Raw genomic sequence first — 121896 nt, 5'->3', positions numbered from 1 at the left:
CTGGTATAGCCAGCACTCAGCTGTCACTGTCAAAGCTATGTAAAACAGGGAGGTCTGCATTAAAGACATTACTATAACCACTCCAAAGTTAATATCTCATTAATGGATTTACCATTGCACGACATATTGACTCCAGTTTCTACAACCTGGTCTCCTCTTCATCATCAGCTGGTGATCTCCAGTTGGCACTGGAGCGGGCACATGTTGTTATTGCACCCTTGAGCCTGCTGCATCCTACTGTCCCTCTCTCTTTTCCCCACCAGCTTTACAATAGCCGATTGCTACAATACCATAAAAATTAGTTAATATTCAACAAAAGGGAGTTCATGCATTATTTTGCACTCTGAGAAATTAGTATCATTCGCTGCAAATAAAAATTTCCAGGATGAATTCTTGCATGCCAGTTCTTAGCCAGGAGCACAATATATTGGTTGAATTGTGTTTTCTTGTTAGCAATAGAGATTTTATAGCAGAAGCCCTGGCACAATCTTTATGATGGAGGAGCAAACAGTATTGCATCCACTCTGCCATAAAAAGTAATCATTTCTGGAAGACTCTAACACAGTAAAAATTCCAAGCTGTGGACTGGATTCAAATTGGTGAGTACCCAAAATGTGTCCAAATGCCGCCCAGTTGCAAGAAGATCTGTTCTGAATTCCGGAGCTATTATGGGAATATAGTGTTTATGAGACATGCCGGATTGATGGCATCTGCATGCAAATTCTTTTCTGCTTGCCATACAACAAGTACACATGGAAATCAGAGTGTAAATTTCCCTCTGCTGTCTGTTTCTGTAAATCACTCCTTGACGAGTGATGGGCCAGCTTTATTTAATGGGTTAAGAAAATGGGTTGCTCTCTCAGTACAATTGTTCTTCATTTCTATTTGCTCTCGTTTTTATCATTAAGAGAAATATTAGTTATTAAAAATGAAGAGCTTTGCAATATGAATAATTTGGAAGAAATTTTGTTCACTCATGGACTGCAAGGGGAAAGTCTTGCTCTTCTTTCATCACTATGAATCCCTGGGACTACTGATGGATTTGTTTTCCCAAATGGAGACCTAAAAATCAGCCAGGCAAGAAAGGACCTGGCACAGCCCATCATTGACTCGGAAGCTCCTTTGTCTTTCATCTTTCCTGCCAATACATTAAGCATGCCTACAGTTTGGTAGGAAAAAGTCAGATGCAATGTTTACTTCCAATTTGGCAAAATCATCCATAGCCCATTCCCTCCAGAATATATTTGTCAAAGGTGGGAGACTGAAAAGCACAAGATAATCAGAACTGCTACTTCTCAAGTTCTCATTCCTATAAGGGCAAAGAAGAACAGACCAGAAAAAACTGCAGTTGTTTTGTTTTTTTTTTAAATCATCACCATGAGACCCAAAAGCTCCAGCATTCTCCATGAGATAAGGAGGACCTGTCTACTCTGTTCTTCCTGTATCCTGTGGATTTTTACTTTTCGTATGTGCAGACATAAGAGACCCTGAGATTTCGGAGACCAGCCAGAGCAAGTCCACACAAACACAGCTCCAGAGAGATTGTGCAGGTGGGTAGCAAGTGAACTCCTTGGCTTTCACTTCAGAGAGGCAAATGGCAGAACCGAAAGCACAGCCTTCACAGATCGCTTCACATCTTGCACCCCTCTTGGCTCTCCCCACTGGGATGGCAAGGGCAGGGTGAGTGCTGGCGCATCCCGCGTACTGAAGACTGATACCAGTGGAAAAGGACAGTCTTGTGGGTCTAACCCAAGACTGATGCTCCAAAGAGTGAGCTGAACACAGCTGAACTCTCGACTTCTTAGGCTCAAAATAGGAGATAATACCCCAGACACTTTTGAGGGCATAGGTCTGACTAGCTCTGTTTCTGTTTCATAACGCAGGAGTACTACATGCTACAGACAACTTCATATATCGTTTGGAGGAGAAATTCATTAATGCGTGAAGTACTGAAGAGGAAAGGCTGGCTGTAAGGACCATGCAGTTGGTAGAACACCTGGCTGAATGGAGTAAAAGAAAGAAATGGAGGAGCTATTTAAAACAGGGAGGAAAAGAAACCATTGATGAAAACAGAAAGACTAAGGAAACAAAAGCAGGAGTGGCAGGGAGAGACCAGGAGGCACCCAACACTGGGGCAGAAACCTGCCCTTCTCATGGGCCCAACAGCTGGGGGCCAGCTCTGCCAAAGCCACCTGGCGTAGCTCCGAGCCCCTGCTCGTACCCCCTGCATCTCGTAGCTCCAGAGCAGTGCCTTCGAACAGTGCCGGGCTCCCAGGGGGCCAGCGCAGAGCCTGCCCGGGGCGTGCGCACGGCGACTGTTTGCTGCTGTTCCCACAGGCTACGCATATGCACACTTATACCGGCTACAAAACCACAGACATTATACAGGCAATGTGGCACAAAAACACCGCAATGAAGTGCACACATACATATATGTGGGTTTATGAATTTAGCGAAGCAGAGATATAAACAATCTAACTAGGAAGAGGGAAGGTCTGTTAATGCTCTTAACCAAATTACAGGCTTTTTGATTTTCTTTAATATTTTGTCTTGAAGATAAGAGGAGACAGAAGCAGCTTTGGTTTTATATGGTCAGGCTTGCTGGTTTTGATAGTTTTGGAACATAGCTGCTGATACATTAAGAAAATACAATTTGGCAGTGTCAGCCTACGCTGTGTGCTGGTCTGTTGTGTGGGAGTGGGTATGGGTAAGGATCACAGTGCAAAATGCGAACTGTGCGTAAAACCCCAGTAACTTATCTCCAGAAGAGGAGTTTATGTCAATTACCATTAAAGCCTTTACTCTTGTTTGCTGATAAATTTATAGACATTAGCATCAGGGTAGCAATCAGGATTCATCAGCTTTACTTTCTTATAACCTGTTAGTCTCTGATAACTTCTCTCTTCAAGTGATATACTGTAACATTGTGCAGTATTAAATGATATGCACAAATAAGTACCTAATGGTAGATTTAAAGATGTTGCAGCAGTCCAAGTTCTTTCATTTTCCTGATTATAACGGCATTTGCATAATGTATGAATTCAAACATTATTGCTGTTAAATAATGCATAAATATTCTCCCATGCTGAAATACATCTATTTCCTCTCCATGAATTATTTTGAATGTATCATTCAGTTGTTTTTCTATTTAAAAATGTAGTTAGAACTCTGCATATATCAGTATTATGACTGGAAGAAGTATCATCACAAGTAGTTGGCTAACGCTCCAAACTGTAAATGAAGTATACATTATTAAATGGGCCATCTCCTTCCTTCTTCAGAAAGCATTATCACCAGAATACAATATTTAGTATTTCTGAAATGTCAGAAAGAAATGCAGGTACATATTTGATTATCTGGCAGGTCTTAGGAAAGAAAAAAAGGAAAACAACATTTTGCTCCCCCCAACCTGAAGGGAATATCAACATGGTCATACATAAAGAGAGATAAATCTGTAAGAGGTGATTGTGTGAGTTCTTGAATAGCTCTTTGTGAAACTAAGCACCATCAACACCCATTGACTTTCAGTCCCATATCCCCCAGATGATGGGCCCTTTTATTTATATTTGATTTTATAAAATGTGCCATCCGGCAAACTCTTAGATAAATCCTGTCAACACTGTCACAGAAGTCAGTTACATCAATGACAGATGACAGGATGAATAAAAGGACTTCAGGATTCAAGTATCTAAACTTGAGCACAAAAAAATTTAACTCGGTGCACAACATTTAACAATAAAAATGTCAAAATGAAAATAACAAAAAATGTATGTCCCTCCTGGGTCTATAGCCCAGCTGAAACAGTCAAAGAAGGTAAAGAATTTAATAAAACCCCAAGGACTCAAAAATATCTTGTATATATGTTTACTTAGAAATGTGCAAATGTCCAGATTTGCCTGCTTCACTCTGCTTTTTCCCCTGCTTATGCCACTGAAACACCTTTGTTACAAAATATCTGCTTTTTGCAGTTGCAGTGTTTAAAGTAAGATTTAAGTATTGACTTCTAATTGTATTGCCTCTCTCTTTCCCCCCCTCTGAAACTCATGACTTTTTTTTTAAATTACTTTTTACTTACCACGTAGACATGACTTCGTGTTTCAATTCAGACCCTAACTTGCTGGATTCTCTTGTCTCAGGCAATTTGCCATTTGGTGAAGGTAGGAAGTAATCAAGTGTCCAATAAAAATAATCTTTTTTTAAAGTGTGTCATCTTTTATGATTTGTCATTATAACGCTAAAACATGTCTGCTCCATCAGTGCCATCACCATTACTTTACCCCTGTAAACCCACACACCTATATATACATACGTGTAAAGAAACTATTTACTCTGTCAAATAGATTTTCTGTCACTGCTCCTCCCTTTTTTTCCTTTACTGCTGTTGATAAGGTATAGTGGAAATGCACTTTTAAAACCTAATAAGCTAATCCAGTGGTAAAATGAACATATTTTGCTTACACTTATTTAAAGTGAGTCTGCATAAAATAGGGAACATTCTGAAATGGATTTGATCAACTTGAAACTGTTGCAAATAAAGCACAGAAAATGTCATCTCTTAAATTCAATACACTTGTTAACCCAAATAAGACAGACTGTGAAAATTCATGTCGGTTTCTAATGCATAGACATCTCAAAAAAAAAAAAAAGTTGCTGCACAAATGCTTTACCATGAATAAAGCCCTTGAATGATTTACAAGACTGACTATTATTCCACAAATTGGACCATGGAGCCATGAGCATATAGTTAAAAATACTGCAATTTTACTCAGCGAAGATATTGCCATTTTTGTAGCTGAGCTATGATAGGGAAAGATCCCACCTGTAAAACCTCATAATACCCACCCAGACACTGCCTAGCGAGAATTAACTCTTCCTTTCCCTTTAGTGTGAGGTATTTTCTTTCTGCAGAGGCAGGGTTTTTCAAACCACTTCACACCTGCATCCTCGGTACGGCAGCAGTGTCCTGCTGGTGGCCCGTTACGAGCAGCTCTCAGGTAGCTGAACATCTGGTTAACTTTACTCAGACCAACAAGTACCACACTTGTGGCTAAGTTTTCAAATCCAGTTAATAAATCTGGGTTACTTTCTCTTGGGGAGACACATCTGCAAGACACAGCTAAGCTGGAATACTTTTTTTTCACCTGTTTAAACAAATGTAACCGTGCAGATTCCCGACATGCAGTTATCGAAAGGCTGAAGAGACAAACGGGCTGCCTAGAGCAACGCTACCCTATGTGGTGTCTGCTGTACTTCAGCAATTTTTGCAAGTCATAAAGAAAGGACTAAGCAGGTGGAAAGAAATACACTCTAGTTAAAACATGCCTTTGTTTAATTCACAAATGGATTAATGAAGTATGAAACTCTCCTCCTTATCTCGTTGTGGGTTTGCTGTCAGGAGCAGAGGTGCATAGTTCAGAACAGTGACAAAAAAGAGCGGTGGTGTACGTTTGAAACGCTACTTCCCATGGGTCCCATGCTTTCATTTCTGCCTTTAATACTGATAAGAAGTGACAGTAGTTGGATAAAACAATCAAAATTGGAGTTGAAGAGCTTATAAACCTCCTGACACTTCAATAAACCAAAAGCCAATACAAACCTTAAAAAAAATCATATATCCATTTTGACTCTGAATGGCCACACGGAGCAGAACTAACATGCGCTCAGAGGGCTAGAATTTACCTCCTGATTTATTTTACTCTCATTTCATAAATTTTAAATAAAAAAATAAATGCTAAATTCTACATGGAGAAGTAAAATCTTTTATAATCTTTTAGACAGTTGCTGCCAGTTCTCAGGAGAGCTTTATGCCTGCTGCTAAATGTCTGCAAATCAATATTTAATATTTTGGAAGATGAAGTCTTAATTATCCATCTCCCCTTTAAGCATCAAACCCACTTTCAGTGAAAATACAACCATTTGCTGGCTGAGGGACTGACTGCTGCTTATTAGCGCATCTTCTCCTGTAGGTCAGAGAGAAAGGCTTCCATCCACATTTCTTGTTTGCTAAAGACAGTATACATTTCACCTGACTTTACCCATCTCATCTCTAAGTTGATCTGGTTTCTAAAACTCCTGCCATAATCCACAGCACCTCCAAGCACACGATTCAGCACATCAGACTTAACCCCCTGCCCTGGTCGGAGCTGCCTGCTTCTCCCCATAGGCAACGGGGAGCATAGGCAACTAGTCTGAACTACATATCCAACATATAGACAGCAAAGACTAAGCGAGAGGTAAACAGCTAATTTATGAAACCACAGATGACTGAAAGTAAAAGTGAAAATTAGGGAATTATATTCCTTAGATGTTTTTAATTTGCAGCCCAGACAAATCTTATTGCAGAATATATTCTTCTCATTTGCAAGTACAATGGTTAAATGTGTGCTAAATTTATGTAGGAAATTCTGAGGAAGGCCAGATTTTCAGATATTTGGGCAACTAAGAATTCTGATGCCTCAGCGTTCAACCATCCTGTGATTTAAAATGTTGCTCTAAGTGCTTTAGGAAGAGATTCACTCACCTTCTGTTTAACGGAGGTTGAAAGAAAGCAAAAGCACAGAATCCAGCATACTCTGGATCTGGATCCTTTGAAAGTGAGTCACATATCAAACTCTTCTACTTTCGATACCCACTTTTCAGTTTAGTATCTCCAAACATCAAGATTTTCAGCAGAGGCCAGAAATTAAGTCCACTGAAACTAATAGGAATCTTTCAGCTGATTTCAGTGGAACCTGGATAAGCCCCAGCAGCACAAAGTCATTGCAAAAATTAAATACATATACTCCAATTAAGTGGAGATTTTGACATGGGAACTATCTGTTCAAATAGAGCTGACAAAAACAAATGGATTTTTCTAATAGATGTTTCTATTTTAGAAAGCCACGTATCGTCTCCTTAGTTCCTTGCACTTGATCCTGCACCGAAGTCCTGGATTGAATCTGTGGCACCACATTTATTTCTCCAGCAACTAATTTCGGGGTCACAGGCACAAGAATCATAACTTCATTGCAGAAAATGAGTATGAAATGAGAGAGCATAATTTTAAAATAAATTAAAAATATCTTTCAATTGTCAATATAATACTGAAAATAAAAAGTCTTAGTAAATTTAGGTTTAATGAAAATGTAATTTTTTTTTTGTTTTCAAAAGCCTAAGAAAGCATGCTGTATCAGACCAAAGGTTTATTAATACAGCATCCCTCCTTGACAGTGGTCCATATTTGATGCTTACTGAAAGAGTTTAAGGATTAAAAAAAAAAAACCAACTATAGTAGCTTCTCTTTGCTGTTAAACACTCCAGCAATCAGCACTTTCCTCACAGAGTACATATTTCTTATACTAGTATTGAGAAATATCAGAGGTTGCACTATTTGCATATCTAACATCTGTGTTGTTAAAACACTTAATGTTCAGGTAAAAAAAAAAAAAAAACAACAAAAAAATCCCCCAAAACACAACAGAATACCAATGAGGCCACAGTATTCAGTTTCATATCCCACTAAATCAAGTGCGGATCTTGTGTCAGCGCACGCGTGTGTGTGAATACTCTTCTGAATCAACAAGGATGGGCAGAATTATTTCTTGTTATGTGAAGACTTAGTGAAGAGTCTAGGTATGAGAAAGGAAATCTCAGGTGCCAGTACAAATCCGATTAGTGACGTGGGCAAATCTTAATCCTGTCACAGAATTTGAATCTTTAGGGTATAAAGAAGCACGATCACCTCTGTTACTGCAATCTCACTTTGCCCACTGAGTTGCCTGAGGAATACACCAACACCCTAGCTCTGTCTTGTTTTGAGCAGCGTATATTTATCATGGAAACCTCTTTTAGATGACGACACAACGTCCGTTAGGGAACCTCAGTTTCAGGTAAGAATGTTGTTTCAGGTAGCATTACAAGTTGAGATTTGCTGTCAGACCCCAGTCCCCCCAGTCTGACACTTAACCACACACTTAATTCAGTTTATAGCCAGGAGGATTACTCATGCAATACTAAACAATGTACTTACATGACACTTCCCATGAGCGCCTCCCTTCAGATCACCCTTCCAAATGACCAAGACTTTCGTATATGAACATGCAGCCCTGTATGGTTAATAGCTTTGTCTTCTCCCTTCCCCCTTTAAGCAGGCTACTTCTCATCCCCACCAGAACCAGTACTTTAGCTTCAAACTTATTAAAAAAAAAAAAAAAAAATCCCAACTCAGGACACTAAGTCAATCTTGCAACACAAACGCACAGGAGATGTGCTTCGTGGTGGCACGGCCATGGCAGGCAGCCACCCTGCGTGAACCACCTGGGTGCAGCTCCCAGCCAACTCCTCCTTCAAAGAGGGGCTGCTCCCGGGACTTACCTTTCGGCAACCTCAGTCCCCGCTGCCTGCTTCTCCATGCCTTGTAGAAAGCGTTCCCCAGCTGTAAGCAGCTGCTTGCAGAAACTGCTGCTGCTCTGCAACTGCTCTGCTCTGCTGTGGATGGTGTCCACAGCACCTGGGAAGAGCCCAGAGGCAGGTGGTTACGCCAGACCATCTGGCATGGGGCATCCTGGCTCCCTTTGAAATGATGACCCCTTGGCAAGGTCTTTCCATGATCAAAAAGCATCTGAGAAGTCTCACAGGGAAGGAAGAGGGGAGAATGGAGCCTTCAGGGCATCACGCCTTCAAAGAAACCAGCAGAGCAGCCTGGCAGTCTTCCTGATGCAGGAAGGGTTTCCCTAGCAGTACTGTGATGTGCACACCTTTAAGTCTCCAGTCAGCTATTTTTATGGTGGCTTTAGACAAATAGAGAGTATATCAAAGATGCAACTCTTCAGCAATTTTTATTTCTTTGAACAGTTTTGGTGGAGCGGTAACAACTTTTCACCCTTTCCTATTTCATACTTGTGTTCATGCATTAAGTGAATTTCATTGCATTATTCAATGACAATTGCAGGTGACAGCCATCAGTGTGGCTCTGTTGAATTCAAGAGCACCATGCTGACTTACTCAAATTTCTGGCCACAAGCTACTTCAAGGGATTTAATTTACTGCACAGAAAATTTCTTCAAAAGATTTTTTTTCCCTGGATGGAAATTGTCCTCAATACCATGAGTGCACAGCAGCTGTATCAGACATTTGGTCCACTAATTAAGAGAACTAGAATAATCAGCTTTAAAGCTCTAATACCCATCTCTAAATACCTCTAAATGAATTCAAACTAATATTTACACAAGAAGTAGTGTGCACTATTACTTATACAGACATGCCATTTTGGTATAACGCGAAGCATTGTTACTTTTTCTGGTTTTATTTTGGGAGGGGGACACAGTCATTAGTGACGATCCTGTCCACTATGGGTTAAAAAGGAGACTCTTCTGGCATGAGTAGAAGCAAGATCAAGCCCTAAAAACATGTCTTCCCTAGAGGACCAGGATATGCTGATGTGGGAGATTGCTTCAGCAAGCAGAAAAATGAGCTGGAACTTCTCCTACTTTTGCTTTGTCCTTTGCATTTTTCATACTCTGTATTGACAGCTTCTAGATGTGCAGCATTCTGTGGCTGGTGATCCTTCCTACGCCTATGTACTTTGCTGTCTACAGCCCTATTAACCTCAGATTTATTAGCTAGTTTGTCAGCCACTTACACTGCCAACTTCCCAAGAGGCAAACACATCCCTATGTGAAGATGCACCAAAAAGACATGGAAAAAAAGTACAACCCATCTCACCCTTTTAAACTTCAAGAACACATAAACAAAAAGTGAATATTCTACATGTATTGAACCAAGCTTTAAAATTTAAATCAAGCTTAAAACACATGTAGCAAACTCTAGTATACATTTTACCTTCAGAAACTATTATTTTCTTACTATTTTGTTTTGCTTGGGGAGGGAGAAATATGTTGACTTATGGAAAAAGATCATAGTGGATATCTCATAGGAAAGTAAGATAATAATAGTGAAAAAGATATATTGTTTTTTGTGATTAAGGCTGAGCTATAAAATGTCTCAAAGGGGCATTATTTTAATTGCTGTGCTTGAGACTGCATTACAATGATGTGCTAAAATGTAAATGGTGGGCATAGTATCTGGCGTATGGACACAGACTTGCTTCATCACCTACACATGGAGGTGGCTATGGCACGTAAGCAGCATGTACGTTCTTGAACATCATGAAAATCTGGCTCTAAGTGCCAACTGGAGACTGGAAATCAAACCAGCAAGGGTATAGCAGGAAAGTCTATGAAATATTTAGACAGGTGGAAAGGCAAAGGTAGGGGTTTTGGCTCACACATAAGACAAGCAATGAAACTTTGCTAAAAGATAATGAACACTGTGTAAGTTTTCTCTGTGTAAATCATCAAACATTTATTTTTTAGGCATGTTTCTGCAGTTAGGATACATTTGAAGAATAATCATTGTTCTCAAAGGCCTTCAAAACATATTCATCTTCCTGCATGATTTGCTCTAGGGTGAATTCACCAGGCAACATAATAAAACATCAGTTGCCTCAACGCTGCTGAGGCTATTTTAAACAAAACCTTTTCCTGTGTTTTCCCTGGTGTACATCTTTGACATTTAAAAGAGTGGGGAAGTGGTTTTATATTACCTTGTGAAAAAATTATGAGAATGCATGTAAACCTGTGTAAAAGGTTATGGGGGGAACAGGGAGGCAGTGTGGGGAAGGATATACCAGGAATTTCAGAAACTAGTGTTGAGTATCTAGCCATCCTATGTTTTATCTCCCTACGCCATCAAGGACTCAGTGGTAGCTGTTGCACGGAACCTAAGATGCACTTGGGACAAGCAAAACCTTTCAAATAATTTACAATAAGTTTAAATGAAAAACAGTCTGACAGAATGGATTTTTTAAAGTGGCATGATATAAAAAGCACAACCAAAAGTTTAGCAAAAATAAAATACATGATGGGCTACTGAGGCAGTCTATTTCACTTACTGAATAAGCCCATTATTTATTAAGAAAATAAAAGGAATGGGAAAGGGAAAGTAGAAATAATTTAAGTTTGACAGTAGTTTACAATGATTACAGTTTAATTCTAATGGATTTTTTCTCAACCATATATTTTTTTTATCTCAACACAGTTCTTTAAAAAGAATGGAAAAAAATGAGGTAACTGGGGTGTGCTTTTTATTTCTAATTTCCTTAGGAAGATGTTGCACACACTAAGTCTCTTAAAATGCGGAATAGTACAAGCCTCTGAGAATGTGATGGTAGGTCCAGGGTACCTACGGGCATTGCAATCTCTCCTTCAAAGCTTAAGCTTGCGTGATGCCTATCAATGACCTAGAGTGTGCAAACATAGTCCTCAGAAGGAGTTAGTGCAGACCATCATGCCCCTTTAGAGCCTTCTTAACTACAGGACTAATTTGGAGGAGTATATTGGTTACCAAGAATGCTCATTAATGCTCTGTGATAAGTGCTGTTGACAGCCCTGTGGGTGAGCCAAATAGGTCTGGTCTGGTGAAGACTGAAAGGTATAACTTGGTTTCTGCACCTGCTCAAGGTAGTTTGACTGTAAAATATGACCTATTTGGCCCATCACGGAGGAGTACGAGGGCTGTTGACATGCAGGAATGGGAATTTTTTGCTGCCAGGCTTCCCCTTAAGCTACGCTAACAAAGTCCTCATAGACAAATTCAGCTAACACCGCAGTAAGTGTGGTGGACAAGCGCAGTCCCAGAATAGGCTAGTTTGACTCCACACCTCAAACTTTGCTTCACTGGAAACTGAAAAGCTGCTAGTTTGGGTCAGAATTACCACTGGATGAGAAGAGCTTCATAAGCTGTTTTGTTGAGAAAGCTATGTAGGAGGGACTAGCTGGGTAGGTTTTTCTGACTCTGGAGAATAAGGGTGAAAATATTTTCTGAGACCATCTCCACAAACTCAAAGATTTTCTCTGGATGAAAGACTGGAGATTTGTATCTATGAATGTATTTATACATAAGGTTTCATGAAGCTTGGAAGACAGAAAATCTGTGCTGGAAAACACTAACAGAGTTTCCATAAAATAGCTTCTTAAGACAAGGTGACACAAGTGGTCCACATAGGGATGTATATGGGCAACTATTTTTAAGTGTTAATTCTTAAAAGTTACATAGCTCTCTCCCTTTGTGTATAAGGTTTTAAAAATAAGGTATTTAAAAGCTTTCAAATAGCAAACTCTGGCCAGTGCTTTTCCTGCAAGGTAGGCTGATGTGCAGGTAGAAGGCAAGTCGAGGGGAGTTCTGTTACAGCATATCCCATCCACCCATTCCTTTTCCTTTCTTCTACCTATTCTACACAGGAGCTTTTCTGAATATAATAGGAGTAAAGGTAATTATTTTGACTTGTGCTGTCCCATTTATGAGCCCTTTTGTAAGAGTTTACCAGGCTGATTGCTGGATAATGAGGTTGTGATATAAAAGCATTCTTCACTTCAAAAATCAATCACACATTATTTATTCTGCATGTTATTTTCATGGTTAGTGTTGATTACTATGCAAGTATATTTTGCCTAAAAAATAAACAAATATACCAATCCCAGTTTTATCAATGCATTTCTAAAGACTTACTATATTTGACATTTGCAGCTACATACTTAGAACTGCTTATTATTCACTATTGGGTTTATTGATTGAAATGCCATTCATTTTGTGCAGATAAAGACATGTGGCTTAGTCTGTTACTGTTTATTAAGATGTGGCCAAGCAGAAATTTCACTTTATTTAAAAAAGCTCATATATCACTTTCCTCGCATTTGCTTCATATATACACTGTTTAAAATTCGGAAGAGAATTATTATATAATGCATTAATTCACCTTCTGTTTAGTAGAAACACTTCTATTAGCATAATGGCTTCTGCAACCCTCTTTGCTAATAGTTATTCAGTTGTTTACACATTGTTTGCATATGTGTGTAAACTGTAATATTAGCTTTAACTAACACACCTAAATAAAAGACTAATTGAAGAAAAAGTGAAACACAAGGAACTCAGGAATGTTAGAGAATTGTAGAATGCAGATCTTTATTCTATCCAATCCATCAGGATGTCTAACGTGAAACCAATCACATTCTCTTTAATTGCTATGGCTAAATAGGATTCATCCCCCTCTAGTGATTGAGAGAGAGGATACAAGACTTCTATTGCCACTAGATAACAAAGTGGTTTGAAGTTCAGATTGCATGGCTTATACCCACTGATAACCTGTGGTCAAGAGATCATTAAAAAAATTATGTATTTTAAATGTTAGGGCAGAACTTCCCTTAAGGGGAAAGTATCACAGTGACAAAGCATTCCCAGTTGAGAAATAATAAAGTATTCTCCTGGATTTTTTCCTTTTTTCAAATTACATTTTCATCTCTTAACAACAAAAGGAGCAGAAATTGTGTAAAATGGACAACTTAAAATTACTACCTTTTTTTTCCCCTCCAGCTAAGAATGGTCCTTTTCTAATCCAGTAATAATTGTGATAATTGTCCATTTTTTCCCCTACAAATCATGGTAAGAGTATGCATTGAATGCTGGTAGTGCAAATGACCTTGCAAACAAATTCAGTCAAGGGTGGTGTCCAAGCTTATGGGATGCTCAGAAGGAACATGAAGTATACATATGGGTAAAATTACCAAACAGAAGCAACATCATTATGGATACAGAGAAAGATGGGGACAGATGCGGTGAGGCAAAAAGAGAGGAGCAGAGTCACAAAGGTCCCCAAAGCTGAAGATGAAACGTACAACTTGAAACCTACAACTGCAAAAACCAGAAAAATACTCAAACCAGGAAATTATTAGTTCAAACCAATAGGCATCTGTATTTTTCTACAGTGGTAAGATTTTTATGTACTTCAAAATGATCAGAGGAAGAGAATACAGGAGTGGAGGCTGAGGGATGCCCACTGCCTCGTAACCAAGACCTTCTGAGGCAGCAGCAGCAGCATCTGGACTCCAAAGTGCTGCCCACAGCACAGCCGACCTGTGCACAAACTCAACAAACAGAGCTGTCAGAGAAGTAAGCTGCTGAAATCACTTTCCCACTACCATAAACTACTAACTTGAAGAGGAGCTCTGGAGTATAACGGGATAAATAATACGAAACAAGAACTGTTCTCATGCTAACATTGCTTTAACTTCAGAGGGATGAAGCAACAGCCATAACTGAGTTAGAAATGGATCATCCTGTTTATTTGTGTATATCCATAACATTAGCTGTTGTGTACCACTATAAAAGTTCATTCTTAACCTGCTTTCTGATGCTTAGTTTAACCACAGTGAATGAGACAAAGGATTGGCAACCCCCAGTCCTTTGGAAATGCAATGCAATAGTTATTTAAGTTAGTATAGACCTCTTGTGATCCATCCACAATTTATTAGAAGTTTGGAAAGTGTTGCACATTTCCTTCCCCCATTTGCTATCTTCTGCCAGCTGTGTAAGGACTCAATAAAAAAGCCATCCATCCTCTTTTGTCACCAATAGATCTCTAGTCTCAAGCTATAAATGAACAGCACAATAAATTAAGTGTTTGACAAGGAAGATGTATGGCTTCACAATACTGTTTGATCTATGTTTTTTAGGAGAAAACATTGAAACCCATAGCTCTAGTTATGGTATTGATTAGTAGAAAAATGTGTTTAAATAAAGAATATAGAACATCTCTCTTCTCTTTTTCACCCAACCTTGGAAATTATTCTAATTCACAATCAGAAGAAAAAGTAAGAAGATAAGAGGAAGTAATAAAAAAAAATAACGGCAGCAAATCCAGTTTGGTGCTTCAAATACAAAGACATTTCTTCATGATTAAAAGGAAGGATATTGATAACTGAAGTTGAAAAGATACTTTTGGAAAACAGAGCAAAGGATAGAGCTTCCCTCACCTTGCTGTCGAAAGTCACTAAATTAAGTCATAATCAGTGGAGAAAAACAGTTACCTCCAGAGATGACTTAACCCCCTATCTCTGCTAGAAACCTATCTTGACACAGGTCAGACCGTCCTGTTGAGCTGCTTATCTCCAATGACTTAATTTTGAGACTACGCTAGATGCCTAATATTTAGGCAGCTAAGTTTAGGGGAGATGCATCACACAAAAGAGCCTGCCTAGCTGCTGTTAAAAATCAATAGGAAGGCAAGTTTTGAGTGGTGGACTACGAATAGCAAACTGGTCGTTTTAACAACTCAGCCATGCTACCGTCATGCTGTAGCATGCCGTACCAAAACCTGTAAGTACTGAGCTGTTTGAAACACGCCGGGATGCCTCTAATCCAGGTTAAGCACAGCTTTCTGTATTTATCATCTGGGATAAACTGCAGCCCAGGAAACCACTGATGTGGGCAATTCGGCTGGGTTGTTAGAATGGTTTTCAGACAAGGAAAGCCAGGAAAGTTTGTGTTTAGTCATTAAAATCAGTAGAGCTGTAGAGTCCAACCTGCATTTGGAGGAACCTGTATCCATGATGGATATATGGATCTGCTCCTATGGAACTGCTGTACCTTACAGCACAACTCTGTGGATAAGAAACAGCAATATATACAGTGGTTGAGAGCGAGGTGTCAATAGCTGGCAGTCAGGAATGAGCTACAGTTCCAGGCAATCAGGAGAACATGTGCACTGTAGTACTCCGTCAGCCTTTAGGTGGACTTCAACACTGCTGGAAAAAATCCTGCTCTGCGTTTCAGTGTCTCAGGGTAGGCAGGCCCAGACTGAGTTTAATGTCCTTTTCAATGAGCATCAGCAAGTCCAAATTAAGCCAAGATCACATCTGCACAAAAGACAACTACCCCCAACAGGGCAGCACAAGGATGTCTTTTGTAGATAAAGTCTGTTATGAAACACTTTCTGTTCTTTCCACGTCCATCTTTTCTTGACATATGAACTTTCAGCATCCAGTGCTGTGTGAAGTAACTGCAATTTTCCTTCCAGCACCTATTAACAGTGATGAGCTGACAGATGGGAAGCACATGATCAGCCCACTCAACTTTCTGCGTACCTGCCAAAACAATGATGCTACAGAATGAAACCTGCCCTCCTCTTTAGATATTTTCTAGAGAAGCTGGTGTGAAAACTTTTGGAACACCTGTAAAGTAATAGGAGAATCAGTAGCAAACAATTTGTGAGGTGTCAGCCTGACATTTGTTTCAGATAGTACCTAAATAATGAAGTTCACAGGGAAGTAGATGTTTTCTGCAATTTAAAGTTTATGCAAAGCATAATTTTTAAGAAACTTCCCTCTACCAACAAGTCACTAATCTGTCCGTAGGAGGCAATTTTCAAGTACTTCCCACACAGACACAAAGATTACAGGCCCATCTCTCTACTGGAAACCTTACACTCCTTTTTATTTAGCACATTTTTCTTGTAAAAGGAACTACAAAAGACTGAGTAATCCAGTGTTTTAAAAACAGCTTTTTAATAAATTTAATTATCTGATTGGAAGGAGTAACAGAGAAAGAAAATATCTCAGCCCAAGTTAACTTCTCTACTGATCACACTTTTTTAGAAAGTTCTCTCTGAAAACAAGAATCAAGCTCCCACCTGACACCCCAGGAAAATAGTGACCTCAAGCAAGAAAGCGTGCCCAAGTGCATTGGGTCAGGATAACCTCAGCCTCATGTTTTGTACAGTATTTACAACTGAACCACTCACTGTGGAAATGCTGCCAAATTCAGACCCAGACATAGAATCTGACACCCACTGGACACTGCTGCAAGTGAGGAAGGAGTTAAGAATATCATGGGGGATCAGCCATCTAGCCAAGTTTTCTTCCTTCCAATGTAATTCCCAGTCCAGAGCCATGCATATACCCTGCCTGCACTACAGGTTTGTACCAGCTTTTAAAAAGGCCTAAAACTTGTATTTCTGCATGCTCCCCTCCCAAGTGCAATTAAAGCCTTTTTACAGTCAGAAACTCAGTGTTCAAGCCTCTACCCAAACTCAAGTAGACATGTGCCACCCCACAGCCTTCGCAGTGCTCCCCAAACCGGAGACCCACCAGCCTGATGTATCTGAGAGCATTGCTGTGCCCTCTTGGGCTTGCTTCCTCCTACTCTCCTGCAAGAGCCGAGACAAGTCCGTAAGCACTCCTCTTTTGCTGGCCTCGGCAGCACACGTCCTGTTCAGTTGGGATTTAGGGTCAGACCTTAGACTGGGTGACACGGGCATGGCGAGGTGTGCCATATTAACAATGAAGGTCCCGCTTCTTCCTCATACTAAATCTGAATTAAAATATCTTAGTTTAAAGATCAGTGCAAATCATACCACCAGTAGGTCATGCCACATTTGAACAGGTGGGATCAGGTGGTAGGTACAATTCAGTTGCCGCGGACAAGAGGTCTGCGCAAGGTAGCTGCCCTGGGCTAAGCTCCATGTTGCTCTTGCAACTGAAGTAGCCTGGTGAGTGCTCACCTGGGTATCTTGGTGCTGCACTTCAGAACGCAGGGTGGAAGCCCTGATGCTCGATCACTCCAGGTTCACCACGGCATCCTTTCTGTTCTCACCCTGTATTAGTATAAAGAATTATTATTTTTAGAGTCATTTCAGTCAGAAAGCACTGATGCACCAGCAAGAAAATACATGAATCCCCCAGAGCAGCAGTCCTCTCAATGCCCCAGAGGGTATGTTTGTAACCTTTCCTGCCTTGCAGACAGGTAGCAACACAGGGGACACTCATCTCTCCCTGTTTCCACACTGCCCCACAATTCATGCAATATAGTCCTTGTTCTGAACTCAGCAGAGATACAATAATTTGCCCAAAGGCACTACGCTCACAAAAGAAATCACAGGCCAGAGGGACAACTTACAGAGCAGGTGCCCATGCTGTGGTGCTTGCATGGCCTCAAACGTGTTTGCTGCTCATTCTTCAGCGCCTGGTACATCTGATGGCCTCAAGACACAAAAGCCTGACGTCCTGAATGAGATTCATCCAAAGTGCTCAGACAGCTGGCAATTAAGATGCATCAAAAGCATTCCAGAAAACCCAGTGCCAGTTGCTCTTCGGTTTGTTATTGGAAATATTGGGGTTTTTTTAAACGAACAGTACCTGGTTCCCTGTCTAGGTAAGCCCTCTCCTGTTATCCTCCTAGGAACATGCTGTTCATAGCCCATGTGTTCCCCAGAAAGTTGCAGGCCTTGGTGGAAGGTGGCCAGGGGTCTGTCTGAAGAGCATCGCTGGGCCTCAGGAGCTTTTTTGGTGGCAAGACGACAAACAGTAGGTAGGATGTAGATAGATATATCTACAGTAGATATACTAGTGGGGCCAAGAGTCACACAGATGTGCCACACGTAGATTGTCCCTGTGCTGTGTAAAGGTAGCGCCCATGTTTCCAGAAGAACTGAGCACTGCTTAGAAGATATCAAGTAACCACCATCTGATGTGCTACAACAGTAACCAAGACATTTTTCCCCTGAAGCAAAGCCTGGAAGTCACAGTAAAAAGAAAAATCACGATTTAGAAATGGAATCCTAAGAGACTGTTCCTTTGAAGAGAGCTCAGTAAATCTCTCTAAATTAGCTTCTGAATAGCTCTAAATTAACTTCTATTCGGGACTAGATTAAGGCAGTCTGGGTTCAAAGGTGCCTTATGAGAGAGAGCCACCAAATGATCCTGCAATCATCCAAATAATCCACCTGGAGCAGTCAGAGTGACTGAAAGTACAGCTCAGGCCCTTCCTCTCTCTCAGGAGCACTGGCCATGTCTGTTCCCTTGTCTGAAGAAGGGAAACCTTCATTACCACGCGGGTAGATTAGCGCTGGTGGACATACATGTCCGTGAGACCTATGGCCCTTCTCCCCCCTGCCACTCCACAGAGTCTCTCGCTGGTATTTCAAGCTGGTGCTCTGGCTCTGGTGGGCACCGTGATACCTGCTGCAGCTTCAGGCTCTGGGGAGGCAGAGGCAGCTCAAGCAACGTCGAACACAGTCAGGCGACATTGCTGACACCTGCTTGTTTGTTGCTCGCGACATAGCGGCACCACACGCCTTTGCACTGAAAGCAAATTTTTTAAAAAAATTCCCTATAATATGGTAATTCCTGAATAGCTTGTTCAAGAATTCCAGAGGATCAGTGCTATTTTAAGCAAAACTAGTATCATCTACATCTGAACTCTCAAATAAGTAGATTATTTTCACTCCAGAATATTCATACTGTGTTCAACTTCACAGGTTTTTGGCTACATCTTGCAGCTCTCATATTTGGAGGTGATTCCTGTAGCCTGCAGTAAGATGGAGGAGTTTTGCATACCTTACTGTACCTCCTCCTGTTATTTCACCTGTTTTCTCTGTCCCAGCCTCTCACAAAATAAACAACCTGCCTCTAATGACTTTCCCCCCATTGGGGCCAGTTTTACTGGTTTCTGTGCCCCAGTCTGGTATTTCTGACATCATTTCCTAGGTGATCCCTGCCTGACGTGGTATGACTGACAGGGTTACCTAGTTGCTGTTGGCCTTGCAAGACTGTTCCCCAGCAGAGACAGCTTTCAAAGACAAGGCCTGACCCCACTTCCTTGCACCCAGTGAGTGATTTCATTATTCAGAAGCGGTGAGATAGACACCAATAACCGTCAGCTCTTTGAAACAAGAGTCTCTTTTTAATTGAAGTGGTAATTTCAAGTATCTTATTGTGTGACTAAGGTTTGACTTAAGGAAACACTGACTAAACTCCACACTCTACTTTGCTTCTTCTGCATAAGAAATGGGCACCTGTACTGCACAATTTAAATCATGAAGGACTAGCAATTGTGATTAATGGCTGATATTAAAAAAACTTTGGCTTTAGAAAGCATTAAGGCAATAGCTTACCTGCACAGAAAATTGTCTTGGCATGAAGAGCATCCTGAATTGTTAATATTTATACATTGATGTGAAAGTCTGAAGTGCTAAATACTATAGATGGTCAAAACCTGCAGACATGCAAACGTATTTTCATAAATATGCACTGTAATTCAAGTACATTTTGTTTTGTCAAGTGACTTTTGCTAATATCGTTTCCTCTCTTTTGAGTATGAAGAATAAATCCACGTGCCTTTTCTCAAAACTCGTAACTGTATCATTCGCATCTTTCCTTTGAGTATAGACCCTGCTGAGAAGGTAGCAAAAGATACAAGAAGCTCAATTCACATCTTAGCAAATAAAGAGATGGGCACGCACAATTTTCCTCTGTTTTTCACACCTTGTCTACATACACCCTTAAAGAGATATTTAGGATGTTCAAAGACTCCACAAGATTGTGCCTGCAGAGCCTATAGTCCCTCATTATAAGGTTAAGAGTACGTAGAGGCTATATTCCTTATCTTAATGTTTGGTCTCTGTTTTAATCTTACATATTTAAATGAAAAGATATAAAACTGCAAATATTCCTCTTCCACTGCTGAATTTTTCAGTTCTCTCTGATGACTTCAGAAATGATAATTCAGTTTGAATTTGTGAGAGTGTCTTAAGCCACTGACATCTGTAGAGCAGAGAATTATAGCACCTTATAAAGTTATACCTTACCTCAGTCTTCAAGAGTTTTAAAAGATAGTATAAGATTCTCATCACAAAGCACAATTGTATTAAGTAGGAGTAGTGAACTCATGCTAATCACATTTAATCTCTTATTCCAAATAATGCAGATAACAGATAAGAACAGGAAAAAAGGGCAAACATTCAAAAACTTTATAATATGGGTCTTAAGCTTGGCTTCTATGTAATAACTCAGCCACCAGCAGCCCAAAGTTAATTTAAAAGACACTAGACGTGTTGTGTGACAAAAGAGGAAAAACTCAGCAAACTTTTAGCCTAGGAGATTAAGAAGGAAAAAGGTCTGCAGAATGATATTTTCAATTAGCACCTTATATGTTTCCACAACCCATGACCTGCCTAAAATTAATGACAACTTTCGTGCACCCTGCGCTGATTTATAGGAACCAATCTTGGCCATAAGGAAAGACAGAGTGAATAACCTCTTCCTTTTACCTTGGCACCAGCTGTAAATATCTCAAAGCAAAAACTCACCAAAGGAAAGCGTTATGCACTTGGAACTGGTGTTTCTTTCCTGCTCGCACAATGACGATTTAAGTCTGTAAATTTTCTGCTGCTTCTTGCTATGGGTTTTTGTTTCGTTTTGAACAATTCTTTCTGTGAACCTGAGATCCATACCACTGCAGCTGATTATTCTTTTCAGATGGTTTCCTTCACTAACATCCTGAGACTTAATTCTTGTTACAGTATTCTCCCTACCCTGAGGAGCACATTTCCTATTGACCAATACTCTGCTCAATTCTGATTATAATTGTAAAGGCACTGCACTGAGATTAAACCTCCTACTTCCACATCTCATGCACAGCAATCTGAGAGGGTTATTAAAATAGACTCCCTTCTGATCATCGCTGTAGACATTTTAATCTTACATTCAGTGTTTTTATATCCAAACCTTGCTCCTCACACACAGGGGGGAGGGAATTAATTGAATTGAGTGGGAGGTTGATTTGGTGGAGTCCATTGGAACTGAGCAAAAGTATATCTCATCTATTGGAAAGCACTTACCCTGAATTCTAACAAAATAAGCCCATTTTTAAACTGCTCACTTCAAAGGGAAGAGTGGGAATTGCTTGTGCTGTCTTTCCCTACTAGTGTTTCTATTATCATTTTCTTAAAAACAAAACAGGCACCTGGGAAAGGATGATACAACTGCAATGTATGGAGTGGAGCATGGTTTTTTTTTTTCCCCTGCTAATGTTATTGCTAATATGGAAACGTGAAAGGCCTTTCAGTGGAGTCATGGGACAAGGATGGACTGTGAGGGAGATAGTGAGGTAGGCAGTTAACAGTACTTTGTTTTCTCTCTCTGCCCGCTGCATGAAATCTAATGGTGTAGGTTCACTTGCTGATTTTCTCACACCTTCTCGCTTATACGTAAAGGACACAAAAAGTAGCCACAGCAGGAGAAAGCACTTGCCTAAAACCTCCACTCAGATGATAGCGCACAATGCGAACTGGAGCTTCCTCCTGTTAGGATTGCGAAACATCACATAAACCCCAGCACCTCCCAGCACAGAGCATGCTTTAAAGAACAGACGACAGGGTTTGTCTTGGAAGGGAAGAGGATCGTGGACTGGGAGGACATTGGAAGCACATTGGGTGTGCTGCTAGGTTTACTCTCATGACCTGTCAGCATCTCTGGACAGATGTGTTCATTAGGAATGAATCAGGATTTGCATGAGTCAAGGAAATGAGAACACGTAGGTGCCCCATACCCTGCCCTCACATTGAGGATCTTCAGCAAGAAGGCAGAATATTTGCTGGGAAGGCCAGAAAGGAGAGAGAAAGACTAACGCTAATATTAAACATAGGGATACTCATATGTCTGACCCCCAAGTTAGCAGCCAAGGCTCAGAAACAGACCTGTTAAATCCTAACCCCCTCCTACCTCTTTCAGTAACCTAGAACACGACACAGTATTATAGTACTTTAAGGTAACACGGATACGGTGAGCTCAAAATCTCCTCTACTTTCCTGGGCCATGTTAGGACTAAGACCTGTGTATTCACCTAAAACATAGGTGTAAAGTATCCTTTTGGCTTCTAGGACTAAGCAAAGTTTCAAAGAGGCCACGACTAGAAGACAGCACTCTCACAAAGAACTGCTGTGGAGCTGAGCCTTTGGTTTCCAGGACCCAGAGGTCTCTGAGAGCTACAGGCAAGCCTCGATGCCAGTTACGTGTCAGTGTGGTCTCTGGAGTTCCATGTTTCCAGTTTTGTCATCCTCATTTTGCTACAATCCACCTCTTTAATACTTTTCTGGTAGGCAGGGGAATCTCAAACAAGTCTGGCAAGTGTGATACACAGCAGCTCCAGAGCTCCCTTCCCTCAGTTAAATACAAGTCTGTAAAGAAAGTCCGGGCACCTGCAACCCAACTAGAAATCCTGGGAGGTAAGACCTTATTTTCCGCTAAGCTTCAGTGGTTAGTTCAGGGTGAACAGCATCAAATGCTGAAGCACAAAGAGCCCCTCCAGGAGGAAGTGAAGTTCTCTCTAGCAAGTAACAAGGAGTCACAACTTAGTCTGTACCTTAAGGAGCATTAGCAATTCTGTAGCATCTTGTTCTTCCTTATGCTAAAAGCTCCCCTCACTTTCGTTCAAAAACAAACTACTGTCCTCCTCACTATTTTTAATTAATTGCTTTTATTTATCAGATTTTACATTTGTTAATCTGATCAATATCAAATTAACCTCACCTTCAAGGTCGTCAGTGAACACATTGAAAGAAACTGTTTTCAGAAAACCCTGGGAGCAGCACGTACATCCTCCCTGTTTGACACTAGCAATCATGCTCTCTCCTGTCAATTGATCCTTTCTCGTTGCTAGCCCTTCCTTGAGTATATTGGTGGATTTTTGTGATCTAAAAAAACCAAACTAACTAGCAATTCTGCCATATCCAATTGGTACCTTGCCTGAGAAACAGGCCCAGGCACATGTGGGGGGGGTCAGAACCCCAAAAAACTCATTTGGCTTTGCACATCAATAAAATGGAAAGCTTTGGAGTGTGTTTTTTGAAGTGTTGCTACCACCATTGTAACATTATCCAGCAAAATTTAAAGTCTCTTTTCATCCTCTATATATATCCGTATAAAGCATAACCCCAAACATTCCCACCCCCCATTTCAGCATTAAGACTGTCCCCATTACCTGGGCTCCTTGCCGCTAAATCTTACAATGTTCCTCAGACACAACGGGTCTTGCTCAAGTCTCCCATCGCACAATTTCTGACTGTAGATAAGGCCTCCTGGGGCCAGTACTCCATACACGGGACGTGAAGGCTGAAGATGGCACATGAGAAAGTAGCACCCTCTGGGTTCAGCCAGGTCAGTTCTGGCTGGGGACGACAAGCAGTTTCTGAAACTGTACCCAACAGTTCCCAGTGCACTTACACCTGCAGACGGCGAACAGAATTTGGAAGCCGGGGTTGCCACAGGACCATTACACCTTCACCAACGAGCACAGGGAGCCCGCAGCAAGTGTGTGGGGATCATTCACAGGGGAAAGATGGTGCACAGAGGACAAGGAGGCAGCAAACCCAGGGAATAAGGTGCAGGGAAGCAGCACTGGATGGAGAACAGATCACAAGAGCGGCTTTCAAAAACAAGCAGAGTGTGAACAGTGTAAATGCTCTAAAGCTGGGGCGGCGATGACAGGCAGGCTGTGGTAGCAAAAAAGAAAAACATTCATTTTATTTAAGGTTTGGTGTATCTAGCCTGAGCTAGATGGGAAAATGAGAAAGGAGACGAGAAAGAGTAAGGGGGAAAGAGGTGCAGTATTTCAGACAAGATGTAAACTGAGTCTAGCAGAACTTTTTCTTTCTTTTAATTTTATGTTCAGTCCACTTTGACTCTAAAGAACAGAGCTATTAATACACTTCAGAAATTTAGTACAGGAACTAGTCCATGGTTAACTTTGCAGCATGTAATTGGGTGTAAGTATGACACTGCTTATCACCTTTACTTTGTCATTAGCTATAAACAGAAATATTTTAGTCTATTCCTTGAGAACCTCCCTTATTACAGCTTCTTAAAATACTCTTATAATACTGAATCAATTTGGTAAAACAGCTTTATTTTTGGCTCACTTTCTTTGACATCCAGATCCCACATCTGTGTTAATATACACGGCAATTATGTTCTAACTAGAAATGCCACAATATTTTACTTTATTCATTACTACATAAATATATAGATTTATGTGCATGGCTCATAAGTAGTAAATATTACCATTATCTGTCACCATAAAACAGTAAAAGCCTGGCTCATGAAGCACCATTTTCTTGCCTTTCTCCTCTTACACTACAGTGAGGGGTAAAAATCAGAAATGTTTCTTTGAGAATTATTATGGCCTTTACAACATGACTGACACCTCAAAGTAAGAGAGCCTTTGCCGCAAGAAACTTAAGGTGTAAATGTCAGCCCAACTCCATTGGGTAAAAGCAAACATCATTCTCATCATGATTAACAAGGAACTAGCACATTGTTTCAGAAAGCATTTCTGGAAACAGAACAACAGGAAAAATCCCACTGAGATGACAACCAGAGACTTTTAAAAAGTTGTGCCTGGAGAATCCTGCTTGGACCTAGAGCAGCAATGGCAGAAACACAACAAAAGTGGCAAGACAGCCTAAAGGTAGGGAAAAAAACCCCCGCAAAAACCCATGCAGAATAATCGGCATCCCAGAGACCACCATCATTAATCCATGATTACAAATATTTTTTCCTGCCTCACTGAAGAAAAAACACATTAAGAATTTAAATAACTTAAGCAAAACATTCAGCATAGCCTGTGAAGCTGATGCTGCCAAAACAGTGGATTACATGTGGCAAACCATTTTGTAAGATGCTGTTGTAAAGTGATGTGTTTATTAAGTTATGTTGTATCTCTGTATAATATACAGTATTTTAGTAATTACAAGTGTCTAGAAACTAAAGAGGGTCATATGGGCACTTGGGTCAGTGAACATCACAGTGTATATCAGCTTAAGTCCTCGAGCTACTCAGTATTTCCACCTATATCTAAAATCCACACCAGTTCAGCCTTTAGGTCTGGAACAATTATATCAGCATAAAGTGTTTTAAAGGTGAGACTTCATTACATTTTTAGCTGATATTTTACTTCTGTTGAAGCAGACAGTGTTGTCTTCCCCCCTCCTCCCAGGTGTATGCTCCATCTACTCCATTTGGCATTTCTCTAACCATTCAGTGGCCAGGTTCAGTCCATAAAGGGCAAAAACCAAAGGGCGAGAGGGAGAAGAGAAGGGAGAAGTTTGACTTTTTTGGTAGGGAGGCTGTCAATTTAGCAAGTTGAATCATCCAGGTGAAGGGCAAGAACAAGACAGGCATCAGAGCTGGCAGAAGATCACTTAGCCAAGAATTGGAGGAGCAGGACTAATCCCTTCAACAGCAGCAAGCCATAAGAACAGCCCAACCGTAAAGTGAAAGTACCTCCTTAACGATTCCTGGCTACTTCTTGCAGTGCAAGAGGAGCATTTGGAACACCTTCCTGTCCTTGATAGCCATGTTAACAAAGGGATAGGAGAGAGAAATAAGTTACGTTGTTAGTATCTACATATATTTAAAGTGATATGTCTATTGTGTGTAGCTAAATCTTTCATATAACATCGCATTTTGTTCAAGGAATCAGGCAGTTGTATGTGTTAGAGACTTTAAAAATCCAGTAACAATTTTACAAGCATTAAGTATATTGCTTCTGCCTTCCACTTATCAGTTCCTATAATCCCTGCAGTTTCACTAGTACAAGATGCACAAACTAGCCATTTTTCAGCATCACTGAATCAGCATGCATGAAAATAATGTTAAAAAGTTTCAGGTGATAGCAGTCTGTATCACCTTCATGTGGTTAACTAATAAAGAAGACAAGTACTGCTTCACCAGATGAGTCTTTCTAAAGATCAGGCACATAATACTGCATACAAATGTTTTAGTTACTGATAACCTAAAACCAGCTTCTAAATACTCAGAATGTGGATGTAAAACTGCAAGTCTTCCTCACTAATGTTAAACTACTTATGTGTTGGAATTATTAGGAATGTTACACATTTCTTGGAGATTTTAGCAACAACTTATTTCCAGTGATAATAAAGTAAGTTTGATTATTATGTGTCCAATACAAAGAAATTAATTACAGTAGTGAGGCAATGTTAGAGATTATCTTCTCAGTACAAGCAGCAAAAATCAAATTTGGAACAAAGCTGACATCCGAAATACTTGAATCTTGTAACTGTTCCATCTTCCTTACTACTTGTAATGATTGCAAAAGAAGAAGGTTAAATGTTAACAAGTGTAAGACATTTTGACACTTCTAAAATTGCCAAATACAGGGGAAGAATACGGAAGTCAGTAACAAACCTGGTAACTCATATAAATCAAGCAGTTTAAAACATCAGCTCTTTTATCAGTGGAAGGAGTTGTTAGTGTCTCTGAACAACAGAATGGTAGTAAAGAGGCATGCTGTTACCTGACAGAGAAAGGCAACTTGATGTACGAGTACTCGATTTTGTACTATAGATCACGGCAGCCCAAAGATCAGCTGTATTTGTGACAATTATTAATCTGTAAAAGATTTTAATAAAATCAACAATCTGCAAAGTCTCAGCTACATTCACAGTAGTTTAGATTAGTTCCATTTTTAAGCGAATCACACCTGGCCTCGCAATGATACACAGCTCATATCCATAGTGCTGCTTGACAAATTTAAAAAAACCTTAAAACATTGCAATTTAAAAAATTGCAAATTCATTTTTTAAATTGAAAAAGCAAGAAAAAGAATTCTTATAAGAAGAGGTGCAGGGAGATAGGCTGAAACTGGCTGAGAAAGTGCACGGCTCTAAGACTACTCGCCCTGCAGGTAGTCACCTTTCACCCAACACGTGCAGAGGAAGCTCTCTGCTACTGTCTCATCTCTGGAGAGTTGAGGTCCTTGTATAGCAATTCAATATTTACATCATTTTCTCCCTGTTTCCCTTGCATACTCGGTCACTACATCTGGATGAACTTTTTCTTCTCTCCAGAAACATGGTTTTGGCAGGGCAAAGCAGATGTCTGCAAAAGAGAAAATCTCGGCATTCAGCAGCAGTTGCCTAGATACAACCTCCTAAATGGCAGAAGTCTAGACTCAATTTTTCCAGCACAGAAAATTAATGCCTATTGTTTCAAGCGCTAATCCTACTGCAAGTTCACCGATTTCTACATTGACTATTATTGAGTTCTACTAGCATAAATGTAAGTAACATTTACTGACAGACGTACTGAAAAAAATTACAAAGTAGGGGACTGACAAGTATAACATTTTTTTTTTTTATTATAAAAGAATGATTCAGAGCATAACATTGTTTAAGTTCCTAAAACATTTCAAGAAATGTGAAGCATTGAAGAGCTTCTGTCTTAGTATAACAAGGGTGTTGGTTACTCAGGGTTCTAGCAGGTGCTAAATCTTAAGTGAAGCTGAAATTAATTTGACTAACAAGATCCAAGGATTTCCAGTGACGGAACTGCCTCAAAACAGACTGGAGGGCTCCCAGATTTTTCTAGGGCTACTCAGTATCTTAATCCAAGACCCTGAAGTGCATACAGCCCTAATTTCACTCTACAGCATACACCCTAAAAGTTCTGAAGTCATGGATGCAAGTTGCTATGGTCACAGAAGGATCTCAAAAATGCTGGAGAAGAGTCCTAGAAGCCACTGAACCTGCAAGTCTTAGATCCCTAGAAACCTAGTAGCTGCAGCAGATAATCAGCCTTTGCTTCAAGTGTGATGTCTCACTGAGGAAAGTTTAGGCTTTATAATACTGTGCAAGTACACCAAGCACAATGTATTTACTTCCCAGTAAATCTGTCTGGAAGCTTACCAAGAAGTTCTATGCATACAAGGTGGCTGGATAGCTACTCCCAACATAGGAAGAAAATCTCTGTACCTTTCTTTAGCTGTGGAGGAATGTGTCATATGTTGTTTCAAATCACCTTGAAAAACGCTCTGATTTACAGAATTCCCTTCTTTAGAAAATGAGGAAGCTGCTGTGGACTTAAAAAGGAAGGGTGTTAAGGGGTGTATTCCTTCAGATCAGCAAAAAATGCAAATTTTCAACTGGCTCAAAACTTGCAAAAGCTGGTATCAGAAATGAAATGTGGAATCCCTTTTTTTAGGGCAACCTATTCAGAAGACCTATGTAAAGCTTACAGATCACAGCCTATATAAACCAACAGTCTACATTCCTGTGAAAAAAAGTTCTTATATTTCAACATCTGATACTTCGCTTTGCAAAGGGAACTACTTGAATCGTTTCCAGGTATCCATAAGAAAACTGCAAATAAATGTCAATATTGATCTGTTAGTAAGAGTATTTGTATTCTAGAGACTTCAATTTTACTGAGTAACTCCAGTCACTTGATAGTGGTAACGGGTGGTGATTTGGCAATTCTTCCATTGCCACAGCTGAGAACACATCCCTTGGACCAAAATGTACTGCAGACTTACTCAAACAAGGTATATTACCTGGAGGAAAAAAGCTATTTAGAGTTCACCCATAGCAACGCGGAAGTGCTTGTTGTTACCATTCTCATTCTCTTTTTGTAATTAAAAGAGCAATTCAAAGTACACCCACCTCCGTGTAACAAGAGGGCACCACAAACGCCTTCATTTTTAAGAACTGTCATGAGTGAAGGGCCACCTATGAGAAAAAGGTCATCTACTATTAACTGTATATTCTGAAGTAACTACACTCCAAAGAAGATGAGGTTTAGCTACATGTAACAGAGGAATTTGAAAAAAAAAAAACAAAACACTTTCTAAAGAACAAAGTGGACTTAAACTGCAGCAAGAGATTTAGGTCAAGAATTTTTTTTTCCTAAGGTCTAACAGTAAGCATAGCAAAGCAGTGATGCAGACCGACCAGAGAAGTTGTGCACTTTCTGCCTTCAGAGTTTAAAGAACAGGTTAGACACACCTCTAACCAAAATGGTTAAGGTTTACCAGAATTTGCTTGAGAACTGGGAAATGAAGGTGACCTCTGGTCTGTTTTCTATAAACATCAACAGGAAAATATATCTTTCTCTCTTGGGAAAAAGAAAGAAAAAGCCCTCACACTTTGAAACACTTGTTCACAAAAAATGTACCCAAATTACCTTAAAGTCAATACCTGAAGTTAACGTTCAGACAACAAAGCACAGCATGCTGAAGAGTATTTTGTTGGCACAGCACTGTAGCTATTTACCAGCTGAGGATTGTCAATGCTTTAAAGCAGCAGCAAGGTTGGTGTCCCACCACATGCAGCAAATCACCAGTGCCTGTCAGGTGCAGCTGCCAAGAAACCTCTCTTGCTTCAGAAAAGAGCAGACTAGTCCAGCATGACTTCGGCTGCACAACTGAAATCTTCAAAGGATGCTGATGCTGTAAGAGGTAAGCCCAGGGCATTAAGGAACTAAAGGGGATGGGGTCAGCCCAAAGGATACTGGAGCACCATTCCACGGAATACAGATAGTCAGAAATTTTACAGTAGACATTTTTTTCATCAAAGAAAGCCAGTTCCAACATGTGTCACTTTTGATGACTCCTCTAACAAATCTCTTTCTAGATCCCACTAGCTCGCTTTATCTAGCTCTTTGGCAAGCCATCAGTGTCAATCATCCTAAACGACCCTGACATGTAGCCTATCCTAGGGCTAGAGGCTTCAGGCTTTCAGTCTCACTGGCTTCCAGGGATGATCAGTACTCATCCTGGGAAAACCAGCTTCCACAGCAGTCTGCATGCAATTGCTAAGCTCTGACACCTCCATACCTGTTGAGCGGAAGTGAAAATATATCACATTTACCTCACAAGCTATACTGATTTTGACCAGACCCGTTTGTAAAATACCTCCCCAAAGTAATTCTGCCAACAACTCTCCCCTTACCAACAATTTTAAGGGCTATTTATGCATGAAAACAACTTAAAGAAACCTACTGAAACTCCCTCAACGCTCCTCCGTCCAATACTGCTCCTGCCGCAAAATATCCCTTCCCTCCAATTTCTCGTGTACTCCACCCAGCATCCCCAGGCCCCCTCACGTTTGCTACCTCACAGCCTGCCGCCTGTTAAAGAACTCTGTGCATGCCCGTTCCGTAATTCCTGCCAGAACAAAAGAGAAGGCAGCAGATTTTTTCCTTCCCTTTCCCACAGCACTGAAAGTAAGGACTTCGACCTAGCAAGCCAACTAATCATGAGCATAGAAATAGTACCACCTTAGTATGCCAGACCTCCATCCCCTCTGTCTGACAGGAAACCAGCCAAAGGGTGCAGGAGTGACAGGGAGGAGACAGGGGTTATCTAGGGAACAGGACATTCACATGGAGACAGTGCAATTATGCACGTCTCATTTCCTTATGAAACTAGGCTAAAACTCATAAAACATGCAGAACTCTTCAGTAATAGGAGTGCTATTTTGAGATAACTTTTTTTTTTTTTTTGAGATATTTAAGCCAATCCACATTTAATTCACATTTTCCCCATGGAAGAAAAGTTCTTTGCTTTTCCTTTGCCACCTGCATGCAGAACTAATCAAAAAGAATATAGATTTTAAACATTACATGCTGTAAGCTTTGAAGGGGGAAAAACAAAGCAACATAATCCTCTTCCAAATTCAGTTTGTTGATCATGGGAAAGTTCAGTAAACTCAGAAAATTACAACAAAGGTATATCATGCAATAAAAATGACATTTTTTAAGGCGAAGCAGGAACTCACCAAACTCCTTTTGTTAACCATCCTGAAGAGACCAAACGCGCGCACATGTGTGTGCAGATGCACTGTCGAGATTTTCAAAGCTCAAGAGACTCAGATTAGGTAATTCAAAATAAAATTCTTACACTAAAAGAAAAACACAAGCTAAAGAAATTCTCTAAAGCTTCATTATTGTGGCATATAATTCCTCAGCAAGGCAGGAACCTTGTCACTGGTTCTAGCAAGCTAATTGTGGACTAACAGAATAATTTATAATAGATTATAATTCTCTACAGTTAGATTACTGCAGTCCACTGATTAATTTTACCAAGGCCCATTAAGTAGAAAATAGCATGCCAAATCCCACTGCTTCAGGAAAATCAGTCTCTCCCCTTATCCTCTGTGTGGATAAGAACTGCACTAGCAGGCTGCAGCTGCTCCCCAAGAGACCAGGAAGGTAAGAAATACAGCAGATGTTGCATGACCAAGACCTGGGAAAAACTATCTTCAAATACAATCTTAACCACATTCACAACTTACACAGCCCCTTCTACACAGACCAGGATTACAGGAGATGGGACAGTTTGCCAAATTATTTAAAAGAAAATTTGTTCACCTCAGCAAAACTCTGAACTTTAGGTTGTCTCAGTCTCTGGAATGGAATAAGGTCTAACAGATACAGACTTCAGCCTCATCCCTACCTAACACAATCAAATCCTTTTAAGAAGCCTTGCTCACTGTAAAACACTGGGAAAACCATTTCTTGAGATGGACTAGTGGATTTATATACCTGTTTGCAGAGAAAGACACAATTCTTATCTTTTTTTCTAGTGTTTTAACAGAATTACTTATTATCTAAGCATAGAATTAGACAAATTATCTGGAGTAAACTAGGGTATGAAATTGCAGGGCCGTAAATACTGCAGATTGGTGCTGTCATGCTGTAACATACTGTAATAAACATAAGGTAACTTACAATGAATCAAAGGGATTTTTTTGTAAGATGCTTATAAAACAGAAAATTAATGTAGAACATTAAAAATGGTAATCTACAAATAGTCATATGAGCTGTTATTCCTGCAGGGCAGAGGTGCCTTTTAATAACATGTTAAATCACAATATACAGAAATACTTCCACGTGCATTCACTTAACTTTGAAGTTTTGCCACAATTTTTAGTCAGAACGCTATCAGGTTTTGTTTTACTTCATTTACATATTGTATTTGCCAGTGGACATTACCTGATCAAAGAATCATTTCTGGACTTCTCCAACCAATTTCATTGCTCCATTAGAGAAAAATCTAAGAATTCACAAGAATTAAAAAAAAAGTCAGCAACTGCCTTCTGTCAAAACACTAGAATTATTTTAAAAATCTGAAATTGAGTTTGGAGTATCAATATGCCTACAGTAAAGTTCTACTAATGTAATCTGAAAACTCACATTCCATGGAGTGTAAGAAGTTATTCATAAACCTCATTTTTAGTAAAATTTTAATAAAAATGATGCTTTGCATTTTCACATTCTGAAGAGCTAAAAATACAACAGAAACTTATTTACATTTTATAACAACAGAAATGTACAAATTACTATACAAAATGCAGTACCATCTCAAGAAAAACAAGTTTTTGAAAGTTCTAGGAGTTAGGACATTAAACGTGTATTTTCTGAAGAGGTAACACTTTAAAGACTAAGTATCAATAACTGAACAGTGGTTTTCTTCACTGAGTTAATAAAAAACGCTTCCATGACAATTATGACTATCATTACTTTTCATTTGGGCTGATACAAATATAAACTCATAATAAAAGTTACTGAATTTATAACAAATCAAATTCAATATATATTCTCTCCCTTGAGGTTTTTGCCACAGAACTTTTCAAAATGAGAAAAGTAGTATAGAAACTTCTTCTTAAGGAAATAAGCCTGGCAAGAGATGAGTAAGTTACACTTTTACAAAAACCTTGTATTTGTAAACACTCAAGCACTGCAGATGTCTAAAGTTATTCTAAAATTATAGCATACAGTGATTGCCGTATGTATCTGATACAGATGTTTTAGCGTGGAAATAGTTCAGCACAAGCTGAACCCATGGAATGCTAAATTTCAATTCACATTTCTATTTGAATAATGCAAGCACATTCTGATATGCAAAAGGAAATCTGACACGTTTTTACTTTTAAAAGTATGGGACATCATACTATATAGATGAAAAATTTAAAAGATCAGCTCAGTCAGACCCTTAACTACTGTTCAAGTCAATTGGGAGATAGTCACATCAATGTGTTTGGGTGCCTGAATTGTAAAAAGATGTTGATTCACAAGTTTCATGTATGGATGAATCCGATTCTACTAGTATTTCAGATTGGGTGATCACTGTGATACCTGGAGTATAACTTAAGTCATATCTTGGGTGTATTTCTGATAAAGCAGGTAAGAAGCTAATGCATTTTATTTAATGTAGTGAAGACTAATGCAAGCCCCCTACGTTATAGCGTGACCTTTAAAAAGCTGATAGCTATTTATTGATTTGAAAGCCAACCCAAAGAACAGATATCAGGTCACAAAGTAATCTGACATCAATAAATCTACAGTAGTTGTACTGGAGAAGTGACAGGAAAGTGCTTTGAATTGAACACTGACAGCTTTTACCAATGTAATGCTTCAGGATCGTACAGTTACTCTTAAAAGGGGACTGTGTAAAAGTTTTAATCCTATTTCTAATCGAGGGTAAAAAAACCCACAACAATCAGTTCAAAGTAATATGAAGAAACACTATTAAAGTGCCCAAACTGATTTCACATTCATTTGAACCCATGTCTCTGAAAAGGTGAAATATCTTGGTCTGGAATACGTATGTTCCACTAATCTAATGTTTAAAACTTCGTTACTTTAACCCATGAGTATACTGTATGATTAGTAGAAAATCTTTAGCAGACACAAAAAAAATGAAAGATGAAACTGCAGCAAGAGAGCATGGCAAACCTGAGAGATCTATTAGTGCATAAATCTGCTTAAAAACTAAAAAGATAGAAAGAGAGAGCTAACGAACTACAATAAAAGTTATGTCTTTAAAGCAGTAAGTTATAACAGGGTGGGAAATGTTTAATATGCACATATGCCTGCAAAGGGGTCACTATCTTTCTGAAAATAAAGAGCTGGTATTTTTCACAGCATCAGATTTATGGTAAAAAAGCCATAAATTGTATTTTTTAATATTATGCTTTTCCCACCCTGGCAGAGAATAAACATGAATTTAGAAGCACAGTAGAAGTGAAAAACAAAGAAGAGGAGAGATAGAAAGCAGCAGAGAAAGACAGAAAAGGTGAATACAGAGCTACAGAAGTGTTTATTGAGCATGCTACAGAGGTAAGCAGAGTACACACAAAATGAAATTAAACAACCATCAAACCTCCCAACTTTGTTAGAAAATTAATTTTTAATTGTGCCACTTTCAAACTATACTGAATTTTACAATTCTAAAGATGTAAAAACTCAACTAATAGAAAATATACATGACCATTTTTTTTTCTACATAGATAACAGAATCTATGAATCTTGAAACTAAGTACATCAATTTCAAAAAGTATTGGTCATTTAAACAGAATCAAGGTAACAGTTCAGACTGACAGAGAACTGCTTTCAAATTAACTGGATCTGTAGATTCTGAGCCATGTTTATAGTAAAGTCAGATCAATTTCTAAATACAAAATATTTTGAAGAGATTTATTAAAACTGAATATTACAATGCAAGGTAAATTAAGACTAAAGGCACATAAACTTTGGTCCCACCTGGTTGTCAGTTTTAGAAAACTGCCACAAAATTTCCTGCAAGCATTTGCAGCAAACTTTCTTCATCATTGAAAAATACATGCACCATTTCCTGAACTAGCTTGACCAGTCTGTACATGCTCAGAAATCCACAACCATATTCCATATCTTAATTACAAACTAAAGATGGCAATATATATTGAAATGCACATAAGTCATGTCAACTTCAAAAACATCTACGAAAAATATTCAGCCACAAACAAGACATTACTTAGTGCTGACATTTATATGATACATCCCACAAGAGTGTGTACAAAAAGGTTAAGATTCCACAATGCTTTTCACGTAGGGCTCAAAGTCACAGAAGTCACTTTTTGTCCTTTAAGAAATTAATATTCTGTACCTTGTTAATTTTAACTAATGCCTACATTCATAACTGAATCTAGACCAGAACCATGAAATACAAAAGGCCTTTTTAAAAAAAGAGCACAAAGCAAAAAGTAGCAGAAATCAAATAACGTCATTTTACTCTTTCAGTGTAATGCATCTTATCCAATTAAAAAGAAAAATAAGTGACAAGCCAGCAGATAAAGAAATCTATCAAGCAGGAGAAACAAAAGCTTAACCTTTTTACACACCCCTGCCTAAACATATTTAAATTATCATGTAACAATGTGCCCCAGACAACCAAATTTGCTTTTTACTAGTTATGCAACTCCAGCAGTACTAGTTTTCCTTTTTAAGGCACGTACGTCAACTAAGTTGAAAAACTGTGGTATTAACTTGAAATCTTTTAAACAAAATGATGGTTTATCTAAACAACAGTTGAACAACAGCAGTTAGTATCACTGCTTTTTAAATTTTTTTTTTTTTTTTTTTAACAACCAAGGAATGATAACAGCATGAAAAAAAATAAAAAACCAACAGAAGACAAACTTCTGGTCCCCACTTTCCTGAACAGTCAATAGGTGACAACACCAAACAATGCAATACACCCTCATTTTCAATCTGCCTTTTTAAATAGTTGACTTAGAGAAAGAAACTCTCAGATGGTGATTTTCTCCCAGATTGTAATTGTGAAGATCAATCAAAGCCTGAATAGCTTCTTCTACTGTTGACATCTGAAGAAGTGCCATCTTGTGATCTCTTCTGAAACAAAATAATGGCATTAGGAACTCGAACACTACAGGGGTTGCTCCTAATGTTTGCTATCCTCTATGCACTTTTCTCTAAGACGTGCCGCAAAAACGCACTTAGGCAGTCTTTTGTTAGAGCTATGTACAGAAAAGTTACTTACTGAAAAAATTTAAATGCTTTCACAGTGCCTCCAGTGTTAGCAAACAATGTGCGTAGATCCTCTTCTGCTACTGATGGTCTACAGACAGAAAGAAAATAAGCATAAGCAAGAAATTATTAGTCAATTCAGTGTGTTGTGCTTCACATTAATACTACTGGCTTACTGACAGCCAACACTTACGGAATATTGGACAGATGAAGTGTTGCAGAAGGAGGGAATATATTTTGAAAGTTTTTTGATCCAGGTTTCTTGAAGCGATGCAGAGGTGAATTACCAAAATCTTTAGTCAGCCCTTGGTCATCAAGTCCCTCTCGAGGTAGTTGTACTGTCTGATGTTTAGAAAGGGTAACCCGAATAATCTTTCCATACATTTTTTGTCCATTAAGATGGCTCATGGCTGAAAAAGACAAGAAGTTTACTCAATTCAGTGTTACTTTTCAATAGCTTGTCGTACATCACACAAGCAAACAAGAAAAATACCCAAGCAAATCAAAGGGTCAATGTGCTAAGACTGAAATCAAAAACTAGGTCTGCAGAATCTCCATGAGTATTTAATTTTCTTTAAAGACTATCACATGTGATTCAGCTGTTGAATTCATTTAGGATATTGTGCAGACCTTCTGGAATACAAGTGCACACAATAAGACTTTGGATCTTGTGGGTAACCAGGATACAAGACAAACTGACAAACGTAAACATGCTTAGTTCACCTGATTTTACACAGCATAATTTCAAGTACTTAGACTAACGGGAATATAAACACAAAACTAATCTTACCCAGCTGTGACTGGTTTCCATCAGCCATCTGTATAAGAGCACTGTCTTTCTTATTGTATAAAATCTTCACGCGCTGCACATCACCATAAACACCTTTTCAAAGTCAAAGGTAACCCAAAAGAAAAAGTTCATTTTAAAGCCAGTCACCTAAGTAACGTATTTTGACATATCAATGGAACATTCAGACAGCAACAAGATCACTCACTCAAACTCAACACTCTCACAAATGAATAAAGGAGATAAAGATTTTGAATAGTGAATTTTGAAAAGAATAATTTCTGATAAACCCTCAAAGCTATGTGAATGATATTAAATTAAAGACCATGCAAAATATATTAGCATGCATTAAAAGAAAATCTGTGTCTATGGAGAGTTTTAAACAGCAAAAGAAAAATAGCAAAAGATTTACTATTCAACTTTAAGCCAAAGTGCTAGCTACAAATAAGAATTAAGGTGAAACAAAAAAAAACCAACCAAAACCAAAAAACAAAACCAAAAACCAAAACAAAATCAAATCAATAATAAAAGTATAGTGCTAACAATAACATACCGAAGAGGGTAAACAGACTTTGGGGCGTAACCATCTTTAGAAGGAGAGAAGAGCAAGCAGCGTAAGACAAGAAGAGAGAAGAGTCGAGGAAGAGCGGAGATGAACAGATCATCCATAACGAAGGGTGGTTCCCGCAGAATGGTGAGGTGGTCATGGATCATGGTTTCAAGGCGGTTAATTGGGGCAAGTTGGTCCGAGGAACATTTTGTTCAAGCACAGAAGCATGAACATAGGGAATGAAGACAGGGAACGTAGACAAAGACGAGGAGAAGGGTAAGACAGGGAAGGGCATGGGAATTTGGGTAAAGACAAGGAAAGGGAAATTGAACACAAAGGGAAAGGGATGAAATGGGGAAGGGAATACAGCAATGCAGAAGAAAAAAAATAAGGAAGTGGGGAACAAAAAAAAATAAAATATAGGTCAGTACATAGGAAATGCAGGAATTTGGTCAGAAAATGGTTGGTTTATGTACTGTACAAGAAAAACTGAGTAAAATGTAGTCACCCAAGACAAATATGGGTAAAGTACATTCATATCAAGAGTAAACTACAGCATTTCATCTCAACATGAAAATAAATAAAAAAAGCATGCAATAGAAATTTTAAACTTCGAACTTTAACTGCGTAAGCATGGCTGGTTATGAAATGCAGGCAAAAAATCTTTCAAAATGGCACTCTGATCTAAAACATTTTAACATGCAAGACTGTGGATGACAAAATAGTACCAGATGATAAAAAAAGCTTAATGATTTACAGTGACAGAGGCCAGTTAAAAATGGAACAGCTAGACTGATACAAACTTCCCACATTTCATACCAGCTTTCACAGCCATCAAAGTAAATGTAAAGGACAGTAAAAATGCAAAACTAAATAAACCCCTTTAGATTTCAGAGTTAGCAAGAAAGATACAGTTAAGGTGAAAATGCTTTGCCACCATTTTTTTTATTATTATTTTTTAAAGACAAATGAGTAACTGCAAAGAAAAAAAATTACTAAGAGAGACTGGAAGAGTGCCTCGTCAAGATCTTTGGGAGAACCTTCAAAGAAAAATGTGTTAGAGTAGTTCACATAAATTAAGACCTTAAAATGTGAGATACAAGCATGAAATGAAACAGCAAACAATTAGAAGAAACAAAACAGAAATACTAGTTTATGTGATTATAATTGCAAAAGAAAGCATAGTTGCTATTTTGTAAAAATAAAGCTTTCAATTCAAATGTCAAACATGCAGTAGTTACCACATTTTTCTTAGAAAAAATAGGTAGCCGACTATCAAAGGACATTTTAAGTTGTCAGCTACCTGGGAAAACAAAAGTATTTAACAATAATGGCTTTAAAATTAACTTTGGGGGATTATTAAAAAACAGCAAAAATATTTTGAGCTTAAAATCCAAATGTAAGAGGCCAAATGCAAAGAAATTATAAAATACTGACAAATGAAGTGTGACTAAAGAGGAAAAAAAAAAAAAAGCAAAATTGTTTCACTGACCTCTTCATTTAAATTGCTAACCAGGAGGACTGTATTGCCACCAGCTGAAACTCCAGGCATTCCCACACGGCCAGCAGCAGCAGCTGCAGCTGCAGCAGCAGCATTTGGAATAGCCAAAGGACTCAGAGCTCCTGGAACAGCTGCAACAGGAAGCCCTAATTTTAAAATAAAGCATATTTTACGAAACACACACAAGTCATTTAAAAAAAGTACCTATATCAGTACAAGTGTTGCATACAACACTCTACAAAGCAGACCATTCCACTGTTAAAGTCGTCCAAATGGTTGTGAAATGCATTGTTAAATTAACTAAGGAAGAGAAATGTGAAATTTTTTTTTTTTGACTCAGACCAAGTCCTCAAAGAAGTGATGAGGTGTAAAAAGTACTTTCTTTTCAAATAAACATTCTTGTGCACCAAAACTGTTTCCACTGGACTCCAAAATGCTTGAAGTGTCTAGTTTATCAAAATGGTCTAAAGTAAATGTTGATCAGTAAGAATAAACACTAATTGTGCTCTCTGCATCATTACATCCTTATTTTCCATCACCCTTTGAGAGGCATTCCTCACTTCAACTTGATGCTTCAGACTAAATATACAACACCAGAGTTGGTCATGTGAAAAGGCCTACGTATCTCTCAGAGCCTTAGCATAAATGAGGTGAAGAGGCAACCTTCTAAATTCAAGACAGCACCACTGATTATGCTCTGTGGCTTTTGTAATCCAATTCCTTGAAGAAGCATGTTACCATCAGCTAAATCTTCAGCTGTGCTTTTATTTTTCTTCTTCCAAGGAAACTCAGGTCCTGTAGAGACCTGCTGGTTTTGCCTGGTCAAGTCACTGGGGTACTAGGCAAGTGTACGACTCCCAGGATCTGTGAAAGGTTCTTGTGATACCTATGCACTATACATAGTTTATATAGGAACAGTTTTATTGTATTTGATCAAAGTTTTATTTGCACATTTTACAGAGTTCAGTAAAAGGACACTGATATAGCAAAATGTGTAAAAAAAACAATAAAGAAATATAACTTCAGTACTTTGTTTTCTTTTACGGCAATTGGGTTCTCAGATTTCAGTATTTTGGCAAAAGTTCTAATGTTTATATGATCATGCTAAGCTAACACAACTTTTGACCAGTCTTCCAGTATGCCAGGTAGACAGTCTAAATATAACCTTTATACTATGTACCTAAGACTACCTTCCTTCCCACATTAGGTTTTATTTTAAAGGAAATATAAGATAAAATAAATTCTTCAGTTTCAGCCAATGCCCAAATACTAAGCAGATAATAGTAAATATATTCAACCATTAATTTAAAAAAAGAATAATCCCAGATTTAGTATCAAAAGGGAACACACAGGGGGACAGAAGAGGGGAAGGTTGTTTTTTTTTTTTAAATTTCCTAGAAAAGATTTCTATCTTCATCCCAACTCTTTATTTATGTTTTGTTACAGAAAATTGTGAAAAACAACTAATTTAAAAATAAAAAAAAAAAAAAAAAGAGAGAGAGAGAGAGAACGATTTGGTTGGGCCGGACAAATGACCCCTCAAAGGGAACAGGGCATCCATCACTGCTTTGTGACAGTGCTTAACAGTATTACTGATCAAGCACTGAAAAATATTTTCTGGTCATTTCCTGTCAAAGTACATACAGAAGAAAAAACAGTAAGTGTTCCAAGAAAGGAAATTAAGAGATATGGAATGCTTTCCGATAAAGTTTAAAAGATTAAAAATGTTAGTATTTAAGGGTCACACCAGAGGAATAGAAAGTTCTGAGGAATGACAATTCTAGTCATCTCTCATGCCCCAAGAAAAAGGGAAAATCTACTTGAATCAAAAGGCAACAAATATGATCTTTTATTGCATTATATGTGGTATTTGTGGGACTGACTGTAATACATAAAAAGAAGGAAAAAACCCTATCTTGTCTTTCTCCCTCCCATCCTGCAAGAACACTTAATAGATTTGAGACTGTATTAGATCATCTATGGAAACAACAGCCAGTTACATTAAATAGGCAATAAAGTGACATATAATATGCTTCATCACATAAGCCAAGTGCTAGCTACCTGGGGGTTAGGAAAGCACTCCCCCCAGGTATGCTACTGTATGATCTGTTATGAGGGCTGCGCTAGGTCTTCCATCAGAGAACGCAGAAGTAACACTATCTGTCAGAGAAAGGATATGAAATTAGATGGACCACTGCTAGTCCAAGCACAGCAATTTCATTTCTCAAAATCCATTCTGTGTGGAAGTGTAATACTATATACTTACATATATTAATAGCAAGACAAAAATCTAACATAAATATGATGCATGTTTTGCTCTTGGGTTAAAGCTGAAGAATATAGCTTTACTTTCAAGAAAAAACAATTAATAAAGGATGGAGTTAAAGAAAGTACCTCTGTGGAAGAAGTAAAGAAGTTTATTCCCCAAATCAGACTGTAATACACAGGGAAACCTGTGAATATCAAATTAAACTCCTCAAACAACTTTAAAAAAAAATCCAGTTCTGTTCTAAAAAATCATTTTGGAAATTTACTTTTGAGTGCTTTGTATTGCATATGCTGAATGTCATGTTTATTTACACTCAGTTACTGTAGAAGTCATACAGACAGAAATGTGAAGAATGACAATAAGGTGTGACAGATGTCCACCTGAAGGGAAACAACTTATTTTATACTAGGTCAATAGCAATCATTTAGGTATTAGAAAATGCCAAGATACTAGAGCATTTCAAGTCGTCTAGTGTGTCTAGGCACCTCTCCCTAACCTTAGAAGCTTTAAGCCAATCCAGCATTTTTAGGAATAACGGAATCTAAAGATGACTAGTGAAGTTTTTGTGACTCTTTCCATAGTTGGGCAGAGCCTAGCTGAGTAATTCATACTTTAAAAGGCAAAATTCTTCATAGCATCAAACTCTCTACAGGAAGTTCTTTGGTCCCACTGAAGAATTTAAAACCAAAGATTAAATCAACACCATTCATACAAAAATATTTTCAATTATTATCCTTTGAAATAGATTAATTCAATAAGAATCTTAAGAAGGGGCATTAGTGGAAAGTGCTAATAAAGCCAGCAATGACAGCAAGGGATAAAGCTGTGGGAGCCCTAACCACAACAACATATTTCCAGCTGTAATATTAAACAAATATCTAAATTGGAATCGAAGTATTATTACATATTAGTATTTGCAATGATAAGTAGTTCTTGTTTAAAAATCTTTTGTTTGTTGCAGTTCAGTACAATACAGTTGCTGTTTATTCAAAAGTTTTTTTCTGTAAGATGCCCTGTAACTTTTTTTTTTTTGGGGGGGGGGGGCGGGGGGGGGGGATGATGATGTGTATAACTTTTCCTATGTGAAGTAAAAAAAAAGAAAAAAAAAAATCAACCAACTGCTTCTGATAATTCATTTGAAACCAGACCATTCTGTCCATTAGTGATTTTCTCCTTCTTTCAAAAGATAACAAGAATCATTGAAAAGATGTCCAATTTACAGTCTCAAAGATTTCTGACACCTTATTTCATCACAGCTGAGGATGTAGTAGACGAACGAGTAATGATGCATGCGGGCTAGGATCATCTATTTGATTGATACGTTTCTAACCGATTACATAGCACACATAGACCTCATTTCCTGGAAATGTCAGACACATTACAAACCCACAGAAAACACAATTCTTGTTCTGGAGGTCTCCACTGCTCTCTGATTTGCTGTTCTGATTTAAGCAAGTCAAAAATTTTTAAAATAAGAACAACTTGTATTATGATTATTAGTTACCATGCAACACACTGTTTAAGATTCGAGGACTTATCTGAAACTATTTAGAAATGTTAGCTAGTTCGTCATCATGATCAACCGGTATTAAGAAAGCTTTGTCACCAGCTTTATTTTAAGCTTCCAACAATTACAGGTAACAGGTTTTTGCTTTTTCTGGATATTAATGAAAATATACAAAGATTATACACCTTTTTCCTAGCCTTTTGAGGTCTTTTTCCTCAATTAAGTTTAAACACAGCATGTCACATTATTTATTCCTCCTCAGTGTATCTTTTTGCATGACTTCCAAAATGCAAATTAGTAATGCCATTTTAATAAGAGGCAAATTAAAGCTATACTAAAAATATATGGTTTTCACTTATGTGTGAAAACCATAGGCAGTAGGAATAGTCATCTTAATGCAGGTATACATAACTGCAACTGAGAACTGGATTTAGTCCCTACTCCTGTTATGAATCTTTTTTGTGGCTTTGTGTCAAGTAACCACCATCTTTTTGTACTTGTTACTGGCCTGCTTCTTATACTTAGCCTGAATGGGTTTAAGGGAGATAGCAGATTCTTTTAAAGTCTCTGCATAACAGCTTATGAAGCTGTTACTACACTACATCATAAAGTTACATTCACTGAAGAGGAGGGTTAATTCCATCCAGAAGGAAATTGATATGTAATGGTTTAGTATTAATGCAGATTTAAACACCAAGACTAACAAGACCCACATCCTCAACTCACGAAATTATGTTACACCTAAACCTCACTTCTGACATATGGATTACAGTATACTGTTAAAAAGCCAACAACAAAAAGGCACCCAAGTTGTACAACTATTCAGCAGATAATAGCATAAGATAAGCAAAAGTCAGAACTCAGTCCTTACCACATTTTCTGTTAGTGATCTCATTATATAAATGTAAGAACAGCTACAGCAAGAATTTTAACAAGAATGCCACAGGTTCAACTTATGGTATTCTTTTTGAGCACACAAAAGAACCTGAAGAGCATCACATTAAGCTCAAAATGGAGCTCCACTCTTTCATGGAGAAACATGCACTTTGGGAACCATTTGTGAATAGGGCATGGCAGACACTCTGACTAAGTATACTCTGAAGATATCTTTGTCTACATTATAGAAATAAGAATTTTAAAGCAAATAAAAGGAAATAAAATATTAAGATAAAAGAAAGAAGCAGGAGGAAGGTCGTTGCTATCATTCTGCCATATTTCACACATCATAGTTTGCCAACCTCCATCTTGCAACCCTCTGAACTTTTAACTGTTCTCACCATTCTCCTTCTGAGTATCTGAATAAAAATGCAGCTATAAATTGCATGCACAAGCGTCCATTTAGGCTTCCGAGTTTTTTCTATCCTTTGTCCTTTCTTAGTTATGTCACTTGTATTTTGTGCCTTTTTGCACAGTAAGCAGCCCAGAATGAGAACCCTGTTATTCCATATTCAAACACCATTTCCATTTTGACAACTATCCAAATGGCTAAGGCACCAACAGTACTATGGAGCCTTTTTGTAAAGTTTTTCAGCTGTAGAGCTCAAATTCTATAAAAACAAACAAAAAAGGCAACTAGGAAAAACCCAAACCCCAAAACCAACAACAAAATCACCACTGTATAATCATTCCCATTTGACAGATGATGCAGTTACAATATACCAAGCTCACCCAACTGGCCACAAGCAGGGTCAGAAAATGTACCCAGCTCCCTTAAGTCTCTTTCAAAACAATGAATGCTTTTACAGAGGTAAAAAACAACCATGATATATAATCTCCACTACTCATCAAAATAAACATGACTGACTTCACTGGTGCTCTGCAAATGTTTCACAGCTGCAATGAAAGTTACTCATGTCATGTACATTTTATTTTCCTGCTGCTTGGAAAAAGAGTGCATTTAAAGAGGTCCATCCAGAGACTGAGAATTAAAATATTTAATTAGTTAATGTGATTGTCATCTCACTAATTTTAGTAGCAAAAACCTTCAATATACACAAAAGAATGAGTCTGATTAAAATCAAAAGGTTAGAAAACTTACGTAATTTTGTAGACAAAAATTACAAAAGCATCGAGTGACTTTCAAGCCTAAAACACTAGAACATGAAGTCTGCTAAAGCTGAAGTCACTTGGATATCTATAACAAGTACAGTAACCCTAATTATTAAACATATCCAAAGTGATGCAATGATCCAAGCATCCTCAGAGTGTGATTCCACTATGCCAAGCAAATTAAACTTGTTAATTTGATGCAGACTATAAGCATTATATACAAAGAAAGATGTTAGTAAGCCTCAGACTGGAAAGCAACTTCTCAGGATTCAGGAAAATGTCAGAATTGGAGTTACACAAGTAATGTTGCATTTGGCACTATTTTATAAATCATGAATCTTTAACTCTCTCCTCTCCTAAATCCCTGCCTTACAACACCTAATATGATGGGTCTTATATTAATAAGCAGCTCCTTTAGTTTGTTTTTGTTTCCTTACTACTCATACTGCAGCCCCATGTCTATGTTCTAGTCATTACGTGCTGACAAAAGAATTACTAACTGCCTCAAGGGCGTTTCTACAGCACTCATCTCTATGGTGTCAAACTTCTTCACAAGCACTCATCCATCTTCCGTATCAATCCATGAAATGAGAGATTTCAATTTTTAAATGACAGGAAGTTAAAAGAGAGAGGAAAAAAAAAACCCAAACTTTAGCTACAGGTTCTTCAGAGACTTTAGATTCTTACGGTATCTTTTACTTCCCAAAACTTCTGCTGTAGCTACAAGTGATACACCATTTTGCAAGTCATACTGGAGGATCTGAAGTCAAGCACTCCAAAATTTGTGGGAGGTGGGTGTGTGTGGAATTTACAACTATATATGAAATGTATCCTTCAAGTAATCTGATTTCCGAAAAGGGCAGATATAGCGCAGAATTCAGTAGCTTTAACTACAATATTCACCCTTTTCCTGGGCTCACATCAAGTGCCTTCTAACTTCTGTAACACAGAGAGCAGAAGCCCCTCTTTACTACATTAACTCTTACTTACTCCATGTTGTCCCATCCTGTACAAAAAACAAGGCATGGAATCTATGTTGTTGTTAAGTTTTATTTAGAAGAAAAATGGGAAATGATGAAAGGAAAAAAAAAGAAAAAAGACTACGTGAGAAGACCAGTGATCACAACATAATAATTCAGGTTTTATAAAAGTCATGAGATTATGTCTGAGTACTATTAAATTTTGAAAAGTGAAAGGTGTTCTCACCAAAGAACACCAACTTGACAGAAGTAGGAGAGAAACTTGTGCAATGAATTGTGATAAATTAAAAAAAAAATTACAAAATTTCTCCCAAAGCATGCATTAATTATTTTGCTAATAGTCAGAAGATATATTTATCTGTATCTTTCTCAGAGCATTTCACCTACTTCTTCTGATGAACTCAAAAGCTGACAGGATATTAGAACTCATGTACCGTAGCACTAGACGTACAACTACAGATTTTTTCCTTTTATTTACGGAAACCACAGACTTTTTTTTTTTTTAAGCAAAGAGCATAATCTTTCCTCATTGAAGGAAACCAACAAAATGTTATTTTCATAATCTGATATTACAAATAAGGATTAGCATGAATGAAAAATGCAAATTGTTAAGCCTCCGTTACAAACTTGGGTGGGAGGGTGGGCAAGGTGGGCAGTAGCAGCTGACAGGAACATACGAAAGAGAAGAGGACAGATCTGGGAATAAAAGTAGAACTAACTTAACTTTTCCTTATACTTTGTGCATTTCTCACTTCATCATGCATTCTCTCATTCATTTATGTAGGACTTCTAAAGACAACACAATTGTGTTACTACAGTTCAGATCACAATATAGACCGAACCCTTTGGACACTATGGCAATTTAAGATCTTTAATTGTTAGAAGGATTAATAAACATTTTCATCAAGTGACTTTGCAATACAAAAGAACAATGTCAGAATCATACCTAGAAGAGAGGTCTCCTTTGCAAATGCTGCAGCAATAGCTGGGTCCAGCGCTGGCTGTCCATCACCAGATGGAAGATCAGGACGAGTGTAGTCCCTGCTTTTATCGTTGTTGTACTTGACATTCAAATTCACCAATTTGGAAAAATCAATCCGTAGGGTACAGCAAGCATTATAAATATTTTGACCATCTAAGGCCTGGAAAAGGGAGTCAATTTATTTAAAAAAATACACAGTACAGGTTGGTTGCACAACTTTTAAAAAAAAAAAAAAACAAACAAGGTCAGCATATAGATATTTATCCGTCTTACTGTCTAGTTTAAAACCAATTAAGATTAAAATGCATTAACCTCTCTTAACATGATTCCAGGAAGCTCGATGTTTACTTCTCTTACCTAGGAACTGTTTATGTACCAAAGTGGCAAGAGACATTTTAATGCAGTCAAACTTAAAAGTTAATCTGTTGAATACAGTTAATTAACCTGTATTCCATACTACAGCTTTAATTCAGACATAATGCCAAATAGATTTCTAAAAAAAAAAAAAAAAAAACCACACAAGTACTCTTCTACATGGAAAGTTGACTGGGGGGGGGGGGGAATCTAGACTTAAATAGCATGTTAGACAGCTATCTGTTAAAGCAGAATATTTACATTGTTCCTGCATGTTTTCCTTCTCCCCTTAAAGATAATTAGTGCCAAAATTGAAAGAAAAGCAACTTTATCTGCTAACCTAATGTTACTAACACTTTTAAAAATAAATCCTATTTTCACAATTAATTGGTACTTCTGAAAGGATGCCTATTAACAGTGAAATTCACATGGACTCTCAACATGACACCACTTAGAACTCTATGAAAGCACTCTCTAAAAAGACCTAATTATATATGTTTTGTCCATCTTCATTATATACCAGGCAAATTGATATACCCAGATTTTATTCCATTTACATTTTGGGTGGGCATACCTTCCTTTCACTTGAAGCACTAACGGCTAAGTATGAAAGATTTAAAAAATGGAAGCTTTTGTAACTAAGTTGGTTTATATTCTTAAGAAATACTAGGAAGTGAATATACAGCTCATCTTCAAAATTAATCCATTCAATCAAGTCATTATGTTAAATATAAACTACCTTACACATACACGGTGAAAAAAGAAAACCCAAGTCACACTTTCCAATACAAAAATCAGATCTTTTGTTTCTCTTGATTAATGCTGGACTGAAATGTACCACTTCTGGACCTGAACTAGCTCTTGCACAGCTAGCTTGGTTACATCTGCAATGCACTTTCCAACACATTCAAGTTCTGGTAGGACTTACTATTTTGAGCCAAGCACTGTACGAACCTAGTGTGCCTGCTGGGTATGGAAGCAACATAGCTATTTTCATACAGTGATACATCTGGAAACTGAACATCCTGCAGACACCCCTCTGCTAGGTCTGGGCCAGCAAGGCTGTCCCTTCCTACAAAATGCATTATCATATCTGACATCTCCAGAGCTCATGAAATCACTTAAAAGAATTACCACCATTAGCAGTCAATGTACAAGAATAAGGAAGTCAGTATTATTAGAACTTCCAAGTAATGGGAAAATAAAATAATACAAAAAAAGTATAGAAACCTGACAATCTAGATATCATCTCAACAAATACTTAGCAATTAAAGAGAAACTCCTGTGCCTGAAACTCAGCTTAAACAATGCTTTATACAATATTGGCAAAGCAAAATCTACTGTCCTGATTCATAGAATACAAGCTGAGGATTAATTCTGTATTGTTGGGGTGGTGGCATCACCATTACAGAATACAGAATTTGCTAGCTCTTTTATACACAGTGGCAAAGCAGAATCCAAGACTTCTAATGTTGGTATTCGGGAAAAGAATCTCACTTGAACACTTACACTTAAAAAAGTATACACTGAGAATCAGTCATCACTTTTAGAAGACTTCTTACCTTCTCAAATCCACTAAGATATGGATTAAAGGTAGGTCCATTTTACGCAGCCAGAGCTTACTTATTGTGAAAGACAATGCCATTGCCATCAAGGAAATACCCATTCACATAATGAAGAAAACTAATGAGACCAAAAGGCAGTATCCTTTAGCTCTGTCCAAATTACAGGACCATGATACAAAGCTCTAAGTCTTTAAAACACAATCAAGATTCATATTATACCTCTGCGTGGAGTCTGTAGACACACTGATTTATGTCTGGCAGAAGGCTGTGAAGTTGATGAAAATCTTTTAGCCTTAAAAAGTAGCAAACCAAAATACGCCTGTGTTTGTAGTTTCCAGAGTAGTCAATGTTTAAAGGGAGCCACATAAGAAACTAAAACTTACACTGAAACAGCAAAAAGTCCTCTTTCTGACAAATTCAAAGTGACCAAAAGTACATACAAAAGAATACTGCACAAGAGAAATCCCTTGTAGTTGGGACGCAGACAGACTGAAAGAACATCCTGAACTGGAAAGGAAGGAGACATACTCTTAATGAGCACTGTAGTCACACTCTGGGAATGACTCCTTGCAACAGATCAAAACAAAAAACAACTCACCCCACCCACCTCTACCAGCAGCATCATACACCTCCAACAACAATGCAAGAAAGACTACCAGCAACTAGGGTTTTTTCAAGATTAACTGTTCACATGTAAAGTCACAACTGTGAATGCGTGTCTTGAGCTCCTTATGTGGCAATAAAAGAATAAGCAACAAACCCTAAAACCCTGTTCCTCTCAGACATCCTGAAAAAAATGAGAAGACAGTAGCCATACTGTTAGTGAATGTACATACAGACATCATCTCAAAGAACTCGAGTTACTGCTAAGAAACTTCTCTTTCTTTGAGCATTTATCTATACATACATTCACCTGTGACACAGTACCACACCACACACGTGCCAAACAAAGGAGATCAAGTATCATGGGACCCCTCTACAAAATGTGAGTGCCATTCTTTACCTTGCCTGTGCCAGCAAACCCATTACTTAAGCCTCAAAAACAGAAGTATCAAAACTTGTCATCACGTGATACTAAGAGTGTAATGATACTGAATCATTTCTAGGCCCCTGCCTTCCCTCCCTTCCCCCTTGTTACTAAAAAGTACCCTCCTCTTGGACTTTCCCAAGGGAAAAAAATGACTGATGAGTGGCTCACCTCCTGCCAAGAGCTTGTCAGCAGACAGATTCCTGAAAAAACACGTTGTGGTATTTAGGAGCACACAAACAAGATGCCTCGTAAGAATATGCAGAAGACCAACAGAAAACAGTGGTAAAAGAACAAACAAAAATCCCTTTCTCAATTCAGACTGACATATAACCCAAGGAGAGAGGCACATGCCTGAACTGACAAAATGACCTCAACTCCACAGTGCAACCACACTATCATCCATACAAGTTTCTCTATGGCCACTTACAATTGGATTTGGAAGGGGGAAAAACCAACAACAACAACAAAAAACCAAACCAAAAAACCCCCACACCAAACAAACAAAGATGACTCCTAATAACTAAGTATGCTGCATGGTTCCACATCAGCTATGGCAGTTAAGAAAGGGAGCAAACCAGAAATAAAGAAAATCACAATCCCTAATACTAGTGAAAGTTCCAAAATAGCGGAGTTGGCTGGAAAGAAGCTAGTATTCCTAGACAACTACTACAGTAGAAACATTCAAAATATTTAGAAAGGGTCTTAACAACCAGAGTTATCTTGAGAAAGAATCCAAAATCTGCTCATGTCTCAAGGCAGCACCTTTCACTGAAGGCAAGAATAAGCAAGCAAGGCCTAACAACACAGAAAATAGCAGAAATAGCCTGGGAAGTCATAAGGATCCAGAACAGAGAGCTATGACTGTCTGTCATACAGTAAAAATGACCATAGAGGGAACATCGACGAAATGGAGGTCTGCACCACAAAAAACAATACTCTCCCATTTTTAAAAATAATGTCAAACCACCCCCTCTTTTTGCTCATAGCAGCCAGGAGGATGAAGAGATGAAAACTGCTGACTGAGAAAAGATCCCACAGATTAAGAGGTGAGACGAGGCTGTTCCAATGGAGAAGAAAAAAAAAAAGGGTAAAAAAGAAAAGAAAAAAAGAGAGTTCAATAAACACTATTTTCTCCTGCTGCTGATGTAATCAACCACACACAAGCTTTTCTGCAAAAGGACAGTAAGAACTTCTACCCAGTCAACATGGACTCATGACACTAGGCTCTCTCATTTCCCAATGTGATTGTGGATGTTGGGAGAAGTGATAACAGCAGCAAAGGTGATCTCAGATGGCAAAAGTACAAAGTTACGAAATGTTGTAACATCCTGAATGACTGATGCAGCTTCATGCAGACAGGAATCAGATCTATCAGTAGGCTCCGAAGTAAAGGAAGAACATTTCTAGAATCATTTCTTGTCTCAGGCTTTCCTCATGTGAATGAAGGGCTTTCTGATGTAATGGATAGAATTCACTGCTCTTTTTATTTTCAGGGTTCAAGATGCCTGAAAATCCTTGGGAAAGAAGAGTCCCTTGAAAAAGCGTTATATTCATAGGAACTATGCTTGGATGAGCTTCTCCTAAGACCTGTATAGACCACGAATCTGTGGAATGAAACCCTCCTACAGGAGATAGTCAAGGTAGCCCTCTAAAAACCAGAAAGAGATATGCCACTTACAATATTCTGTAGCTAATTCACATATGGTACCTAGAAGACAGGCAAGAACACAGTTTGGGAGATGGAAAATTATTTGATGTTTTGATATTCTCATTTTCCAGTTCAGAAATAGAGCTCAGAGATTTAGCTAGCAGATATTTCTGGAGACACACGGCTTCAAGCCACAATAAATTGTGTATCTGCCCCTCTCTTTGTCAAGCACTGTAGGCACCTAAGATGATGATCCAAGACAGGAAATAAAGCTATCCTCATCCTGCAAGAGATCTAAAGCATTTACCAAGGTCTGATAAAGAAAAATCAAATTAGAGGGGAGAGAAAAATGTGGCAGAGAGGGGCAACACAACCATTGCCTTCTCTCCAAACTCATACCGGGGGGGGGAAGACACATTTAGTCCCTACTTTCTCTCTTCCCGAAGCACACAAAGCAGGAGAAACTAGAAACAAGATCTTTAGAAGAGCATAACAGTTCAAGGCATTTAAAAAAAAAAAGTAATCCTTACAAAACATACTCCAGCTCAAATAAGTACCTCAAAGTAACTGAAGGTCATATGGTAAATATCTCTTGGGAGAGATGTGCCCAAGTGCACCCTACAGATATGCGTTTGAATGAAATTAATTTAATTCAAACAAGTGTCTTGGATACAAGATGTTTTTGTGGCTAAAAAGTGTATGTGAAACACATTCCATTCTCGAAAAATAAGATTCCCCCCCTCCATGCAGTTCCTTGACTGCAGGACCAGTTGCATATCTTTTTCTTCTCTACAAAATTGGAAAATCCAGGACATAAAGTGTTGCTGCACTTCCTGGGCTTTCTGATACAATGGATACAATCCAGCACTGTTCTGTTTACCTGAACACTACTTACCATTTCTGAGAACAAATTGTGCTCTTTAGGATTCAAGATGCCCAAAAATCCTTAATGCAATAATCATGGGTAGTTGCCCCGAAGCTAAATATCTTATTGTAGATGTCCTTGCTTTCCATTCTGGCAATGACTACCTGAAGTTCCTATTACAGATTTTAGGGCAATGTAGCCTAGCAGAGATCTTTTGCAGACTGCTACCAGTGCAGAGCCACCCTGAGCCACCTCGGGGTCTGGAGCATAAGTCTTACGAGGAGCGGCTGAGGGAACTGGGGTTGTTTACCCTGGAGAAAAGGAGGCTGAGGGGAGACCTTATCGCTCTCTACAACCACCTGAAAGAAGGCTGTAGCGAGGTGGGGGTTGGTCTCTTCTCCCAGGTAACAAGTGATAGGATGAGAGGAAATGGCCTCAAGTTGCACCAGGGGAGGTTTAGACTGGATATTAGGAAATTTTACTTCACTGAAAGGGTTATCAAGCATTGGAACAGGCTGCCCAGGGAAGTGGTTGAGTCGCCATCCCTGGAAGTATTTAGAAGACATTTGGATGAGGTGCTTATGGACATAGTATAGTGGTGGTCTTGGTAGTGTCAGGTCTATGGTTGGACTCGATGATCTTAAAGGTCTTTTCCAACCTGTGCGATTCTGTGATTATGTGATTCTGTGAAGCTGTCACTCAAAACAACTGGAAAGAATACATCTTGAACGTAGAGTCAAATCTGAACAGAATCTCTGTAGAGGTACTCTGAATCACCTACAGGCCAAGTAAGGACCACCTGGCCAACTATAACAGAAACTCTCAATTTTACTTGTGATTTTTTTAACCCACGTTGGGTCAAGATGACTGTCATGAGCTACATATGAGTCCCAGTTAATCCTCCATAGATGAGGCATTAATAACTGTCAATATCCAAGATTTGGCAAGAGTACTTTTGGTGCATTTACACAAAGACAACACTCTGGATTAGCCAGCTGTTCAGACAAAAACACTGGCATTCTAATCTTTCTATAGTATACCAGATCACTGGTATTCAAATATTTAAGTTTGCTGCTTATGTGGAGGGCACTGATCATTTACTATGAAAATGAGCTATTTTTTTGATGCTTAGAATAACTCCTTATGCATACAGACATCTCCAGGATATCACCATCTGTTTCATTAGGAGAAGCACAGTAGTTCGATGTGCTCTACTGTTGCACATTCTCAGTACTTTCTCCAACCCATGGCTAGACTGCTGCATCGCACCAAACCTGAAGTTTGTTGTCTTCACCTTTACTTGCTGGTATAACTAACTATAATGATCCAATCTGAGAGTGGTGATGAAACATGAATCAGTGTAGCCATAATCTACTTTTACAGGAAATGAATTTCTCACAAAGCAAGTGGAGCAGGAATGCAATTTTTCACTACTTGCTCATTCAAATAGCAAAAGTGGTCCCATAGGGCTAGAGGCTTCATATTGTACATTCTTGTCAGTGTCACTATTTTCTCAGAACCTTCAAATGAATAGCATCTCTCCTTGGTACTTACATCACTTGAGTTTTTCAAATTGCTCTTTAACTTCCTTAATAAGTCTTCAATTTCTATTAAGGCCACATTCTGATTTCCTGTGAAGAGTGCCAGTGGAAAATTAAATTTCCCCATTATCTTCTATAGTAACAACTGATGGAAAACAAACTGAAAACTTCTTTACTCTTTTACCATGCTTTTAATTTTGAACTCCATGCAACTTCAGTGTAGCCACCACATCCTCTTGCTTCTACTGTATTTCCAGATGTATTTAAACTGGAGGGTATTTTCCTATCATCTGACTGTTTCTTTCCTTTAGGTATTTTTGTTTTGGTGGCACTTCCATGTTTTACCACAGTACCTCAACCATAAGAACTGTACTTATTTTACTCTATTTAGCTTGGGAGGGTAGTGGGGAAATCAAACCTTCCTTCAAATTTAGCATTCTTCAATACTTGCATTCGGTACTAGTCTTAGCGTTTTGTCTATTTATGTATAGATTGGTTAAAATATGAAACTGTAAGCCTAAGACCATTTCAATTTGTCACTAAGATAGGCCCCAAGATCACTCGGACAATGACTGTACATGCAGGAGTCACTGTTATTCAATGAAGTTTAGTCATTCACACATGAGCCACCACTAGTGAACAGCTACCCTAATCAAAACATGCAAAACTGGAGAAACAAATACATGCTTTTTTTTTTTAAAATTATGACCAATACAGTATCCCACAAGCTAGTATCAGTTTGTCAGAAGTCAACAACAGCAAGAGATTCTTAGGTTCCTTTCATACTTTTACATACCTCATCCTTTTGTTATTTTGTCACTTCTTTATAATATATTCCTAGAATTACACTGATAATTTTCAAATCACTACAGTCCATTTCACAGATGCCACCTTACCATTAAATCTTCTGATAACATATGTAAGACTCAAAAAATGAAGTCAAAAGATTTATCACTTGATGTCATATTTTGCTTCAAAAATGCACTTTAAAAGGAGCATTACCATCTATTACTGAAAAATAACTTTCCAAACACAAATCAAGACTGAATTACAACATTCTGCAACAAACACATTAGCATCCAACTGTTTATCAAATATTTCAAAATATGAATCTAAATGACTACAGTTGATTTCTGCAGCAACTGTAGGTTAAAGATCTAGTTTCTGTATTACTATTTTAAACCTATTTAAAACCTGGAATGTGTATCCCGTTCAAGCAAATTTTTACATATTACAGTGACAGATTTGCATCTCCCTCTGCTCTGAGACATGATCTAATATCTGATACTATTCATCTCCAAAAAGGATATCCCTAATTTAAATTGTACTCCAAATCTACAAATATTTCCAGACTGCTTTTCAGGAGTAGATTATCTTAAAGTAGATCATCATAAAACTTGTTGCAGGTCTTCTTGTCTCTGGCTAACTTTATTTTTCTCAATAGCATGAGAACTTAACACTCTGCTTTTTTAAAACATGCTTCTCATTTTTTGTGATTCCCCATCTTGACCACCTCACAGTTTTTTAATCAATACTCAGTATTTCATTTGGTGATGAGGATAAAAATTAGCATCCTACACCACTTAATGAAGGTCTTTATTTCAATATAGTCATTCTTTACAGCAGAAAACTAAGCCTATTTTTTCTTTCCTCTACCAAGAGATATTCATTGCCAACATATTCTGAGGTGCGAGCTTTTCATTTTTTCCTGAAGTTCTCAGCTATTCTGTCATCTATGGGCAATAAGCACTTTCTATGCTACCAAGCAACACTTAACCAGCACATCAATTTTAATCAGCCTTCCACAAACCCAGACTGCATGTGAAGGTCTGAAAATACAGATTTGTTCCATTTATCTCTTGAAAAAAAACCACAACCAAACAAAAAAACCACCCACAAACAAAACCAACAAATCTAGCCTTCCCCATTGGTTCAACTTTCTTATTGCCACAGATGTGATCATATCCCATTCAATTAATTCAAGATATCTGGTCTAGACAACATGGTGTTGATCTTTGTCATAATTTATCCATAGGCTCTCTCCTGCTATAATGAATAAAACCAGTTACTCTTTCTTGCCTCTCCTACCCAGGATAGGAGAGCTTCCAATAAAACAAAAGTAAGATCCTGCTCTCATCTGTCACTGCTGCAAAGCTTCTTCATAGTCTGGTCCATGAGTAAGACAGCACTCTCTCTTCTGGGCATTTATGGTTATAATGAAGTTTAGTTTTTGTGGGGTTTTTTTGCATACTACAATTAAATACTTTCACAAACCTCTATCCAATCCATAAATCACATCTTTGTTTTGATGCTTAGAAAGTATCTACCAACAATAATCCAATGAGCTTACTAAATTTGCTGCTTACAGTGAATTAATTATGCATCAACATTACATCCTACATTTTTACTTCTCATTGACATTTTCACCACTGCAGTCTTGCATATTATTTCATCTCTGTGCAGTCTTATTAAAATATTTGTTCATAATTATAGATACATACAATTCTTCAGACATAGTGTCCTTAAACATAGTATCTTTAAACACTGATTTTACACAGTATAACAACATTATATAATAACTCCCAGTTGTTTTTTAGTTTCAAAAAATTCACACAAGTGGTGGAGGAGTATGACACATTATTATGGTCAGTACTCTATCAACATTTTACAAACGTTTAGAGTACAGGAAGGTCTCCAGCCTTAAAAGAGAACGATACTTACTAGTTTTGCTTGCTGTGCATTTACTGGATCGCCATACTGCAGTAAAGCTTGAAACTGGTTATTCTTTGTGAATGTGATTATCTTCAATACAGCACCAAATTTAGAGAATATCTGCCAAAATATTGTAAAGTTTTACACACGAGTTCCTCCCAATCATAGATCAAATTAAAATGAAATTTGCCTTACCTGATGAAGAACATCCAGGGTTACTGGATAGTACATATTGTCAATAATTATTCTAAGTACTGGACTCTGAGCTGGTGTCACTGCGCTCTCACTAACAGTGGTCCCACTGATGGGAGCATTTGTTGCCTGCACAGCCGTCACTGCCTGAAGAACAGCTTGGGCACGCTTAAAAAAAAAAAAAAGAAGATGACAGATTTTTTTAATATTTAAAGATTACAGCTAGAAGTTAATTAGCAATATTAATACAGTTAACTTCAGAAACAGAAAATAGTCCACTTATTTAAAAGTCGGAGCTACAGACATAACACAGCGTAAGCACAATGCAGTCTGACTCTGTGAGAAGAGACAATAAAAATGAAAACATCAATTAATCCTTATGTCACAGTAAGGAGGGGCTCCAAATGGCACCAATATTAACCTTCCTAGTAGCAAGCTTATTGTTCTACTAGTAAGGATAAAGAAAGTGAGAATTTTCTATGTTTCAAGACTCTTTACAGACTTTTTTTCCTTTCCTTTAAGGGAAAAAACACAAACCAAAACACAACACAAAACCAAAAAACCAAAACACAACAAAACCAAACCAACCAACAAAAAACCCAAGCCTACAGAAACCAGAAGTATTTATCCTGTTTTTCAAGAGACTGTATTACAGTTAACATTTCACTGCCATTTGAATTATGTAGAAGGCTCTGATAGGAAGGATAATGCTAAATTAACACTTCCAAACAACTCAGTTTTAACACAATGCAATAATATACAAGACTGACAAGTGTCAGAAAGTAGTATCCACAGAGAGGTAAACAAACTGGTGTCTGTTACCCACTCTCTTTCATAAAAAGAAAAACAAAATCCTCTCCATGTGTGGGGATTTTTTTGTTTTTAAACACAAGCAGGGTTTTAGAAATTCAAAGGAAACCACATGATGACATCACAAGAACACACATCTATGTAACTACTTCCACTGCCAAAACGGACAGTACCAGAAAGATTAGATGTCTTTCTGAGAAAGAAAAAGTGCAGAAAAAAGGGTTTCCATTCAATACTTTCATTACAGTAGCCTTATGAAGCAAAACAATACAAAACAGAGACACAAGTGAGCATGCCAGGTAAAAATAATAACCACCATATTAACACATACTGCATATTTTAAAGGTATTAGAGCTACTACACAATTTCATGTCTCAACTTACATGATACTCCTCATACTGAAATGAATCAATGAGTAAGGAAAGGGGGGGGGGGGGGGGGGGCGGGGGGAGAAGACCTGATGAACACTAGTTGGGAAAACAAAATTTACCTCTATGTTTAACATTAATTACTGTAACTCCATAAAAACACCTTTTGATAACAACACATTATTTTTTTCCCTAATGTATGAACTACACAACTTTCAAGCTGGCCAGATATTCGGCTGAGTTGCATAATTACTTCCTACTCCTTCTGTAAGCACAGAAGCAGCACATATCAATTAAAACTCACTCCTTAAAGCATCTGGAAAAGTTTAGACTGCATAATCCAAATAATCAAAATCTGTGAAGTCAATTTTAACATATGACCCTTGTTAGCATTATCCATCTATACTTATATATCATATTTCATTCCACTAAAGTTAATGTGAATACAGGAAGGCATACAGGACTTAACTTTAGCAAATAAGGATAAAAATCTATAAAAGTATTGTGACAGTGAGCATTTTGTTAAACAAGTTCAAAATAACATTTAGTATCATATATAAACAGCCACTTTTGAAGACATTTGAGTAGTATGTGAAGTTTTTTTTCTTATTTTTTCAAAATTGAAATGGATTTTAAAGGATCAGCTACACCATTCAGAAAGTATAACATTTATTTCTTTCTAAATGTTGCAATGTCTGTGCAGAAAGACTAAAACCATGCATTTATGACAGGCTGATGATTAAAGAGAATTACAGATACAGAGGTCATTCTATTCTCAATTCTTCTGAGTCTAGATACTGTACAAAGGAGAGAGATGTTTGTTTTAAATCTGAGTTTAAATGCTCCTCTCAGTGTTTTGATGTCTCACAGGAAAAGGATTTTCACAGAATTATAAAGCTGAGATGAAAACTTAAATGGTCGCTTTTGAATCTGTTTATTCAGAGCCAACTCATTCTGAGTACATAACTAAAAATAACTTGGAAGCTACTATTATTGAGAAATTCAGAACAGAATAGCTTAATGGAACTTTTCCTACTTTCATTATTTCTAAAGGCCTGGCTGTTTGAAGTACCCCTTGGTTAAATACATTTTTTTTTCCTCTCTTCTTTGTAACCAAGATACTTGCATCTTTCTCCAATTTTTCATCCTATCTTTCCAGTTATATGTACTAACATCTTGAGTTCTTCATATCTCCCTGCTTGAACATCCAGAAAAAGACAATTTCAAAATGAATTTGGCTGGATGAGAAAGCTTTCAAATACAGATTAAAAATTTAAGTTTTGAGTATTAAAAAAAAAAAGCAGACTACAATCAATCTACAAGCAATATCTGCATCATCTTTATTTTTCCTTACAGAAAAAAGAATATCCAACCATCTTGTGTTTTACAGAATGCCTCATGAGATACTAGTTACACAATACTTACTGCCAAGTACCTATTTATACTATTTAGTTCTAAATTAAAGAAATAGAGACCTGAAAGACTGGGAATATGTTAAAATTGGGTATTAATGCATATGGTGACATAAAAGCTGCTGAAAAGACAGCATATTCTATACGTTGAAAAGGTGGACACATGAAGTACAAAACCCGTATCACCACAGAAGCCAGAGGACAATGTAAGAGAAAGCTTCTTAAGGGAGTATGTCCATCCACTACGTGTGCAGACAGAATTCATCCTCTATTCTCTTTTTTCAAAAGTAAATGAAGGTATTTATTTTTCTTTATAACTGACATTTTGAGGAGGAAAAAAAAAATGTCAGTTTTTAAGAAGTACCTTTAGCAGACAAACTATCGAATGATTCTAAGGAACTGTAATGTTTAGAAAGAGCAACAGGAAAATCAACACTATACTTGATCTGAACAAAGATGTCTTTCAACAGATTACCCTGAAATTGTTTTTAAAGGTAACAGCTGTAATTTTACTGTTTACATACCTTACCTAAGACAGGACACAAGTAACAGAAATTATAACTTGGTACTTACACTGTCTTTTGTAACATCAAAAAGAAAATGTTAAGAAATTAACCTTAAAATAATAATCTGACTTGTGGAAAAGTTGATTCTCTTTTCTCCCCCTATAACTTGTACAAAATGGTCACCATGTTAACTTCTGCTAATTTTCCTGTTCTACTAAAAACAGACATGCATCTATATTTATTGTGAAATAGGTTTCTGCAAGGGCAAGGAGCAAATCATTTTTTTGTTATTAAAAGTATTTGTCTCTACAAATATTAAGGTTGTCTCTACAAATATTAAGGTCTAAAAATATTAATGGGATCATTAAGGTTTTCTTCTCCAGCAATAGAAGATCACATAAGCTGAGGTTACCAGTGTTACCAGAGCGATCATTCAAAGCACCGAAACGTAGGCATTGGCATTAGTCATTATCACTAGGGAAATTCAAATTGGCATTAGAATCTCAGGTGTCAAAGTTAGAAAGTTAATTTTTTCATCCTAAAGTCTCTAAACTAAGATGAAAACTTATTTTATGAAAAAATTAAAAGTTAAAAGGCACTTCAGAATCTTTTTCTTTTCACATTAAGGAAACATTAAGAAAATTTATTGTAATGGAAAGATCACACAGAAAGCAAATCCCCTTCAATGTCACGAAATGGAATGATCATAGGTAAGACTACAGTAGTGTTAGAACGTGGATGAAACCAAATGATTTAAACATATGCCACATGAGCCAAGAATACATGCCATGCCTCATTTTCTACTGTCTGCATCTGTAATACTACATAACAGTAAATATACCTGGTTAAGTGTGTTATCAGTCTTCAGTTCTTTATGATTGGAATACTGGATATAGATAGGTTGGTTACGAAGATGAGGAGTCACAGCAGAGTAGTAATTAACCATAGTGATAGCTGCTTCTTCTGTAGCAAGTTCCAAAAATGCCTGTAATTAAACAATTTACAGCATTTACAAAGCAGATAATCTTCATATTAGCAGCATATAAAAACCACTTAAAGGGTTTGACAATGCATTTTAACAAATATCAGTCTTCAGAAGATGTCATTCTCTACATACCAACTTTATTTGGTAAGCTACTTCATCTCCAAAAATTAATCTGTGAAGATGCAGGACTAAATATCTATCTTACACCTAACTTTTTGCTTTATGTAGTTGCCAACCATCCCTCGTTCCCTCAAAAAATTTACTAAAAGACAGTATAAGTTCATAAAAAACATTAAAGGAACAAAGGGGGATGTTTTGTTGTGGTTTTTTTCTGTTTTGGGGTTTTTTATTTTTTAATACTTACTGTTATATGACCTATTTCAATAGCATTTTAACAGCATATTTTGAAATTAGACAGTAAGCATACTAAAAAATGGAAAGCAACAAATTACCTGATTTTTCCCTTTCAGCATCAGGATGTTGGTTACCTTACCAAAAGGTAAACCTAAAGCAATAACTTCCGTTTCTGTCACTTCCCCAGGCAATTTCCTGATATGAAGAACACGAGAAGGAGCCCCATCCATTTTATCGTCACCTTTGAATTTCTTGTTGTCATTACCATTGGCTGAAAGACATATTCAGACTCTATTTGAAAAGTTTACTGATATTATTAGTGCTTTATTTAAAAATGCTTTTAATAATAAATATGAGATAATTTTAAGTAAACATCTCTTAGTTTGATCTAAATAAAATTCAAGGGTTCAGAACAAATTCTGAAGAGACAGATGTTACATAGTTTCAGGAAAGGTGGACTGTTCAAGACTAACTCAATAGCCCTCTGTGATAACTCATTTTCTAAACAACACAAAACCCACAGCAAATCTTTTTCATCTCACTTTCAGTGAAGCATCTCATATAATAGCATGTAAGAATATTAATTATGACTCAGAAGGGCTCACACAAGAACTCTAAAGTACATTTAAAAAAACCAAACAAAAACCAAAAACCAAAACAAAAAAACCCCACACCAAACAATTAGAGATTATCCAGAATTTTTTTGAAAGGAGAAAAATGGTGGTGAATAGTTACTAGAAGAGCTCCTAAAGGAAAATTGTAAGGATTTTTTGCACTACGGAACCAGACACAAAAAGTAGAAAAGTATCAAAGCAAGACAGAAAGCATTATTAACGCTGAGAAGGACCACGCTGGAGAAAGGGGATGACCCACAGGACTGATATCACAAAAGTCTGATGAAATCCACAACCTCAGAATTTAAGGATCAAGTACAAAAATGTCTATTATGAACTATGAGTTCACCCACAGAAAAGGAAAAACCAACTAAGAAACATGATGCATCCATTGGGGCGGGTTGGGGGGTGGGAGGGAAGGGGATGGGGACAGGGAAGAAGCACCAGACAAGATTTTCCTAGCAGAAGCAGGGAAGCATTAACATAATTGTACAAAGCACCAGAAAGATACTATTCAGAATATTGTCCAGAATTCTTGTACAGAATTACAGCAAAATTCCAGCTTGAGCTCCTTTTTCTTGAACATATGCAGTAAAGAGCTAGCCAGTTGGATGGAAGAAGTCTTGCTTTGGAAAAGCCAGAAAAAAATTATTTACTTTGGTTAAAAGGTAATACAACTGCTGCCTACAAATATGTCAGTGGAGTAAACATCAGAAAGAGTCAAGAGCTAAAGAACAACACTGTCATAAGACATGTGGGTATTAATGTATTAATTAATTCTGGAACTCAGAATGCATTTAGGTATGAGAGAAGCAAGTGTTAAGACTTCCTTTTTTCTACTTCTGGCTACAAAACATGCAAGTCAGCTATTCGACCTCTGATTTCATGTTAGAAGAGCAGTTCAATACCTACCTGTATTTCCAAAAAACACACAATTGTGACTAGTAGAAAAATATTTGTAATTATTAGGGTTCAAATTCATGGGTTGAGGGCTTATACCAAAGAGGATTTAAAAAAAAAAAAATATGAACAAGACTACTTTTATTTACTCACTAAAAAAGTAGAAACAATAAATGGGGTGCAAAGGGAATCAATAGGAAGCATTTATGTATGTTAAAACCTCCAAAAGCCTCATCTTCGTAAGAAAGTTGATGGTTGCAATTTCCAGAGGGAAGAAAATAAAGAATTCCTCAATTACCACTCAGCTGTAACTACAGAATATAATTCTGAATTTGTGCCAGGAAAGTCATTTACACCTAATCTGACTCCCTGCATAAAAATTTTGCATTTGTTTATGACCGTCTTGAGCACAGAAAGTTTTGCTTAAGGGTATGCCTAAATCATAATCAAGAATTCAAGTTCTTAACTCAGTTTGCCTAAACCAAGCCAACTTACTCAAGATTAAAAAACACAGAATGAAACGGACTCTCATTTTTACAAGTCAAGAACATCCACACTCCAGATTTGGATTTGAAAAGCCAAACCAGGCATGACATTTAACTACCTTTTCAATGCTATTAAGAAAACTGGCAAACTCAGGGTCTCTGACCAAACCTACAAACATATTTTTTACTTTTTCAAAAATAAGGTAATTCTTCATACTTCCATTCAAGGAATTGATGGAAAAAGGGTAAATCTATACAATGGGAACTGTTTCCATCACTCCCTTATATCTTTTACTAACAGCTAAACCTCTTCATTCTAATTTGAATGTTTCTAACTTCCACTTCAGCTATCTATCTTCAGATTTAGCTAAATCTAAAATTCAAGATATTCTCTTAGTTAAAAATAGCATGCCTTAGAGGCAGGTCATCCCTCAACCTTCCCCACCCCCCCCACCCCACAAAAAAAATTTCCAGGACTGAGCTTTTTTAAAAGTTCTTGCACTGTGGAACACTTTATAAGTCTTTTCCAACTTACTATAGCAGACAAAACAACAAAAACCTAACGACATCAGAACTGGTCAAAATTCAGCTAGCGGTATCTCCAACTGACAATGCTAGAAGGGGTTGAATCCATGCAATAGTATGTATTTTATTTTGGTGTGCTGCACAGAAGGACAAATTTTGATGGAACACAGAAGAGTCAAATTTCAAAAATACACACTAAATTAGGATCTGAAGTCCATCCTTAGTCTACACAAGGCTCTAACCTGTATCATTTTGGAAAATGGGGCGAAACTGGGCTTCCAGGTAGCCAGATTTCACCTGTTCAAAATCACACAATATAGCACTTTATCCTCAAAGTGACAGACACCCAAAGTTTATGAAAAAGTACTTGTATTTTCCACCTGAAGCTCATTACACAATAGTCTTCCCTAGTTCTCAATTTAAATCTCTACAAAAAACTAGAAGAAAACATTATAAAGCGTGGCAGGCTTAATGTATTACAAACACCACATTACAAACTTGCAAAGAATAGAAGAATTGCAGTGATACTGAAACTAGATTTCCAATGCCTTTCATACTTAAGCTTTCTAAACAATTTGAATTCATTACAAGTTTCAAAAATTAAATATGAAACATTAACAATGAGAAATGAGAAAGTGAAAATAAAGTTTTTAAACTAAAAGATTTTCTGAAACTGATAAGAAACCTATTTTTATTACATCACCAGAAAAGTATACACCATGAATACTCAGATCAGTACTTACAGAGCTGTTTTGTCTTTTGTGTGGTTTTCAACATATAATTGCGACATATTAACTTTTCCACAGCATGATGTCCAAGAATTTTTTTTTTAAACTGAAGCTTGTATTTGGATTAGGCTTTAGGTAATCCCAATATTACTAGTAAAAGTATCACTGGCAGTACACTATCACTCACATGTAGGTATTTGCAAAGAAATGTTCCTTTAATAATTATTATATTACTTGAATAAATTGTTTTTCCATCTATTGGCATTGCTATCTAATATTTGCATTTTACACTGTTTTTCAACTTCTGCTGCAGTAGGTTAAAGAACAAATTTAAAAGAAATATTTCGTTGTACTATATATCTTTTCTTAAAGAGCAGTTAACAGATTTAACTTAACTCATGTATACAAGTCTCATACACAATTTTATTTTTTAAACTATCTTAAACTAAACATCTACTAAACTATTTAACTTTTTTACTTACTGTAAAAAACAGCTATGTAGACAAGTGCCTGTACCAAAATGTTTAAGTGAAAAAGCAGATATATAAATATACTAAAATAATATACACAAACAGATAAAGAATTATGTACTAAAGAATGTATGGCAACCAGAAAAATGGGGGGGATGGGGACAGGGACGACAGAATGGGGGGACTGGCAACAAGCCTTCTCAATGCTATGTAAATGCACAAAGAAAGTTTTCAGCAGTAGGGCAAGCAACCATAACAAAAGCTGTTTATTACTTATTGGCAGAAGCATACCTTGCACAATGAAAGCTGAACTGGTAACATTCATAAAAAATGAAGCCTACCTTCTTAAAGTAAAATTTACCCCAAAACATTTAACACTGGATTTTAAGAAAACAGAAGAAATTAACACAACATCAGTTACTACTGCTTTTCTTGAAAGCCAAGAGAACATGAACTGTTTCTACTTTTGATTATCTAACCAGCATAGCTTAACGCTAATTTACTATTTCAATAATGGCAGTAATACTCTGTGTGCGTCATATACTAAATATGCATGCACATACATAAGTCAATTTTTCAAAACATTTGTGGAACAAATAAAATGTAGCTTTTAGAACAATTATTAAGATTTTTTTTGGCACTGTATGAAACCTTTCTCCCTAACTTTAGTCTCTTATTTGCCATTTTAAATGGTACTTCTCAGCTGGAGACACATCATGAAACTGCACTTGGGAACAGAAAACCACAACGTTTAGAACATGGGAACACAACTTGTTCAGAGCCACTGAAAGGTGAATTCAACTACTGTTAAAACAACAACTTCATTCTCTAACAAATTGTATCAGCATAATCAGTGTCCATAAAGTTAAAAGGTAAGTCAAGAAGAGCAAGGTACTAAAAGAATAACATTGTCCTGTGGTAGAAATGGAGTTTATGGAGTTAAACAAGCAACTCGAAAAATCCTTCCCTATACAGCAGGAGAAAGACAAAATTGCAGAAAACTGGGGGGGGCAAGGGGATGTTGGAGGGGGAAACCTCACAAGCCAACTCGTAACTACTGCTGAGGAACTGCTATTAAACTGGAAGCCTATTGGCAAGTCATCAGGTAGTTTGGCTTTCGTCAGACTTGAAAAGCCTGATCCAATTCAAACCTCTTGCTGCTAACGCTTTAACAAATATAAAGATGCACTGAAGAGCATAATGCTACAATATCTACATTGGGGGAAAAAAAAAAAAAACACATCACCATAAGAATCGCATGACTAAAACACTGTACTAGTTTTGGCTGGGATAGAGTTAATTTTCTTTATAGTAGCTAGTATGGGGCTACGTTTTGGATTTGTGCTGACAACAGTGTTGATAATACAGAGATGTTTTAGTTGTTGCTAAGTAGTGCTTACACTGGTCAAGGACTTTTCAGCTTCCCATGCTCTGCCAGGTGCACAAGAAGCTGGGAGGGGACACAGCTGGGACAGCTGACCCCAACTGACCACAGGGCTATTCCATACCATATGATGTCATGCTCAGCATATAGAGCTGGGGGAAGAAGAAAGGACGTTCAGAGCGGTGGTGTTTGTCTCCCCAAGTAACCATTACGTGTGATGGAGCCCTGCTTTCCTGGAGATGGCTGAACACCTGCCTGCCCATGGGAAGCAGTGAATGAATTCCTTGCTGTGCTTTGCTTGTGTGCGCAGCTTTTGCTTTACCTATTAAACTGTCTTTATCTCAACCCACAAGCTTTCTCACTATTACTCTTCTGATTCTCTCCCCCAGCCCACAGGGGGGGAGCAAGCGAGCAGCTGTGTGGTGCTTAGTTGCCAGCTGGGGTTAAACCACAACAAACACTGTCAGTATTAGTTCATTTACTAATCAAGTCACAGCCTTAAATATATAATTAAAAAAATAATTAGAAATCTAACCCTGAATATTCGTTACCTTCAATTCAGACTACTAAAAAAAATTCCTGTCCTGTAATGGCCATTGCACTGATGTAAGCCCTCTTTGGCTCTCTACCAAGGAGAAGAAAAATCCAGTTTCCATATGACATCAGCTATTTCTAAACAAAATCTCATCTCTACAAATGGCATTCAAAGCATTATTTCCCATCTAAATAGGATACTACAGTCTAAACATAATTGATACATAAGCCACATCCCTGTTGCACAGAGTTCCTTCTATTTAGCATAAATCAAGTTGTTGAAATTGAATGCTTAAGAGTTGACAATGCCTATGAATGGCCATTACCTAAATAACTTGGGTTCCTGGCATTTTTAGTTAGAAACTCCTGTATTATTAAACACAGAAATAGAAACCTATATATACAAGCAACAGAATGAAGTGCAATGTATACAAGGCATACTGTAAGTCTGTAGCATTCATTTGTTCAAGCTATGAAGATTCAATGCTCCCAAGTAGTTTTTGCAGAAAAACTGATCTTAAAGTTCAGCATAACTCCTAGCAAACAGTGAATAGCTTACTTCCTGCTGATAACTATTTTTTAAAACATATTTTAATAACATTTCATCCTAGAGTTTTTCTCTACACACAATTTTATTTTTCGATAAATACATAAGCAAGACCTAAGTGTTCTGAGGCCAAAAATACATAATTTACCTTGAAAATATATGAAGACTTTATTTTAGATGTGTAGTTTTCCTTCACAATAACCTTCTTTCATATTCACACAATCTCCTAATACAGAAATGTAACTATGGCTATGGGCAAAGATTTTTGCATACAATAAAAAGTTGTTTTCACCTATTATTTCCTGGAAAGAAGGGGAAAAAAATGTTAAAAATTCATGACAAGATGCTGGTTATAACTCCCTGCATATCTGCAGTAGTGAAATAACTGATAAATAAACATCCTTTCTGCAGGAGTCAATCTGTTTCACAACTGTCAGTACACACCAACAACCAACTACAAAAAAAAAAGAAGTAGTAAATACTTAGGCTTTCCCGAAACACTTATTTCATCCTCCAATACAATCAGTTTATACATTAAAGAAGCTTACTAACAGTATTATTCATTGTTGTTGCTAATGTAGAAAGTACTTCTTCTTTCACATTACCTAAATATATGAAATTTAATGTTGTCAACAAGTAGAACATAGGGGACATATCCACACAGGAAATACCTGACCAAGAGAAAGGCAATGGAATTATGAAGACACTTAGTTTACAATTGTGGATTATGACCAGACAGAAAGATTAAAAATTGCAGTCGCTACTGAACATAATCATCTGCGTAAAACAACCAGCTAAGGAAACCGCAGACAACCGCAAATTGGGAGGGTATAACAGAGACTATTGTGGTTTAGTTTCTGAGGTTCTTTCCTTGAATACATACACCCAGCCTGATTATCACAGATAGAATGTAGGAAGAGGAGACCTTTGGTCTGATCCGGTGACAAACTCTTCTACAAGTGCCAACAGGTTCCCAGAACAAGAAAAACAGGACCTTTGTTTTAGCAGACATCTTCAAAAGTTCAAGCTAAAGATAAAAATCTGGAATTTAAAATGTTTGAGAGAAAGAACACAAAAGGAGATACTACACTCAAAAATAAGATAAAAACATGAAGAACGTAAAGTTCTCTGAAGTCTGCATTTGTTAACCTTAAAATTAATGTTTACATGTTCAGTGTTAATTATGCTTATTTGGTTGGTGGGGGTTTTTTGTTGTTGTTTTGGGACTTGGAGGGGGGAGTGTGTTCTGCAAGACTTTGTACTTCAAAGTATTTATATCCCATTATCCTTGCCTTGCTAGGCCACTACTACATTGTGGAAGTCTTACCACTTGAACTAAAACATTAACCAGTAGTAACAAGTGGATTTTCACCATGGACATGGGCCATGTTCAAAGGAAAAACTTGACCAATCAACAGTAAAACTATCTTACAGTACAAAGAATACTGCCTATCAGGAATTTGAGCTTAAATAAGTAAACATGGTCAAGGAATTAAAAAATTAACTACACAGCTTTTAACTGCAACATCTGCACATAAGCTGCACCTCTGTTTCAAATCCCCCTGAGCACTGAGTAAGTTTTCTAAGCAACTATGGTAACACACTTAAAAGATGGTATAGTGGCTGTTCGATGTTGCACAGTCTAAAACTAATGCACTTCACTTTGGCCCTTAAAATATGTAAAAATACTAAGGCTAGAGTGAAATGCAACTGAAGTGGAACAAAAATGAATTACCATGGCATAGTGATGCAGACAGAAATTAAGTAAATTAATAATAATAGCAGCCACATTTTATCTCTCCCATCCTAAGGTTTTTTGAGGGGTTTGGTTTCTTGGGTTTGTTTTTTTTTTTTAAAGTTTCTTAATTTACAAAAAGATACATTGTTCAGGCATTCAGAGCATTAAAGTTTAGTTCATCCACATGCACATGCCCATGTATATCTGTAGAAAAATGTAAATTATAGTCTATTATTAAATTATTATACTTTCCAATCGCATGTGCTATACTTCTTCAAATCTTTCCAATTACTATTAATTGTAATCAATTTGCAAACTTCAGAAGTAAATTACCTCTGTTTAGGCATCATTAATGTTAACTAATAACCAATTTTACTTAATGTGCCATCAAAACCAGCACATCTACGTTTATTCCCCAAGTTAAACACAGCACTTGAAATATTATTAGCTTGTATACCTCAGTGCTAAGTATTCTGTTAAGACAATGAATTACCTACCAAAGTCACTGCTAACATTCCCTGCTAATGAAGTAAAAACAAGATCAAGATTAATAGTATCATTTAAAGCTCCAGGAGTTTGGTGAGCCCAGTTGCAAAATTATTTTTGAAATGTTTTTACTGATTGAACTTAAAACACACAAATGTGAAAAATGAAACTGGTGGCAGCTATAGTAAAAAAACCTGTCAATTTTTCTGCTTCAACCCCTTGCCTTTGACAAGCCAATTTTCATAACACTTTCATCAACAACTTTCACTTTTTATCTACATCTCTTAAAAATTTTAAATTTTTTGTGTGGATTTCAGCAATACAGTTCATGGCATGAGCATCTTCATACATACAACTGTTCCTAGAACTTCCTTTAAGCAGTCCTCCACCTGAAAAGAAAAATGCCTCACAAGAAGTTTGGCATAAAAGTAACCCATCACAGAGGAAATGCCTTTTCTAGTTCTTAAAGAGAAGGGACTTTTTTTCCTTAGATTTAAAAGCTGCAGAATAAGCAATGGCAGTTACGTATTCACGGAACATACAGCACTGAAAGGTGAAAAAATTATTTATGTACAGTCATTTACAATGTGCATAACTAATGTCTTTAAAAACAACCAGAATCAAAAATATTTTTAAAATATCCTGGCTTCAGCTCTGGTTTCCCAGAATCCTGTTACCAAACCATATTTTAGTTTACCTAAACTGCCTTTCTAGTCACTGTCTGTTGTGCATCAACACACACACACAAAAAAGAATTCACAGATCTTTATGAGAGGGTTATGCTCTCCAAAGAGATTGGAGCCAAGCAAGATTATGACAGAAAATAAGAATAGCCTTTGACAATCTTTTCAGAAAAGCTGAAGGAAAACACTAACAGTAGTTCAAGCAGTATTAGAATACCTGTGGTTCTGACAATACAACTTCAACATATCAATGTCAGCTGGTGCTAAAAAGCTCAGAAACTTAAAACATCTAACATCAAAAAGAGAACTAGTTAGAAAAGCTTAGATATTTGCTGACCTGGAACCTTACAAGCTGTCCTCCCTTGCAACAAATTCTGATCTAGTAGATGGGATTCTTCCCTCAGTGTTTACAGAAGGATGTTCAGACATACTACTAATTCAGGAAAAAAAAAATTCTTGTATATTTAGATATGCTTAAGTGAAATGAAATTCCACAACAATAAGGACAGTAATCAAATTATGTCCAAAACAGGAGATACAAGGGTTCAGAATTAAGTGGTAAAAGAACTCACACAGTAGTCATCCTCAATTATCCAAGTCTAACTTTAAGGCTGTTCTTTTACAAAAGACACACAAAGTACTTAAGACAGTAACTTGACTTGTAGTGAATGTTAACATAACATACTGTCAACTTCCTTTCATCTATACAGTCTTGAAGATGGATACTGATGACAAAGCTGTTTAGAAAATGCTCAAGGATCAGGCCTTGTATTTTAAACAATGTCATCTGGACAACAGTCCAACATGCTAGCATTTTCCTTAATTCCATATTGTTTATCAAATTACCAGTGGTTCAATGATCAGTAAGAATGCAAACCAAAAGCTTGTCCAACAATTTTGCAAGTTTCTTTCACAAAAATATATGGAGGGATTCATATGTAAGACTCCCCATAGGGCAGAGAAAGCATGCATGTTTCACACCTTTCTCTGACTAAGAAGGAGAATTAGAGCAAGAGTATTCATAAAAGCATTAAAGTACTACAGTATTCTAACTGAATGGCAGCTGAATACCAAAAAGACCTAACTGAACTGTTACCACAATAAAAGCGTAGGATGATCATTTTTAAAAACCTAATCTCCAGTCTCACTCCTAAAGACACAGCCCCCAGTTCTACCAAAAACACACACTTCCATTAAAAGGTCATTTTTTTGACAACTTACGGAATTTGTTTTAGGTTAATATTTCTATAGCAGAGATTTAGAAAGAAATGAGGCTGTGATTCACAAGCTTTTGCTCTAAGTTTAGGCCTGCTAGGGCACTGCTATTGACAACTGGTTTTTTGATGGTGTATACTTTTACCAGTAAGGCTCGTAGGATTACAAAGACAAACTGTCTCTTTCTTCTGTTCATCTAGGTATCTGTTTGGAAAAATATCATGGGATCAGACATTGAAAATATCAAGGAAAATACCATTGAACAGACCAGAATAGGTTTCTATGTACTCCAGAAAACAAGGACCAGGTCTCATAAAATCATGACACTTCCAAACTCTAAAAATGACAGGGCAAGAAGAAGTATTAATTTTAAGAGTTACAGAGTAGGCCAATTTCTACAACATGTCTTCTTTACAAAGAACTTAATCAATGGTTACAGATTCTCTTAAGCCCTAGAAAATCTGAGGAAGATTCATCACTACCATGCCTTGGCTACAGCAAAAAAAACTCTGTTCACAAAAGTTTTAAATTCTTCTAAAGATAAAAGTAACAACAGAACTGAAGCAAAAGGACATTAATTTGGACATAAAGAATACCTGAACTCATTTGGCTTCAGGAGATGGGCACAGAAAAATTAACATACAGGTTTCCATTTCAGATCTAATTATCTCCAAATCTACACAATCTGAACTTGTAAACTGCAAGTCCAGAAAAAGTACTTCTAGGCTCATGATAAACAAGACAGCTATGGGAGGATATATTCGGAAATAACACTGAATTGTGGATTTACCCTACTCTACAGGGTTTTTTTATGCTATTTAACAAAGGCAGGCAGGCAGAAGAGAAATTTGAACACAATCCCAAGAAACTGCTTAAAAACAAACCAAAAAACCCAAATGAAACTAGCCCCCTTTCCACTGACCTCTATGGAGAATGGCTTGAATTGTAATACTGCATTCAGATTGGGGTTTTTTGTTTGTTTGGGATTATTTTTCCACCAACCTCCTTTACATATTACACAATTAATATGAAAACTTTTATAACAGGCAACTGATACTACAGGAATCAGGCCACTATTTAGACCACTGTTGCTTGTTAAGGAGATAATTTCTGAAGAGTCATTTATGGTTCTGGATGCCTAGAGACATATCAAGAGGTCTTACTTGTATAAAGCATAAAGAATCAATTCATCTGAAAACTCTCACAAATGCTTATTCTTTGGTAACAAAACAAAACAGAAAAAAAACCCACCACAACACAAAACCCAAACCCTACATCAGCTTAAAAAGGGGGAAACAAAAACAAGGTGGGGAGGATAATCTGTATTTGTTAAATACATCAAAATCCCAAGTCCACATAATGGAATCAAAGCACTCTTTTCAATTTTAAGAACTTTTTGAGGAGAAAAGAATTTCTGTTTAAAAGTTTGAGGCTTCTTAGACAAGCTTCTGTATTTTTTCTTCTGAAAACTCAAAATTATAATAATTCTTATTTCAATTTTTTCCCTTTAGCTTTCAATGTTTTTTTCCCTTTGATAAATTAACTTGCATTTAGTTTTCCTGAACTAAAAGTTTCTCTGAAAAAATATGGAAAATTTGGTAACATTCAGGACTTTGTCCTGGTAACACTGCTCTCCCTCCCCACCCCAGCCGTCCCCCCCACCCACCCAAATGCAAACACACACACAACCCAAACTCCTTTTCATTCTAGTTCCTTATTTAAGTAAAGCAAACTGCTGAAGCACTAATATCCAGGACTGCAGGGGACATCAAGAAAATGAGAACAAGAAGGGGGACCTCTTTCAGAACCAGAAGGAAGAAAAGCAGGGGACATAAACAAATCTTCTGGGGTTCTAAAATGGCTATGAAGGCACTACACTGCATTTTTTATCTATTCCAAAGAAGTATCATCTCTTCACCTTTGGTCATAGAACTGCTAATGGAAGTGGTTCTCCCCTCTTCTGCTGCCACACTCCTCCACCCCACATTGCACTGAATCTAGCAATTGTGCAGCCCCATGACTGATCAGTAAGTTGCTCCAAGGGAAAACTACGCTTTTTGGCAGTACAGTTTAATGCTGGATTAGCTCATTCTGCAAGTGTATGAGCACTCCAACAGAGAGTGTGGAGCAGAAACATACGGAGTTGGGGGAGGGGGGAGAGTTCTGCTTGTGCTAAGGATGTAGGATGAGAAAGCATGGAACTACCCATTCCGGCAACAGCTGCTACCACAGCACCCTAAACGTAACATGAAATTGCACCCTGAATCCCAATCTTTTACTACTAGATTAAAAGAAAAGAGTCTGCTACTTGTATCAGCAACTATACTGCTCAACGCATACTTACAGAAAAATTGATCAGGCACATTAAAGCAGTGAACCAGGCAACTATTTGGAAAGCCCAGCAACACTCTGATGCCATGAACCAATTCCTCCACATCTCTGAGGAAAGAAAAAAAAAATGCGGGGGGGGAGGGGGGGAGCAGGGGAAGAAAAAAAGAGAAAAAGCAAGACCTCTGAAGTGAGCCCTCCAAGGGAACTCAATGCATGTTCAACATACAGAAGCATTAACTGCAATAGAAGGCATTTTCGTATGTGCCAATTCATATAAAGCCCTTCTATCTAGCATCACCAGAAATTTGGCTGAAGAACAACCACCCTCACTTTGCACTGACATTCTGAGATTCTACCGCTGCGATCTCAAACTGAAGTAGCAAAGTGAAGTTTCCTGCTTTAGCAGTCTAAACCAGAATAGAGCAAAACTCTGTTTTCCTGAATCCATACTGTATTATGAAACTGGGACAGTGTTCTTCCTTGTAATGCTCAGACTCACAGATGTCTGTGTGTGAAAAAGCTGATGTCATACAGGAGTTGTTAAGCTTGTTTACCTTTGCCTGGTAGTTGTGATTCCTTACTTTGAAGGCAGTTGTACAGACAAGTGTAATTTTTATTCCCATCACCCACCAACAATTTAGTGTACAGACTTCTGAAAGTTGCCTCTTGTTTTATGGGATTATTCTTCTCAGATACCCAAGGTTTGTGAGTATATACAAGGTGACTACAGTCTAATGCATGCCAACAGTTCACCCCTCTATAGCACAACGGATTCTTGTTTCAGTGTTCTCCCCTTGTAAACAGGAAATGAGTCCAAGTATAAATGATAGATTTCTCCTTTGAAAGGGCATCACTTACCAGTAACTACCATGCTGCTCATGTTAGAGTTCGGGCTATTGAGTACACTGCCTGAAAGAAGTTCGTCAGATCCTCTCTAAAAAGAAAGAGACAGTAAGAGATTTTTTTTCCTCTATTTTGTGATTTTTAAAGATGATATTAAAAATGTCAGTTTGACAGGGAAAACCTTTAGAAGAACTTAAGCAAGCATAACCAAACCTATTCAGATTTGGCAGACTTCGTCTTTTCAGATAAGTGCAACAACTTGAAATCTAAGTAAAGCAGGATATTTACACGGCAATCTTTGAAATGAGAGCAGCTTAAGCAGTTTTTTCACCCACCACTGAAATGTAGCCACCTCCAGACACAATGAGAACTGCTGAACAATAATTTTGTCCAGTATTTCAAATTCAAATATTATAATTAACTATACTTAGTCTATTTCAATAACATTTAAATTAACTTATTGTTTTAATATTTTAATATACATATATATTAAATTACTATATCTAGCTGAAACTACAAGGGAAATCCATACAAATAGAAATATGGAGTTTAGCTCAATTCTAACACCCCTATTTAAAAAAAAAGAAATACTTGTCTTCATAGAAAATTATCAATTTTCATTTTGGGGACATCCATTTGTCCTGCAAAACACAATTTAGGGCAGGGAATTATAACTTCATTGTAATTCTTAAAACATGACAAATATCAATTAAATGGTCTTTCTGAAAATGACTCAAAAGTGGGCTGCAAAAATCAGAGGAGGGTGTATATTGGAAATGTACAAAATAATATTTTCCTCTCAAATTATTTGCACGATGGGCACTTGACATAGCTAAAGAGGTTTTTGCTTCTTTTCACGCCCTTTTTTTTTTTTTTCCTTCTTTTACCCCCCAACCCTCTCCATCCCTCAAGATTTCATCTCTCAAAAAGCCCTCAAAATATGTAGGTGATCTTTCATTAAAAAAATTTTTAAAAGGGAATAAACCTGACATCCTTTGAAGATTATCTTTAATTTCTTATTGGTTCTTTCCCCACTTCAAAAGTATTTCCTCAGTATCCTTAACACTAATCCAGGTCACTGCTAAAATGGAAATGAGGAAAGAAAACCATTACTACCCGTCTTTATAAAAATAAATGTTTTTAATTCTGTTGTGGGCACTACAGTAGAGTCTCAAGAATAGTTAGTGAATTCATTTTACAGGGCACCTCAATACTGCATACTAAATTAACCTGAGGATATCACCTTTCTAGGTAGCACAGTTGCAAGATGCATAAAATCAAACCTTTACCATTGTATCATAGTGCACTGTACATGTGTCCATACACAGACCAGTATGTTTAAGTTTGTTTAATCCACACCTGAAATCCATAAGCTCTTAAAAATAGTATATATGTGTATGCACAAATAGGGCCATTAAAGTTTACTTAGTTTTCAACATCAGCTCTGAAGAATCTTTATGCAGTTTGAGTACTCTAAGCTCTTAAGGGTGTATATAGCAATCAACAAAGCTGTGCCTATCAAATCAACAGATTTCCTTTAAATTGAGTAATGCCTAATACCAAGATTAGGTAGGACCATGAGAAGGACCACGTCTTGTCCTTCTCAATGTAAGAACAGATCTCTAATCAGATAACTAGGGAAAAATTTAGCTGGACAAAACTGAGAAACAAATTAGAGAAGTTATGGAAACTCTCTGTTATTCAAACTACATTGCTTTCTACTGTAAATATAATACACTAACCCAGGCACTCAGTATAAGTTGAAATATAAACATTCCTTCTTTCTCTTTAATGTTCTATTTTTCTGACACAATATTTACATGGGTAGGATATTGCAAAGTTCAAGATTACTAGCGGTATTAGCTCACTCGGTGGTAACTGCAGTTATTTCTGCTCACAGCTATCCACCTAGCCTTGCTTAGAAGCCCTTATCTGTGGTCTGGACAGCTCAACTGAATAAGCAGAAGTAGCAGCAGAGACTGAATCAGTTCATAGTCAGGCATATTAAGATAATTCAGCAGCAATTTTTTTTTTCCTTAATATGCCAGGCATTAATTTGCAATGGTACAGCAGTTACTACATAAACAGCTGAAGCATCCCCAGTACCAAATGAATGCTCTTCCCAAAACCTGCAGGAACTTTACAATTCTGAAACATCTCAAATTTGAGTTGTCTTCAGCTTCAAAAAGTTACTTACATCAGCAACTGCTGACTAGCAGAACATAAGAGTGATTACATAAACTTCTGGTTTCTAGTAAATCAGGCTTTCAAAAAGCTGTTAATTTCTTAATCCACAGCACAAAAATCCAAAAGGAGCACAAATTACTCAATAGAGTGGATATTCAGTTTCTGTATTTGTGTTTCATGAGCAGTTAAAAGAGTTTTCTCTTCATTTTGAAACATATCATTTTGCATTTCATGAATACATTCAGAGTCAATCACAAGATTTTGTCATTACACTTGAAAAAGTTTTAACGGTTTTGCTTCAGAAGAACAAGTGAAAAAAGTTAATTCCTTATATTGGCATGTATAATAAATTCTACATTTGTTTTATTCTCATAAATCAGTGTTCATAAGTCTGATTCACAGATGTACAGGTTCGTATGCGAAATGTTCTTCCAGTTCACCATGAAATCACAAACGTGTAACAAACCTCTGCTAACTCACTCCCATGCATACTTGCCAGGCTTTTGGTAAAACACATAGATATCTCTTACTGTGTGAGTAATCATCTTACTAGATATACACAGTTATTTTTCCTTATCGGTTCTTAAGCAGCCTAGACACCTCTGCACTTCATTCAGTATGTAACTTTAAAACCAGCTATGCAGCAAAGGACACACGATGTACTTGGACACAGAGTAGTTATATTACAAAATCAAAAGCAGTAACTGCCTGGTAATTGTCATTTACTTCAACAGGGTTATCTTAAGATGACAGTTGTCTAGTAAAGCAATTTAATATAAGCATTTCAAGTAAGGCAATAGGTACTCTTAGACCGGCACTACTATGTGACACAAGCACCTCCTGAATTACAGCATAGACATAAATACTTATTTTACTTACATTTATTCAGCAGAGATAAAACTTTATTCAATTTTTGGTTTGGGGTGCTTGGCTTTGTTTTTATGTGCATCTTCTTTTAGAGGGTGCTAAGCCAAAAAGGACTGGCATCTTGCTCCAAGGGCAATGCTCTTCATCACTCCACTATCTCGCACACAAATTTCAGAATTATAACCCATTTCCCAAGCATCTGGAACATTTGCTAGTCTTATTCTCAAGCATGCCAGTTCTGCTAGTCAAATCACGCAAAGCAAAGAAACCTTTAAACTAATTTAGGTAAATTCTATTAAGTCTTTCACAGATAAGGAAAGTGAACTCAGATCTTTTAAGAACATAGGGAATCAGATTCAATGAAGAATGGAAGATCCAAGAGCAATGCTCACTTAACTCTTTTCCCCATCTGTGCAAACTACTGTGTTCTAAAGAATCAAAGCAAGTTTGAGATTGTGTAACAGGACTGAAGATCACAAACACATAGATTACAGAAATGTCCAAATTAAGTTAAAATAACAAACGAACAAAAAAAACCCACAATGATTTTATTTCGTCATAGACTGCAAAGGGAAGATCCTATAATAGCAACATGGTAGAGACTAATTGAATATCCATTTTAGCATGAGGGAAGGAGATTATAAAGGACAAAATAAGAAGTACAAACTGCTATTATACTATTAATAGGCCATCTTCTGACAGTTAGTCCTCAACAGCACAAGTTTTCAATGATATATTTCCATTCCTACCAATGTCAAGAACATTAATCTGTATTAATCTTCCATAAGAGCTAAACCACTAACTATTCAGATCAGAGATATCTACAACATTTCTTCATGAAACCAGCATCTGCCAAAATACTATTACACAAAATAAACAAGGCAATTGCCAAACTAACTTCTTGTAGTGAGTTAATCTTAAATTTGTTGCAGAGTCAATACTGTCCTTTCAATGAAGCCCATATTATCACACTCTTGCCCCTATGAGAGCATTGCCATCCGTGGTGTGCAAACAGCATGTTAATGTATGGCTTCAATCAATGGAATTACGTAAAACTGACATGTAGGATCACTTTCAGAAAAATACACCAACTCAGACTTTGAATATGTATTTCAGAGAAACTTAATAATTATATATACAAAAATTGTTTTATATACTGTAAATTGAAGATATCACTTTGATATTTCAGTTAATTTCTGTAAGTAATTAGTTATTGTATATACTCTGTCTCTGCTACAATTTACAAAATCAATTATACAAAGAGAAAGAAAAAGCCCCTAGCTTCGCAAATTAATGTCCTAGCTCCTTGCTTTAAATATCATAGCTAACTCAGAATCCCTCACTATACAAGCTGGATTTACGTAGCAGGATTTCAGATTGCCGCCCCCCGCAACAGACTACTCCCTGCCCCCCCCCCCCGCCCCCGACTACTATAAAGCTTCACGCTCTCACAGGTTATATTAAGTAGCTATGTAATTTCAGGAAGTCATTACAGTCATACTACCCTTTCAGGCTAATCAAAAATATACTATTTAGAAGTCTTTGCCAACTATTTTCCTCACGTTCCAGACAGGGCTTTAAATATTTCAAACATTCCCCAGATTTTATTACATCCAAGGTATAAAACACCCAAAGAGTAACAACTTTGGCTTGAGCGTTACCAAAAAGGTTTAGTCTTTTAAGCATCAAAGTACTTTTTGACAATTGTTTATGAAAGACAAACATTATCAGCTCTTTCCCCAATAATTCAGGACTCCGATCAAAAGTTATGGCTGAACCTAACATAACAAACTGAGTGTATTACATAAGGCTTATCAGAAGCATGGGTAGATGCAATACAATACTACAAGAACACTAAACCAATACTACTAGAAACAGTAAACAAGTGACAAAACTGCACTTTATTAAAAAGTCAACAGCATCATCTAAAATAATTTCTTAAATTCCCACTAGAAAAGATAAAGAATACACTCAAAGATATTGAAAAATACATTTTCTGATAAATCCTCTCATTTGTGGTGTTCAAATTTGCTGATATTACAAACCTCTCTCAAGAACAGGATGCTTTTGCCCCCACCACTTCCCTCTCTCCCCCCCTCCTCCCCCAGATGAAAGAGAAAAGGAGAACTTTAGCTGCACTGCGCATTTACCACAGTCATTCTCAGCCTACAGGCACGAATTTCCCAAGGGCTGTGACAAGCCAGGAGACGGATCTCATGATTTAAAGAAATCTAACAGCATTGTAAAACACTTCATTTCTAACAACATCTGGGAACAATTTAAAAGAAAGCGCCAGAAACCTGACGGTATGGGAGAGGAATAAAAGCATACGAGAATTCAACCCAGACAGTAAACATTCCCCTCTAACAGATACACACTTGTAAACACTGCTTCAATATTCAGTGTCTGAATTAACTTTGGTGACTGGATGTTGGAAACAGGACAACACACTTTAAAGCTCCAAACACAGCATTTATAAACTTTGTTCAGCTTACATGCAATGATTCAGAATTTAATGAATGCTTCATTTTTAACAGGATACATTTTTAATGAAACACTGCATAAATACACCCTTACATACTCTTTAGTGAAGAGGAAATACTTGACCTGCCTTATGCTCTGACTATACGCGCCACTGTCAAAACACAGAATCCAAATTACCTAATGAATAGACTGCTACACCTCACATATGTATAGGATCATAGAAGACTCATTCAGAACAGGACAAGCCAAGTCCAAATATAAAATCCAAAAGAAATTCCATGCAGGTTCATAGGTGTTTTACAAAGCATACAGTTTAAACTATGAGCTTGTTAACACTTCATCAGAACCTTACATACAAGAAGTATGTCTACTTGATTTGTTGTGGTTTTTTTTTTTAAGACTACACTATTTAACTATATTAGCATGAAATCTTATCAAATAAGGCCATGAAGTCCATGGGTGCTTAACAGCTCACTTACAACATCACTTGCTTTTAATTCAGTATGAAGTTAAGTGGATCCAATATGACCACCTTTCCATACTTATTCTCTTTTTTTCCCCCACTTCAATTCTTTTTCATGCTGTCCTCAGCCAACCATGTATTGTTTATATATCCTAACAACTAGCTTCACCATTTTTACACTCATATTTTTTCAGTAATAAAGGATCTAGGAGAAAATTAAGCTTTTATTCTCTTTTCTTGCAACTATACACATGGTATATGCCATGTACCTAATTTATGAAAACACACAAAGTTTGTAGAAATTCAGAGACACTGATCAAGGGAATCTGAAAAGTCTTTAAGATTGAAAGGAGACAAGTCTCAATTCCTCCAAAAAGCCTCCAGGTCCTCAAAATACAATGTGGAAAAGAACCAAATTTCTCAAAGCATCTGAAGATCAAGATGGACTATTAAGCCAGAAAGCTGAAGAGTAAAAAACCAAATCTCCACTTAAACCATGCCACCCAGCCTCATTTGGAAACTTTCAAACTTTCAATTGTAATGAAAGACAAGAGTCCAGGCAAGAGTCCAGTCCAATACCAGTCAACACTTCAAACATCCAGGAGCAAGTACACAAACAAGATAATTTATTCCAGCATTTCAGACCTTCTATTCCACTTTTACCATGAAAGAAAGTGTTACTCTGAAGCAGCTGTACATAACTGGTAGTAACTCAGAACAGGTGAGAACAACTTGCTAGAGCTACCACCTGGATGTGTTCTTAGCTTCCTGGTTAGAGAATGATGGCACCTAGATGTACAGATTTGGTCCTTCAGTAGCAGTTTCTACATCTCAAAATGAGATCCACAAGGAAGGTATTTTCTATTTGATTCTCTGCTATTTCACAATAATAAATTAAAAGCACAAAGTGCTATTTTGTCTATAACTCAATACTCATGTTATACATTCACAGAAAAGCTGATTTTATGAAAAGTTAAAAATGGCTGTATGTACTTGCAGCTATAAAAAACACCTAAACCCCTAAATGAAACATCACGGTCCCATTAACGGCTTGTGAAACCACAACCTCATTTGAATCAACTACCACCAAAAGCAACAGTCCTACCTTCTCCCTGGCTCCAGCAACTTGTTCCTATTCTGTCCTCCCCAATTCTACATCACTACAAGCATTTATGCAACCACACAATTTGGTACAAATCTGACTAAAAAGATGTAACTCACTGTTGTGTCAGCTTACCTTTATCCTGGTTAAGTTCCCAAGAGAGGTTTGTGAAGTGGCTACCCAAACATTTGTTGCACAACTATTACAGTGACAGAGAAAACTGGAATGCAGCTTGATTTGCTTGTAAAAACATGGCCCAAAGCGCTAAGAAAAGGGAAAGGTATTTTCATGCTGGTATTGGCTCATATTTTTCAGATGGTGCAGGTGATCACATTTCTCTTCCTACAACCCCCTCAATTAATATGCAAATACAGGTGTTATGTTACAAATGAAAAATAGGTGATTTCCAACTAGTGACAGACACCAAAACATATCAAATAGGTATACTAAGCCTTCCTTACATTGATGCATACTTGCTACAGAGCACAAACTAATCTTCAACATTCTTCCTTTCTCTCCATTTTCAGCTCTCCTTATTTTTCCACGTATATTACAATGGCAGAATGCGCATTAAGGAAAAAAAACACAAAGTTACAAAGAAAAAAAGAATTAGAGTAGACTGTTCTGGGAATAAATATGAAGTAATTTCAAACAGGGTCAATTTACAGAAGTTACTGTTGAAAAGACAGATGTCTTTCATTGAAAGAAGTTATTTTTTGTCACCAAGGACATGTTCCCCATACCACTGCTGAAAAGACAAATCCAGATGCCAGTTCTAAACTTCTGAACATGGTCACACTTCATTCTTACTTCACTGCTAGAATGTCCTGCACATTTTTTGCTGTCTACTGTTGCTACAACTAAGTATTATTGAACACAAAAGTTGACTTAACAACATTATCCTAACACAAAATTAAAACAGTTCCTCCAGTTCACAAACAACCGATTTTTCTCATATCACTGCCCTTAGTAGACTGTCTAATCTACTAGCAATCTACTAGTAATTATATTAGACATGCAAAGATAGCTCAAAACTATCATTCTAATATTTTAAATACAGTAAAAGAAACCATCACGTGGCATTTGTCTGTATAAATGAGTCAAACAGTTTTTTATCCTACCTTCCTTTCATTTAAGTATCTAGAACGTCAACAGTGAAGGCAAAATAGATTTCAGAAAAAGAAGAATCTGAAAGGAAAAAGCTATTTAGATACATATTCTCTTTTCTTAAGTTTAGTCTAAACTTATCTTCCGACAACTCGCTAGAATTTCTAACTGACTTTTTTCTACATATATTTTCATTATACAGTGTACAGTTCAAATAAAAAGTCACAATATATCCACAATATTTGTTTCCACCACAAGGAAACTCTCAGTTATTAATAGCAAAAAAGGGTCAGTGTTCTCTAATTTTGTAAAAGAAGATTACCCCTCAGAACTTGAGTTTAAAAAGTGGACAATGCTTCAAGAGTACTTACAGACACTGCTACTTTGTGCTCTCTTCCTTTTCTCCATCAGCTCATATATCTTCTGGTTTTAGCTACTGCCCTTCCCCCATGCTATTATATTCCCCCATGTTAAATTTCAGCAACCAGGAAAAAGGGGGACTTCATGACACACTACCGTTTGGAAAACTATTAGAAAGTGCTAGGACAGTGCTTCTTAGCATCTTCTACCCAACCCCAACATAACCAACTAAACACACACCAAGAATTCCCTCTTTTCTTAAGCATACTGCAAAGGCTGATGCCCTGACTTTTGGGGAAAAAGGCCATTCCCACATCTTTAAACATTACAAAACTATGCTTACAGGAATATATGAGTTTTCCCTCCTAGGTATAACTAGGGCTGTCCACACTTGGCAGCTGAAGCTCAGTTTTTGGCCAGTATAGCCCAAAGCAGTGTCAACAATGTCAAAAATTCCCAAATGCTATGTACCAAATAACGCATCGCTGAAGAAATGACTGCTTCTTTTCTCCCATCAGGTGGAAGTACACCTCAGCCATTCTGAAATGTGCAATGCACGTACACAAGATGAGTCACTCAATTGTTCAGGCCCCATTTACTGCACAGCTACGCATGCCATCCAGGAGAAAGATGATATATTAGACTGAAGTGGCACACACTGAAATACACTGAAAGAGAACTATCTTCAATATGCACGAAAAGTTCACCTAAGGTATTCCCTGCACCTGTGTGATGTATATTCTTTACACCACATTTTATACCCCTCCGAAGATTCTTTTAATTACTCCAGATAAAAGATACATTATATACTTCATACATTCACTTCAACAGTTGAAAAACGCTCTATCACTCCAAATGCCAAATCAATTTACTCATCCAGATTAAAGCATCGTAACTGTAAAGAGGACACAAGACAGCAATTCAAACTACAGTTAACAGATTCTGATACTCAAAACTATATGGTCAGTGAGCAATGAGAAGTTTGAGACTAGAAGCTAACTTGCAGGTCATTTCATTTTTAGTGACTAAGGACCTCATGTAATAAATACGGAACAAGTGAGATGTACCTTTTTAAAACAAAAAAGCAAACATTTTATGTAATACGGCAATTTTTAAAACTATGCATGCAGAAATCTATAAATTTAAAGTGTATAGAATCTCTTCAAGAAACTGAAAATTTAAAAGAATCGATGAACTATGTAATACACTATCATTACTGGAATCCTTAACTCTGTTCTATTCAAGGATATATAAACTGCTTATATACAACGGGAGTTCACAAAGTAACATCAGACACAGAGCTAAAGCTCATTCTTTTTGTATTATTTTGTAAATTGTAACTAAGGGGCGAACTGTGTGCAGAGTGATATTTCCTTGCCTCCATGAATTCTAGGTAAGCAAAACAACACATTACAGACCAAATAAAATATGAATTATTTCATATGTACTTACGAGATGACTGGGTTTTGGCATGTTCTAACACTTTCAGAAATTAAAGCGCATTGCTCTTCTGACAGATTTTAGCTGGGAAGCGTGCTCCCACTGCCTATTTTGAGTTGCACAAATCCCCATATTTACTCTCTGTAAACCAAGTTTTCAAATAGTATTGGTCATTTTTTCCACCTCCATTTTGAGTTTTATGTTTTCCTCAGCTTTTGGTGTTCATTTCTGGTGACTTAACACATAAATAAAATCAAGATTGAACATTTGACAGTTTGATGAACAGAAATGTTTAAAATCAAATCAAAGCGTACAGCACAAATAAATGGTAATAGCTTCAAATTCAGCAGCCTCATTAGCAGGTAACTCTGAGACTATAAAACTGTTAATAAAACATTATAAGCAAGTATTCCTTTTACTTTATACTTGCCTTGCCCACATGCAGTCCCCAAAGCTCAACAGCCCTTTTTAAATTCAAAGACAATTCCGAGACTACAGTAGTTAACTTCTACTATTACTCTTTTGTGAATGTGTTTAAAAATATAACTAACATGTTCACTTTTCTGTTTAAGAGAGAAACCAGCCAGACAATAGTTAATATAATTTTCAAATTTGTATCAACATGACTGATGATGATAAAGCACATTTTCCAAAGGGTCATATGTAACAAACCTGATGATATGTCACAATCCCTTTCTCCAATTATAATTGAATATATCACAAACATGTTGTATAACTGATCAGCATATATACAGTAGGTGCAAAATCTCAAGAAAGCATCAGGCCAAACAAATATCCTGGATAAGATGATTTCACATAGGTAAATCCCTGCCCACTTCCAATGGCTATCCAGTCACAATAAAAGCAGTGTCAAAAGAGCATTAAAACTGCTGATGCAACTCCTTGGACTCAAGACTTGCTCCCTACGCATTCCCAAAGCACCCCAAAGAAAAGATAACAGACAAGGAAAAGCCAGATTAATGTTCCCAGTTGTTTATATACTGCCTATAGGTAAAGCATTTCTCAACTTTAAAACATCCGTTCATCAAGAGCAATGAACAGTCACCAGAGAACATAAAGGACAAATGTTTCACATGGCCTTCCACAAAACATGACGGAAGCTAGCATTAGACTTCTACCCAAACTGCATATATCAATTAGCGAGAAATTCCATTTTCCATTCTTATTAGTATCTTGAGATAATTACAGAAGCTCCAGAATACAATCCAGTTTACTTCTCCCGTATTTAACAGCTCTCTTCAGAAAACCATCATCCTTTTTATTTATTCCCACTACTTCCATGAACAAATAGATTGTTTCCTTTTAAAATCAGAAAATAAGTCAATTTTTACAAGGCAAAGAGCACACCTTTTGACACTTTTGTGCCTTTCCTTGTATTTATTTTAATCACTACCTCTGATACACCTGTCTTGCCTTCTTTCTTATATTACATTCATAATATAACTTCTACAATCAACAGAAAGAAGCAGTTATATCATCTGAAGTGTCTTTATTTCATTGTCTGGCTAGTATCTGAAAATATGGTTCCAAAATCGCACTATACACTTACAGCATATTTCATGAATGCTCAAATTCTCATAAGATTCTAAGTCACTCATAGTTAAGAATGAAAGGGATACTGAAGCCATGTACTTCTGAAGTGAGAATGTCAGAATTTAAGGTTCAAGCAATACATGGTCTACCTGAAATTGCTTCTTCATTAGACATGATTGCGGGCAATTTATAAATTGTTTTGCCCCAAAGTTATTCACGTGGGGCAGTTTACTTTTGAAAGACTTGAACTTCCTTAGGTATTCCTCCAAACTATTAAATACGTTCCTAAAGTTTTAATCAGTTAACACTTTGTCCTCCCAGGCAACAGAGAAACAGTCATGCCAGTTCGCATTTCTGATTGGGATTAGCTCCCACGGAAGTACTTTAATAACTACACTTTCTTCTTGATTCCCAGAGCGATTTTAAGCTTGTCTCCAACACTGCATGAACATGTGGAGCCAGATGGGTCCAGAACCTATATAACTGACTTCTTACAGCTCCTCCTAGAAGCAAGCTTGCTCAGAAACATAATACAAGTACACCTGACAGAATACCTGCTGTATCTACAGGCTAGCTGTATTATATAAGAACTAGTCCAAATCCAGCAGGACCGATACTGAATCTGAGCCAAAGAGCTTTACTAGACAAAACCTGGCTTACCAAGCAGTTAACATAGGTCAGCTTCAGGTGAAAAGGCAGCTACGTAGTATAGCTACAAAGTCCCTGGACAAATGTGGAGACTTAACTGTACGCACTAGAAAACATCTACATTTCTACCACTGAAGTAGAATTGCTTGCATGCATTCATTAACACAACCTAAAGTTCCCTTGTCCCATGTATCTTTGCATTCTCATTATTTCTCAGTCTGCTTCTACGAAGTACCCATCTAATTCTGCAACAGATTGGAATACAAAAGTGAAATAAATAGTAAATTAACAACCATTTGGAAGCTCTTTCCTTGTTGTAACACTCATAACTGAACTTGAGAAATAAAACGTAAAGCAACACAAATGCCCACTTCTCTATCTACATAACAAATTCTACCTCCCATATTTTTGTGTCCTATTACAGACAGTCACTTTTTTTTTTTAACTTCAGTGGTAACTGTTTTGAAAAAAGGATGGGGGAGAGAAGAAAACATGTCTTTTACAGTCACCATGCAACAATGAGAAAGTGTTATTTTGAAAAAAAATCTGCAAAATTAAGCTTTAAGATAAGAAGCTGACACCACTACATTAATCTAGAACCACTGTTTACAGTTCAGTGCCTAGAAAAGTCTTTTGTGTAGAGCCTCCAATTTACCTCTAGAGATTTTTGGTTAATAAAGCATTATTAACCTAACTGTTAAGCTTAATAAACCATATTAACCATGCTGACTAAATATCAGCTGACAATGACTAGTTAAAATCTTACAACTTGCAATTACTGATGCTCAAAGTAGTTCATTTTGTATCAACAATTTGCCCCCTTATTTGCTAAGTGTACATCCTACCTTCACACCAACTGCAACATCAGTGACAATGCTGTAAAAAAAGAAAAAAACAAGAACACAAGTCAACCAATTTATCCTCATAAAACCAACTTTTCAATGTATTGCAATGCCAAAATAACGAGGAATCAAAATAGCCTACAACTTCCCCAATCAAGAAAATATGTTCAAAGAACACAGCAGGACTGAGGGGAAGTACAAAAGAAACCTACAAAAGCCACTGAGCTCCCCCAGCTTATAGGCTTCTCCAAAAGAGTCCAAAGTTTCAAGTAAACATTACTCCAAAGCAGCACTGCCAAGAAATTTATTTAGGAAACTCGGGTTTCTGGACTACATGAGATCACAGGGTGAAAATAAAAGAATTTAAAAGTACAGAACTTTTCTCACCTCCCCCCCCCCCCCCATTAACTAGACAGCTAGTTCAGCAACATAGCCTACCCTATGGATCTTCTTACAGCACAAAGCAATGAACACACTTTTTTGAAATTAGCTTGGAAAAAAGAACACATTGGCAGGTACACCTGTATGAAATTTAATCAGGTACACCTATACAAAAATCTGCAACAGGTATGTCAAGGTACATCTTTTTTTTAGAGGTTGTGACATCATAACTCACAGTGTGTAACACAATCCCAAAAGAAACCTAAGTCCACACCAAAAAAAATGAAAGCAAAACGTGAATATGTGAAAACATTCCACAATGTAATACTCATTAATGACAAGACTTCTCAGGCAGGATTTGTAACTCCCAACGTTACAATCACAACTAACCATAAAAAGCCTTGAAAACTCTCACAGTTGAAAGGCTATATGCTTAAAGCATACCAAAGAGATTGCTTCTCTGTTTGAAGCAGAATAAACAACTTAATAGGAAATTTGGAAGCTGGAAGATGTTGTATTTACACTGACGAAGGCTACAACCACCAGCCTCATTTTCCAGGTCCAACAGAAAGAAGGCCTTGTGTATAGTGACTGCCTCCCCCAGCTCCCGGCCAGGGCCGAGAGCTCTCGCTGTCCCGTATGGCTGACTCCTTCAAAACCTTCCCTTCTTTGGCTTTTACAGCCAGTCTCCAGCATGCACAAAGGCATCTTTCTACCTGGGGAGGGGGGGAAGCCAGAGGGCTTATTAGGCAGTTTCTGAAAACAAAAGAGCTCGACATCTGGCTCCTGCTGGTATTGCTCCTCCCCTCCAGCCAGCTCAAAAACAAACCCGAGCCCTACCGAGCGCCCCTCCTCACCCCACGACGGGAGGGGCTGGGGGGGGGGGGGGAGGGCAAAGACGGGGGACAAGGCGAGAACAAGAGGCTCTGGAGGGGACGGATGGGAGTAGATCGCGCTCCCTCTTTACAGCGAGATCCGGCGTCTCGGGCACCACACTAAGTAGGGGGCGGCCCAAAGCCCTGAGCAATTTAAACGGAAGACCCTACCGAGGGGCCCGCGTTACGGAGAGGCTGAGCCTCCTCATCCTCCCCCCCCATCCCGTACTGGGCCTCAAGGCTTCAGCTGTCCCGCGGCGGGAAGCCCGCCTGTCCCCAGCGCCGCCAGGGCAGCGGCCGCTCCCCACAGCCTCGGAGACGCCCGCCCGCCAACAGCCAGCCGCGGAGGGGAGCGAGCCCCCGGCACTAGGACAGGTCCCACCACCGACCGGCGGCACAACCGCGGCAGTGCCTTCGCCCACACCGCCCCGGTCATTACTCACCCGTCCATCGCCGAGCAGGACGAACCGCGGGCAAGCGGGACAGACAGCCGCGCCGGCAACGCGTACGAGGAGACTGTGAGAAAATGGCGGCCTGGCCTGCACGAAAACCGCCGAGCGTTGCCGAGTGCCGGATTCCGTTCCTCGTCCCTCGCCGCTACAGAGCATGCGCCAGCCGCCCGGGCATGCGCCGTCCGCGCCGCTGAAGTTTTTGCCATCAGCTGCCCTGGCCGAGCCGGCTCGTGAGGCGGCGCGAGCCTGCCCCGCCGGGGGCGGGAAGCGGGGCGCGGTGGGGCGCGACCGTGGGCTCCTCACCCCACCCACCCCCCCCGGCACCCGCCGTGTGGCGAGGAGGGGCTTCCGCTTCGCCTGCCCCAGCGCACCGCTTCAGGAGTGTTTGTGTGTCCGCGAGGGAGAGAGGTTGCCTCAGAGGAGCTCGGCTCACGGTCCTGCCCGGGGAGAGCGCCCGAGGCGGCTGGGGACGGTCGGGGTAGGCCCGCCCCGGGGGCTCCTCATCGCATCGGTGGTCTCGCCGCCCCGCCCGGGGCCGCGACTGACCCGCGGGATCGCACCTGATGCGCGGCGAGACTTTCTGCACTTGGTGACAGCACTTCCCAGCGCCGGGAGCCTGTCCCTTCTCGGCATGGAAGACGTTCAGAGAGGCCGCGCCAGGCCCGGGCACCCCCGCGCAGCCCGTCCCCTCAGAGGGCCCAGCCCTGACAGGGAGCCCTGTCCTCGTCTCGGTGCCTTCGGCTACAGTCATTTATAGGGAAACAACCTGTTGACTATATAGCTGACCACTAATACTATCTCAAAAAATAATTAAGATGAATGAGCAAATTAACTATTACAGTGAGTTAGGCAGTTTCTTCAGAGAAATTGGTGTAGCCATGGTTCTCTGTAACCTACCATGTCAGGGTACAAACTATTTGCTCTACATGGCCATTAGGAAATACACTTTTTCCACCCATTATTTTTTGCCAGGTCTCAATATTTCATCACAAATCTTACTATGTTTGATACAGAGTTTCTAGAAAGAGCTGTTCATGGGACAATCATGGATTGCATTCAAACAAAAAGTCAAATTAAAGATTTTGTACCTATGAAGGAAAATTTGAAAATGTGATCCAAATGTTCCCAAAAGATCCCAAACCTAGAAGGATATTAAAAAGTATTCAAAAAATCTTCTGTATTTTCTATATTTTGGTGTGACAATATTGGTTTCAAAAATATGTTTTGCGGAGGTAGCCCATTACTTGATTGCACTTTAATTTTTTCAGGTTAGTGTAAGTCCCTTGGAGTCTGCCACTGAAACTATTGCAATGAAACCTGATAAAGAATTCAAGAACCAAAAAACTATGCATATCTCCAGAACTAGAAAATTTTCACTATGCTTTACTACACGTCTCCCTCTCCTCTAACTGACCCCATGAGTAGCCCAGTAACTAACTTAACAATTAGGAGTACATGCAAATTCTCATTCTACTCTGTGACTTTTTGTTGTGTTTTGGAAAAGTCACTTGTTCTCTGCAGCAATCAATTTACTAGGTGGAAAATAACTAATATTGCTTCTCCTAAATGCCAATATCACTTGGATATCTGCAACTACCTTCTCTTTCAGCAACTCTTTGGCACCCATCACTGGCCACTACACTAAATGATTTATGATTCTCATTCTTATAAAATCCCTCTTAAACATTTCATTTGCTTAGATTGTATATGAAGTTCATCATGCCAAATGCTATTCTTTACTTTTTTGCTTTCAACATTATTATGTTTAAAATAAAAGGATCTGGTTGTAGCATTCTTTACTGATTGCAGGTGTTAAAGAAGTACTTTGCTTGAAAGTAACATCAAGGACTTCAGCGATTTAGAGTTGCTTATAACCATCTCTATAAATCCCGTGCATTTTTATATATTTACTCCATATGATCTTTGGAGTAAATATGATACCAATGATATATATATATCATTGCTGTAGATTCTGGCATGTTTAGTAGGCTTTGCACCATTGGAGGTTGGGGCTATAGTTGGTTTCTCTCATTTGCCACTGCCTTCGCTCCTGTTTGTTGCACATTGTATTCAGATTTTTTTTGTCCTTTTTTCCCCCTTATAAATCTAAATACATCTTGCCCAGTTTTGTATTGGTAGAAGTACTGATCTTTCTACTTCTTAGCAATTAGTAGAAAATCTGTCTTTCCATCTGACTTATCACTGCCTGTCTTGCTTACCTCCTTTGCCTTTATAGTAGTACCATCTTTGAACCTGCGTTTCTCATCTCTTTTGTATTATTGCTGTTTTCTCCTTCTTTCATGACACCTACCAGAATCCGGCTGATTAAGCGAGCTAATACTCATTTGGTTTATCCTCTGAGTTAGATGCTCTTCCATATAAGGGAGACTGAGGAGCGCGTGTTGAGTGTTTATAGCAGAAAAGACAGTGGAACTGAGTTTGCAAATCTTGGTGAAATAATGGATGTGACTTTATAGAGCAAAACTCTGGTGCCCCTGAAACTATCAATAAAAGTGATAATTAATCAATCAGGATTTTACCTACAGCATTTAATTTTAGAACGGAAAAAAAAGATACCAACAATCAGCATGTTACTAATAAAATGCCATAGCATCCTCTTGCTTATTTGTTTGTTCAGCGTGGTATTCCACTTTCCTCTTCATGTAGCTTTGCCTTTTTATGCTATTAGATTATTTCTAGTATGCTTTTGGATGCCTTGTAAAACATCTACCATATTTTGGACATTGTGATAGTATAAGCAATTACTTGGTCATCTGTTTTCTCTGTTGCTAGGGTATGTCTTTGCTTTGTCTTTCTCACGTTTTAGAAGGTCAGCAAAAAATTGTTGCTAAAAACACCTCCTTAGGACCTGTCAACTTTCTGCTGAAGTGCTGCATCAGATACTTCAGAAGGGGACGAAAACGTCCAGTAATAGGCAACCATTCAGTAAAACACCTCTAGCAAAACCCTCCACATTCAGTAGTTATATTATGAAACATGAGGGCTTGTAGCCTCTATCCATTTTATTCTAACCAAAATTTAAGTGTATATGCTATAATTAGCTGTACAAAAGTTCTGTACTTTTAAGATCCTAGTAATCTTATTGCTGCAATAATATTTTGTTTTCCAGAATAATTTCCTTTGATCATCGATATATTTAGATGTTTCACTTTCATTGGTTGTTTCCTTTTTATTTCAAGAACAGCTAATAAGTAATAGTCTGTGTAGTTCAGCAACAGTATGAGTAGTTAGTGGTGTATGCTTAGTGAAAGATCGTAGGAATTAGGAAGAACACAAAGATATTTTCTGCAGTACATTGTCCCAAATTGAGTCCCTGGAGTTGCTGAGACTATTTTTTTTCCCAGCTCTCAGAATATCTTGTCCAAGAATTTGCCTGAGCACTTTTTGACATCCACAGCATTCTAGGGCAGCAAGTTATGCAATTTAAGAAATCATTGTGTGAAAAATATTTTCTTTTGTTTGTTTCAAGCCCCCTGCCTGATAATTTCCTTCAATGTTCATCAGTTCTTTTCTTAAAAAAAATAGATGGATAATTTTTCCTGTTCACCTAACCATGCTGTTCATGAATGCATATACCTTCATCATATCATCTTCAGTTATATTTCAAGAGTCCTACTAAATTTAATGTCTCCTCTATTAGAAGTCGTTCCATATTTTCAATCACTTGTTTTGTCTGTTTCTACACCTTTCCTAATCCTATTCTAGAAGACCATAATGGTCCTCATTATTCAAGTTACAAATCCAATGGCTTTATATAGGTGCATAATAAATGCTTTCTGGTTTATTTCTGGTTTTATATTTTTTTTTCTGATAATATCAATCTCATTTGTGTGTTTGAATGCTGCTAAGCCATGAGCTGATGTTTTCACAGAACCCCCCACAACTCAAACAGTCTGCTGTGTGGAAGTCATTCATTTAGATTCCAGGATTTTGCATGTATAATTTGGCTTGTTTTCTCCCTTGTATATTACTTCCATTTTTCAGCACAGAATTTAACTTGCCATTTTATCATTCAGTCACACAGTATCATGAGAGCTTTCCACAATTCTTCACGGTCAGCTTTTGTTTTTATTACCATGAATAATTCAGCATCATCAGCAAACTTGGTCGCCTCGATAATCACTCTTTTTTCCAGATCATTTAAGAATATGCTGAACAGCACAGGTCCCTGTGATACACTACCAGTGACCTCCGTCTACTGTAAAAAATAGACCATTTTTTATTGCCCTTCATTTAATATGTTTTAATAATCTAGTATTAATAACTAATAATTAGTAAGTTTTTAATATATCAACAAATGTACCTGTTAATCCTGTATCAGCTTAGTTTCTCTCAAGAGCTTTGGGCAGAGAATTTCAACAAATTCTTTTTTTGAAATTATATCACGTTGTTTCGATCAGACTATGCTAAAATTCAAACTTAGTGACTCCTTCAAAGAATATGATACTTTTTGCTATTAGATGCACTTACACAGTAACAACTCTTCATTTGTCCCTATCACCAAACTAAATAGCCCTGTCTCTTTAGTTTCCTCATATTATTAACAGTAGCGTCATTGAATGGTGTTGCTTAGTACAACAGATCCTCTGGATATTATGGGAAAGGTTGATCATTCACTTCACCAGTCTTTGTTATATTAAACCACATTATTCTATCTTAAGCCAGTTCTTACCAACTTCATAAATTCCCCAGATGCCTTTGAGCAAAGTCCCAACGTTTATTAGTAGCTATTCATCTTTTTGTGCTCCTGTAAACAATACCCTTAATCAACATTTCTTCCCAGCAGTCTGTGTTGATTTACTTTGTTTTATTGAACTAAATTTTGAAGCTATCGAGTAGCTCTTACAAGCAGAGTGCCCTAAATAAATGTCTCTTTTTCAAGTTCAGGTCAGAACTTGTCTTGCAGGTCTGAGTCCCACAGGCTGCTCTCCAGCATTTTATTTCTAGCATCCTTGCTAGAAAGACAGCTAATCTTGGGCGGGGTGGGAGTGTTACTGCTCTCTACCATCTCAAACACTGAAACATGTGACATAGCTCATATTGTACTTCAGTAAACATTCGTATGGGTCCAAAGGTCCATTCTTGACAACTAGATTATTATTTGCCTGCCCACTTTCCCTCTCTTGTTTGTACTATATCCACCTGGAAATCTATTTTCCAGAGCAACATCACCTTTTTCTACCACTGTGATTAAATACACGTACATTTACTTTCTTCAGGGCTGGAGATCAGTTTTACTTTTTATTACAAACATTATATGCCAGTGGTAATTGCAAACATCTTTCATACTATAGGGTTTTCTTGTTTTTTGCCTCAGCTGATTGGTAGTGGAGTGAAGATCATGTTAGGGGTTGTGTACAGCCAGGGCTGCAGCTCTGGGAAGAGACTGCTGTATTCTGTCATGAAAAAGAAGTGAAATGAATAATTTTTTTTCTGAATGCAGAGATGTCTGTTGAGGTTATAAGACAAAGGGTAGGAAGTTCTCTGCTTCTTGACCTAAAAAGTGTATAGATCCTTCTGTTGTCACAAACAGGTGTCTAAGTGCTGGCCTGGCACCCTACAAGACACAGGTGAAATATTCCAACACTACAGCTATGATTGCTTCTAAGTATGTTAGTAATTTAATGGGTTGTGAGAACCTAGTTTTCACCTGACTGTAATATGGCTGACCAGTACTGATGAGGACTGCTCCCTTAATGATGTGTGCTTTTACCAGCCTAGATCTTTACGTTGCAGACAGCATAGCTGTCCCACCTACCGGACAGTCATACAACCCATTAAAAAATCTCCAAGCACAATACTTTTAAAATCATTATTTAATGTTTATTTTTATGTGTGGGTTACATAAAAGACCCACAATCAGAAAAGACTGGCTTTAATTCTTAGAGACTCCCTCATTATTGCAATAGCTTTTGCCAGTCAGTATTGCAGGTAACAAAGGTTCTCCATTTGAGGATCTGACAAAGTATAAATTTAGGGACTTCAGGATCATTTTTATTTTATATATTTTATGCCTGAATTTTGGCTAATGGTACTCTTCTATAAGGCTATGGCTAACTTAACAGCTCAAGCATTTAGCCCAGTGACTCCCTGGCAAGCTGTTGCTTTGTGCAAATTAGTGCCCAGTCTGGTAGGTGGTGACTGGTGGCTGAGAGGTGGAAATGATTAATCTCCTCATCCGATATGCCTGCATTGGCAGGGGGGACTTTTCTTCTGTTCCAGTGCAAAATCAAGCAAATCTGCTGCTGCAGGTGATCTAAACTCATCTGGTTTGACTTTGCACTGAAGCTATCTAGATGGACTCATAGTTATTTTTATCAGAGCAGAGCCCCAAGACTCCAACCCTCCTGCCTCCAGCTGCTCATTTGCAGTCTGAGAGCCTTTCCTGCTCTGCACCCTGCAGACAGGAGTGAGCTCAGGCCAGAGGTTTAAGCCACAGCCTGAGTAAATATCCCAAAACTATGCTTAGATGTAAGCTTATGGGGCTGCTTAGATGTGTTTTGACTTATCTTCTAACTCACAGACCAACATCGGACAGAGACTTTATGTAACATACACAGTGAACCCAGTCTTGTACAAGGTCTGAGGTTGCCTAGTTTTACAGACATGATAATTATGATTACTAAAAAGGTGACAAAATAGAAATGGAGAAAACATACGTCTTTTAAAAAACTCACCACCAGCAAGGAAAAGACTCCCAATCCCCAATAACATAGTAAATTAAAGCAATATGTTCTCAAACAAAGAAAGAAAACTCACAGCAATTTCAAAGAATGTTTTTTGCACAGCTGGACTGAAATGGGACTTCTGCTATTGATTTCAGGAATACCAGAATTTGAACTCTGAACTCAAATAATTTAAAAGGAGTAAAAAGTGTCTCACAGTAATTTTTAAAAGGTCATGTAAGTGACAGATGAGCTCACCTTTCCACTTTACTCTTTGATGTGAGAAAATGGAATTATTTTTGTACAATTTTCCAAAACTGTGCTCTCATAACATCGCATCCTACAGAAGTTCTTCCAAACTCTTTTGCACCTTATGTAGCAACAGTGTTATGTTCCTGGGCTTTTTTAATAGGGATTATTTTGTGGACTCCTACAAGACTGTATAAATTATAAAAAAAAATATCGTAGAGGAATAATATTTTCAAATGGATGCCATCCATGGTGGCAAAAGATATTCAAAATGGAAACCTTTCAAGTGTTGCAGAAAAATGTCCTCAAAGCGGACACCCCAGAAATGTGACTGTTTTTTAAAAAATGAAAATCTTCAAAGCAGGCGTCTCTTTCTGTGAGGAAATCCTCAAAGGAGCATTCCTCCAAAGTGAGAATCTTTGAAAATGAAATCTCTTAACTGATATTAAAACTTTGAAAGCAATAAACCATTCCTAAAATTGAAGGCAATATTTCCTGGGCAGAGTATAGGGTGTTCTTAAAGCGAGAAGTGACTGCACCATTGTTAACTATAGAGGTGATCAACCCCTACTTCTCTTACAAGAAGGAATAAAGATTTTTTTAAAACCCTTTATCATAATCACAAAGTTATTAAACTACATTATTACAATATTTTTAGCAATAAAAAGTATTGGTGGCAGTATACTCTTTCATCACTGGACAGGCAGTTTCATACACACTGCTGACTTGAAAACAGCTTCTTCATTTATAAAGATATAAGTAAGAAAGTCCACAGAGTGGAGCTTGTTGGAAATATTTCTGTGAATTACATTCCCATGGAGTAATACTTTCTTTGTAAAAGTAAGACGTTTCATAGAAAATGGCAGCTTTGCAGTATATTTTCCAGTTCAGAATAGTATGTTTTTTGAAATCTGGACTATTTTTCTGGGATGGGAATCCATTTCCAAATTTTTTCCAACTAGCACAGTCCATGGAGTCATTTCTGGTTAAAACCTTTCCAGGGAAGTGATGTAGAAGCATGGATGTGACAACAAAGCAAAGTAAATAGCCTATAGATAGGTTAGAAAGGAAACAACAAGAAGACAATTTGTTAATTGTGCCATGCTGAAACATCATGGCCTTTAAGATGACTGCTGTTGAGGCATTTCTTTGAGCAATGCAAGGAGATGGATCTATCGTGTCATTTAAAGAGGCTGACTGCTGTAGCACTAGACTAGCTATTGGAGTGTGAGTGAACTGCAGTGGACCCAAGGCCAAGGGCAAGCCAAAATGACTTTCGGGGCAAGACACTGGAGTTTAAAGCAGCCTGGAGAGACACAGTCTCTTTTGAATTGAGAAATCCAGAAATTAGAAAATAAAATACATATTTGCCTGCCTGAGTGGTCACCTTCTTGCCTATGAGGTTCATGGAAGCAGTGTTCTAGTCAGCCTCTGCTCCTGGCTGTGTGAACCTACACAACAGTACCAACCAGCTTCACACAGTTCCTGCGCTCAAAAATACCGTGGATATCGAACAACATAGCATCTCCCCCACTCTTCCTTATTATCTTCTCACGCTGTCCTCACATGCTCCTCACTTCAGGATTTGGGTATCATAAACACCCTTAGGAAAATGCAGCTGAGGTGACACATTGTGGCATTCTGGTTTTTAATTACTTTACTGTACATACACTTCCCACTTGTCTGTTTGTCTAGCAGCAGTTTAACTGGGATCACTTAAACATCTTTCTGTATTAAATATTCTAGATAAAATTATTCAGATCTACTCAGCTGAAATACTTTTTAGCATATCAATTTCACAGAACTGTGATTCTTGTAGTGTGCAGTAGTGGGAGATTCAATACGTATACATAGGAGGCAAATTTGACCCAAATGGCATACCCTATATGGCAGAGTTCCTTAGTAATAGCTTATAACCGGGATCTGGTTTTGAGTTTTAGAAAAACAGACAACCACAACAAGTAGAAGTTGCTGGCATGCTAGAAGGTAGACGTGAACAGTGTTTTTGCTAATATCAGAAAAAAAATCCAGATTGCGAGGACCAGTTACAGCGTTCAGTTGCTATTACAGTCTTTTCAGTCACTGAATAAATACAGTCCACGCAGCTGGCAATGCTTAGAGAATTTAAGTAAAAGCTACGAATACCTTGTGAGACCATATGAAGACAATCTGCCCAAAATAGCTGCACATAAAAACCTTTCTGTAGTGCTGCCTCTCAAAACACCAAAACTCCTGAACTAGGAGTTCCTCCGCCACCCACGAAGCCAGCCTAGGTGCAGTGCCCTGCCTTCATGGGCACCAAAGCAGAGAGCAGCCCGTGCTGCGGGCACCGGCAGCGTTCTCCCACCTCCTGCAGCCAACACGCAGTCCCCAGACAGCCCCCAGAGCTGCCGTAGTCTGGGTCCCTAACTGCAGCCATTGTCGAGCTTTTCTGCATCTAAAACTCTCCCAGCATTGTACTCAGTGCTTTACATCGAGCCATGAGAAAATACCAAAGCCCCTTCCCAGGCTCTTGCTCAAGCTCAGACTGGTAAATTTACTCCCACCCCAAACAAGATTTTCAGCGAGGTGGGCACCCCTGCAGCTCTGGTGCGGTACGGCTGGTCTGGTGAGCGTGGAGCTGTGGTGTCGTGAGCATGAATGCCTGAGTAATCTTAAGACGAGACATCATTATCACAAGTAGAACTAGTGACTTCTGCTGTGCCTTAGGCTACAAGGCTAAAAAAGCACCAGAAAGCAATCCGTAAGCTAATGTTTTGGTTTTTTTTTTTCTATTCCTCATGCTCCACAGAAATTTCATGCTATGTTAGCTGTAATTTAAAGCTGACCTGCTACAGCAACCAAAAATCTCATGGTGAAGTAGGGACAACAGATCAGGGGCACCTCAGTAATTTTCCTTGTCAAACCTAACTCTTCTTGTCTTTGTAATTTGGAAATAATAGAAAAATCCAAATGTTTCTGAGGTCGCAAATATTCCTCTCTAGACTAAATGGTATTTTCCATTTGAAAATTGTAATTTGCTCTATCAACCATAAAAAGCAAATACAGTTTTCTTTCTTATGTAGCATAAACAGTTTCAGAAATGTTATGTGGCAAAAGGCACATCAACTCACTCTGGAAATCTGAAAATGGGTGCTGAATAGAAAAGCAACAGATTAGAGATGGAAGTCAGAAATAATCCTGTTCTTAAATTCATTATGTTTCCAGAATGGATATTATTTTTTAAAAAAAACCTTCAGTTTGCCATCCCCAAAACAAATGTACTTTATAATTTTGAGAGTAATTTTCTGTGTAGTCTGCTGTCCTTTAGGAGTGCTGATGTAGCTGGAGAACAAGAGCAGCTTGTCACACTGCATTACTAACCGTCTGCTTGCAAACTTCAGAGAATTTCTGGCCACGTGTGACATAATATCTCATTAACCTTTTGCAATATCTGAACCCAACAAAGATATCTGCATTTTGAGAATAAACAGCAGCTATCATCTCAACTCCCCCCATGAACAGCAGCAACTTTTAACAAATACTGTCAACAGTATGAGATGCAGTCCAGTGATATGTTGACTCTTCAAGACTAGGACCATAGCAATCGTCTTTATGTCAGATTTATGCCTATAGTTCTTACTTATTTTTTAGTTCAGACATCAGTCCAATATTGTGCTTGCTGTCTAATGTGGTGACTTAGCAGATATAAAATATGTTTTTAAAAGGGCAAAACTGATAATTTACAACCATTATAGGCACAGAGCGTGTAAAGTAGAAGTCATCATCCTCTGATAAGTAATCAAAATACTGTATTTGCTGTGGTCCTGGTGCAGGTTTTCAAAGCGATTGGAGTTTCAGGGTAGTCATATCCCTCCCTCTTTCTGCACAAGGGCAGGCAGAGCTAAGCCTTGGCCTCGGGGCACAGGAACTTGCTGGCGTGAGTGAGAAGGGATCGAGGCCACTGGCACATACAAGTGCTCGTCAGGATGAACAGGGTAGTCGGAGGCACAAAATACCTCACAGCTCCAACCCAACCAGAGGCAATGCAGCTCCCTCCGATTAAAGACATGCACTGCTGAACAAAATATAGCTTTGCAGAAACATTGTCCTAAAAGCTGTAGAGGCTGTTTATGTATCTCTAGACTCCTTTTTCAGCTCTGTATTATTATTTTAGTTCAGACACAAATTGCCCTGCACTGATTTTCATTCTTAGTTGTATTTATATTTCAAAATGTTGCTGAGATCATCCCAGACTTAAAGCTTAGGGACCACCAGACCTAAACCTTAAAAACTCTGGCTTTTGATTGTCTAACAGTGCTAAAGGCATGTTCTTAATGGTAGAGAAACAGCAGGCATACATGTTCGGTTGAAAAGGAAAAGTTTTAGTATACAACATATTCTTATTCAGACACCACATATTTTTATTACTGGTAAACAGTGGAATAAAACACCAGGCTGTCGTTATAGTATCCAAGGTACGTCTGCTCCTCAGCTTGCTCCTTACTTGCAGCGTGCTTCCTCAGCCTGTGACTTTTGGAATTAGATGCGACACCTTATGCAGTGCCCTGTTAAAACCATACTCAGCTGGACAATGCATTAATAGCACAGGTTGAGAATAACAACAATACAAAGCCAACAACAACTTCAGGACTAATTTTCATGCTCTTCTGCCTTCTTCACTTGCAGTTGGCTTTGCTCTGTTTTTCTCGTAAGGACACAAGTAAAAGCAGGCGGGGGTTCCCCAGAATTAACAAGTTAATAGCATTCATGTGTTAGGGCTTATTCTTCTTGAAGCAAACTAGTCTGAATATTAGCTGAAGTTAAGGTGCTCAGGCACGTACAGTGAAGGCTTGACTGGAGCACTCTATTCTGGAGAGGTTTGCAAGAAGATGCAAAGATTTAATAACACATTGCACTTAGATGTCATAAGCACCTTTCATCCAAAGATCACAAATGCTGTACCAGTATAAACTAAGTCTCACGAGTCCTCTGTAAGACATATAATTATTATTATTATTATATGTTTTTATTGTTGGACAAACTGATTCACTTCAAGTCACAGAGCAGCAGCATGGTAGCAGAGGAAGAAAAAGAGGTTTAGCATTGAGTCCTGAGTCTCTTGTAACCACAGTGGTACCTTCAAAACTGTAATACCCACAGTGGGATTCTCTGGTAACAGGACAGTCATACCTTTGAATTTGCTATCTGCAACAATAAAATACTCCATAGAGGAACAAATTAAAATGCAAATTTTATGGGACTTACTTACAAAAATTGTATTTTGAATTCCCAAGTATTCAAGAATGCCTAGATTCTTGTCGGCTACAGACTCCTTCCTCTGTGGTGGTATTACACTCCATACGCTCAGCTTTCAGTGAAAAATATAATGATCCCAACTGTTACGGTCAGAAAGATAATTTTTAAACCATTTCACTCCTGGAGGTACAGACAGCCTGACATACTAGCTGTCTGAGGTGTGTGAGCTGCCTTACTAAACTGAAGCTGAAACATCAGCTTAGTGGTACAAGTTTCAAGATTTTTAACTGTTTCAGAGACTATCAGAGTATCCCTAAAAGGTAGGACATGAAGTCAAACACCCCAAATCTATTATCGTCCTAAAATGGTTGATTACTATCATGCATAGTGTCTATCAAGAGCCAATAATAAGCCACAAGCATTAATCTCTGTTATAGGCTTGTATAAAATATGACACATTTATAGATTCAGTGCAGATTTGGACATTGTCTTACCAAGAAAGTATATCACTTCTCAATGGTTTTTAAGTAGTCTCATTAAGTACAGGGGATTTTGGCGCCAAGTCTACCAAAGGGAAATAAGCATCGCCAAAAAAGTAGGGGCCCTTAATCATCCAGAAAGAGAACTTTGAAATTGCCTCCTAAATTAGCTAAGAATCAATAATACATGAGGCAAAGCAGAGGGGAGAGAAGATTTGATTTTGAATGACCCGCTGAGCAATCCACAAGACAGGGAAGAAAAGGAAGCCAGCTGGCGGGTGTCTCAGCTGGTGGCTCTCTGCCGTCCTGCAGCCGGGGGACTGAGGGAGGGAATTTCCTTACAGCATTGATTCATTAGCCACCCACAGCCTATCAGCTGCATATAGAGAAGAGAGGACAATAAGGACAAGCTATTACATTTTATTTTCAGATAAGTGTACTTCTCTTTCTATATTTGCCCTTGTAACTTGGTCTATTTTGGGTTTTTTAAAGAAATACTTCACTTTAACATGGCTTCAGTTAAGTGTAAAATTTCAAGGCTAGTGGCTAAACTCACACCATTCCATCTCCGTAGCTGTAATGATCCATAAATCCAGTTTATTGGACCCCTTTTGCAGTGCCCACTCTCCATTTCCCTAGGTATTGGAAGGCAAGCTGCAGAGTTTAGGCGACGGTGATGCAAGAAGTGCCTTTGGATGACCTGCGTGAGCCATGCAGACAGCAGAACATGCGGAAAGGAGAGAGAAAGAGTGCTGGAAAAGAACTATGTTCTGGTTTATTCTCTACACTTGCAATTGTCATAGCTTATTAATAAAAGCAGGCAGATTTTAATTAAGCTGAAAGTGGTGTAGAATTTCCAGCAGAGCAGCACCAACTCCAACTCCACAGATCTGGCTGCAGAATTTAAGTTGTTCTTAATTCTGGACGCATAGGACCTTTATTAAATGTCACAAGAGTAAATGTAGTTTGAAGACAGGGAGATCTGCTCTTATACCCAGGTTTTTACTTAGTTTAAATGTAATTGGACTAGCAGAAATTCTAACATGACTTGTAAGTGAAAAACATTATACACTGTATTAATTCATCCTTCATTAAAATTTTAAGAAAAACTAGAAAATGGCACTCCTGAAAAGACGGAGAAGGAAAGCGATTACAGAATCCCCTCTGTGAAACTGGTACATTTATGCAATGGGATTTCTGATCACATGAGAGGGAAAGCTGGGGAACAGAAACTTTCCACAACATTTTTCTTTCACAACCTGGTAGAGCTGCCAGAAGAAATTCCTGGCGGGTGTACTGCTGACCATAGCTGCGATGCAGCAAGCTTTTAGTTACATACTTATCCCCTGACTCACACTCTGTGGCAGTCTTTCACATTACTGCCTTGCCCCAGCCTACATCCTTATAAAGAAAGAAGCGGTACTTAAGTATATCATCAATAGCAGCATGACATAAGAGGGTCAGCCCCTGGCTTGCTGTGCACCACCTTCCTCCCAGACCAGCACAGGTCTGTCTTTTTCTCTGAGCACCCTTCATTTAATGTGATATAAAAAGAAGAAAATAGCTTGTATAATTACTGTATCAGAGTTATCAGAATGAGTGTGCATGGATGAGGACATAAGCAAATAGATAAACATTTATTTTGCCTTTTTTCTACATATTTTTAAACACATCAGTGCTGATAACATATCAGCCAGGATATTAGAAGCCAGGGTCTAGAACACCATTTTTATGTGAGGAAGAAAGACAAGAAAAAGATTTTTTCCAAGTCAAACAGGGCAGTTAGCGACCTGCAAAAAATTAAAATATTTACAAATAAGCATCGGTCAAGAGTGTATATTACCCATCTTTGTATTAGAGACAGCAGCTAAAGCTGCGGTGACCGTACTGGGTGCAGTCCAGGCTGACGGTCGAGGAGGGGTCCTTCCAAAGCCCTTGGCACAGGAAAGAACCAGTCAGGCTTGGAGAGTTGAAGTGATTCATCCAGCAAGTGGTAACACAGGTGAGACTGGAGCCCAGCTCTGGTGACAGTCCAAAGCTCTGAGGAGAAGAGAGGTTCCCTGGCTAGCAGTAAACAAGCTACTTAATTAGTATTTGAATGCTCCCTGAACAGTGGAGAACCTCCCACTTGGGTCATGGTGCATGACCCAGCCCAGGTCTGGGAGACACTGCCTTCCCTACCGCTGTGGCCCCTGCTCTGCGGCCAAGGTTTTGCATATCGAGCTGTCTTTATTTTAGGTTTATTTTGATGTTCTGCCAAGAGAGACTCTCATATCTCTAAACAAGCTGGAACAATGCATATTACAAGCTTTTGAAATGTAGAAAGTGTGATTTACTGGTAGCATATGTCAGGCCATGGTGTATTTCTTTAAACATTGTTATTCCAGCTTCCATAATACCTGAAAATAAACAGTGAGCTTTTTTCCCTTTAACCAAATTAAAGGATGGCAAAATGTTAATGACCGTTGAGATGAGCACTTCGTAACCGAACCTTCAGCCAGCTCACTGAGGACATAGTTTTTGCTTGAAATGGCAGCTTGTGGAGCTGTGCTGTGGTACTTGCTTCAAGAGATCTAGCTTGCAGACAACTGCCCCTTCCAGTAACTGTCTCATCTGCCTCAAGCAATTCTTTGGGATGTCACACATCAAAACACAGCTTTTCTTCATTCGTCCTAATAGGTAGCAAAGAGCTCAGAGTTTTTAGGTTCAGAAGCTGATGTAGTCTTGTTTTGACCTTTCTCAACATGCTGAATGCCCTCCAGTGCTCTGTACTGGAGTGTGGCAAGCACAGCAGAATCCCCATCAATCTCATGAAGAGAGGCAGTACGGCTGAGCTACACCACAGTTTAAGAACATTGCCCCTATATATTAAAATCTGATGTTGCAGCCCATTTGCTGCAATGGTAGGTGCCTCGATAGCTGCAGTTAGCCTTGCTGAATATTCAGCAGCAGCTCTGTGCTCCTCAGCACTGCCAGTTCACTGGCAGCATTTAATATCTTTTAATTAAAAGCGAGCAGTAATAACAATATACCTTAACCAAACGTTACCAATAAAAAATGTTTGATTTTCTTTTTTGTTTGGAGTGAGAAAGCCATTGCCATCCCTATGGCATGAAGAATCTTTTCTAGCTATTGTTTTCTCTGGTTAAGATGTAGATCTTGCCAGAGTGACACATAGCATTACACTTCCAAGCCTGCTTAGCCAACAGCTCCTCGCTTCCCTGGGGTTAGAAACTTCAGCTAATGCTGGGTGCTAAATCTGTGTAATAGATCACTGTAATGCTTTGGGTTTATTTATAATGCTGTTCTTCTCCTAGCGCTTGACAGAGGTACATATCATTACCATAATTTGGTAGCTGAAGGAGTGGAGACAGGGTAAGCTATTGTGACTGGCCCACTGTAACAGCACAGAGATTTGGAGGAACGGAGCTTTTCTCATACCATCTCAGGCTTCTTGGAGTCAAAATCAAGACAAAACTTATGTTATATTTCCAACTCACTGGGAGATTTTTCAGTGGCCTGCCACTTTGAGGTATGACAAACCTCAGACAGAAGAATAAGAAGTGAGAAGGCAAATGAAGAGTATATTAAGTGAAGCGAAATGTGAATAACAAACAGAAAGTGTCCGTAGAATTACAAATGAGTGAGAAGACCTCTAAGAAAGGTACTCACATCATCTGTTTTAGACAACTTCTGGCATCCAAATTAGGTGCGATGCAGATTGTTTCACCCCTCATCTACTGTTGGCTTCTTATCCAAACAGTGGAGCACACCCCATTCCCTCATCCACCAGGTAATGAGAAATATTCCCCATTATGGGAAAGACACATTTGGTCATATGATAGGACATATGTGGAGTCCTAGTTACAGGACCAGGCATGCAATCATCATGCAGTAACACATGGCATTTTTGCCAGGAATAAAGAGGACAGCAACTCACAAGCAAGATTAGTTGTTCTGGAAGACTGAGGTGGGGTTTTCCCTGCTTTTTAAAAGTTAGGAGCGTAAGTTTCCTATACTGCCAGTAGACGGTAATGAAAGGGCAATCTAAGTTATTCATCTAATGTTAGCCACTTCAGTATTAACTACAGAATGCAAAAATACTTCTGTAAAACTCTGACTTGCTGCTTGCCATACAATCACATCAATCATTTTGATTTACACACGAGCTGTGTAAGGTTAAGACATGCTTCATCTGCTGTGCACTGGCCATTCAGACAGCAAACACGTGGGGACATTTCCACAGTTTCTTACTTTTAAGGAATCTCAGCTACAAGCAAAGGAGAGAGAATGTGAATCTCTGAGCTTGCACTGGACAGAGAACTGATCTCAGCTGGGCTCCAGCAGACCAGGCTGTGATGCCACTGGGCTGCTCCCATTTGTGTCATGCAGCAACGAGCCTGCAGGTCAGGACCAGCCAGGAATAAGACCACACTGGGTTGACTGAACAGCTGGATGACTCTTGCAGCGGGGCTCAGATATCACAAGCACAGACATTACTGCTAAATAGTCAACAAAACACAATTCGCAGTGCAGAGTAGCTGATAGTTGCTACTTCAGAGCTGTATATTGTTGCATGAAGAGAAGCTAAAATTACTCTTTATGATAAAGTTAATGGTGTACAGTTTGTAAGTTAGTTATAACAACACCTCAAGCATTTCTACAAAACTTAATTTAATATTCCAACTCATTAAAAATCGTATTATAGAAACCACTTACACGCTTTATAAACACATTTTCATATTATTAGGGAAGGATCTTAATAAAGAACAATTTGAATGCAAAATGCACATGTAGAGTAAGTTGCTTATAGTAAAACTAGCTAAATGAAATTTGCTGTCAGCAAACCTCCCGACTAGTTTCTTCATCTGAGTTACAAATGGACTATGTTTTTGTGTATTTAGACCTTTTTCTAATAGAAAGATTGTGCCAGAGAATTCAAGCAATTGAGATAATAGTACAAGCATTGGCCATAATCCCCCTCTGAGGACCCAAAATATCCCAGAGCAGGCAATGACGAGCATGTGCAGTTGGTTATAACAAGTGATGTAACTCACATCCGTACAAATTTCTCTCTCAAGCTATAACAATTCTTTAATAGTGAAAATGAGAAACAATATTGAATCTTAGGACAAGGCTCTACTGTAGCTCTGGTGGAAATGAAGTTTTGGTCTACTTAGAATGATATTTGTTATGTTTAGCTACTAAATAAGCTAGTGTTTTATTATTTATATTGATTACAATATTGTGACATTGTGTGGTGATATAACAGTGAAATTATTCATTAAAAGAATGACCTAAAAGTGACCATGTTTCATCTACGTAACTGATTTTTAAATGAGGCAATAGACTAACAGTGATTAATGAATGATTTATCATCAGAATAGAAACAAATAATGGCTTACATCATCTGTATTCTTCACTGACATTATTTGTAGTTGCTATTCATAGCATGTAAATTTTAGGAGCCTATAATATTTGAATCTTATATGACATATTTTTATACTTGTGTTTTAAATTTTGTGCACTAACAGGTTCAAGTAGGTAGCATTTTAAATCTTTACAAATAACAAAATTTGTTGTTTGCAATAACACTTAAAATGTTGATCTGCAGATCCCTGTCTTAATGAATTAGTAGTGTTTTCTGTGTACAAAATAAATGCAAAAGGTCAGCTTATTATCCCCAAAAACTACTGTGAAGTCATCACAGAATTAATTTTGTTATTCTGCTGAAGCTGCATGCAATCACCAAGGTTCACACGGGTGAAGTATTATTAAGTTCTGCTCACTGACACATATTGCAGTACACAAAATAAGAGGTAAGAAGTGCAGGCCACTGAAATTACTCCTACATGCAATCAGATTGTTTTTTAAAACAAGCTTTTCGGATACTTTGACAGCAGCCCTGTAGATGCAGCTAATCCTCCGCTGCTGCTCCCTGGTTTTTCTCGCACCTCTCTCCAGAAGAGCCCCTGGGAGCGCAGTGGGGCCAGCGCACACTCCCTGTAGCCCACGGATGGACCCCGTACGGCAGGATCCACGTTGGCATTTTACACCTGGTTGTGAGCAGGCTATCTGGGCCAGAGAGAGGGGAGGAGAACCTGCTCCATCTCCCATGGCAGCAGGAAGGGTTGGGTAAGGATGGGAAGGGGAGGGGAGCCAGGGCTGCAGGCCCCAGGGTAGGGCAGGCAGTGAGATATATAGTGATTAATACACCGCTGACTATGAAAATACCATACCAGACAGCAAGACCTGCAGAGCCACTCAGGGCAGTGTGACAGGCAGCCTTTCCCCAGGTAAACTGGGCAAAGCCAGACCAGGCTGGGCAGGCTGCGCTGGTTTTAAACAAATTTTGGAAAGTCAGTATTGTATTTCACACACCTATGCTATTTCATCATCGTCTAGTGCATTTGCTCATGACCCTTTCATTTATCGCAGCAATAGGTCTCACATTTACAAGTACGGAGGACTTAAAAAGAGCGGGGATTTTTTGTTCTTTTCAATATCTGTTCCATTGATGCTGCCCTTGTGGGCTTTCTACTGCTGTACCTCACTCCCAATGCAAATGTCATCATCAGGTAAAAATAAACTTTAAGACTACCTAACAAAGTAGCTTTGTTTGCCTTTAGCAATTTAATATAGCTTCAGCATAAAAGTTTGCCCACATGTGGATGAAAAAGCTTCAGTGCATCTGTGTGCACTCCGGAGCTGACTTTTCTCTCCTCTGGGCCCATGGGCTGAACTGATTTAAAGGTGCCTGATCATCTTTTAAGTACATAGCCACAAAGTTCAACTGCTGCTTTGTGATTAAATCTGAGCTCAAAAGCCAGAAAGCTGAAGTGGCAGCACTGAGCCTACAACCAAACTGCCTTTAGCAAGCAGTTCTTTTGTATGGAGACTCTTGACACAGAGTCCAAGAAAAGATGGTAGAAAAGTGTAATTATAATGTAATTATAACCACGCTCCTGCGTTTTTGTAAATGCCTGATATTTAAGCAAAATAACAAATATTCATTTATTACCAGGCCTTACTGATGTAAGCCAAAAGCAGATTGAAATGTTGGGTTGTTTTCAAGCCGCAGATGTTAGGTTATCTCAGGAAAAGGACAGCAGGGTCTGAGGCAGAATGCTGAACTTTTCCACTGTATCTGCTGTGCTATCAAATAGGCTGTCATGATCCCGGTTCTTACTGTGACGTGCCAACAAAACTGGTTTTATATCACTCCTAAGAGTTCCATAACAGGATGTTATTCACTGCTTAATGTATTTTGGTTCATATAAATGCAGAAAGAATCTGTGACAGGTCATAGTGTATCACCCTGTTATTTTTAGTCCATGTACATAATTTACCTTATTCATTGCTACAGGGGCTCCACAACTGATTCAGAGCTGCGATAGAGGCTCAAATCAAGTTAGAAAAAGAGCATTAGCATTATAATCTGTACAAAGTATGAACCAGAAAACTCAGATTCAATTTAGGGGATGAGAGTAGGCTGGAGATGCTTCACCTGCTCCTAATAATGTCATGCGTGCTACGCAACCAGATACGTTAGATAAGGATTTCCTGGTTTAATGGTGAGCATAAATAAAGAGGAACAGTGCTCTGATGATGCAAAATTACATAGCTCTGTTGAAATAATGGAGCTACAATGATCTAGCAGAGTGTCTGGAGACAGTTTAAAGATACTGTTTTCATGAAACTTGGCAGGACCACTCAAGTCAGTGCGATGAGAGAGAGCTGGCAAATAATCAGAAAACATTTCGCCTGTCAAAATTCAAAGCTTCCATTTCTGGATTTTCTGAAAAGCAAAGGGTGGGCAGATGGGTTCTGTTTGCTCCTCCTTCAATTCTACCAGTTAAATAGCCAACCAGTGGACTTACAGTTACCGCATCTTGACATGGCAGTTAATTTTTTCTTCTTTCATGGCACTGATCTATTAAATATTGGGGATCAGGTTTTATTTACTGCTCTCACTTTCTGTAATCCAATCAAATGAGTCTTCCCAGCTGCCCTTAAAGCAAAGCAAATCTTCTTTTCTAAACCATTCGTAAACAAATCCTCAATGTTCATTGTCAGATCTAAGCTAGGAGGTGATTTATGTGATCACAAGCAGCTCACTGTCACAGAAAAATCAGATGTTACATCAAAATACTTTCAAGCATATTTCAGCAGACAAGTGTACATGAACATTACATTTTTTGAAACAGAGAAATCCTAGCATAAAGTCCTACCATCCAGTCTTGTAGCGTATTCCAGATAGGTGGATGAATTGATGCGCTAGGGAAGCTACAATATATAATTAATAATTACCACATTTCTCTCCTCCTCAGAATCATGTTCCTTCCCATGAAATCAGACCTATTTCCTGATCTAGCTACTGTTCTGCTTGAAAAAATAAGATGCAAAGTGTCATAAACAGTAATGAATAACTCAAAGTCTTGCTTTGCATATCCATAATGCTCTGGCTCCAAGGATCTCAGATCATGCTTCATAAACTTTAATTGAGCTGCCTATATCCCTATGACATAGGAAAAGATTACTTCCTGTGTTTTATAGCTAAATGATAGCAAGAGAACTACAGAGGCAAATCCTGCCCTCAAGCAAATGGTCACAGAGTCTCCTCATTGCCTTACCAGTACAGTGCTACTCTGCAAGCAGTACTCTGAATTTATTTTATAGGTAAGGAACAAGAGGAAGGTGCTCGAGGAGCCGGGCTGTTCTCTGAGGCAGCCAGGGGAAGCAAACCGGAGCCTGGTAAAGCAGGAGGCAGAGGTTCTGTGGCTGCCTCCTCTCCTGTGCTGCCAGCAGGCAGCACACCCACACAGTTGTGGTACCTGCCTCAGCAACGCCGCAGTCTGAAGGCTAGGATTTTCCCCCCTGCTTCTCCATGTGCATTACCAGACAGCATGCTAGCAGCTACAAATGCACCTCTGGTCTTAAGTAACTTAGGAATTGCCATGTCCATATTTTTAAAGTTCTCCCCAACACAGGTGAAATAAGGAATATACATGGAAGCTAATTCTACCGGCTTGAAATTAAGATTTCTGGGGTGAGCCAAAGATTACAGCTTTTCTTTTACATAGCTTCACATTTCCCGTCTTAACTGGTTTCAGAGACTGTACCATAAGCACAGGCAAACGACAAGTTCATGGTTTTCCAGTTTTCTAGGTTAACTCATTACTTAGGTTGTTCTTACTGTTGTACTTGTTCTCACCGCTCTGCTTTGCGGCACCTCCTGGTGACCTACGCGCACCCGCTCCAGAGCCCTCTGTCATTCTGCATGTGCAAAAGTGCAGAAGACACCTTACGTAAAATACAGCCACTGCAAATGGAGAAGTCATTTACATAAAAAAAAGAAGTAGGTAGCACAATTAGCTGCTGACAGAGGCTAACTTTTCAAATGCGCATGAAGTAGAAACCCGCTGTAGATAAGTTTAACAACTGGTCTTTGCACAGTTCTCTCAGCGGTCACCCTCCTCTCTGCTGTCCAAGACATCGTTATCAACCAAGTCCTACTTCCACTTCATGAATACTCCTGTCGTTGCTGGGAGGACAGGACAAGGCTGTATATGAAACAGGATGCCCGAGTCATCATTTATTATTCAGATTTCAGTACCACATAAGCTGAGCTGAGCAGCGTACAAACAAAAGAATGGTCTTGCACCACAGGATGGCATTAAGTGGCCATAAGAAACAAGGAACAGCTTCGCTGAGGCAACAGCATTGTTCTATTTAAGTCAAAGCATAAGTCTCAAACAGGTATAATCAAGAGTTACAAGACAAGTGTGACAAACAGCAGGACACAAAGCATTTTACTGGGGAAAAAAGGGCATGATTTGATTAGCAGTAATTTTCAAGACATATGACTGTCAGTGGTTTTAGCTGCCTCTCATAGAAAGGCATTTAAAAACATTTTTACTAAATTAACATTGGTTTGTTTTCCTAGTGAATGCTCTATTTTGTATTTCTGTTTCCAAACTCGTGGGGCAACCTCCTTGCTTCTCCAGCAAGTACTTTTGTTTCCTTCTGGTTAAGCTGTGGAGAAATAAAAGGTCCCAACCTCACCAGAAGAAATCACCTGCCTTTCCTGTTCTTTCTGCTCACAACAAAATCACCTCCTGTTCAGGCATTTGTTCCTTAACAGAGAAACGACTAATGCAATCACATTACTTTGAGCCTCTCCTCAGAGGTGGCTGCTCCTCCAGCTCCTCGCTGTCCCTGCCCTGCCAAGCCACCTGTGGAACAGGGCCCCGTGGGCAGAGCGGTGGCAGCGAGCTGGCAGGCTGCTCCTTGCCTTCCCGCAGCATCAGCGCCTGGTACCAGGACAGGGTATTTAGGCTATATGGACCAGCTATATGTCGTGTGCTGGAGATGCTGCATCAGGGATGAATAGACTAAATTTCAACAGAAGAGCTGTAAAAAAAGTGTCTACCTTGAGGTTTCAGCCCTTGCCCTACAGCCGACTTCAGCTGCCCAGCAGCATAACCTCACTGAACCACGTTTGTCCGAGACCCACGGCTCCAGCTCCCCGCGGGGCTGGTTGCTGCTGCGTCTAAGTCGGGACTGACCTGGCCCCGCTCCTGCTCCATTACCAGGAGGAAGCAGGAGTCCTCTGCCCCGAGGCACAACGCAGAGCCTGGTTACATCGCGGTGGGACCTGCCTCCTCCTGCACAAGCGCTACGGGCGGAGGTTTGCCCCAGGGCTGCCAGCACACGGAGCAAGCCGGCCACCCTGGCTTGCCAGGACTTCTGCAAGAGCCACCCTCGTGTCAGTTAAAAGGCCAAACACTCTGTTTACAGTGTTGCTTTTGATTGCATTAATTGCAACTCTAGAACTGCGTTGAACTGGCTCTCTCTGGCCTTTGGGAGTGTTCCCACAATAGAAACGGCAGCAATGTAACGTGTTTTTGTGCAGTGCCATTATACGCAGTAGCATCCCCAAATTGCTGTGTGACAACCACGGCCCAGCCTCCCCACACAGAGGTGATTCAGAAAAGGCTCCTGAACAAGCATAAACTTACCGTGTCTCCCCGTTCCTAAGGAAGAACTACATTTGAAACTGGCTTTCTAGGATTCTTGTTCAACTGTTTATTCTGCCATTATTGGAGATCAATACGTCTTCAAAGGGAAGATTTCTATGAATTTGTCCTGAATTCTCCGGAGTTCCCCAAGGTCACATACTGTCAGGCCGGAGCAATATCTCTGACTGAATCTGTCTGAAAAAGCAGAAGGCAGGGCACCAGGTCAGGTACGATCTCCAGGTCGCTCCTGTTCATTATGGCAGAAGGCTTCTTAACCTGGGGAAACGGGCGTTTCTTGTTGCTGCTGATCTCATTTTCTCGGCATGTGCATGACAAGCAGCAAAGCAGATGAACTCTTAAGAAACAAAGATACTTTTTTAATGCAAATGCTTCCAGTAACTCAGAATAAGGATAAGGAAATATGGAAAATATAGGCTATATAAGCAGAATTGTTCTGACACAAAGAAACATTTAGCAAGACTTTCCATAAGGCAGCTGCAGCTCTGTGAAGTCAGCAGAATTGTAAAATGACAACATCCAGTGTTTATTGTTTATAATTAGTGATTTATCTCTCCACTTCGACTTCAGTGGCCATATTACTGTGTAGGAACCCAGCACAATTATCCTCATTTATGGATATTTTGAAAACTATCTTCTCCTAGAGATTATAATTCAAAATTATTTTGGGTGTGTATATGTATATTTAAAGGTGGTAATATTATGGGTAGGATATATACAATTTAAAAATAACACCCCTTAGGTGTAACTACACTTCTTATGGAAAGAAAGTTTTTCGTTCTTTATATTTTTAAAGAATAGATTACATAGCTTCTCAATGATGTGAAACGCAGAACTGAGCATGCAACCTTCTGACAGGCTCATCAAGTAGGAGGCCAGGTTAGCCTGGGAATTAAAGAGGACACACCAGGAAACATCTGGACACCTCCATACCTCTTTTGTAGAGAGAAAGAGCTCAGGAAGTGCTCACGGTTGACTGGAAAAATCGGCACGGTAGAGCGCAACACCACGTAGAGTTGAGACGGTTCGGCCTCAGAGACAGGAGCACAACGTGCTACACCTCTGCACGAGGCAGCAGGTTTCATCCTGAGCTGAGAAGCCCAGTTGTGACACTGGTGGGACACTGCTGCCAGGAAAGCACTCAGCAAACCAGTTTTGTTTTATACAAAGTGCTGCTTTTCAGTCTTTCTCTTTTCATTTCAGAATGCTTCAAAACCTAAAATTTAAAAATTCCCTATGAAATGAAATGGCTGGGGGAAATGCTTTGCACATGAACAAGACGTTTCATTTCAATGAAAACAGGATGTCTTCTGGTTTTGACCTTTCTAGCCTTTTACCATAGGAAACCATACCATGCTGAGAAACGTCACTTCATAGCTAAAAAATAACATTAAAAAGCTTTTCCTTTGAAATATCAAAACAGGTTGAGGGCTTTTTTGGTTGTTGTTGTCACCTTTTTTAGCCACAAAGAAGGTGAGGTTCTGCCCACTAGGAAATCCTTTCTGGCTTGATGAGAAGTTGGGCTGGGAGCGGGAGGCTGCGCTGGCTGGATGCCCCCGGCACCGGCGGTGGGAAGTGCTCCCACACGCCTTGCCGAGCCTCTGCAGTTGACACTCAGCACCATGAAACGGCTGTGCTCCTTTTCGACAGCAATTCCTGTGCTTAGTTAGAAAACATCTGAGACGGTGTGTGATGAAAGGCCGTGATCTTGTGACAGATAGATCATTATTGCACCGGCTAATTACGCTTTGCTGATTCCTGGACAATGAGATTAGCATCAATGAGGCTGGGGAAATCTATCGGGAACAAAAAGGGACAGAAAAGACAAACAATGGAAATTAAATCCCTTGGTTAAACAGAGCAGTGAGACACTCTTCCTGAGGCAGACTGAAGTCAGGGGGCTTCCTCTGCTTCCCTGCCGCGGGCAGAGGTGGGGAGGAAAGGTATCGATAAATAACAGCTCCCTTGGCACTGGGTACTGTACAGACAAGATCCCTAAACAGCCTCTGTCAGTCTGGGCTGAGCTGCATGTGCTGTATCCTGACCACAGGCATGACTTGGGGACAGCCCAGCAACGTCGTCGCTTGGGACGGACCTCCGCTGGAGTGACGCTGAAATAACCAGCCTGGAGTCTGGGGATTAGCGTATCGCAGTCAACGATGTCTCTCAGGCTCCTGAAGCTAGAAGAATTTGAGCATCTATGCTTAAAGATAATTACATGCCTACAAATTCAGGTCTTTAGACAGAAAAATGGGGTGACATTTTTAGAAGTGCTCAGCAGTGATAAACTTCGCTTGTATTGAGGTCAATGGGATTTCTTTCTACATGTCTTAAGTGGGAACTGAATTAGGTCAGTGCCAAAGTGTTTTTGTAAATCAGACCTGTGTGGTAAGCAAGGCAGGTACAGCATGTTCCTTGCCTTTAATGACAGCTTAGGGACATCTCCTACAATGCAGTGCAGCATGAAGTCCCTCTTGATGACAAAGACACTATTTTTTATGTCTAAAAACCCAAGGTAATTGTGTATGTGAGTGAAAAAAAAAAATCTGAAGTGTTCTTAATAGGTTACAAAATTACATATTTCAAATTTTAAGAAAAGATGCAATGTATCTATTTCAGTCTTCTCTTTAGAAATTCCATGCCCAATTAGGAAAAAAGTGCACCTGTGCTAAGAACAAGAACGAAAGAGCCATCTTTCAGGAGAGCAGTCCATTTGCAGTGGAGAATTATTAACCACTAAAAAGTCAGGAAGGTTCGGAACAGAAGAGTTTCCAAATCCTTACCCCTAGCAATAATGTCCCAGTAAGGCTACACCAGAGTAACGGATAGGAAATGAGAAAAATCCGCAGAAAAAAAGGATGATTTATGAAAAGATTAGACACACAAGTGTGTGTTGAATATGCATGCACAATTGCATGCTTAATTTGCACACCCAATTATTGCCATTGTGCATAAAATTGAATAATTACCCATGAAAATAACTGATTATGGTTATTTACTTCCATAATTACTTGATTTGCACATACAATCATGGTAATTAGGCACACAAATTAGTCATCACACAATTGCATGCCTAACCTTATTAAGAATCAGAATCAATGCATTTATTTTAAATTGCATTTGTCCAATTCTGTTGTACTATGATTTTTGTTATAGCTGGGTTTGGAACTGATGTACGTAGCGGGGACGAGCTTCCCACCGCGCCTCTGTCCTGGTGCCACCCTTCAGGCATCAGCAGAGCCCACAGAATGCCCCCATGCACAGTGCTCGGCTCCTACACAAATGACTAAGGAAATGCCACAAAAAGGGAAAAAAAATCAGTCAAAATATGACAAGAATTTGGGAACAGCATACAGTTTTCAAGTAGTTACTTTCGACTCAGGAGTGAGGTAAATAAAAAGAAATAATGTCTCAAGCATTTGTGGGGAGGAAATGAAAAGTAATATAGAGGAAACAACACTTTAATGATGCTTTTCAGCATTAAAACCTTAAAAACTTTTAAGTACTCTGTAATCAGTTAGCATAATGTTTCTGAAAATCCAGAGAAACTATTACTTTCATTTTATAGGCAAAGCCAGGTAAGAATAGAGATGTTAAATGCCCAAGCCTGCATCAGTTCTCTGCTGCACTCCCAGAAATAAAATCCAATTTCAGCTCCCAGATTTGTGATTTCACTTATTAGTCTAAATGTCTTCCCCTTGTAGATGTCCTGTCTCCAGGTGCAGTAGGTGAGGATACCTTTATTAACTTTCCTATAAATCACATTTTGCTAGGAAACATAATAAAAGCCTGGGGAATTAGTCAATAAAATAGTGCTGCTTCTCTCTCACTTAATAAATGCCTGGGTCCTGTGGTTGGAACTTGGTATGCTCCCTAATTAAAAAGAACAAATATGAGAAAAATACTGGCAACTTGAAATATTGAGCTGTTTCATGTTTGTTATTGAGTACAATTTTCTAATAATTGGACCAGATGGACAAGAAAAAATAATTAGCATGACAGTTTAAACTGAGTACATTACTATATAGAAAGGATCGTGCGTGACAGATCTGTGAATTTCCCTACATAAATCACTAAAAGCCCTACTGCGTCTGTGCATATAATCTATATTTTTTCCCCTACCAGTTTTGAGTTAATGCCAAGGTAGTTAATGCTGGAAGAAATATAGGGGTTAAAACATTTTGTCCTGAATGTATCTTTTTTTTGTTGTTGTTAATTATGTGCCTTAATTTAGTTCTTGCTTAATGCACTTTAGAATGAATTGTATTTCTTGTAATTGCTTTATTATTACTTGACATTAGACCTTATGTTAAGCAATCAAAATGGTATGGCAGGATGAAAAGGAGGGAAGATGATCAAGATACAGTGAAGATGAGTTTGCATCTTTAAAGCAATCACATAGTCCCCGACTGCCAGAAATGTTATAAGATTAACATTACACTTTCTCTAGATTACATCCTATCAAAGAAAAGAAGAAAGAAAGAAATCCCTGAGTGAGCAGCTATTTGGTTTCTGTTAGCTTGCGACCAAGTTTTGCTTTGAGGAATTGCAGGTGGGATCTGTTGTCAGCCTGACTCTTCCCCGCTGCTTTGCAAGGAAACCCACCGCATTTGGGGAGACGCGGCCCCGGGCCGGGAGGTACTGCAAAAGCCACGTGCTTCTGCGTGTGCATGTGCAAGTTTGAAATGCCCGCAGAAATCAGTGGCAAAAATACCTTAATAAAACTGGTTAATGCCATGATACAAGAGCTCTCTCCAAATCCCTTAAAATATTAGGTGTCAAAACATGCCAGAAAAATATAGTACCTTTGCAACACAGGCCCATTAGTATTTTATAGGCAGTAAAAACCTTAAGACTCCCCTATCTTAAATCCTAGGGAAAGCCATTTAATCGAAATAACTCAGGACTTCCAAAGTAAACGTTAACACCTCTTGTTAGTTTAATTCTTTCACAAGGCTATTTTTATAAATCACAAGTAAATGATGGTTTATAATGTAATTGCAACCAGTCTGAAGTTAAGACACGAAAGACAAACCCAACCCCAAGAGGTGTTTTAACTTTAAACCATTCATTCTGCAGCGCGTGGTGCTGCTGTAGCCTGACAACATACTGATTTGGTGTGCTGATCAAGTGCTAGTCCCATGCAGAAAAAAATTATTTATTTACATGCATAGGGCTACTTTAAAAAAAAAAATTCTGTATACTTCGTGCTAAGGGGGTATTTGTTTAGTTGATGTAATATTTTCCATAATGATTTCTGATTACCAAAATGCATAGTACAAATGGTAATCAGTGCCCCTTTCAAAGCAAATGCTGCTGCTGAGTACCTCCTATGAGTTTAATCACAGTGTGCAATTCACACCGTAATGTGTTATAATTGCCCCCTACAAAGTTGGTCCTGTTTCATTTTAATATCACTGGACTAACTACTGAAACTCGACATGAATTCCTTGAATGCTGCATTCTTCATTGAGAATTTTACATACATAATTAATCTCAAATAAGGGTACCATAAAAAAGGTGAGGATTTTTTAAGAAATACCTTGGGTTTTAATAGCTGTAAAATCAGTAGTGGTATTTTGAAAAGTTCACCCTGTTGGACACTTTACTCTGAGATCCAGTCTGATTGCCATTTCCTTCAGATAATTTTACCTGTTCTTTTGGCAAGAGAACGGTACATACTGATGCAGTAGAAAGCTTTGTATTTTGTTGTTGTCTAACATCAGGCAGTTTATCCTCAGTTTCATGCACCTACGAACATCATTCAAACTGAGCTGAGATAACTCTTATGTTACTTTTTAAAAGAACTGTTGAAAGAACGCAGGGATATAAGCTGCAGAAGAACACAATGTGCCCAGTATTTTGAGTCAAAGATCTGAAAGAGCAACTGGAGATGGAGCGTGCAACTCACCTGCTGTCAAAGTCTATGCAATCCACCTCTAATTTTTATAGCAAATAGCATTATTTGCATGGTCACACAGCTAATGAAATTATTCATTATGAATAGCTTTTTAGCTACTTGTGACTTATTTGTGAGCCAGTCTTTGGATTTTCCTAGCTAATGCATGTGCCGTTCAGAATATTTGAGCATTCCCCCAACGGTTCCCACTGGCCAAAGTGCCCGATCATCTGCCCGCTCTGCCTGCCCGTGACACGAGACGCGTTTGGGGTGACCCAGCCCTGCCACAGCCGGGGGAGCCCCGCTTTGTCGCAGCCCACGGGGAATGCTGCCGGGAGCCGTCTCCTCCAGGGCCTGCTGTGGGGAGGTCCCACCAGGGGTTAACGGGAGCGCCGGGTGGAGGACGGGTCAAAACCAACTTAGCCTTCCCGGCTGTTTGCGAATGGCGTTTTCGCTTTTCCTTCGCTGGGTGAGCGAAGGTTTTAACCTGAGAAGCAAATGACAGAGCGTCCTCACCAAGACGGGTCACGGGAGCACAAGCGCTGCCCATTTAACTGCCTTCGTGACTGAAACCCAGCGTGAGGCGTCGCATCAGCTTCCCACCAGCTGCCGGTTCGGCTCGGGCGGTCAAAGGCACTGCAAGGCACAGGTCACGGCGCTGGAAACGCCTCTTGCCCCGCTGACACCGGGCCTGCTACGAGTGATACGATCACTTTAATTACACTGATTGCATCAATCAGAGCTGCCGGTGAAAGTACCGAGGGGAGACGTGGCCTGGGACTGAAACATTTTTTAATAAAACTGATGAACTGTTCCCTTACTTTATGTCTGTCCCTGACCTCCCGAAGGGAATTACCCACACACCGCCTTCTTTCACAGCGGACGCGCTGCCGAGCTGGGAGCTCCCACCTCCTCATTAACTGCAGCTCCTGTTGCTCCCCTAACGAGGGCTCGCTCAAGAGCCCCGCCAGCCCCCGGCTGCTCACTGCTGCCAAACATCCCACGCCAGGCACGAACCCAGAGCGTTTCCAGCCTCTCTTGGCTTCTGGAACCAGAGCTTGGTCCCTTTTTCTTGAATGCGGCGCACAAGGGTAACCTAGCGCATGCAGAGAGGAGAGGCACAAAAAACCCCCCAAACTTGTGAGTAGCCGATGTTAATGGTGTGTGGCTGGTGAGAACTTGTTTGGCCACAGTGCCTAGAGTCATGGCTAGAAAGGATAGCACATGGGAAGCACAGACATTTTTTGCTTGCCTGTCTACTACCTCCATCGTTTCCTGAAACCTAAAAAATGCACCATCAAGCATTCCTTTGAGCCTTAGTTGTTCAGCTTCTAAGAGGAAAAATGACCAGATGGTAGCAACTGATGGAACCCGAAAGAGGGCTGACCCCAAAGTCAGCCTGGGACGTGTGACATGAGTCCTTGCTACTTGCCCTGCCCCTCGCATGACTTTTTCCTTCTATCAGCTTCTGTCTGCTCTCTTCTCCTTCTGTCCTTGCTAGCCCTGTCTCCTTATCTCCTTGCCCTGCAACACTGAGCAACCAGAAAGGGCAGTTAGAAGCAACAAACTCAACGGTCCAACACTAATATATCTTTCCTGGGTCTTAGACTGTTGCTAAAATTGCGTACAGTATCTGGCCTTTTTTCTTTCTTTCCCCCCACCAGATTCATCCCAGAGACAGCAAATTCCTTCTAATATTTTTCTGTTTCCTCTCTGTCTTCATTCTGGATTTTTGTTGTATAAAGAGAAAAAAAAAGACAGAACTTGTGCAAAAAAACCTCCCGCTCCAAACCATTTCAGTCAGTTAATGCTATCTTGAAAAGCATTTGCTAATGTCAAACCCAGCTGAAAATATTCTATCCAGCTCAATGAATAGGAAACAAGATATCCATTTATTCTAAAAGTTAAAAATTAATCTGATATGTAAAATACTGTGTACTTTTTCTAACCTTTAACAGGAGATGAAAATAATAGCATTTATCAAAAGGAGATGTGGCACTGATAAAACACAGAACTGCCCTTGACTGTCTCATGTTGTACCATTAATTGTTATCAGGGTTTCTTCCTGGGCTGAACCCCGGCCCTTCATTGTACCAGCATGCCATGCTCTACCCTGGTGTAAAACACAGAGTTTAGACTTTTCCCTCTTTCATGGAAGCCGCTTCGACGTTTCAGGCGTGCTCAGGGCGGAAGGGGGCTGCGAGGGACTGAGCAGCACACCGTACACGTGCAAGGGAAGCGCGTAAAAAGGATGTGTACAGGAGCATTGACTCAGGGACCTTGCATTCCTGAAGCCTCTAATAACCTGGAACCACACACAAACATGCCAGTTTTCTATTTTAAGAAAGCATTAATTCAATATGTAACTCTGCAAATTTCAGACCCAAGGACTATTTCAAATGTGAACTTCATAACAGATCTTCCAAAGCTATTATAATCATTGTTAGGGAGCATTCATGTTTTCAGAAGTAATTAAGGCAGAAATTCTTGGGTATATCTTGCCAAGGTCCTCTGAAGATTATTCCCTGAGCTGCACTGTTTGAGAGGGGGGAAAAAAACAGGAAAAAAAAAAAAAAGCAGTCTGAATTGTAATTACTCAAAAGCAGTGCAGAATAAAGCTACAGTAAATTCCTTCACAGTTGAACTCAACTGTTTAACACATGAAAACTCTAATTGACAATTCTGTACCAAAGTGTAAATTTGTCAGGGAAGGATATGCAACAAGTTTTTTGGGCTTTGTTTCTTTTTCTCCTTGTACATCATAGTGAGTGCTGTTGTGATTTGGATCTATTACTTCTGAATATTGCATGAAGCTGACAAGCACTTGTCATTTAAAGACCACATGG

At 38.5% G+C, this 121896-nt stretch overlaps 1 protein-coding gene and 1 long non-coding RNA gene across 8 annotated transcripts; both read right to left on the bottom strand.

Annotated features, from left to right (window-relative positions):
- Positions 1-23835: 23835 nt before the first annotated feature.
- On the bottom strand, positions 23836-27011 carry LOC140654956 (uncharacterized). Its single transcript, XR_012043584.1, has 3 exons — positions 26962-27011; positions 25929-25991; positions 23836-23872 (listed from the first exon to the last, which is right to left on the bottom strand). It is a non-coding gene; the product is annotated as an uncharacterized lncRNA (long non-coding RNA).
- Positions 27012-32816: 5805 nt separating this feature from the next.
- On the bottom strand, positions 32817-89615 carry PTBP2 (polypyrimidine tract binding protein 2). Of its 7 annotated transcripts, none has more exons than XM_072866976.1 (14): positions 89452-89615; positions 87756-87786; positions 74714-74789; positions 61314-61486; positions 60718-60861; positions 56784-56948; positions 56598-56708; positions 46838-47033; positions 39078-39217; positions 37589-37622; positions 37039-37131; positions 36442-36658; positions 36262-36339; positions 32819-36113 (listed from the first exon to the last, which is right to left on the bottom strand). In XM_072866976.1, the coding sequence occupies exons 1-14, from the start codon at positions 89457-89459 to the stop codon at positions 35981-35983; spliced, it is 1599 nt and encodes a 532-aa protein (XP_072723077.1). In that variant the 5' UTR covers positions 89460-89615; the 3' UTR covers positions 32819-35980. The 7 variants fall into 7 exon arrangements, with proteins under 7 accessions (XP_072723084.1, XP_072723077.1, XP_072723079.1 ...); XM_072866978.1 differs by having other exon boundaries at positions 39078-39232; positions 89452-89586; XM_072866979.1 differs by having other exon boundaries at positions 32819-36110; positions 39078-39232; positions 89452-89586.
- Positions 89616-121896: the final 32281 nt, after the last annotated feature.

Source organism: Ciconia boyciana, chromosome 7, assembly GCF_034638445.1.
Source record: "Ciconia boyciana chromosome 7, ASM3463844v1, whole genome shotgun sequence".
Lineage (NCBI taxonomy): Eukaryota > Metazoa > Chordata > Aves > Ciconiiformes > Ciconiidae > Ciconia > Ciconia boyciana.
The sequence above is the reverse complement of the archived record's forward strand: the minus strand, read 5'-3'. Positions and strand labels throughout refer to the sequence as shown.

Excerpts from the sequence above, each read along its gene's own strand:
- PTBP2 (XM_072866978.1), bottom strand. Across the intron at positions 39,233-46,837 it reads AAAGGAGACCTCTCTTCTAG|GGCTTCCTGTTGCAGCTGTT; the intron begins GTATGATTCTGA and ends TTTTAAAATTAG. Across the intron at positions 36,114-36,261 it reads AAAGCATTTAAATTTTTTCA|AAGAGATCACAAGATGGCAC; the intron begins GTAAGTAACTTT and ends ATTTTGTTTCAG.